This window comes from Zalophus californianus, chromosome 10 (assembly GCF_009762305.2).
Source record: "Zalophus californianus isolate mZalCal1 chromosome 10, mZalCal1.pri.v2, whole genome shotgun sequence".
NCBI classification, from domain to species: Eukaryota; Metazoa; Chordata; class Mammalia; order Carnivora; family Otariidae; genus Zalophus; species Zalophus californianus.
Window position 1 is genome coordinate 111,745,612 of NC_045604.1, and position 121,896 is coordinate 111,867,507.

A 121,896-nucleotide genomic window follows, 5' to 3' on the forward strand; every position below is an offset into this window, starting at 1 on the left:
TAACAGAACAGAAACTGAAAGAGCCGCAGCCGTGGGCCCAGGATCACGTGGTGCAACCCAGTAGAGCCGTGCCATGCTCACCTGCCCTTGCTCACCTTGTGCAGGACTCCACACTGGAGACCCCATGGCACCGTCACCCTGCCCTCTCCTCCCAGACTGTGGGCCCCAACAGCGGTGCTGAGATAGAGCAGAGACTGCCACTCAGTGGGTCCCCAGACCCTCTCGGTCAAATCTGCAGGGGTGTGTGAAGGGTCTTCTGTGCACAGGGTGGGGAGGGAGGCAGCAGTGGGTGCTGTGGTCCATGCCAATGGGTGATCTGGCATGTGCCTCAGAGTCTGATTTGTGTCAAAGGAGGGTTCAGAGACTGACAGCAAAGTAGGGTCGGCATCAGCGCACCAAGGGAGGGGTGGTGGGAACCATCTGCCTTGGGTGCAAGCAGCAGAAAACACGCCCTCTGTAGAGAATTTTAAAATAATAATAAGACCGGCTGATTGTACCGGCAACTCTACATAATGCCAGTGATAAATTACTCCTTCTTAAAAAACATCTTTGATGGATCTAAGTGCTAAACAATTGCTGGGGTTACTGTTGGGTTTTAATAATTTATAGGTGAGCCTCAGATTAGCACATTCTTAGTACTTGAAACTTAATAAATATTGTATTCTACAGGGGAGTTAATTCAATTCTATAGTCCACCTCCAACACGCACCAGCTCAGCTACACAGCATGCTCGGTTCAAGAGTATGTTGTCATGGGAACAAGACAAGGATGCTTCTACTGGAGCACCTGGCCAAGGCAATTAGGCAAGAAAAAGAAAGAAAAGGCATCCAGATTAGAAAAAAAAGAAGTAAAACCATCTCTATTTGCAGATGACATGAACCTGTATATGGAAAATCCCAAGGAATCCACTAAAACACTATTAACACTAATAAACAATTTCAGCAAGATTGAGAGATACAAGATCAATGTGCAAAAATTGATCATATTTCTATACGCTAGCAATAAATAATATGAAAACAAAATCAAGAAAACTATTGACAGTATTAAGGAAAAAATTAAGAAAACTATTCACTTACAATAGCATCAAAAGCAATAAAATACTTAAGAATAAATTTAACAGGGGAGCCTGGGTGGCTCAGTTAGTAAAGCGGCCAACTCTTGATTTCAGCTCAGGTCATGATCTCAGGGTCCTGGGATCAAGCCCCAAGTTGGGCTCCACAATCAGTGAGGGGTGTGCTTGGGGATTCTATCTCTCCCTCTACCCCTCCCCCCAGCACACATGCTCTCTCTCTCTAAAATAAATAAATAAATCTCTAAAAAGGAGAATAAATTTAATAGAAGTGAAGACTTACACACTGAAAACTATAAAAATATCAATGAAAGAAAGATCTAAATAAATGAGAAGACATCCCATGTTCATCCTCCTCAAACTGATCTATAGACTTAACACAATTCTATCAAAAACTCCTCCGGCTGTTGTGCAAAAATTGACAAGCTAACTCTACAATTCATATGGAAATTTAAGGGGCCGAGAATAGCCAAGACAATCTTGAAAATGAAGAACAAAGTTGAAGAACTCACACCTCCTGATTTCAAAGCTTACTACAAAGCTACTGTAATCAAGATAGTGTGGTGCTAGCTTAATGATGGACCTATACATAACGGAATAAAATTGAGACTCCAAAAATAAACCCTCACTTACAGAAAATTGATTCTCAACAAAGGGGCCAAGACAATTCAGTGAGGAAAGAACTGTCTTGTCAATGAGGGTTCTGGGACAGATGGAAGTCCACCTGCCAGAGAATGAATTTAGACCCCTATCTCACTCCATACACAAATATTACATCAAAGTGGATCACAGACCTAAATGTAAGGACTGACATTATGACCCTCTTAGAAGAAAACATGAGAGTAAACTGGGTTAGTCACGTATTTCTCAGATATTTCATCAATGCACAAAGTGGCAAAAGAAAAGATCAGGTGGACCACATCAAAATTAAAATTATTCCTGCAAACAATACCATCAGGAAAGTCAAAAGAACCCACAGAATGAGGAAGAATATGTACAAATCACAAATCTGATAAGGGACTTGTATCCAGAATACGTAAAGAACACTTACAACTCAATAATAAAAAGTCAACCCCGTGTTTTAAGTGGTTGAAGAATTTGAATAGATATGTCTCTAAAGAAGCCAATAAATACATAAAAAGGTGCTCAATATCATTAGTCATTAGGGAAATGCAAATCAGAACCACGAGATACCACTTCAGACCCATTAGAATGGTTAAAATAGAAGAGACAGACAAGTGTCAGCAAGAAAAGGAAAAATCAGAGAGCTCATACACTGTTGGCGGGATTGTAAATGGTGCAGCTGCTTTGGAAAACAGTTTGGCGGTTCCTCAAAGTGTTCTAATTTAATGTGACCCAGAAATCGTACTCTTAGGCACCTCCTCGAGTGAGAGGACATGGTTGTCAACGCAAGAACTTGTACGTGAATGCTCATAGCCTTACTTGTAGTTGCCCAAAAGGGGAAACCACCTCTATGTCCATCAACTGATAAAGAGACCAACAAAATGTGGTGCATTTAGAGAAATTAGTATTATTTGGCAACACAAAGAATAAAATAGCGATTCATGCCATGTCATGAAGGAAACTTGGAAACCTTTTGCTAAATGAAAGAAGCCAGATACAAAAGACCACCTGTTGCATGATTCCTTTTGTAGAAAATGTTCAGAATAGGCAAATCTATAGAAATAGAGATTAGTGGTGGGGGGTAGGAAGGGGCGGTGGGGGAAGGGCTGGGGGGGGCGAGAATGACCGCCAGGGGGTACAGGGTTTGTTTGGGGGTGGCTAAAGAAGTTCTCAAATTAGGCTATGGTATGATTACACAACTCTGTAGAGACCGATACGGAAAACCATCAAATTGTACCCTTTAAATAGGTGAACTTTATTGTACACAAATTATATTTCAATAAAGCTATTTAAAATTTAAAAGTTCCTAAAGGTTCAGAATTGTTAGAAGCTCATTTGAGACCGGTTCCTATCTCCAACCCTTCAGCACTGCATACTTTTGTCTTGAAACAGCAGATTTCTAATGAATAACAATAGCACAGTGATTATGAAGAACAAAACAACTTGAATTACTTCATTTCTGCCATTCTTGTGGCCGCTGGGAGTTGTCATTTATGTTTACTAAAATTTAAAACAGGGAAACAGGGCGAATCATGAGCAGTAATGTTTATCTCATTAAGTACACATTTTTGTTTACACGTGAAATATTTTCCCGTACTTGAATAATATCTTTAAAATTGAAATTCACTCTTTCTCTAACTGGTCATTGTTTTAAAACCCCAAACCGAGCAAATAATGATTGTTACTGATCATGATATAATTGTAACGAATTCTGTACAATTCTAATTGTAACTAAACTAATTCTGAAGTATAGAGGGTAGGGTTTACAAATGATCTCCTCTGGCCGTCACATATGCCGGGGCTGTTGCTGGCGGTGGGACGTGTCCTGAAGGGTTGGAATGTCACACTCTAAATAAACTAGCTGTGCCCACGGTAATCTAGGCAGGCCGGATGGATCTCTGTAGTTATTCATAGGATTTTGATATATTTCATGTGTCGGTCAAGTCCTTTACCATTGGGTGGGCTAGTAGTGCATCCTGATTTGATCTCGGCAGCCCCGAAAACCAAAGTCAGTGCTGAAAACAAGTAGCGTAAATACAGAATACGTAACTGGCACGTGTGTTTGTGCGTGGGCACGTGTGCGAGCATGCACATGAGTGTTCGTTTGGCTGTTTGGTGGCTCTGGTTTGGTTTGGTTTTGATTTTGCTCTGTGTGTGATCCCTCTTGGCAACTCCCACATGGGGGTCTCAGACAAACCTTTCTACCTCGACAGTGTCTCGTGTCTTCATCTGGTATGTTTCTCTCTCCGCTAGGTGTTTTGAACCATGTTGTTCGTTCCCAGCATTTGCTTCTGTCTGATCACCCCCTGGGGCAGTTTGTTCTTCTTCCCACCTCCTAACATCCCTCCCTTCCTTTGGTCTGCAAAGTTCCCTTCCCTCCTATTTGTTTTCCCAGCCAACCCTTGATTCGCAGTTGCCAAGTTTGCTGTGTTCTGACACCCTGAACTCAGCCATTTCAGTGCGAACATTTTGAATGGACACGAGTCTTCGATAAATCAAAGGTCAGAAACACCAATCTTCCACACTGCGCACGAGTGAGTTCACAGTAGATAACAATGTGCTTAACTTAAAATATTCGCAGGCTTAAGCTTAAAAGGATTAACAATGTGCTTAACTTTATAGAATGTAAAATATTCGCAGGCTTAAGCTGAAAAGGATTAAATAAGCGCATGCCTCGAAAGGCACCTAATTCTTCCAACTAGTGGCCACATAACCGTCACAGGCTGGTGTTGACATTGACAAAGTGACAGGTGATTTTCACATCCGTCATGGAGGGCTGCTTACTTCTTCATTGGCTGGAGTGATCTTGTGTATGCCATGCTCAGCTGAACCTTGGGGAAATATACTGGAGTGTGTTACGCACACAGATACTGCGGGATGCCTCATAAAAACCCAGACTACTATAAAACAGTTTGAGAACCACTGGTGTGTAGATGACTATGTTTAAAGTGGCCAATTCTATAAGCCACCACATTCGTATTTTTAACGAGCCCTGACTTTGGTGCTCAAACATTGTGTGCTAAAAACAGACATAACTCAGCCATTTGTGTTACTTGGGTGTTTCCAGTTGCTTTCTCTAAAAGCAGAGGGAGAGGAAAAAGCAATTGGCAGGCATGGTGATGGATGAGCCGGGCTACATATTTTCCATTTTTAAACAGGTGGACCAAAAGCAAATATCGGGCCCCTCTTACGGTCTGCACGGAGAGGGGCGGACTCCACTTGATGAAGCACCTTTCAAGCCTCAGGTAACCCAGAGCGTTTTAGAGCCTAATCAGTTACATGCTGGTAATACAGTCCCTGAAAACAAACAAAGCATCCATTACACGCGCTCTGTCATAGCTCACACACATTTCTGGTCATTACTGCGACGGTTCATTATTTATGAGCCGCGAGCACATACACCACACTGTAAAATGGATGTAATGTGCCAATTACCCTAATGTTGATTAACTGAGAAAGAAAATGGTCAAGTTTCCGAGACTGTCATTTATCCCCTCGGAAAGGGAAAAAATGGACAGAGCCCGTGGTCTGCAGTGACGGGGCTGATTCTACATTTTCCCAACGTCTGCCTAGTACACAAGGTGGTACCTCCATGGTCCATCATGAGGCCACCCTCCCGGTCTTAGACAGAAAGCCCTAAGTTCACCGCAGCTCTGGTGCGATTGCAAGCCCACTGTCGTTTTGCACATTTTCTGCAGTCGTGTCTGCCTCCCCATCAATACTGTGGCAGAGTGAATTTCAAGGTATCTTTTCCCCCATTAGATATATAGACAGCTATCATCATATTTCATAGCTCCAGCAATTGAAACTGCTGAATGTATATTACCAGCCTACAGATGGGAACGTTTTCCTCCTGGATTTAAGCCATGCTTCCTGCAGGAGTTAAAGAAAAAAAAAAAAAAGTCAAGGGTCATTTAAGGGGTTGGGCATACAGGAAAGTAAATGGACCTTTCCGTGGGTTGTTTTTTCATCGGTGTGGGGTAATGGGGATCCACGGATGCTCTTCTGAATCATCTCTGCATAGGGAGATGGCATGGGAGCAGGCTGAAATGAAGAGGAATGAGCTCGAAGGAGCAGAGAGCAAGAACAGCATAAATGTACAAAGTACATAAAACATAATTAAAGGCCTGGAAGGGTGTTTTGCTCTTGATGCTCTTTTGGGGGGGGGGGGCGTTAATATATACAATGGCAGTGAGGTGTGGCATCTGGGAAAAAAGCAATATATTAATTCTCAAATCAATAGTTTGTGAAATGCCTTTTTGCCGTCCCAAGCGTGCGACTGTTTCAGTGATAAGGAGAGATTTTCTTGGAGTTGAAGACAGCCGTCGCTGGATGAGATTGCTCTCTGGGAGGGGAGAGGTGGAGGGAGGGGAGAGGTGGAGGGAGGGGAGAGGTGGAGGGAGGGGAGAGGTGGAGGGAGGGGAGAGGTGGAGGGAGGGGAGAGCGCCAGCCGTGGGGCGGGGGGCGGGGGGGGGGGGGATCATTTAAGAGCGAGGCCCTCATCATTCCCTGGGTTCCTGCTCTCATTCCGCTCTGTTCTCAGTGCGATACAGAAATGTCTCAAAACACAGCAATGGGACTGGGTCCGAGGGGGGGCTCTAGGTAGTGCCAGCCTCTCATTTTGCCTCCTAGTCTCCTGTCGGGGACCCGGCAGCTCCTACCCTGCTGTAGATAGCTAAAATTGTTCAGTGGGGATGAAGTGGGAGTGTTGGTGGGCAGATTGACACCTCCTGGGGAAGGATGATGAGAAGGGGGCGCACAGACAAAGCTAACAGTTACGGGAATGGGATGAATTTAATGAACTGTATCCATGGGGCAGCGACGGCATGGGACCCTGTTGTTTATGTACTGTTCCTAAGATGTCAGTTCGGGGTGACCCCACTGAGGGAAACTTTGTTGCGCACACCCCCCAGGCAGCCCACAGCCTCCAGGGGAGTGCACTCTGGGGGTGCCTGTGGCTCCTGCAAGAGTCCCCCCCACCCCCATTCAGCATTTACCCCCCCTGCTCTCTGAAAGCACCCCCTCCCGAAATCACCCCAGGGAAGGAGCACGGGCAGCTGTGCACACCAAGTGAGATGCCCCTTTCCTTTCTCAGAGGCCCCACATTTAGGAAGACGGGGTCCCCTGTAGTTATCTCAGTAGCTAGACAGAGGGGACAGACCTGGGTCTCAGGCTGTCCCAGCAAACCCTGAATGCCACAGCATAGTGACACGGGCCCCGAGGAAGAGCCCACCGAGGCACAGGCTGCAGGTAGCCTTCGGGGCTGGCTGAGACAATGGCAGGTACCGACCCAAGCCGAGAGGGAGCTAGCCAGGCTGGATATGCGTGTGCCAGACGCCAGCCCCGAATTCCAGCAGGGGGAGTGGCAACTGGGTGAGAAAGAGACCCAGGGAACCCAAGGTCAGAGGCTGGGGACCCCCAGTCTTCCCGGTAGCGCCCCAGGTCCCACAAACCACTCTTCTCGCATATGCTCCGACGCCTTCCGGGGGAATGCAGAGGCAGGGGACCACATGTTTTTATTCCAGAACCTGAAAACACTGTGAAGTTACTGTGTCCAGCTACATTTTAAGACAGAAAGAGCTAAAACTTGGATCTGTCCTACTAACACGGAGGAGGAGACCGAAAGGAAGACTAGATTCCTTCTAGCTGAAAGAGGGGTTCTCTCTGAACACATGTTCAGTGATTTGGTTCCTGTAGCCCCAGTTGGTTGTGCCAACTTGAATGCAGGGGTGCCAGGGACTCCCCCAACCAGTCCTCTTGCTGGGTTTTGTTATTCAGGGGTTCTCCTCCCCAGCTTCTCGTGGACATACTGCATTTTATTATGAAAGAATTACGTGAACGTGGAAATACACATTTTCCAATGGAGAAGGACAACCGGGGAAAAGCAAAATCACCCCTTTGACCCTGTTCACTCGTTTCCAAGTCAACTCCTCAGGAATGACCATCTTTGACCAAACCAGGCTTTCAGATCGATGTGCCATAAAACCTAGTCCAATCCAGTAACTGCACAGTTTTTAGTTGTTTCGGTAGCCGGGGTCTTTACAGAGAGGTCCGATACACACTGATTTTTTTTCCTAGGCTGGCCGCCTGGTGACCATCTCTCTTACTGTTCTCGCGGACTTACGTCGTTCGCTCGCAGAGCTCCTGTCTTCCTCTCTCTGGGACTGCCTTTTCATTTTGTTGTAGCACCTTCTCGAGTAATTTTTTTTTTTTTCTTGAGAAGTGCTTGGGAAATAAATTTCCAAAATCCCTGCATGTCTAAGAATGTGTTTATTTTGTTCTCACATTTGATTGATTATTTGGTTGAATACAGAACTCCACGTTTAAAGTAAATCTCCCTGAGAACGCTGGAGCATTACCTCATTATCTCCTTGCTAGAAGATAATCCAGTGCTGCTGATGAGAACCCAGAGCCCCACCTGATCCTTGCCATTGCCCTGCATATTTTTTTCCCCTCTCTCTTTCTGGAAGATTTTAGAATCTCCTCATTATCGGCCTTTTCCTTTTCTTCCCTGCAATGTCATGAGGATGAATCCAGGCGCTGATCTTTCTTCATTCTTCATGGCGGTTCTCGTGGGACCCCCACACTGTGGAGATCTGTCGCTCCTTGGCTCTGACACACATGACTGATCCCATTTGGTGATCAGCTCCTCTCTCTGTTTTCTCTTGCCCTGCCCAGGACGCTTCTTCAGCGGGCCTTGGTCTTTTCAGGTTGATCACATGACGTCTCAGCTCATCTCTCATACTTTTCATGTCTTTTTAAATTTAATTTAATTTTAATTTTATTTTTGTAAAGATTTTATTTATTCATTTGAGAGAGTGAATGAGAGAGAGAGAGAGAGAGAGCACAAGTTGAGGGGGGAGGGAGAAGCAGTCTCCCCACTGAGCAGGGAGCCCGATGAGGGGCTTGATCCCAGGACCCTGCGATCATGACCTGAGTCAAAGGCAGACACTTAACCCACTGAGCCACCCAGGCACTCCACGCTTTTCATTTCTTTTTCAATTTAATTTAACTTTAATTTTTAAAAATATTTATTCATTTGAGAGAGAGTAAATGAGAGAGAGAGAGGACAAGGGGAGGGGGCACAGGGAGGGGGAGAAGCAGACTCCTTGCTGACCAGGGACACCCCACCCCTCCATGTGGCACTCGATCCCAGGACCCTGGGATCATGACCTGAGCTGAAGGCAGACACTTAACTGACTGAGTCACCAGGTCCCCCACACTTCATCTCTTTGTGGGTTTTATTTTGTTTATTTTCAGCCTAGGAGATCCGTTGACCAGCATCGCCCGGTCCCCCTGTTGTACATATTTCCTTCGTTTTGTATTTTAGCAGTCACTCTTCATACTTGCACAAACCGTCCCTCTGTTCAGGCAACCCATTCCATAGCAATGTTCTTATTTTGTGGGTGTGGTTTCTGCTGGAATCTCTCAGAGCATACTCATTAGAGTTTTTCTTGGATCATTTTTATGCTTCCTTCCCTTCCCTGTGTTATCCCTCTCCACCCGTGGGAGACACTTGTCCTATTTGCTCAGAAAGTACCCTCTTTCAAGCTGCTGCTTTCTGCCCACATTTCCGAAGGCCCGGGGTTGACACATGTTTTCCGACCTCCTGGCTGAGAGGCTGGCGGGGCTCTCTGAGGCAGACGTGGCACACCAGGTTGACTTTTCTCCAGGGCAGCGCTGTGCAAAATCTGGCCCATGGACCCCAGACCTTCTGGGCAACAGAAATCGAAACTGAGTGCTTAGAAACTTTTTTACACCATTTTGACATTGCCACTATAACCGAGCATGATCAGCAAGTTTGTATCTTGAGTATCTTTTTTATTTAATTTCATGGGGCTGGGGAATGTCTTCTTCTATCGATATTTCTGGAGACACTGCTCTGTGGGGCCCAGGTCCGGGAGGTCTAGGAATGCTGTCCCTCTGATAAATGTCACATGAGGAGGGGTCTCCTTGGGCCACTGTCCCCATTCTGAGAGCCCTGGACACTCAGCAGCTTTCCTTAGAAATATTTCTTTGGCCTTACAATTTTAAATTTTCTAGTAGCAACGTTAAAAAAGCAGGTGAGATTCATTTTAATAATATCTTTTATTTAATTGAACATATTAAGAATAATGTTATTTCAACGTGCAATCAACATCAAAATTATGATTGAGATATTTTATATTCTTTTTTTACAAACTGAGTTTTCCAAATTTGGTGTGTCTTTTACACATATAGCACCTGAATTCAGACACTAAATTTTCCTTGGAAATATATGACCTCTACTAAGATTTTGTGAAATTTACAGTTGGAAAAATAGATTAAGACACAGTTCTGTCTTCATAGGGGCTCAGGTTCCACAGTGTGTGCATTTGTCAAAACTGATTTCACGACATAGTTAAAATCTATAAATTTTACCTAAAAAAAGCCAAACCAGCCTCCATTTAAAGATATGCATGTATGTATGTATGTAAATTTTACCCAAAAAACCCCCTCTAGTTAATGATATGCATGACGAAGTATTGAAAGGTAAAGTCTGCTGATGTTTTCAACTTACTTTGAAATGTATCATCAGAAATAAGGATTGATGGCTACAGGGATACATAGATGGATACTTACGTAATAAATCAAATCTAGCAGATTGTTCATTGTAGAATCAGGTGGGTTGCATATATGGATGTTCACTATACAATTTTTCTAACTTGTCTGAATGCTTAAAAATTCTAAGAAAGTGTTGGGGAGAAAAAGAGGCATGTCTTCAACGAGCTGTACCTGCATATAATCCCATTGCGAAATCTTAAAATTACAATGTTGAGTGGAAGAGCCAGACCCCAAAGAGAATCTAGGTATGGTTCCATTTACACAGGTTTTGGGCTTTCTAGGTGAGAGGTCAGGCACAGTTGATCTGTGCTGTCAAAGGTCAGAATGTGGATATCTATGGTGGGGAGCGTGCCTAAAAAGGAGCACAGCTGGTAGTTCTGAGGCACAGATGAAGTCCTATTTCTGATTATGTGTGTGGGTTACAGGGGTGTGTGTTTGCTTTGTAACAATTCACCAAGCTTTTTGCAGAAATTTGCCCCTGGCTGTGTGTATAGCTCCATAATCTGTTCTTGTTGTTGTTTTAAGGCATACTGACCCTTCGCACTCTGCATAACGGAAACCAGACTTCTTGAAAACCACACTGCCTCATGTGAAGGTCTCACTGGGAGATCCCAGTGGATCTGGGATCCACTGGTCCCAAGCTAGTCCTCAAGACTGGGGACTTGGATGCTCTGGGCCTTGGTGCTGTTTATTTGGGGGAACTTTCTCGCTGTGCGGGTCTCGATTACATTCTTGAACATGCCCCGCAGAAAGCGAAACGGTGTTCCTCAAGTCCCTAGTGCATGCACATCACCACCACTGCACCCCTCAAGACTGCCCAGATTTCGGATTCTCCTGTGCTCTGACCACACACCATGATTGATTTATCTCTTGCTTAATGTGTTAATGTATCAAATGCCTTTCCCTCTGGTAGCTCAAGGGACTTTTCTCAGAGAACTTAAAACATGAAACGGGAGGTCATGTTCTCTGGCTGTTACGGGGGTAAATGAAAAGGGGGGCAGAGGGAGAGAAGAATGGCAAACCGAGGCAGGATAGGAGAGGTGTGGCGGCCTGGGGAAACAGTGACACCTCAGCAGGGAGACTAGGGCCCCAGATCCCCAGGATGTGTCTGACTCTCCAGATTTTTAGGTTCACGATTCAGATCAACTCTCAGGCAGGATCTTCCCACCCAGTGAAGATCAAGGCCCCCCTAGGGCCTATGGCCATAGCTGTCAGGAGTAAATTACTAAAACGTGGACATTTGGAAACCACAGTTTCTCTCACAGGGGTCCTTCAGCAGAACTTGGAGAGCACTAGCGGGGGTGGGTGCGCCGGGCCCAGAACAGGGGGTAGGGGGAGGAAGGCACAGGTAAGGCTCTGTGGCCATGACACGTCCAGGAGAGGCACGAGGGGCCCTTGGGGGGAGAGGACCGCCAGGCAAGCCCAAGGAAGTTTCCAGAACAGAGGCTGAGGGTGAGATGAGCCGGGGGCGGGGGGGGGGGGGGGGGGCCCGCGCAAGGCTACAGGATTCCTAGCTTCCCGCTCCTTTGTGGGAAAAGCCTCCCGCCAAATCACAGGGACGAGGTCTGGAAGTTCTTCAGAACGTGACCAATTCCTGTAGGGGGACTGCTGCCTGAAACCCCACCCGGCGCTGGAGAAGGCGGCGTCCCTGCCCGAGGCACCCCCTGGGCCCCTGCAGGTTCCCTGAGCCAGAGCGGTGGACTGGGGGTCTGAGCTGCGGCCCCAGAGCCCGCCGGCTCTCCCCTCCGCTCCCCTCCTCTCCCTGGGCCCGGGGACCCAAGCCCCGCCCCGCCCCCCCTTCCTTATCTCTTTCTAACCTTATGCATTTTTTAGTCTCATTTCCTGTCGGGTTTTGCATTTCCCTCCCCTGCCAGCCTATGACACACTTTCTCTCATTTTTTCTCTCTTTCACCTCCTCCGGCCTCGGGACTCCGGCCTGGGTGACGCGCAGCCCCCTCCCGGCCCTGCAGCCCCTGCGCGGGCGGCGCCCCTCGGACCCCCGGGCGCTGAGGGCCCGAGGGCCGGGGCCCAGGGGGAAGCCGGCGGCCTGCGCGGAGGAGGCGGCCGGCGCGGCTGGCGGAGCATGAGCGCCCCAGGTAGGCAGGGCGGACGCGGGGGTGGGGGGCGCGGGGCGCGACTGGGGGGGGCGTAGTGTGGGGATGCCGCCGCGGGGGGCGCCGTCCCGGCGGGGGTGCTGCGGGGGGAGAAGGCACGTGGGGGTGGGACAGCGCAGGGTTGGGGGGGAAACCACAATGCATCCGCGCCCGACGGGGGGGGGGAGCGGAGGTAGACTGGGGGGGCGCGGGGGACGGCGCCGCTGGTGGGGGGGGCGCGGTCGCTGTAGGGGCGCGCCTGGGAAGAGCACAGGCGGGGTGGGAGCGACATGAGAGGTCTGGGATGGCTTGCTCTCCTTGCCTCGCGGAGCTGGACCCCCATCCATCTGTCTCCCCCTCCCCTCTTTCTCTGCCTCACTCTCCACGCCGTCCCTTACCCTCCCCCCACCCCGCCCCAGCCCTCCCCTTCCAATTCTGATTTCTTCCACTTTCCACCTCCCCGTGTCCCCTCCGTGCCTCTCTGGGGCAATCTGTCTCTCCGTGTCTCCTCCTGGCAGAGTCCCCACACCCTTCCCAGAAGAAGGGGATGATCCGGGGGGAGCGGGTAGGTGGGGAGCGGGTGGGTGGCAGTGGCCTGGCAGGGCGCCCCTCCGTGCACCTGCTCCACAGAGAGGAAAAGAACCTTTTCTAACACCTGAAAGGACAGGAAGTTTCCAGACCACAGCGAGGCCTGACTCAGAGGCTCCCGAGAAGGTGGGGCCCCTGGGTGCAGAGGGGAAGGACAGCTTCTCCCATGGGGAGTATATGAGAAGGGGACAGGAGGGGCCCCAGTTCCCAGCAAAGCCAGGAGGAGGTCCTGATGACCCCCACCTGCAATTCCCTTCCCTGGACCGAGGACCACCCCAGCACAGGGTTAGGCTGGAAGCCTCCCCCCATCCCAAGCTCTCCTGTGCTCTGGGGCACCGGGAGGGAAGGTGAGTTCTCTGTGGCTTCAGAGCTCAGAGCATAGTTGGAGGGGCCACAGGGAGGCAGGTAGGCTGTAGGCCTTTCCAGTTGCCCCTGCCCTGCAGGAACGGAGAGGTTTGTCCAAGCTGTGAGCCTCCCTGCGCCAGCTCAAGAGTGTGTCAGCGGAGGGCCATTTGCTTACACCTGGTCTTGGACCAAACTGACCCCTGTGCCCAGACTGCCCTAAGAGCCTTTGATTTGTAGTTCAAAAAATTTGTCCTGACATTTATAACTCTCTTGAAGGTACAAGGCTACCAACCTTCCAGAAAGGGAAAACATGTTGGTCAGTCCCTTGACAGTTACTGAGTGCCTACTCTGTGCATGATGTGCCCTGCAGACCCCCAGGGGCATGGGTTCATGCAAGGACAGGAATTCAGTGAAAACTCCCCACCTCGGTCCTTTCCCTGAATGTCCACTTCTGTCCACCCCCAAGGAAGCCATAAAGAAATGATGGTCCCACCGTGGGCCATGGGTGATCTGTGGGCAGAGGGAGCCTGACACTGAGCCTTGCCACAATCCAGCAAAAAGGTTTGGTGTGTGTGGATTATATTAGCACCGGCATCAAAAAGGAAGGCTGCTGGCCCCACCAGTCCGGTCTTGAGTCAGCACATGAATGATCCTTTATGTGATTTTTTTCTTAATGGTGGTAAAATACACATAACAAAATTTACCTTCTCCACAGCTGTTAGGTCTGTAGTTCAGCGGGATTAAGTGCATTCATAGCGTGGTGCCACCATGTCCAGAACTTTCTCATCTTCCCAATCTGAGACTCTGTCCCCATTTAACACTAACCCCTACCCCCTCCCCTCAGTTCCTGGCATCCACCCTTCTGCTTTCTGTCTCTGTGAGTCTGATTCCTCCAGGGACCTCACGTAAGGGGGTTCATACAGCAATTGTCTTTTTGTGGCTGGCTTGTTGCAATGAGCATGATGTCCTTCAGGCTCACCCACGTTATAGCGGGCATCTGATTTTCCTTCCTTTTCAAGGCTGAGTAGTGTTCCACGGTGTCGACGGACCCAGTTTTGTTTTATCCGTTCATCCTTTATGAGGTCTTTTAAAAGGACTTGTGAACCTAACTGTTCGTCGGAAGATGATGGCCCTTGTTTGAATCAGTCAGTGGGCACGGTCTGTCTAGGGGATGCTGCCCTGGGCGCCATCGGGGGCACACAGAAGGGATGTGAGACCCAGATGTCCTCGCCCTAAGTAGGTCGTGCCGAGCAGTCTGGGCACACTGTGACCGGAGCGTACCGAGACTCAAACAAGATGGAATAGACCTGAGGGGAGGGAGCGTAAAATGAGAACACACGAAATGTGACAAATGACAACCTTTGCGAGTATTACCGAGATCTGGAGAGGAGAGGTAGGACAGAGAGTGAGGTCCAGGCTTTCCCACGCAGCCCAGCTGGGTGGACTCCGTCACCTGGTTTCCTGGTCCGCAAACCCCATCTTCCGGGCAGTTGTGTGGCTATACTGCGGTATCCCATCAGCCTAGAAAATATTGGCATTGATTTAAATATAGAAACAGAGAGAAAAGGAGAAGACAACTTTTCGGGAAGCCCCTGAAACACGCTTTTCTCCTAAGGACAGTTTCCCAGATGCCAGTCCCGCCCTGGGCCACGCCTCGCGGGAAGAACACGCCCAGGCATCGTCCCCTACACTGTCCACGAGCTCCCCGTGCTCTGCGGGTCCGTGGTTTCAGTGGGGTGACTGTTCTCAGGAGGGTGCCCTTTTTTGGTCATGATCTGTTCAGGGCTTCGAGATTATGATGGTCGCTGTCCCGTTTGTGTTAGGGTGTCCATGGCCCGGTGCCAAGGAGTAATGGTTGTGTTCCCGCCTCCCCGGGCTTGTGTGGTCTCCTCCTGCACCAGCCTGAGGGTCAGGCTCCCCCAGACACATCTGTTGTGTCACGGCTCCCCATGCAGCTGGGGAGGGGGGTCATTCCCCGGTGGAGGATGCTCCTCACTCGTGGCTGAGCCGGAGGGAGGGGCGTGCAGACTCCATACCCCAAAAGAAGGCTCCCTCCGCCCTGTTGGTTTCTCTTTCGAGGGTGTAGGCTTCCTTCCTGCCTCACTCCTACTCAGGAATGAGCAGTCCTTGTACAGACACGCAGCAGTGACAAGGCGGCCCCCCCCCCCGCCGCTCTGTCCCACATACCCCACAGATCCTGGGGGTGCTGCAGGCAACACTCGTCATGCTTTGCTTTCTAGAGTCACCACCACCCCCTGGTGCTGGCCCCGTCTGCGAGGAGGCAAGATCCTTGAGTGGGAAGATCTGCAGTCTTGGAGCCAGGCCGACAGGGCGTCCACCCTGGCTCTGCAGCGCACTAGCTGGGTGACCTCAGGAAACTCAGGAAAGTCATCATGGCTCTGAGCCTAAATTGCACATGTGCAAAATGGGTATAAAAACACCACCCCTACGTTCGTGTAGACCACAGTGTTTCCAAATGAAGGTGCCCAGAGGACTTCTGCTTTTAAAGTTGTACTTCTGACATGGTTCCTTGTGATGGAGGGTGGGGAGCAGGAGGTAGGACAGAGTGATGAGTTAAATACGAAACAGTATGTACCATAGCGCTATCTTCTAATTTACAAAAAAAAAAAAAAAAAATCCGTGAGACGCAGGAATTGGCACGCTTTCTCTGTAAAGGTCCAGATAGTAAATACTGTGGGCTTTTCGAGCCAGATGGTCGCCGTGGAAACTGCTCAGCTCTGGTCTTGCAGCCTGAAAGTAGCTGCAGACGTGAATGAGCGTGGCCAGATTGGGCCACGGGCACAAAATGGGGGTGCAGGATTCACCCTTGACCAATAGTTGTCCAACTGCAGAGTGGGGGAACTAGACCCAAGAGGAAAACTCTTTTTTTTTTTTTTTAAGATTTTATTTATTTGAGAGGGAGTGAGCACAAGTTGGGGGGAGAAGCAGCAGAGGGAGAGCGGGGAGCCTGACGTGGGACTCGATCCCAGGACCCTGAGATCATGACCTGAGCCAAATTCAGATGTTTAACCAACTGAGCCACCCAGGCGCCCCAGGAGGAAAATTCTTAAAGGACATGAGCAAACAGAATACGAACATACCAGCCAACGAGCTACCTTTCTAATGAAATGCACACAAAGTCATGCAACAGGGGCGTGCCATTTTACACCTGTTGCACTGGCAAAGGTCAAAAGGTTGAGGGACAACAGGCGCCCATACAGCGTGGCTGTAATGATATTTACCAACAGGGTAAGTGCATAAACCCGCTGGTCTAGGAATCCCTCTTCTAAGAATTTATCTCACAGATGGAGTGTTTCTGTGCGCCGGTATTCACTGTAGCATTGTTTATCACAAGAAAAAGTTTGGAGCCACACAAATGTGCCCCAGGAGTGAGGTCCATCTGATACCACAGAATTCTGCAAGGCCATTAATGGACCAGGCGGGACTCTAGGGCACATCCGAGGAGTTTCTGGACAAAAAAACCCTAGCACATGTAAGAATCTGCTCTAGTAGGGACCTTGGGGAGAGGGGCTTGGTATTTATTTTGTGTTTTCTAGTATTTATTTTCTGTCCTTGTCTCTCATTTTCTTTTTTTACCAAGAGCATCTGTTATCTTTATGATCAAGAAAACAACAACGTAGGGGCGCCTGGGTGGCTTAGTTGGTTAAGCGTCTGTGTTTGGCTCGAACCCTGATCTCAGGGTTGGGCTCCCTGCTCAGCCTGGACTCTGGTTCTCCCTCTCCCTTTGCCCCTCCCCCTCGCTCATGCGTGCACTCTCTCTCTCTCTCTCAAATAAATAAAATAGAATAAAAAAAGGAAAACAACAATGTAAAGTCAGGTTAGGAAGAGTGTCTAGGGTCGTCCCCATCCACTGCTGCTGCCGACCTAGCTTCTCTGGGTCCCACCGGCCAGCCCCCGAGAGAGCCTGACTTCCGATCTGTGCTGCATCCCAGTAAGAGAAATCCCAGAGCTCAGCGCTCCCATCGAAAGGCAAGACACCTCCCGAATCTGATGTGCGCAGCTGCTGAGCTTTTCCATCCACCCACGTAGCCAAGCACCCAGATGGAGCCACAGGTCCCTTCCAGGGCCCCCGGGGTTGGGGAGTGTCTCGAGCCCCTGCCCTGTCGCTAACCCCCCACCTGCTTTGCCTGTCCTTGAACATCACCTAAACGGAACGATGGGGCATGCCCCCTTTTGCGTCCAGCTTGAGACCTGCTCGTTGGCACGATGTACAGCAACACCGATTCTCAGAGTGGTGCTGTATGAACATCCCCCACTTTCTTTACAGTCCTGCTGCTGGGAAGCATCTGCATGTTTGCACTTTGGGGCTCTTATGATAAAGCTGCGGTGGACATTCTTGCAGAAGTCTTGGTGGCAATGACCCTTTTTTTTTTTTTTTTTAATCTGGAGGCAAAGAGAAGCCCCACACCAGCATCACTGAGCTTCAGTAAATTGTTATTTTAGTGGGTGAACGTTGGAATGAAATACAACTAGGTCTTACCAACATTAGTTAGTGCTTCCTTCCTGGCCTCTGAGTAAGGATTATGTGATTCACCAAAGTTTTCTAGGAAGAAATGGCCTTTTTTTTTTTTAAAGGGATTCGAGTGTAGTTGGTTTAGGGGGACGTGTTCCGCTGAATAGTGGTGATACCTCACACGGCCCTCCCAGGCTCCAGGCTCCAGGCTCTAATTCTCAGGTGCTTTTTGAAAACCCGTGTGTTGACCTCCACCACTCCTGGGGCACCGGAGCCCTGGGTCATCCCTGTGTGTGGACGAAGAGACAGGTGCACGGAGATCCCCCGTTCCCGGGGACGTTCTCTGTCTCTGCAAGCCGTGTCTCCCGGGGCCCCTCGGGGAGGTCCTGTCGCATGGCTTCTATATTCAGGGAGGTTTTAGGTCCCAGAGGAAAGTGGCTCCCAAGTAGGGGAGACCCCCCCCAGACTGCAGCAGAGCACGGGGAGTTCGCGGGGAACAGACCAATCTCCTTCTCCCTCAGTGTCATACAGAACGTTTACACCGTGTGGCGTCTTTTTAAACTAATTTTTTAAAATACGCTTTTAAGCCCAACATTCTCCGTCTTGTGGCAGAGTCAGACGAACGGAGCCAAGAGGCCCTCCTGCCCTAAGCTGGCGGCCACCCTCCCTCGTGGGTCTGGGCACACGGCTGCTCTCCACCCTCCTCCGCCCCACACGGGTGCCAGACCCTGTCTTGTCTGTCCAGAAACTCCTGGGGCCCCTGCACCCTTGCTCTCCTGCATCGCCCACGTCTCCCTTCTCTCCAAGGATCATTGCCATCCACGTACAGATAGGATGCAGCTCTACCCGCCTTTAGAGAAAAGAACAGCCCCCCAGCCCCCGCTTTCCTGGCCGTTTGTGGCTCCCCACGGGCCTGGCTCTGGCGGGTCTGCTGCGGCTGCTCTGCCACAGCGGGGACTTACTGTCTCAGTCCTGGAGGCTGGAAGCCCCAGACGAACGTGCGGGCAGGGCTGGGGTCTCCGGAGGCCCCTCTCCGGGGCGAGTGGACCGCCGCCTTCCTGCCGTGTCCTCACGCAGCCCTAACCCCTGTGTGCGTTTGCCGCTGACACTCTGTGTGTGTCCCGTTTCCTCCTCTGACAAGGCTACCGGTCATGCTGGGTTGGCTAACAGCTTCATTTTGACTTAACCACCTCTTCCCAGGCCTTATCTCCAGCTACAGGTCCCGGGGTTAGGGCTTCAGTGTATGAACTCGAGGGATGCACTTCAGCCCATCCGCTTTAGAGCAGGTCCCTTTGGAAATGTTGTCTACACTGTCTGTCCCCGCCCCCCCCATCCTCTGCTGCCCTCTGTCTGCACTCTGTTTCGATAGCTCTTCTCGAGGTCACTGATGGCCCCCAAGTGGTTAGTTCGGGGGTCCGTTCTTAATCCTCCCAGGACCTGATCCTGGCCTCCCATGACCCTCCACCCCCTCCTCCTGAGAACACGGCGTGGGGCCCGCCATACTGACCACTCCTCCCTACTTCTCTTTTTTGATTCCTCAGTAACCCTTGACCTCGGGGTCAGAGTGCCTGGGGCCTCTTTCCCCCACGCTCACCCTCCCCGGGTGCTTCCTATCTCACAACTGCCAGGTCTCATTCTGTTGCCCAGCCTGAGCTCTAGACGCTAACAGCCAACAGTCTCAACTTGTCTACCTGGACATGGAGTAGATCCAGAATTTCCCAACCCTGCCAGGTGCTCAGGCTTAAACACCTCCGAGAGGCTCCTGATTCCTCTCTCAGAAACAGGAGTGCGTCCACTTGCTCAGCGCAGAAATCCCGCCTGCTCTGGTGAGGTCATGGAGGATGCCGTTTTTACACCTTGTTGGTGCATCTGTCTGGGGACTTGCTCCCCCAGCAGGTGGAGTATCCTTCGGTGTGCTGGAGATGCCACCTGGCTCAGCAAGGGGGGACTCGGAGTCTGGGCCATGAACCTGTTGGGCCCGATGCAACACGATTACTAAACAGGACTTGGGATGGCACGTGGGGTCCTTCTTGAGGGCCAGGTCCTTGCGGCTAGCGATGGCTTGCATGAGAAGGACCAAGCTCTGTCGAAGAGTTCTGTGATCGATTGCCCATGTCTGCTGTGGATGTAAAACTGAAAACTGAAGCCTGGGGTGCCCCCGATGATGAGTCATCTTCGCGCTTGCTTGTCATGACCAGGAACCCTCAGAGCCTTAAAAATCCACCATTGCTCCGCAACCTTGAGCAAATCACTTCACCGTCCCAAGATTTTTGCTGCTTCACGAGCAAGATGGAGATAATAATCCCTGCCTCCCTACCACCCAAAATTACGGGGAGCGTAGGAGATAGTGGGTGAGAAATTGCTTTGAAGATAACAAAGCGTTATATAAATGTGAGGTTTTATTGTTATTAATTGACCTCCCTAGTCATGAATTCGTGTTAGCCATGCCTTTCTCTGGACCATTTCCTTGGGCTTTGCTTTCCTTTTCTCCCACTCTGACAAGACCATGCCATTTGGATTTCCCTAGTGATGATGAGGAAGGGATTGACCCTTGATGGCGGGCATGGGGCATGATCTTCCATGCTTGGAAGATCTCGACCTCTTTAACACCAGGGTAGGTGGCTTCCTCTGGGGCCTTGTGGGTTGTCAGGGGTGAGCCATTGTATTGCCAGCCATGGTCTGGTCCCCGCCCCCGCCCCGCCCCCCCCCCCACACTTCGTGATGCTTCTGCACAACAGGTAGGGAATAAAAATCTTCCCAAAGTAAATTTTTGTCTCCCTTCAGGGTTCATCCTTATTACCCAGATTCTGGAGTTAAATCAGTTCTCCCGTTTGGGCAGTTGGGAGTGGTTGGTCCTGCTGCCAAGCACAGCTCTGGTTCATTTCTGGAGTGGGCATCGGCATCTGTCAGTTCTGTCACCTGATAAAAACGTCCCTGTCCCCAAGCCCACACGTCTCCCTTCTTTCACCTTGAATGTTGTTAATGCCCTGTGTTTTCTGTGAAAATCCCAAACAAGAGTCCCCATTTGCAGCCTCCTGTATGCATTAACTTTTCCCTCAGACCCAAGGGAGACATTAGTTCTTATATTATTTGGTTTAAGCGAAGCTTTGGGGCATTTCTTCTTGCCAGTGGTATATTCTGAGTTGGATTCATTGGTCGGGCTCTTATTTATTAGCAAGCATGTTTTATTGTAATTCATTTCCTTCTGGCTTCATTCTCCGGCCTTTGTCATGAACAATGTTTGGTGTGGTGTGAAATGAGAAGTATTCACAACTTCTCTAAGACATAAAGGGTCTTTTTTTCTGGTTTGATTTCTTTCTTTCTTTCTTTCTTTTTTTTTGGTTAGTGGCAGAAAAATAAAGGACTTGTGTTTCCTGTAGGCCTGGAAACAGTGAATCAGATTTTTGTTTTGTTTCAAACCTGAAAATCTCAGGCAGGAGTTGAAAGTCTCTGGACAGAGCTGAACGACGTGTTTAAGGGCTTGGGGTGATGCCCCTTCCCGATGGGCCGTTCCACAGGAGAGGGGGTGGCTACCCACGGAGACTGATGTGAGCGGGACCAGAAGGGTAACCTGAGTCAAACCATCTCTGGGGCATAGTGGGTCCTGACACTTCCTCCCTTGCCTTTCCTGTCCCGGGGGACATTTTCGTGATTCAACACCTGGTTGTTATTCACAGAAGAAAGGGTGTATGTAGTACGTGCGGGCTCTGCCTCCCACCAGCCATGAGACCTCGAACAAGTCTCCGAGCGTCTCTGCACCTCCCCTCATCTGTAAAATGGGGATGGCAGCAGTATTAGGCAAGACACCATCTCCTGAGTGCTCCGCACCTGCAGCAGGCTCGTCCCTTGGGGAGACACACAGGAAGGGACACGTGCACACTCACGGTACAGGTGTACACTGCTCGTTAGCACGGGGACCTAGAGCAAGCTCCGAAGGGCCCCTGCCAAATCTAGAATTTATCAAGAACGGTTTACTCCTCTACCTGATCCCCCGTACCTGAACCCCCATGACTACCGTTATCCACTTACTCATCCCTCACACGTGCCCAGCGTGCGCCGTCCACGGGCCCCCTGCTAGGTGCTAAGGATGAAAAGCTGGCATCCCGGCCCCAACCAGCCTGTAGCGTGGGGAGGAGACAGGTGAGTAAGCACCCAGTGAAGGTGGAGCTGCAGGAGGGAGCACCCGGGGCTGCTGAGGAAGTCACCAAGACTGCCCAGAGCCGACAGAAGCTGAACGGAGTCTGGGAGAATAACAAGACTTTCTCAGCAGAGGACCAGCCTACATTAAGCCACGGAGGGGTGGTTAGTGTCGGGCTCAGATGGAAAAATGGGGGAGGTGTTGGGACAGAGGGAGGAGAGGCCACTGAGAGCCCTGGGAGGCCGTGCCAAGGAGGCAGATGCTGTCCTGTGGGCGAGGGCCGGCCGCTGGGGTGTTCTGGGCAGGATGGATGGGCAGGTTCAAAAGATCACGAGCAGCAGCAAGGAGAACAGATGGGAGACTCCAGGCAAGAGGCAGGGCCCCCCTCTGATGGGACACAGGCCAGGATGTGTTCTATCGTTATTTCAAATAAACTTCACACTGAAGTATAACATTCATACGAGAGACATGCGCGAACCCTAAGCACGCAGCCCGGGGGGGTTACGCCAAGCGCACGTGCCTGTGTCACCAGCACCCAGATCAGGAAGCAGAACACGGCTGGCTGAAAAATAGTGTCATTAATGACAATAATGACTCTCCATGTACTAATAATTCCTAGTATAGGTATGTCCCAAATACTACATGGGACATCGAGGTTCTAAAAATGTATTGGTTGTTTATGCAAACTACAGATCTAATTGAGTGCTCTGCATTCTATAGGGACACCCGAGCGGCATCCGTGTTTTGCACGGAAACATAGCCAGCGACAACCCGTTCTATGAAGAGTCCGCATGTTATGTGTACTGCTGTTGAAGGCTACTTGGGTTGTTTCTGATTTCTTGCCATTATGAAAAAGGGTGCTGTGACCATTCTTATCCCTGTGTTTTGGAGATTCATTTCTGTATTTCCACTCGAGATCGGATCTGCTGAATCATAGAGTAGGCTGCCAGTCAGCTCTAGTAAATACTGTCAAATCCTTCTCTAAGAACGTCCCAGACTACACCCCCATCAGTGACGCACGCGAGTTCCAGCTGCCCTGCGTCTTTGCTCACCCATGCCATTGTCTGTCTCTTCATTGTTACCCATCCCTGCGGGGGTACAGCCAAAAAAAATAATTTTGTGGTTTTAATTTGCATTTCACTTGTGACTAATTAAGTCGAGTTAATTATTATGTGCTTATTGGCCATTTTGGATCTCGTCCCTGGTGAAGCGTCCCCTCAAGTGTTTTGCCTGTTAATCTCTCAGGTGGGCAGTTTCTTATTGAATTACAGTAGTTCTTTATATATGATAGGTAAGAATCTGTTGTCAGATATGTGTATTACTGATATCTTTCTTCAGTTTATGGCTTGCTTTTTCACCTTCTTAATAGAGTATACTGATGAATAGAAGTTTTTAATTTTAACGTAGTCAATTGATGTGGATTTTTTTCTTATGGCCAATTATTTTTTGAATCCTTTGCAAGAAAGACTTGTCTACCCCAAGGTTTGTGGCTTCTTCTAAAAGCTTTATTGTTTCATCTTTCACATTTTTTAAAAGATTTTATTTATTTCTTTGGGAGAGAGAGAACAAGCTGGGAGACGGGTGGAGGGAGAGGGAGAAGCCAGGACCCGGGGATCATGACCTGAGCCGAAGGCAGACGCTTCATCGACTGAGCCACCCAGGCGCCCCTGGGTGGCATCTTTCACATTTAGATCTATAATCCTTCTAGAGTGAAGTTTTTCCTTTAGAATAAACTTTATTGAAGGATAATTTACATACAACAAAACACCCATTTTGAGTTTACAGTTCAGTGTGTTTTGACGGATGTATATACCCATGTGATGACAACCACAATCAAGATATAGACTGTTTCCATGACCCCGTGAAGTTGCCCCATGTCCCTTTGCCACTCGGGGTGTGGTCTATGGACCAGCAGCATCAGCCTTACCTGGAAGCTGGTTAGAAATGCAGACTCTCAGGGACGCGTGGGTGGCTCAGATGGTTAAGCGTCTGCCTTCGGCTCAGGTCATGATGCCAGGGTCCTGGGATCGAGCCCCGCATCAGGTTCCCTGCTCAGCGGGAAGCCTGCTTCTCCCTCTCCCTCTCGCACTCCCCCTGCTTGTGTTCCCTCTCTTGCTGTGTCTCTCTCTGTCAAATAAATAAAATCTTAAAAAAAAAAGAAAAAGAAATGCAGACTCTCAGTCCCCGCCCCAGACCTGCTGAATTAGAATCTGCATTTCAACAATATTCCAAGGTACTTTGTATGCACATTAAAGGCTTAGAGGCAATCTGAGTTCCTTTGGAGAAAGTTGACAAGCCGAAAATGCTGTTTCTATTGTTATAAATAGCATAGCCTGAAGCAAGGCAGAGTAAATGATAGATTATCCAGTTTGGGGGGGAAAATGAAAGTGAGAAGAAGGACTAAGTTGGGAAGAAGGGTTGAAGTCATTATAGAAGCACCCTGTATTCCCGGACGGAGTCCTGGCCCCAACCATGTCGGGCAGGGCTCCCTGAAGGGACGGGATTTGCCACTGGGGAGGCTCCTGGGGCTGCTGCGTCCTGCTCTGTGCCCTGGACCAGCACAGAGAACGCCATCCTAAGGACCAAGCTCAAAAGAGATTTAATTTGGGGGTTCTTGTTACCTTTTTGACTTTGTTTCAAGTTTAAGTTTTATCTTTAAGAAATACATGTATTGGTTTTAAATGTCCAATATTCCCACATGGCTTACAATAAAAAATAGCAGTCTCCCAGCCCCCTCCCTCCCCCACTCCACCGACATCTTAATCACCTTCTCTTGCCATGGCCCCTTAACCCGCATACCTGGTGCCCTGTTCTCCCCGGGGAGCAAACCTTCCTTCTCCTGCTGGGCTGGGAAGGGAATATGGGGGTTAACTGCTCCTTTACCACATCTTCAGCCATGCCTCCTGGTGTAAGCCCTCCCCTGCATGTCCACTTTCTATAGTATAAGATGCCTCTGTTTCCTGAGCCTTTCTGGGCTCTTCTTGCCAGCTCTTCAACCACGAGGCACTAGGTTACATCTCTCTCTAAACCTCTAAACATTTTTAAATAATGCACTAAATATCTCTTAAAAATTCAAAGAAATTGGGGCGCCTGGGTGGCTCAGTCGGCTGGGCATCTGTCTTCGGCTCAGGTCATGATCCCAGGGTCCTGGGATCGAGTACCGTGTCAGGCTCCTTGCTCAGTGGGGAGTCTGTTTCTTCCTCTCCCTCTGCCTCTCCCCCTACTTGTGCTCTCTCAGTCTTGCTCTCTCTCAAATAAGTAAATAAGATCTTTTAAAAATTTAAAACAAATTATATATAAAATAGAGAATATTTTTTTAAGATTTAAGAATAAAAAAATTCTTTTTTAAGAATAGAGAATGTTTTTTAAGATTTTATTTATTTATTTGACAGGGAGAGCGCACAAGCAGGGGAAGTGGGGGGTGGGGAGGGACAGAGGGAGAAGCAGGCTCCCCGCTGAGCGGGGAGCCCAACGTGGGACTAGATCTCAGGACCCTGGGATCATGACCTGAGCTGAAGGCAGACGCTTAACTGACTGAGCCACCCAGGTGCCCCTATGGAATTTATTTTTGTGAATGGTTTGAAATCCCTTTAAATAAACGTATTTCTGAGGGCTGTCCCAGCACATCCTTTCCCCTCTGACCTGCAGCACCGAGTTTCTCAGGACTCAAATTTCCCTCTGCCCTGGCTCTAAATCTGAACTCACTGTCGTGTGCCTTAGATCCTCTTATCTAGCCAAACAAGGACCACACTGTCTTCTTCCCCTTTTGTTTTCTGCCTCCTCAGATTTTAACTGAACATTTTCTGATTCCATTTTATCTCTTCTCTTAGCTTCCCAGTTATACTTCTTTAAAGAATTTAGAAAATACATTAATCCAAGTTCCCCTTCAAATGGCACTATATTGCTCCACATGTGGTATAGGCACGTGATCTCCGAGTATTCCTGGTTTCCCCCCCCGCCCCCCACCATGAGAACACTGTCAATCATTTCCCCAATCCCTGTGGGAGAATCACCTGATACACTGTGACTATTAAGGGAAAAGCCATAAACATTGTTGCTATTGTAGACCCGCCCCAACTTACAGTGGTTACACTTATGATTTTTCATTTTTCGACTTTACAATGGGTGCGTTTGGTAGAAACTATACTTTGAGTTGAATTTTGATATGTTCCCACACTAGCGATTGCAGTATAATTTTCTCTCATGATGCTGGGCAGCAGTGAGCCACAGCTCCCACTCAGCAGTGCCGGGATTACTGACAACCATTCTGCACCCACACACACATTTTTCACTTTCAGCACAGTATCCGATGAATTACATTGAGATATTCAGCCCTTTATTATAAACTGGCTTTGTGTTAGTTGATTTTGCCCAACTGTGGGCCAATGTAAGTGTTCTGAGCTCGTTGAAGGTAGGCTGGGCTGAGCTATGATGTTCGATAGGTGTATTAAGTTACATTTTCGACTTAACAGTAGTTTCAACTTCCAATGGGTTTATCGGGAGGTCACCCCATCATAACTGGAGGATGATCTGTACTTGAGAGAACAGTTCTATTTTAAGGCAATTAAGAATGAGAAAAATGAAAGATCTTATTTTACACTTATTTATTTATTCCTTCTCCAGTGTTCTTCCTTTCTTTGTAATGTTTCCTGCCTGAAGATCCACTTATAACATGTCTTGCAGGGCAAGTCTGCCGGCCATAAATTCTCTGCATTTTAGTTTATCTGAGAAAGTATTTATTTCTACTTCCCTTTTGAGGATGATTTCCTTGGATATAGAATTCTAGGTTGGTAATTTTTTTCTTTCTTGATACTGGGACTACTGCCCTCCACTCCGGCTGCATGATGTCTGATGAGAAGTAAACTGTGATTCTTACCACTGTTGCTTTGTAGGTGTTTTCTCCCCCTGTGGATGCTTTCTAGATTTTCTGTTCATCTTTGGATTTCTGCAGTTTGGATCTGACATATGTAGATGTGTTTTTCTTTTCTTTTTTTCTTTTTTTCAAGATTTTATTTATTTGAGAGAGTGCAGAGTGAGCAAGAGAGAAAGAGAGAGAGAGAGAGAGAGAGAGAGCCTGAGCAGGGAGGAGAGGGAGAAGCAAGCTCCCTACTGAGTAGGGAGCTCAACCCGGGGCTCGATCCCGGGACCCCGGGATCACGACCTGGGCCGAAGGCAGATGCTCAACCGACTGAGCCATCCAGGCTCCCCTGTAGGTGTGTTTTTCTTGTTATTTATCCTTCTTAGTATTCTCTGAACTTCCTGGATCTGTGCGGTTTGATGTTATTAGCTCTGGAAAATTCTTGGTCATTATTAATTCAAATATTCCTCCCGCTTCTCTTTTTCTCCCTGCTCCCCCACTCATCCAAATACATGTATCCTCCACCTCTGATATTATCCAATAATTCTTGCTTATTCTGTTCTGATTTTTTCCCCACTCTTTTCTCTTTCTACATGTCAGTTTAGGAAGTTATATTAACCTATATTCCAACTCGCTGATTTTGTTTTCCCTTGGCCACGTGCAGCCGACCGAGGATCTTGTCAGAGGCACTCTTCATTCCCGATACTATGTTTTTTGCTTCTAGCCTGTTCTCTTGATTCTCATCGAGAGCTCCCATCTCTGCATACGTGGCCCACCTGCATGTTGTCCAGCTTTTCCAGTAGAACCATCCACATATTAACCACAGTTATTTTAAATTTCCCATCTGATAATTCCAGTATCCTTATCATACCTGCGTCTGGTTCTAACCACTGCTTTGTCACTTCAAAATGGATTTTTTTCTTGCCTTTTGGCATTGCTTGTGCTTTTTCGTGGCGAGTCATAGGAACTGAGGTAAAGAGGCCTTTAGGGTGAGGATATATGTTAATATGGCCGGGATTGGGTTCTGTTTAATGTCCGCGGTAGCCGTAGGCACAAATCAAGCTTCTGCCACTTCACGGGTCCCTGTTTTTGTCTCCCTTCTTGAGTATGAGCTTCCCTCCTCCTTAGAGAATTTTTACAGCGCTTTCAGCTCTCATCCATGGTCGTCCTGGAGCCTGATGCTGTGGTGGAATGTTCTAGACCCCGTGATGAAGTGTCAGTCTTTGAGTGGGCCTGGGCCTTGGGGCTGGGACACTCACAAGTGATACCCCAAGGATACCCATTCCCCCCTATGCCCCACTCCGTCCTCCAGCCGCAGCGTCCCAGCCTGTTTCCTTGACACCTTACCTGTGACCATGGCTGTGAAGAAGGTCCTGGGCCTATTCAAGGTGGTTCCTTTCATCACCCTCTGCCGGAGCCACCAGGCGCATCTTCCTGGGATCCTCGCTGTGGGAACTTGGTGCGCTTCCTGCTAGAAAAGCCAAAAAGATTGTGGTGTCCCCCACTAGGGTGGTCCCCTAGTCTGTCATTCTTACTGGTCCACACTCGGCCTCCAGCAAAATCACCATTAAGAGTTCCTACCAGTTTATGGCTCCAGCAGCTTCTGTTACCTCTAAATAGACCTCAGCTGCTGCACCCTGCTAGATGTCCCCATCTCTCACATTCTCAAGGTGGCCATTTGTCCTGGGACCTCACTTCTCTGATGTTAGTTCTCTGGGTCTCTTAGTTCTCAAGAAAATTGTTGATTTTCTGTTTATCCAGCTTTTTCTTACAAGGTTGGGAGAGACAAGTTCCAAGCTCTTTACATGTTAGAGCCGAACCACCGCAGAGCAAGGAGACCCCCCAATACCAATGTCTTAAAGAACAGAAAGTCTATATTTTTTTTCTCATGTAAAATGCACGGTGGGTTTTCAAGTTAGCAGGACATCTGCCTTCCCTGCCGTTCAGGGCCCCAGGCTCTTTCCACCATACCCTGGGGCCACAGTGCTGTTTTTACCTGGTCAGCAGAAGGAAAAGGACAGAAAAGTGCACACATGGGAGTTTTATTATGCACCTGTCCTGGAAGGAAAACGTATTGCTTTTGTTCACATTGAATTGAAAAGAACAAGGTCACATGACCACACCTGACTTTAAAAGAAGCCGGGAAATGTACTTGAGTCATGCATCTGCCACCGCCCCCCCCCACCCCGCCCCACGCACGGCTACCAATCTTTTTGTTTTGTTTTGTTTTTTAAGATTTTATCTTTTGAGAGAGTGGGTGGAGGGGCAGAGGAGAGGCAGACTCCCCGCTGAGCAGGGAGCCGGATGTGGGACTTGACCCCAGGACCCTGGGATCGTGACCTGAGCCAAAGGCAGATGCTTAACCGACTGAGCCACCCAGGTGCCCCAACAGCTACCAATCTTTATCACGTACTGTTTTACATTCGATCTTAATGCCTGGTAGCACCAATGCATTTGACCTCATTCTTTATCATGTGTGTCTTGACTCTCTCTTGATCACTTGCTTCACCCTGCATACTTTAGATCTCGCTCCTGGTGTTCTATGAAACACCCTATTGGGATTTCAGTTATATCGAATCTATATATAGATCAATTTGAGGAGAACTGGCATCTTTCTGATATTGAGTGTTTCCATCTGTGAATTTGGTTTCTCTTTCCATTTCTTTAGGTCTTCTATAATGTTTTTCAGTAAACTTTTAAAATCTCTATAAAGGTCTTGCTTAGTTTTTGTTCCTCCTTTTGTTTTTTGAGGCTAATATAGTGTCTTTTAAAACCTAGCATTACTAGTATCCAGAAACATGGGCTTTTTTATATATTTAATCTTGGATTCATAACTATCCTGAACTCTTTTTTAAATTCTGATAATTAGTCTCCAGGTTTTTTGGTTTTTCTATGCAGATAATAATATCATTGGTGAGTGATAATAGTGGGTTTTTTCCCCTTCTTTTTCATGTCTCTCTTTTTAAAAATATTTTCTTTATATATTTTCACAGAGAGAGAGAGAGCACGAGCAGGGGGGAGGGTTAGAGGGAGAGGGAGAAGCAGGCTTCCTGCTGAGCAGGGAGCCCGATGCGGGGCTCGATCCCAGGACCCTGGGATCGTGACCTGAGCCGAAGGCAGACGCTTAACCGACTGAGCCACCCAGGTGCCCCTTCGTGTTCATTTCTTAGATCTTTTTTATTTCTGTTTTTTTTCATTCATTTCTGTTTTCACCATGCGAGCTAGCATCGCTAACAAGGCACTGAATAGTAGCAGTAATAGTGAGCATCTATGTTTTGGCTCCAACCTTGAAGGAGAAGCTTTCAGAGTTTCACTTTTAACTATTACATTTGCTGGAGGATTTTTGTGGATATATTTAATTAGTTTATGAACATTTATTTCCTGTTTGCAAATATATTTTATCTTGAATGCATGTCAGATTTGATCAGGTACTGTTTCTACAGTTACTGGAGTACGTACAACTCTTCCTTACTCTTAATTAATCAAATCTCTTTATACTATTTTCTAAACTTAAACCAACTTTGTATTTCTAGGATAAACCCAACTTGGTCTTGATTTTCTTTATTGTAGCTCGATTTTTTTTTCTACTTGGACGGACTTTTTGAGTTAAAATCACTCATTTTGCGCTTTTTCTATTCCCCAAATTTATATATCGATTTTATTTACTTATTTGACAGAGAGAGACACAGCGAGAGAGGGAACACAGGCAGGGGGAGCGGGAGAGGGAGCAGCAGGCTTCCCGCCGAGCGGGGAGCCCGACGCGGGGCTCGATCCCAGGACCCTGGGACCATGACCTGAGCCGAAGAAGGACGCTTAACGACGGAGCCACCCAGGCGCCCCTTACCCTTTTCTTTGGTCACTTTCCTCTCTGCATCTAGACCTAGTATTTTTCTTCCTTCCAGAAATATGTCCCTTAGAAGTTCCTTTAATGAGAGTCTGTGGGCAATAAATTCTCTATTTTTCTTGGTCTGAAAATGCCTTGATTTTGCTGTTGTTCTTGACATAAAATTGCACAGAGTAGACAGTTGCGAGTTGGCCGCCACTTTCTCTCAGTACACTGAATGTATCATCCACTGCCTGAAGTTTCCCTGCCTGTTGACGTTTTTCTCATCCTTGACTGATTGTTGTTCCTTTGAAGGTAGTCTTTGTCTCCCTTGCTTCTTTTTCAATTGCTTTCTGTCTTATGGTGTTTGTTCTGCAGTCATTCCACAAAATATATGGGTGTGGATTGACATGTTTGTTCTCCGTCTCTGGATGCGTTGTACATCCTGCGTATGGAGATTCACATTTTCATCAGTTCCAGAACGTGCTCGACCAGGCCCCCTTCAAGGACTGTCTCTGCTCCTGGACATCCCAACACATGTGGCGTGCTTTCCGTTGTCCCTTCACGTGCCTCAACCTCCCCAATAGTGTCTGTCTTTTTGCCTTGCTAGGCACCATCTTCTTGGTAAATTCTTGGCAGTTGGTATCTTAGTGATTTCTTTCTTTCTTTTTTTTTTAGGATTTTATTTATTTATTTGAGAGAGAGCAAGGGGAAGAGCAGAGAGAGAGGGAAAAAGCAGACTCCCTGCCGATCATGGAGCTCGATGCAGGGCTCAACCCCAGGACCCCGAGACCATGACCCCAGTGGAAACCAAGAGTCAGATGCCCAACCACCAGAGCCACCCAGGCACCCCTAGTGATTTCTTCGTATCTGTTTTCAGTTGACTAATCCTCCCTCTGGTGTATCTATCCTACCGTTCGATCATCTTTTGAGGGCTTTAAAAACCATAATATTAAGGACGTTTTCAAACACACGCCAAAGTGGAGATTCGGATCACGAACGCTTTCCATGTCACTCTCTGCGCCTGGCACTCTCCTTACAGCCCGCAGCCCTTCTCCCCTCGCCCCCATGCTCAGGAGCACGTCCCCGACCCCGCCTCATTTCAGCGAGAGCCCTGTGCTCCGGGAGGCTTTTAACGTCAGTCGTGATCGTTTGGTTGCTTTAGAGATCTGCTTGTTTGCTTTGAGTTGTTATTTACTTTTTATATTTTGGTTCTTTAAACACGCTGAACGTTTGGTTATTTAAGCATAATGGAGATAATACGCCTGCATTCGGCATTGTTCAACCTCTAATATCTGGATTCCTTGTGGATCTGATGCTGCAGTTACTGTTCTGTTGGTGACTGGGCTTTCGTGTGTTTTATCACTTTTTAAAAATTGTTCTCTGTTTTGGTTTCTTTGGGAAACATTAGGTGTTTCACTTAATTTCATAAATGATTTCTATCAGTCTTGAATTCCAAAAAAAAAGAGAAGAACTTGAGTTGGCAGTTTTACGAATAATTTTACTGAATTTAATTTTTAAAAAAGTTTTAAATGTTTAATCGAAGGACGGCTGATATAAAATATTAAATCAGTTTCAGGTGTACAGCAGACAGCCGTGATTCAACCATTCTAACACCCCAAAAGGCTCCCCACGCTAAGCATATGACGGCATTATTGACAATGTTCCCCATGCTGCACTTTTCGTACCTGTGACTGATTTATTTTATGACTGGAAGTTCACACCTCTTCATCCCGTTCACCCATTTTGCCCATCCCCCATCCCCTCTCTTTGGCAACCACCAGTTTTTCCTCTGGATTTGTGTGAACCCGCGTTCTTTGAAAGTATCTACAGAAAAATTTTGAGGCCTGAATTGGGCGTGTGCTTCTCCAAAGACGATGTGGGTTTGCTTCTGCCAGACGCCCAGGCCCCCTGGGAGCGGGATCACATTGTCTGTTTGGTTAATGTGAATGTTTTATTGAAGTACGACGTACATACGAACAAAATGCAAATCATTACCGCACAACTTTTGTGGCTACCCGGCGGAAGACGATCAGAACTGCAGAATTCCCCTCCTGCTTCCGTGGATCACGTCCTCCACCAGAGGTCACTACTCTCTGGAACACAGGGTGGTTCTACCTGTTTTCTTTCGATGGAACCACCCGCTCTGTGCTCTCTTTTCATATTTGGCCTCTTTTACTCAGCACACACCAATGTGTTCATTGACATTGCTCTATAGTACTCCACTTTGTGTTTCTCTCCTGCGGTTGGTGAGCATGTGAGTGGCTTCCCTTCAGGGGTCTGACACCATGAGCTTCCTCTGTGTGTCCCATGTGAACGTACCATGCTTCTCTGCCAGGTCTCACACCTAGAAGCGGAGCAATCGGGGGCACAGGATACTCGTGTTCCTGCTTTCATACTAACAGTGTCCTGCAATGGCCATACTCACATATTTCCACCAGCGGTACAAGCGTCTAGGACGATTTAAAGTAAATCCTCCGCTCAGTGCGTTTTGGTCCATGAAGTCAGGTGAATGCGGATCCTCCGACTGCACGAGAAACAGGTGGCTACAGACCACAGCGAGGACGTTCCCCGCCTCTCAGCTGAGGCTAAGACAGGTGAATTCCCTTGCTGTCTCCGAGTTTTTTTTAATTTTTTAAGAAAAGATTTTATTTATTTATTTATTTATTTAGACAGAGGAAGAGAGAGAGAGAGAGAGAGGGTGTGAGCAGGGAGGGGCAGAGGGAGAGAGAATCTCAAGTGGACTCCTCACTGAGCGTGGAGCCCGATGTGGGTCTTGATCTCAACAACCCTGAGATCATGACCTGAGCCGAAATCAAGAGTCGGATGCTTCACCAACTGTGCCACCCAGATGCCCCTCCATCTGAGCTTTTAAAAATCCATCACGTCCCTGGGAATACAGACCATCAGGGGTCCTGTGCTGTAGGTGAGTGTCTGTGGTCTGAGTCCTCACTGCCATGTGGTCCCAGGTTGGCTCACCCTGGCTCGGCAGAGGCTGTGGGGCAGCCCAAGCCCAGTGTTTCCTCCCTGACGTCTCTAGGCTCCTGCTCTGGTTTTGCTCTCAGCACCCGAGGACTTCCCTTAGTGTCTTGCTGGCTCAGTTACATACTTTAATAAACATTCTGAAGGACTTTCTCTGGCATTTTAGAACTATTATGGTGGAAATGTTTTGGACTGTGTCATCTTCCCAGAACTAGTAGTCTCTGTCTGCTTTCCATATTCCACAATTTGTTGACATGTCTCATCTGCCCCGATCCCCTCCCATTCTCTGTGTCCATGTGAACACACACACGCGTGTGCATTTGTTTCATTCCTTTACTGTGAAATCGGTGCAGTTGCTGGAGGGAACAGAGAGAAACATGTAGGCATTTAACTGGAAATCCAACTTGAAGCATTTCAAGTAATTTTTTTCTCTCTCTCTATTTGCTGACAACTTCTCTCCTGGTGCTCGTTTCTCTTCCTTCTCAAATTTGGTCCTCAGACCAGCAGCACTGACATCTCTTGGGCTCTTGTTAGAAATCCAGGCTCCCAGGCCCCACCCCAGACCCTCCAAGCTGTTTCTACAAGAGACCCTGGTGATGCCTACAGGCAGTAGACCTCTAGAGGCACCACTCAGCGCTCAGCACATTGGGCCCCACGTGGGCCCCTTCCTCTGGCCCTGCTCCCTCTTGTATCCTGGCTCCCTTTTCCTTCTCCACTTGGGTCCCCGTTCAAGCCAGGACCTCTGCTGCGGTGGTTCTCAACCTGCATGTTAGAAGCAACTTCCAAAACTCGCCTCTCCTGGGCCACGCCACGGCTAGTCAAATCCTTCTTTGGGGCCGGGCCCCAAGCATCGAGCATCCTGTTCTAGAAGCTCCACAGGTGAGCTGGGTGTGTCTAAGAGATGCAAAGTTAGTAAGAAACAGCCCTGGCCTTGGGAAGTTCCCGGCCTAGAGCTGCGAGGACATTCTGGAGAATCAGAAGCAGCCCTGAGGACAAAGAGTAGATTTCTGGGCATTTAATGTAAATTGCATGCAGCTAATGAGCAACAGTATTATTTTGGAGTCAGGGGCCCGGATTCGTGGTAAAAGTCCCAGAGCTTTGTTTCCTGGGATCTTGGATTCAGTCGAAGCTCTCAGTGTTTTCCTGGCCAAGCTCGGGCCCCGGTAACAATGTGGCCAAACTGAACTCTGTCACTTGGTCCAGGGGCCACAGCGGGACCCAGGACTGATGTTCGAACGGCCTCCTCCTGATGTCTCTCCCCAGACACTGCCACCCTACACTGCGGACATCCTGTTTGAGCCGACGGCTTGAGGGGCCCGTCCATCTCCGCTAGTGAGCACTGTGGCCCCAGCCCCACAGAAGTGAAGCAGGCCTCTGCTACCCAACGTTTCACATCCTCCCCTTTCCATCCTACACTCTGATTTTTCAACAAGCCACGCCCTCACGCAGCCTCGGGTTCGTAAGTGGGGGGCGGGCCCTTGAACTGTTGGGTTCTCTAAGACCCAATGTTTCATCTGCCAGCCGGACGAGGCCCCACTGAGTTTCCACCGAGATGCTGGGAGTTTTCATTAATGGTGTTGTGCTGGTGGGTTGAGATTCCTGCGTGCCTCCTGCAGCCAGCCGGTGCCTGGGGTTGCTGTCTGAAGTAACAGGTTCTCGGCATACTTACTGACTTCCCTGAGCGGGTTCTGGAATCCGGGTCTGGGCATGCGGCCAGCCAGAGTGGCCTGACGCCGCCAGGTGAGAGGGGGCTGGCTGGGAAGCCACTCCAGGGCTGAAGGCACCTCCTCGGGGGCATTACGGGCTGAGTTGTGCTCCCCCGCCAAAGTTCACATGTTGAAATCCTGATCTGCAGGACCTCAGAATGGACTGCGTTTGGAGACAGGGCCTTAAAAGAGGTAGTTAAGGTAAAGTGAGGTCAGTAGGGTGAGCCCTAATCTAGTCTGACCGGTGTCGTCCTGAGATGAGATCAGGACACAGACACACCCAGGGGGACGACCGTAGGGGGACACAGGGAGAAGACAGTTGTCTGCACGGCAAGGGGAGAGGACTCACAAGGAACCGACCCTGCTGACACCTTGATTTTGGACTTCCAGCCTCCGGATCTGAGATTAAACTTCTGCCGTCCAGGCCACCTGGTGGTGGTACTGATACAGGGGTCCTGCTCACCTCTGCCACCTCTGATGTGGCTCCTCGCCCCCACATTGGCGAGAGCCCCGGACGGGGAACCAGACGCTCCCCTCTGGGCACTGGAAGCCGTGATGTAGCAGTTACTACAGCTGCAGGGCCAGCTCCTAACAGGTATACAGCCCCGGGTCCCCAGAGCAGAGCGGGGGATGGGCTGCAGAAGCAGTTTGGGTTTGTGCCTTCCCGAGTACGCAGTGTCCTTCCCCACTACTGTGGAGCACCTTGGTGAACACGGTGCTGAGCTGATTTTCTTTTTTTTTTTTAATTGGCATTCCGGACCCACTGTGGGAGCTTCCGGGAGTTCATTTTAAAGTCAGAGAGAGAGAGAAGAAGCCGGGGCTGGCTAATTCCCTGGTTTGATTGCATGCTAAATCTAGTTTGGTATTTTCCCCTCTTGGCACATCTCCTTTATGATAGTTGGAAGCAGATGAATGACAGCTCTGGCTGCCTCCGCAATCCGGGAGTCAGGACGAAAGAATGACCTCATTACAAGGCCCACCGCACTCCGTCCCGGCTTATCTGCCTTTTACTGCAGATTCCCGTGATCTGCTTAGAGGCCAAGGGACGTGGGTGACAGGGATTGGGTCCCGTGCCAGATCCCAGTCTCCGCTAAAGGGCCCTCAACCCACCCCTCAAGTAAACTTCCTACAACCTAACGTGTGTACTCAACCGAGCTAGTTACGCAGACAGCGGCCCGACCTGCCGCCACCTCTGGGGCTCAGCGTGGGCTCCCTCCCTGCGCTGCCTGGCTGTCCCCTCTGCCCGTGCAGACCACCTGTCCTGCAGTCTCACTCGGGCCCCGTGAATCCTCTGCTGGGGGCTCTCCTCCACTCTGCTGCCTCCCGCCTCTGAATTTCCATTGCATTTTGTGACTAAAAACGAAATCCTGGTGGGGATGAAAAATGCAGCTGCTGTGGAAAACACTTTGGCGCTTCCTCAAAAGGTTAAACAGTGAGTTACCGTATGACCCAGCAATTCCACTCCTAGGTGTGCCCCGGAAAGAATTGCAAACAGGTGTTCAAACAAATGCTTGTACGCGGATGTTCACAGGAACGCTAGTCACAAGAGCCAAATGGTGGAAATAACCCAACTATACATTAGCAGAGGGATGGAGAAACAAAATACGGTAAATTCAGACAATGGACTGTTAATCAGCCATGAAAAGGAACGGCGTCCCAACACCTGCTTTGAGGACAGACTTGAAACCGAGTGAGAGAAGCCAGGCGCAGACCACAGCTCCTTGCACTTACACGAAGCATCCAAAATAGGCAATTCCACGGGGACAGAAAGCAAAGTAGCGGCTGCCCAAGGCTGCGGGGAGGACCTGACTGCTGAGTATGTTTAGAACCGGGTAGAGGTGCTTGCACAACACGGTGGATATCTAAAACGCCGCTAAACCGTGTGCTTAAAGTAGATGATTTTCTGTCATGTGAATTTCACCCCCATAAAAAGGAAGAAATCGTGGGCTCTTAGAGCCAGAGGGAACTTGAATCCAGGCCACCCTTGTAGGTGAGGCAGGGCTCCTGTGTGGGGATGTGTGAGAGGCACCACCTGATGAGGAGAAGGAGCACAGGCAGGTGGACAGGTGTTTGGGCTGGGGAGGACGGCCGCCCTCCTTCCTTTCCCCTCTACCCTCCCCCCTCCTTGTTATATAGTCCCGTGGAGCCTTCTCTTTTCTCATTTCAGCTTTTCATTTTCCAGCCGTCGAGGTTTAGAGAAACAGCGTAACTCAGGGGTTCTGTTTCTGGGCTTTGGAGCCAGGAGGCGTGGGTTCACGTCTGGCCTCCGCCGGCGGGAGCTCTCCCAAGCAGCAATTCCTCTTCTGTGAGAGGGGGATGGTGTTGGCATCTCCCAGATACGTTTAAGGGCGGTGCTGGTGCTGGCCGCGAGGTGCTCAGGGCCACGCCCGGCACGGAGCACGCCGTCAACAAGCTTAGGCGGGCGTGTAGGAACCAGTCCCCTCCACTGTCCTTGTTTGGGTTTTCATATTGATCAACTCGGTCTGTTCCCTGGATGGTTAGGGTGACCGTATTCCTTCCTGTCAAATCAGGACGCTTTTTGTTTCAATTAACATACAAAACAATCGACTCCCTTTGCTGCATCATTCCTTGATTTTTGGTGCCTATGTGGATTCAGGTGACCACCACCATAATCCAGATTGAGAACAGCTCTGTCACCCCAAAACAACCCCCTCAAATTAGTAACACCCTCCTTTCACCCCAGCCCTGCCAACCACTGATGTGTTCTGACGCTATACTTTTTCTTTTCAAGAATATCATATACATGGAACTTTGGAGACTAGCTTCATCCATCCAGCATAATGCCTTTTTTTTTTTTTTTAAGATTTATTTATTTGACGGAGAGAGAGACAGCAAGAGAGGGAACACAAGCAGGGGGAGTGGGAGAGGGAGAAGCAGGCTTGCCACTGAGCAGGAAGCCCGATGCGGGGCTCGATCCCAGGACCCCGGGATCATGACCTGAGCCGAAGGCAGACGCTTAACTGACTGAGCCCCCTAGGCGCCCCATCCAGCATAATGCCTTTGACATTCATCCACGTTCTTGTGGGTATCAACAATGAGTTCCTTTCATTGCTGAGTAGTGTATGATGTTCTGGATTCAAGTGCTTTGTGAGACAGGTGGTATGCAATTATGTCCTCCCAGTCAGTAGCTTGTCTTTTACCCTTTTAATACTGTCTCTTGCAAAGTTTTTAATTTTCGAAAAGTCCCATTTGTCCATTTCTCCTTTCGTGGACTGTGCTTTTGGTGTCTTGTCTAAGAACTCTGTCTAACCCATGGTCATAAGTATTTTCTATTTTCTCCTAAAGGTTATATAGTTGTAGGTTTTATTCTTAAATATGTGATCAATTTTGAATTAATTTTTAGACAAGGTGCAAGGTATATGTGGAAGTTCATGTTTTGCATAGGGATGTCCAATTATGTCCTCACCGTTTATTGAAAAGACTGTCCTTCTATTGAGTAACTTTGAACCTTTGTCAAAAATCACTTGGCCATATTTCTGCGGGTTTATTTCTGGACTGTCTTCTGTTCCTTTGATCTATGTCTGCCCCTTCACCAATACCATACTCTGTTGATGACTCTAGCTTTATAGTCGTTTTGAAATCAGGTTTTCAAATTGTTTTGATTATTCTAGTTTCTTTGCCTTTCCATATAAATTTTAGAACTAGCTTGTCTGTATCTACAGAAAATCCTGCTGTGATTTTTTACTGGAATCAGATTAAGTATATAGATCAATTTGGCAAGAATTCATATTTTTACCACGTTGAATTTTTTCATCCTTGAACACCAGATGTCTCCTCGTTCATCTGGGTCTTCCTTGATTCCTTTCATCAATATTTGTTCAGTATACAGATCCCACACCTGTTTGGGGAGAATTATGCCTGCAGTTTTTATTTTTGTTTTTGAGGGAGCTTCTTTACATGAAACCAGGGAACTCTTGACAGAAAGAAGGGGCACTGTTAATAATTACACTAGGGCGATAGGCATGAACTGGGTTGTACTGGGCAAATGGGGAAGTATCCTATGAATAGGGCACTCTGGTCATGAATGTCTCTCTTCCAGCGTGATGCTCCAGTTGGTCACAGAACCACAGATGTCTGGTCCTCTGTTGCTTCTTTTGGTCTGGAACCCCTACTCTCTCCACGATAAAGTAACCAAAGACTGCATGGTGTTTGGTGTTGTTTTCTATCTTATTTATTTGCATTTCTAAAAATTCATACATGAAGCCATTCTTTTAAGTTTTTCAAGTAATGTAGACAAAGCTATTCCGTCTCTGTGTACAAGCTTATCATCAGTCCTGGCGTGCCTCCCCGACCGAAAGCAGGGCTGTCAGTAATCTAAGCTCTACTTTGTTCTTATCAATGTAAGCAAGGTCTTCCACAGTATGAAAGCCCTGTGTTTCTCGTAATCTGCCCCCTATTGATGGGCATTTAGGATTCTTTCCATTCTTTGCTCTTCCTCCTCTGCATGTGTCTCCTGTGCAGAGAGGTAAACGTCTCTCTAGGTTAGTTGCCAACAAGGAATTGCTGGGTGTAGGCTACACACACTGTATGTGTTAATGGTTATCACCAAATTGTCCACCAAAATTGGCTGGACCAATTTACATTCTACCAAGACAGTGTGAGGGTATTTTTTTCCCTGCACCCTTACCAAAACTTTATATTAGCAAGATGGAAAATTTTTGCCACTCAGATTGCTAAAACATGCTAAAGACAGTAATAGTAATTATACTTACAGACCGTTGACTATGTTCTAGGCACTGCTCCAAAGCTGTACTTACATATTTATATAAGCCCAGTGAATCCCTCAGCAACCCTGTGAGGTGGGGTCCTTTATTGTTCCTGTTTTACAGCTGAAGAAGTTCAGGTTCAGAATGAAATCCCATTGTTTCAACTGTTTTCAGAGCCTAATTATTGCTTCATGTTTATTGATCACAGAAACCTTTGTGACTTGCAGGTTCATTTGCCTTCTACTACGTTCCTCTGTTTCTTATTGATCCTCTGTGCATTAATCTTTATTTCATAGATTACAGATGTTTCTCTAGACCATAGCGTACATTTTTAACTTTGTTGCACTGTTTTCCATCATACAGAAGTTTTAAATTATGATGGACTCAGACACATCAATCTTTTCCCAAATGACATTAGCATATTATGCCTTGTTTAGGGAGGCCTTCCCGATCCCAAGGTCATAAGCATATTTTGTTTCTTCTAATACTTTTAGGATTCATTATTCAATTTTTAAGTCATTAATCTACCTGCAAATTATTTTTGCAACAGGACAAGGAAGGAATAGAATTTTCTCCAAATTGTTAGCAAATTATCCCAACAGTCATTGAATACTTCCTTTTATTCTCTGCCTGGATTTGGAATGCCACCCTAATCATGCACTAAATTTCTGCACATAGTTGTTCGCGAGATTTTTGTTCATTGATCTAATTATTTGCATCTGTGCCTCTGTGGACTATTATAATATGTTTTAATATCTGGAGAGATACAAGTTGACCTTGCATTTAGCCACCTTGTTCAGCTCTCCTATCAGTTCTAGCAACTAGTGTTCTCATTATTGTTCCTTTTTAAATAGCTTTTAATTTATGTTTTAATATTTTTGGGTGTATAGATTGGAAATGGTATTCTTCCGCAATTTTTTATTTTTATATTTTCATCAGCAAATATGCCATGTGTTATTTTTGCTTTTCGTTTGCTTGAAATTTCCTTTGTGGTAAATACATGGCAAATTTTTGTCAAATTTCTCTGTGTATTTGAAAAGAATTTGTTTTCCGTATTTGTTGGGTACAGCGTTCTGTAGATCCATTAGAGCAAACATGTTAATTATTTTTGATCTTCTGCAACTGTACTTATTGGTCCTTTGTCCAGGGCTTTATGAAGTCTCTTATGGGGGCAGTGTCTTTGCCAGCTTCTATCTTCTGTTTCTCCTAGTTTGCTTTATGTGCTTCAAAGCTGTGTTATGAGGTGCATAAATATTCACGGTGGATGATAGTTCCTCTTAATCACATAAAAATCTTCTTTGTCCCTTTTAATGTTTTTCCCCTTGAATTCTATTTTCTCGTAAATCCTTTCATATTTGCTGTAATTTATGACACATTGGACTTATTCTCAATACCTCATCTCATGGTTCCCATTTCTCATGATTTTTTAACCTCCTGCCTCTTGTAGAGTTGATCAGGTGTTTTTGTTCTATTTTTTTCCTGTAATGGTTTGCTCATCATTGTTTCTTTCCTTTTCTTTTTTTTTTTGAGAGGTGGTGGAGGGGCAGAGGGAGAGAGAATCTTAACCAGGCTCCACCCCCAGCACAGAGCCAGTGCAGGGCTCAATCTCACAACCCTGAAATCATGACCTTAGCCGAAATCAAGAGTCAGACACTTAAACCGACTGACCTACCCAGGCACCCCTCATCTTGTTTCTCGTTGATCTGTGTGGTTATTCTATTCATTATTGGAAGTGGGTTATTAAAGTCTCCAACTATTATTGTAGAACTATTTTTCCCTCTAATTCCATCAACTTTCGCTTTATGTAATTTGGGGCTCTGTTATTAGGTGCATATATGTGTATAATTATTATATCTAATTGACTGATTAGCCCTTTTACAATATATAATGTCTTTCTTTGTCTCTTGTAACAATTATTATTGTTTATTATTATTTAAGTCTATCTTGTCTGATATTGGGAGAGCTGCCCCACCCCCAGCTCTCATTGGTTATTATTTGCATGGAATATCTTTCCCCATTCTTATTAGAATCCTAATGGCTTAATTTTAATTTAATCTCCTCTTTAAAGAGCATATCTTCAAATACACGTGCATTCCAAGGTACAGGAATTGGAGAACGTTAACATATGAATTTTGCAGGGCACCTAGATGACTCAGTTAAGCATCTGACTCTAGATCTTGGTTCAAGTCTTGATTTCAGAGTTGTGGGTTCAAACCACCTTGGGCTCCACACTGGGCATGGAACCTACTCAAAAATATATATATATGAATTTTCTAGACACAATTCAGATCACAGCAGGCAGGTGCCATTTTTTCTTCCCCTTGAAATTCTTTCCTCCTTACTGAGGTCCATTGCTTGGTATTTTTTTCATTGTAGGCCTGTGGGTGGTAAATGTTTTGAGTCCTTGTATGTGTGAAAAAGTGTTTCTTTTCCCCTTTTTACACTTGAGTCATTGTTAACTGAACATAGAATTGCCGTTTTAAGATTACTTTTTCTTGGAACTTTAGAGATATTGTCCCCATTGTCTTCTTACATCTGGTACCGCAGTTGGTCCCTCTGATTCTATTTCTTTGTAGGCAGTATATCTCTGTCAGCTTTTAAGACTTTTCTGTGTGAGCCTGGTGTTCTGAACTTCATCACAAGGTAAATAGATGTGGTCTTTTTCCCTTCATCTTCCTGGCGATTTGTGTGTCCTGTTAGCTGAGGCCTCCCGTCTCTTCAATTCTGGAGGGTTTTTTTCCCTAGGATGTCTTAGAGTGTGTCTTCCTTTCTATTCTTTTCATTTGCTCCTTCTGGTTCACCTGTAAGAGAAATGTTGGACCACTTGGCTCTAGCTTCCATTTCTCTTGACTTTTCTTTCATTCTATCCAGCCTTTTTTTTTTTTTTTTTTCCTGGATCCTGGGAGAATTCCTCAGTTCAGTCTTCTAGCTCACTAATTCAGTCATGAGCTGTGTCCATTCTGCAACTGCAGTCCACCTGCTGATTTTTGGCTCAGTGATGCTTCAAGTCTCTACTGGTTGAGCCAATATTCTCCTGCATCTTTCTGAGGACATTAAATATGCATGTTCTCATTTGTGACTTGTTCTGCTGGCTCTGTGAAGAGTTTCCTGGTGGAGGTTACACTCGGTTTTCTTTTGTGGTGTTGGTGTTCTGAAAATGTCCAGGGTTTCTAGTGAAGGGACTATATGTACACTGAATATTCTCTGTCACCTGTTATGGCTGCATCTGTTCACATCAGCCTTTCTCTGAGAGAGATGATTGCAGGTGTGTTATGGGGAAAGATGCTTCAGGAATTCCTTTTCTTGGCTTTGAATCCTCCGGGGCTCCTGGATCTTGCCTGCATACCCCATCCCTCATCCCTCACCCCAGGTGCTGCCCTGCCTCTCTGGCCACCAGGCTCCCACCTGCAGGTAGACAACTCCATGATTTGCTGCCTGGTCATGGCTGAGGAGATAGGAGTCTGTGGAACTGCTCGTGTCCCTGCAGAGCTCTAACCTGTCACCCTAGGGCCACTCCTGTGTCAGGCACTTCCTAGCTTGGAATTGGCCCTTCCTGCAGCCATCTGGACTTGGGTTTTCTCTTTCAGTCTTCTACTTATCAAAAGAGTCCTGGCCATTTTTCATGCACTGGCTGGGGATGGGAGGGAAGGGAGAAATTACATGGTATACAGAATTTCCCTTCTTCATACACTCCTACATATATTTTAAGTACTTGTGTTACATTATCGGGTCGTTTTCAACATTTAGTTAAGCGAAAGCATACGCACATGGTGCATTTTTGTTTCTGTGTTTTGCTCAGGCCTCTGCCATGCCGAGTTTCCCCTGTCCTGTCCTTCTACACTTTTTAAAGACAAAATTCAGCATTTTACATTTATTTCTATTGAATTCCATCTTGTGGTTTGGGCCCTATATTCTTGCCTGTCAAATCTGTCTGAATATTGATGAGTGCATTTATCATATTAACTATCTCTCCCAACTTTGTGTGACCTGCAGATCTGATAAGATTTTCCTTTACGCCTTCCTTCACTATCATTGCCAAAAAAATGTTGAACACAACAGGGCCCAGAAACCAGCTCTTTGGTTTTACCACTTGAGACCCTGCCCAAGGTTTATGTACTTGTTATTCAGCAAACATTTATAAAGATAGAGCTGTTGTCAGTGCTCTTTAGGTGATGCTGTTCAGCAACTCATGAGTTCACCTGTCGGGAAAAATAGTCAATCCAAATTCTATTATCTGAGCCTCAAGGTTATCATAGAAAATTAGTCAGAAGCTAAAATCAGGATGTACCGTTTGTTAATCCTAGCAGATCAGCGTGTAATTGTCTCATTATTTCCTGATTGCTCTGATATACTGGTTTGTCTCCCTAGCTGGAGCATGAGCTTCCTGGGGGAGGGTATTGATGTCATTTCCTGGGGGGGCTTTATAGTTATCATACGCTTATTCTGACATGGAAGCTATTGTGTTCAAGACTACAAATACTAATTCACCATACCACGGTTGAAGAGATGCTGTGATTCTGACTTTACAGATGAGGAAAGGCCTTGCATAAGTTACCCAGATGGTTATGGTGGAATTTATTTGACTGTCTGAGTCCAAGCCCAGACCCTCTATGGTGCACGTGATCCCTCCCCAGATGTGACACCACACACTCCACAATTTGGGGATAGGCTCAGAAAACACCGCCCTCTGAAATTCCACCTGACAGGAATTGAGTTAAAATGAGTGTGATGATCCCTAGCAGGGGGTCACCCCCCCCTAAAAGATGAACTGAAGTGACTGGGTCCTTCCCACACCTCATCAGTAGACACCAAGCCAAATATAACCAAATGCAAGTGATCTCATTCATTGGGCTTGTCCGTCATGAATATTGGTGCCATGACCGAGGAGGAGAGGTCTTGTCTGAGAGCAAGAATTGGCCGTCTGTTTTTTACCTGCACTATCCTGGGGAAGGCATAGCCTGGTGCTGCTGACAAGTCCCTGTTTTCAGAACAGACACCTCCGTGGAGTGAACATGAGCTCATCATGCTTTTCCATGTTGATGAACGTGTGGCTGAGATATGCTTCTCACAGCGTATGACAGAGAACACCAGCCCTGTGAGTTGCTCCATAAAGCAAGGATTCTGTGATCAAACAAGTTGGGAAAGGCTGCCTGCTGCTCTTCCCTTGGGGAGATGTATAAGCTAAGGCTCTGAGAAGTCCTGCCGTATCCCAGGCTTCCAGTCAGTTTGACCATATCACACTCCCCACTACTCACTTTTTTGATGTTGTTGTTGTTAAACATACTTTGAGGGAAATTCTGACCCTAGAGACCTATCATTCTTTGCTCTCATTTTGAACTTGTTCATAGGGGAGATAACTCAGGCCTTTACTCTCTTATAATCTCAGTTCACTGCCTTCAAATCTCATATCACAATGTCTTAATACAGATTGATTAGTATGCTTATTTACCTCATGCTAATGTTACCCACTGGACTGTAAACTCCATGAAGGCAAAGATCACACCTGTTTTATTCACCACTGCAGACTTAGTGCCAAGCGAACAACAGGCATGTAGTAGCTACTCAGAAGTGCGTACCGATAGAGTAAATGAGTGTCCGGTTGTTATTTTGGCCTCCTGGGGCAGAATTCTGTGCAGTCAATAGGATATACTAATTGAGTGTCCATGTGTCAGGCCCTGGGCTAAGCTCTTTCTACACATTACTTCATTTACTCCCTGCAGCAACCCTGTAAGGTTTCTACAGAGTCAACTTTCCCCTCTTATAGGTAAAGCGTTTGAGGCTTGGAGAGTTCGAATCACTTCCCCAGCTCACTCAACCGATAAGCAGCAGAGCGGGTTCAATCCCAGGCCTGCCTCACGCCAAAGTCTACATTGCTGTGTTCTTCTGGAGGAAGGTGACCATTTATAATATAACAAAAATGAATTAGCATTCTGCTTTATGAGTCAGCCTCGTAAGAGTCCGTTGATCCAGATAACCTGGAACGAAGGGGAAAATATTCAATTCTTCAAGCTTGCAAAACTGAGTCCCGCATCCCAAGTGGGTGACCCGGATGACCCCAACTACGGTGTAGCCAGGGTCTTGGTCTCTTTCTAGAGATTTCACTTACCTCTCTGTGGCCAAACTTTCCTGCCGAAAGAGATCTAGCAATGTGCCAGGCACATTAAAGGTATGCCTTCGCTGCGGAAGTAATTGAGATTCGCTGGCGTGAGTCGTTGCCTGGGGAAGGCATGGCTGCGAGCCTGGGGGGAGCTGCTGACCTCTCTCCCAGCCCGAAATTGTGCTTTTAAGTCACAGTCTGCTCTCACTGCAACTCACTGGCGTGTGGCTGTGGGTTACCGCGAAATGCCCCAGGATGCTGCCCTCGGGCATATGCACTCCCAGCAGCTGCCGCAGTTGCTTCTCCTCTTTCGACCACTGTTGCAGCCCGTTTGGAGCCCTGAAATCCCCACTCTGCCTGGTCCTGGGCCTCCTGGCCTCTCAGCCCACGACGCTCATTCACCTGGGAGCTCTGTGAATGGCCTGTCCCCATGGGGACCTGACATCCCATCTCCATAGTAACCTGCGGGAGGCTCACAATGCTCTGGCCTGGAGTGCAGTGTGTTGCAGTCCTGGGATGTGGTCGGTCCCAACACTTTCTGGGCCAATCGTTAGTGGAGGCATCCGCTCCTCTGCCCTTCTTGACTCTGAGTTCTTGCCAAAACACATCACTGAGCCGATGTGACAGTAGGTTAAGGTTATAAGAGGCCCTCCTGGCAAAGATCCATTATTAATAGGGCAGGCTGTGATGAGTGGTTAGGCAGGAGACTAGACCGTACAGGGGAGATTGTGCCATCTGCTGCAGCATGCGTGGCTTCCAAGTGTCTGTGGGGCCCAGGACCAGAGAGGGTTCCGCCAGCGGTGGGACCGTCTGCTGGGCTCTGGGCCCTGCACTGGGCCGGGCCCTAATATCAAGATGCATTCGGGACGTGCACATACCATCTGGTACCTTAAGAAGGGTCTCTTAGTTACTCCAGGAGTTAGGTGGTGAGATGGAACGGTCAGCTCTTCTGTCCACTGTCAACATCTGGTGTCCAAGTTCACCATGACCCCTTGCCCCCTGAGTGGCCCCCTGCCTCCCCTCTTGTCTCCCCAGAGTCTCTTCTCACAGAGCAGCCTCCTCAATCTGTTTAAGATGCAGACCACGTCACTTCGTGCCTCCTGTCCCCGAGAATCCAACACTCTCGCTCCGTTCGCTCTCTGATAGGCCCTCTCTGCGCTGCCCGGGATGGTGGCCGCTCCCCAGCGTGGCCATCGGGCACTTGAACTCTGTGTCTCAGCTGGGATGTGCCGTATGTGTAAATAAATACACTTTGGGTTTCAAGGTCATAGATGAAAAAAAATGCAGACTATCTCATCAACAACTTTTATATTAGTCACATGTCAAAATATTCATATTTTGGTGAGATGCAATGTATTATTGAAATTACTTTTACCTGTTTTCTTTTGAGTTTCTGTAACAGCGCAGCTAGAAAATTTAAGATTATACCCATATTCCTGGCTGACGTGATCTTCCTCCTGGACAGCATTGTCCTGGACCACTGCAGGCCTTTTTCTTCCCCAGGTTTGTGTTTGCTTTTCCCTCTGCCAGGATCCCTGGCCCCCTGATGCTTCATTTACTTGGTTCCCTCTCATCCTTTGGGCCTCGAATTAAGACTGACACAGGCTTTCCCTGACTGCCTCGTGCAAGTGCCCTCTCTCTGTGAGACCCACCATACCATCAACACCTGCTTGCTTCTTACCTGGCATTCATCACACGGTGTGATTGACATAATTTATTGACTCTGTTCTCCAATACTCACCATGTGCCAAGCATATTCTAAGTCTTTCCTGTGTGTTCACTTTCTAAAGCCTCCCTGCGACCCTCCGAGGTAGACTTCTCCCCATTTTACAGATGGGGAAACTGAGGGGTCCCAACCCCAGGAGCTGGCGTCAGGGCCTACTGTTCTGGCCCCAGGAGGGCAGAGTCCCTGCTCACCTTGAGTCCCCATCTGGCACATGTTGGTGTTAACAACCCAAATGTCTACCAACAAATGAATATGGATGAACAAAATGTGGTCTCTCCATACAATGGAATAGTATTCAGCCGTAAAAGAAATGAGGTGCAGGTATGCCACCACGTGGATGGAAACACTATGCTAAATGAAAGAAGCCAGGCACAAAAGGCCACAGACTGTAGGAGTCCATTGATGTGAAAGGTCCCAAGAGGGACTCCATAGAGACAAAGCAGATTGGTGGTTGCCAGGGACTGCAGGGAGGGGAATATGGGGAGTGACGGCTAATGAGTATGGTCTCTCTTAGGGGTGATGGCAGCGTTCTGGGATTAGATGAGAGGGTTGTACAACCTTGGCAATATATGAAATGCACTGAATCATATGCTTGAAATGCTAGATTTCATGATATGTAAATTAGAGCTCAGTTAACGTAAATAACGATGCATGCTGCTGATTGAACGAGTCCACGCAAAGGCAAACGTGAAAAGACCAGGGCTCCCCACTTCTCAAGGAGCCATCCAGAAATGCCATGCACAGGTGCAAACTGAGGTTGTACCCATGCCATTCACTCCTCAGGTACTTCTCTGCATCTGCAGATACGCCAGGGCCTTTGCCAGGCATTGTGTTCCCACCACAAACAAGACAGATGGGTTCCCTTACCTCGGGGGAGGCCCCTGCACCTGCTCACAGGTTGCTTAGCCTGGAGCCTGGGCGCCCCCCACCCTGGGATCCATGGAGAGAATTCAGGAGCCCGTGAACTTGGCTGTAAGGAATTGCGTCTCTTTTCCATCAGTTCTAATGAAAGTTCAGCATTTCCTTCAACGATGAATTCAGGTGACAAACCACAACAGCATCGGTGGTATTTTCAACTTTGTCACCAACAGAAATCACAAATATTCTCATATCCCATTATGGTTATTGTGGATACCTCAAAACATTATTTGCACGTCCCCCAAATCAGGGGAGTCGTTGGACTCCAGTGCTAGATATTATTGGATGCGTTAATAAGGAAGCACGCATCTTAGACGATCATAATTTTTAAAATATTCGGTATTTCGGCATCATGGTTTCCCCATGCGCTCCTCTGTATGGTACGTCATGTATTTAAAAACTTCATTCTGGAAGTGGTCCCAGATACCAGATGGATTTGCGAAAGTTAAGAAGCACCGTCCCCTAAGGAAGAGTTGTTTGTGCTGGACGCATCCCAGGCATCCCTGCACTGGAGGGAGTGAGCAGGCCTGAGCATGCAGAGTTGACGGCCCAGGTGACCATGAAGGAAGGTGGCCCACCAGAGACGGCGGGACTGATGCTCGTGCCCTGGGAGCGACCGCAGGGCAGAATGGAGCTCGTGGTGTCCAGTTCTCAACCGGCCTGAGAGAACGCGAGGTGCCACGTGTTGAGTGGAGGGCAAGACGGAGAGCTCTGAGTTCCCAGGAGAAAGGACAACTCCTTCGGGAGGAAATGACCCTCCCAACCAGCTTTGGCTTGCTGGCTTGGTCTTTGTTTCTGGAAAAACCCTTTGAGGAAGTTAAGGTGGAGAAAGCTCCAAGTAGCTTTCTGAAATGCACAGCTAGGGTTGGCGAGCCATCTCAACTCAAGGCGGAGCCAGAGGGGAGCCCTCCATGTCAGGAAGGTGATGACGTGGACCCACATCTCTACTCAGAAACAGGTAGAGGAAGGCATGTTACCAATGGCATGTCGGCCGTGACTCTAAGTTTCCTGGTTTTATTGGCGTGTGTCATAACCCTAACGTTACTTAACTGTGCTTTGGTGGTGTTTTTTATTACAGTTTGCCCCTCTTTCCCCGTGGCTGCTAATATTTTGTGTCGCAGCTCCCCACTCTCTCTGGTCACCCATTATCCATTACTGTCACTGCCCCGCCAGAATGTCCTTGGAGGGGACTCTTAATGGAGCTGTCCTGGTTAAAGAAATTCAATGTGATTGAACTGCAGTGAAGAATCAAAATCCAAATTTCTGAAAGGGATGAGTAATAACTGGTATTAAAGCATATTGGTTATTTATTACTGGCAGAAGGCAGGAAAACATTAGCATGTAAAAAGCTGTGAATTAATCACGGCCGGTGATAGGAGACCTGAAAAAGTCACCTCTGTCTTTGTTAACTCTGTTTTGTTATTCTTGATGTGTTCCTGAGTCCCCATTTCTGTCCTTCCATGATAGATATTCATCCCAGCTGGCTACCTGAAGGCAGGAAGGGGAGAGGTTAAACCAAAAACATGGTTAACCTCATGTCACCTGGCATTTAAAAGAAGGTGCCAGGGGGATGAGCATCCGTTACCTGACCTGGATTCAAATCCTGACTGTACCACCCACTGCCCAGTGACCTTGGACCAGTCACCTGCTGTCTCCAGATGCTGGGTCTCAGTCAAGGGCACGTGATCCCGAAACCATCCTCATGCGGCTGTCATAAGGATCACCTGAGAGACTGCCTTTACGGGTTTAGTCCCATGGCTGATGGTAGCTGTTGGTGACGACAAAGGGGCAAGAGGCCTAGCCGCTCAAAATGCTACCTGGCGGCCAGCATCACGTTACACATGCAAATTCACGGGCTTCGCCTCCGAACCTCCTGCATCAGGAATCTGCGTCCCAGGTGCAGGGAACAGCATGGGCAGGTGCAGGGACATGAGGAACCGAAGCTCTTGGGCGGGGCTGCTGTGTGGGTCCCAACTTTCCCAGGGTCAGTGTCACCACACACAAAAGGACTGCAGTCCTTCCCCCCTGGGGGCTGTTTTTCAAGCTTCCAGACCATCGCTTATAAAGTGTCACCAGGAGCAATTCAGAGGGAGTTCTGTATGTCGAGCAATTGCAGTGTTGCGGGAAAGAGTCTTAAATAACTGTGTTCATCTGGCTGGTATCTGCCAAGTCCCCTTTGTTTAAAGAAGTTCGTGCGGTTCCCACGTCCTGTCAGGAGGGTGGAGAGGAAGTGACCAGTTTAATCACTCTCACTGACTTGCGTCCCCTCGGAATGCATATGTTGACGGCCCGAGCTCCCACGTGACTGTACTGGGAGATGGTCCTCTAAGGAGCTAATGAAGGCTAAGATGAGGTCCTAAAAGGGGGCCCCTGACCCAATGGGATGAGTCTCCTTATAAGAGGAGAAAGAGATACCAGAGATGTGGGCACACACGGGAGGCCACCGTCTGCAAGTGAGGAAGAGGCTCTCGCCGGAAACCAGCCCTGCCTGCGCCTAGATCTTGGCCTTGGAGCCTCCAGAACTTCGAGAAATCAATAGCCGTTGGTTAAGCCCCCCGGTCTGTGGGTCTGTTACGGCTGCCAGAACCAGTACGGTCACCAGCAGAGACCTGAGCATTTTTTGGCTGGGCTTCTTCAGATGTTCTCGCAGACTTCCGAGCTCCTGTCCAGCAAAGGCATTCACGTGCAGAACCCACAGCCCTTCAACCCTCCACACGTGTTTTCTTCCCGTGTATAAACAGTGCTGTGTTTTTGAGGCCCCTTTTCCAGAACAGCTCTGCCCCCACCCCACCCACACACACACGCAGTCAGATCCCTGATGTTTGAAATTGCTCAGTCAGGAATCATTGTTTCCACTGTTACCAAACAGGTGTGCATGGAGGAGCCGGCTGCCGGAACCCTGGCGTGCAGGGTCTGGAGGTCAACGGAGCCCTGCGCCTGTGTGTGAATGGGGCTCAGCCGCCCCCAGTGTCACCCTGGGCAGGGGATTCGTGCCTCTGAGCCAAACGTGACCAGGAACATCTGCCTCCCAGGGGAGATGTGAGAAGGCAGCTGGTCTCTCTGTTTCTGCTCTACACGTCTTTCCTGGGAGCAGAGTGTGACGGGGCAAGACATAAGGAACCAGTTCCTAAACCCACAGGAGGTTACGCCCACCGAGGCTCAATTATCCATCCTGCCAGTGGTTCCTTCCTCCATGGAGAACTCCTTTATGGAAAAAGGCGAGGGCCACTCTGAGCCTGAGTACAAGGCCTGACCTTTGGCTCTCTCTGTGGATGTGACCTCCTCCCTGATACCCCCTTTCCTGCACAGTTAACAAGTTCGGGGGCATATTCCCAGTTTCTCAGGGCCCTTCAGATTTGAGTCATGCTTCCAGATGGATGAGGTACCCATCCAGGATGGCGCACCGGAAACTTTCTCCCATCAACCCCGAGAGGTACCTTCTGCAACCCTGCATCCCACAGGAGAGTGGCCCGACTGAGTGCCCATATTGCTCTTTCGAATTTTAATGCAGAAAAATATGGCTTTGCTGTACCTCTGTTGCCCAGATGTGCAGATCCCAAACCCAGATGTGGGCTGTTCAAAGCCCCCTTGGAGACCCAGGTCCCGTGCTCTTCCCTGAGGAACCTCTGCCCGTTTCACCTATGTTGAAACTTGCCTGACTTGTGTCCTCTGCCGGGGACCAGAATCCCCGAGCCTTTCAAGGTAAATTATAGCTTTCTAACGGGACAGAGGAGTTGCCAGGAGCAGCCTCTCCTCCCAGGAGACATGTACACGTTAACTGGGGCCTTCGGGAGACAGACCCACTGGATGTTAGGAGCAGGGTGAATACATGGTGCAGTTGGGATGGATGTGAATTTGGGGGACCAGAGGGCACACCGTAGTGGGTTCGATACTGTCCTGCAGAATCCGTGTCCACCTGGAGCCTCAGAATGAAACCTTCTTTAGACACAGGGTCTTTGTAGATGTAATTAGTTCAGATGAGTTCGTACTGGTTAAGGGTAGCGCCGAAATCCCATGGCCAGTGCCCCTGTGAAGAGAAGAGGGTGTAGAGACGCACAGAGAAGAATACTGTGGCCCGGGGAGGCAAAGATTGGAGTGATGTGTCTCCAAGTCCAGGAATGCCAGGGATTGCCAGAAACCACCAGAAGCGGAAAGAGAGAGGCCTCGAATAACAGATTCTCTCTCCGAGCCTCCAGAAGGAACCGATCTGGCCCACACCTTGATTTCAGGCTCCCCACCTCCCAAACCAAGGCCCCAGTACGTTTCTGTTGTTTTAAGCCACCCCATCTTACTGCCACAGCCCCAGGGAACCGCCACAGACTACACTTGGGGGCGCTCAACCTTTGCACACTTCCACACACGTGGTGGTTGCGGCTCACACAATGCCAAGGGCTCCGGTGGGACCCTGGGTCTTTGCTGGGTCACGGGACAAGTGCCTGTTTAATTTTGCAAGAGCCGCCAGGCCATTTTCCAATGGTGGCCCTACTATTCGACAACCCCACCGGCTGGGCATAGGGGGTTCCCGCTTCCCGTGTCCTCCACACATTTGGTGTTCTCAGTTCTACTGGATGTGTGATGCTATTCTTTCTTTTGTTTTGTTTTTTTTTTTTAAGATTTTATTTGTTTATTTGACACAGAGACACAGCGAGAGAGGGAACACAAGCAGGGGGAGTGGCAGAGGGAGAAGCAGGCTTCCCGCGGAGCAGGGAGCCCAATGCGGGGCTCGATCCCAGGACCCTGGGACCATGCCCTGAGCCGAAGGCAGACGCTTAACGACGGAGCCACCCCGGCGCCCCCTGTGTGATGCTATTCTTGTCCTTTAATTTGCCGTCCCCTGGTGACTCGTGACCTTGAGCTCTTTTTCATGTGCGTATTGGCCATTTGTATTTCCTCCTTTCTGAAAGGCTTCTTCGAGTCTTCCATCTACTCTTTGACTTATTACTGTTTTGTTTTTATTTGAAGGGGGTTCTTTATATGTTCTGCGTACCATTCCTTTCTCAGGGGCGTATATACTGCAACAATTTCCGCCGCGTCTGGAGCGTCCCTATTCATTTTCCTACTAGTGTTCTTAATGGGTGGTTTTTCCCGTTTTTTCTTTTGATGACGTTTATTGATTTTCTTTCCCTTTCTTCAGTTTTGTGGTGAGTGCTTTCTGCATCTTGTCTAGGAAATCTTTGCCCACCTTAAGGTTGTAAAGATATTCTTATGTTTTCTTCTCCAAACATTATAGTTTTGGATTTTAGGTGTTTGGTTTTTTTGTTTTTTAATTTTAGGTTTAAATCGGTGTTCTATCTTGAGTTAATTTTAATGTCCAGCGTGAGGTAGGAGTTGAGGATTATATTTTTCCATATGGATGTCCATTTGTTCCAGCACCAATCACTGAAAAGACTCTCCCGCCACCTTTGAATTGCTTTGGTGTCTTTGGCAAAAAAAATAACTGACTACGTAGTCATAGATCTATTTTTGGACTCACTCCTCTGTTTCATTGACATGTTGCCTATCTTTACGCGACAAAACACACTGTCTTGTTGATTGTAGTTTCACAGTAAGCCTTGAAATCGTATCTATATATAAATATATAACATCATAATTACATGTTATATGAGAATGCAATATATAACATATACATGAATATGAAATACATAAATATATAATTAATATATATTGATTTATATTGTATTCCTCCAATTCTGTCCTTTTTTTTCCCAGAAATTTTCCTTACCTTCCTATATAAATATTAGAATTAGTTTGTTCAGGCTATACCAAAAAAAGCTTTTTGGTATTTGACTGAAATGTATTGCAGTTGTAGGTAAATTTGGACCCAAAGGACACCTTAACATCTGAATGACATTGAACTGTCTTCCAATCCATGAACATGATATACCTCTCCATTTGGTTTAGGGCTTCTTTCTTTTTTTTTTTAGCAATGCTTTGTAGTTTTCCATGTGGACATTTCATACATCTTCCATTGTACTTAAATCTGAAGTATTTTATGTTCTTTGATATTCGTTTTTTTTTTTTCATTTTTGTATCTTGAACTTGCATCCTGTGTCCTTGCTAAATTTGTGGTTAGTTACAAGTAGTTATTATTGGTATTCTGATAGATTTTCTATAGATTCTGTTGTGTTTTTTCTGTACACAATCATGATGTCTATAAATAATGACAGTATTACCTCTTCCTTTCTAATCCTCATTCCCTTTATTTCTTTTTCTGGCCTTATTGCACATCTAGAAACGCCACTACAATGTTGAATAGAAGTGGTTAGTGTGAATATCCTTGCTTTGTTCCCAGTGTTAGTGGGAAAACATTTAGCCTTTTATCATGAAGTATGGTGACAGCTGTTGTCAGCTTGAGGGCAATTCCTTCTTTTCTAGTTTGCTGAGGGGTATTAATGTGAACGAGTGTTGGATTTTGCCAAATGATTTCTTCATCTATTGAGATAATCATATGGTTTTTTTCCTCTAGTCTCTTAATATGATGAATTAGTGGTTGATTTTGAAATGTTGAACTAACCTTGCATTCCTGGAATCAACCCCACTTGGCCATGATGTATTATCCTTTCTATATATTTCTGAAATTTTGTGCTAAATTTACATTAAGGATTTTTGCATCTATATTCATGAAGGGTACTGGTTTTATAAATTTTCTTTTCCAGTACTGTCTTTTGTTGGTTTTAGAATCAGCATAATGTTGGGCACATAAAATGAGATGGGGAGTATTACTTCTCTATTTTATGAAAGAGTTTATGTAAAATTGGTATTATTTCTATGTGAAGTGTTTGATAGAATTCACCAGTGAAGCCAAATGAGTCCAGAGCTTTCTTTGTGAAAGGGTTGCTGATAATGACTTCAGATTCTTTAATAGATAGGCTAACTCAAATTGTCTATTTCTTCTTAGGCCAGTTGGGAATTTGTGTCTTTTGAATAATTTTTGTCCTTGTCATCTATGCATAGAATTTGTGGGCATAGTTTTTCATAATACTTCCATAATATCGTCCCAGTGCCTGGTAGATCTATAGTTACATCTCATCTCCGTTACTTATACTGATTGTTTTGTTTTCTCTTTTTTTTTTCTGGATCAGTCCAGCTAGACGTTTATCAATTTTGTTAATCTTTTCAAAGAAATTATTTTGTTTATTTTTCCATATTGCTATTATATTTTCTATTTTTTTGTTTCCCACTCCTACCTTTATTGTCTCCTTTCCTCTACTTACTTTGACTTTTCTGGCTGCTTAATGTAGAAATTTAGATCATTAATTTTAAATCATTTTTCTTTTCTAATATAAGCCTTTAAAATTATAAATTTCCCTCTAAGCATTGATTTAGCTATATGCCACAAATTTTTGACATTGTGTTTTTATTTCTATTCAGTTCAAATATTTTCAGAATTTCCCTTTTGCTTCTTCTTCAAGCAAGGGGTTGTTTAGGACTGTGTCATTTAATTTCCAAATATCTAGGGATTTTTAATTTTCAATTTCCTATTTAATTCCCCTTTGCCAGAAAACATATTTTATATCATTTTAATTCTTTTAAAGTTATTGAGACTTGTCTTATGGACCAACACAAGGTCTTGGAGAGTGTTTCGTGCAAGCCTAAAAAGCACATGTATTCTGCAGGTTTCCCTCAGCTGTTAGCTGTTCTGTTTTATAAATGTCAATTAGGTTAGGTTGGTTGATAATGTTGTTCAAATCTTCTGTGTCCTTGATTTTTATCTACTTGTCCTGACAATAACAGAGGAATGTTGAAATCTATGACTGTAATTGTCAGTCTGTCCAATCTTCCTTTCAGTTTTGTCCATTTTTTGCTTCACGTGTTTTGAAGCTCTACAATTAGATGCATACACATTGAGGACTGTTATAGCTTCTGGATGAATGGACTCCATCATTTTTACTCCCTCTTTATCTCTGGTAATACTCCTTTTCTGAAGCCTGTTTTTGGGATACTAGTATAGCCATTAGAGGTTTTATGAATAATGCTTCTATGTTTTTACTTTTATCTTACTTGTGTCTTTATATTTAATGTGTGTCTCTTACACACAGCATATAGCTGAGTATTTTTTTTTTAGTTCACCCTGACAATCTCTGCCTTTTAAGTGAAGTGTTTAGTCCATTTACATTTACCATCTGAGTCTTTTCTTTATGATGCATCCATTCTTTTTTTCATTTTTCCTCCTTTCCTGCCTTTCTTTGGATTAATCAAGGTCTTTTTTGGTGTTCCATTTTGTCTCCTCTGTTGACTTGTTAGCCTACCTGTTTGTTTTATTTGTGGATATGCACAGTTGCTCTATGGTTTATAAAATGCATCTTTAACTTACCACACCCTACCTTGTACTTATGTCACTTTACATCTAGTGTAAAGATTTACAACAGTATACTTTCGTTTAACCCCCTCTCATCCTTTTGTTATTAGCGACATGTATTTTCTACATATGTTATAAAGTACACAATAGATTGTTGTTATTTTTGCTTTAAGTCATCAGTTATCTTTTAAAGAAATTAAAAATAAAAAAATATATATTTGCTTACATATTTACCATTTTTGACACTCTTCAATTCTTCATGAAGATTCAAGTTTCCATCTGGTATCATTTGTTTTCATTCTGAAGACTATTCTTTGATTTCCCCACACCACAGTTCTGCTGTGATGAATCTTTTCAGCTTTTCAATCAAAAAAAGAGCTTTTATTTCATCCTACTTTTGAAAGATATCTCATCAGATGAAGAATTCAAAGTTGACTTTTTGTTTCAGCACTTTAAAGATGTAGTTCTATTTTCTTCCCCCTCACATTGTTTCCCTTGAGGAATGAACAATAATTCTTATCACTATTCCATTGTATAGAATTTGTCTTTTTTCTGTTGGCTTTAAATTTTTTCTCTTTATATTCAGCTTTCAGCAATTTGAGATATACCTATGTACAATTTTGTGTTTATTTCGCTTTGAGTTCACTGAGTTTCTTGAATCTGTGGGTTGATATGTTTCATCAAATATGGAAACATTTTAAAAATAACTTCTCTCCCACAATTTCTCTTTCTCTTCTCCTTCTGGGACTCATTACATGAATGTTAGACCATGTGATATTATCCCACAATTCACTAGTTCTCTGTTCAGTCTTTTCAGCCTTTCCTTTTCCTCTTTGCCTCAGGTGTATAGTTTCTGTTGCTCTGTTTTCAAGTTCACTGAATTTTCTGCATTGTCCAAGTGTTGTTAAACCCATCTATTTGAATTTGTAACTTATATATTCTCATTTTTACATCTAGAATTTCCATTTAGCTATTTCTTGTTTCATACTTGTTTTGTTATTATGTCCACGTTTTTTTTAAATCTTTGACATATTTACAATAGTTGTTTTAAAGTCTTGGTGTGCACATTCCCACACTTCTGTAATTTCTGGATCTGCTTCTGTTGACTGTTTATTTCCACCCCCCCCCCCGTTTGAGTCACATTTGTCAGCTTACACATGTCTAATAAATTTTTTTTCTTGAATTCTGGTCATTGTGGATACCAAGTTTCTGGATTTGATTGTAATTCATGATAAGTTTGGATCTGGCAAATAGTTACTTTATGTATGAATAGGCCTGGTCCTTTTTGAAACTTACTGTTAAGCTCTGTTAGGTATAACTAGAGCAGTCTTTATTCTGGAGTTAGTGTAGTCCTTTTCCTAAGGCATAGACTTTCTGGGTCTCTGAACTCAGTGAAGTCTCTCCAGTCTGGCTAGTTGGAACTCCAGCATCTCTCAGTCCTGTGTGTCATCTGAAATTCCTCAGTTCACAGCCAGGTGGTAGTTGTTCTCTGCCAAGTTCATGGAGTCTTGCTTGTGTAAGTGTAGTTTAGTATTTAGCCACTCATGGTCTGTGCAGTTCCTCTTGGTGTCCCTCCTCCCAAATTGCAGACCTCAAAGGCCCTGAACTCTGATCTCTGTCTCCACAGTTTGGTGAAGCTGCCATCCTCTGGGCTCCACCTTTTTGCCCATACTATGTAAAGTGCATCCAGGCAAAAAGCCAAGGCAGTCATGAGGTTTACCTCCTGAATTTCTTCTGTTATGGTCATCCTAACCCTATTCCAGTGTCTACAAACAGTTGTTTCAAATATCTTGTCACACTTTATAATTGTTTAATATTCTTGCTGTTATTCATAATGTGTTACTTTCTGCATACCTCATGACTGATCTGAATTCACCAAGCCAGATAAGAAGGTATTATAAAAGATGCACAGTGATTTAGGATTTACTGTAAGTAGAAATCATGGGGCACCCTGTCCACAAGACTTAAAGTACCTCCAAAAATCGTGTTGTATAAAATATTGGAATTTTATAAGAAATAACTGTGGGGCTTAATCCTACTTTGCCAAAGAATCCTTACTTCACTTTACAGAAGGACTAGCTACAAGTAAACAGTGTTCTCCCATGACCCATTGGAAGATGATTGCTAGAAGAACCAGAGGTAGGTAATGGGCAGCAGAGCCCAGGTCCCTGAGTTTTTAGAAGTTGTTTCCAGGCGATGTTGTTGATCAGGAATGAAGTCAGTGAACCACTGAGCTGTTGCATTGCATACACAAGCATCTAGGGCCCACAGCAAGGCCGTGGCAAAGTGAGGGCCACTGAGGGATGAAGTGTGAAGACCTGGTCCCACATGGGGCTCAGTCACCCCAAAGATCTTTAATGTGTTGAGCCAAAACGGGGAGTCAGAAGCTCCATCAAAGGCCAGGCAAGTTTTGAGCCAGGAGAGACCAGCACAGGTGTCAAACAAACGTTCTAGAAGACTTGGAAGGGGAGTGAACCGGCAAGTCAGCAACCTGCGTCTCTGCAAACAGTGAGGCCTGAGCTAGAACAGCACTTACAGTGTCTGTGTGAGTCACCCAGAGAGCTTGTTATATGCAAGCTCTGACTCAGAGGGTCTGAGATGAGGCCTAAAGAGCTGCAGGTCCAACAAGCTCCAGATGGTGCCGATGCCCTGGGCCCACAGACAGCACTAATCGGGGAGGGATTTCAACCTATGAGCCAAGGCAGTTCCCCACGTGGGGAATCAACTGAGGCTTGTGGCATAGAGGAGACCATGGTGCTAAACCCAGTAAATGGAGACAACAGGGTTGGATTTACACAGCATAGTTTACCCGTGACATTTAATCCTTCAAGCCAGCTGCACCTGTTGGGGCTGACAGTTATGCCCAAGGGGGTTCAAGCCTCTAGCATCTCAGAAATCTCAGCTGTGACCCTAGGGGCATTCCCTGCAGAGCCACAAGGAGCTGAAACATGTGCTATTCCTACTGGTTCAAGAACTCAGATGCCAGCAGAATGGCAATAAGCTTCAATTAAAAAAAAAGGCAAGAATGAAAACAACCCTCAAAACTCTATTACCTTCTGCCATAAACTTTTATTGTGTGCCTCGACTGCAAACTAAGTCTGAAGTTTTGTGCTGTAGATTCCATCAGGAGGGAAGGTGGCTCTAACAGGTATTGGTCTAACAGGTATTGGTATTTTGGGAGTCCGTGCATGTGTGCAGTCATGACTCTGCACGTGTGATGGACACATTCTCACACCATCCACGCACCCCTGGGTCTTAGACACTATGGCGCAGGACATATTTTGGTTGATGTTAGCATTATTTTAGCACTGACTGTATGGGTTGGCTTTTTCATGTTTCACCTTCAGCTTCTCGAATGATGCTTGAAATAGTCCATTTCTTCTCAATAGGACTTCAGATCTTAGTGAGTTCTGGGCTTTGGATTTAATGAATGAACCCATACAAGGATAATAATAATGAAGGCTCCCATTTATCGAGCACCTGCTATATTCCGGGCACGGGCTTTATAAATATGTTCCATCATCACTAAAATTCCACCAGCTGGGGGCATTATGCCTATTTTATAGATAAACTATTTATAGATTATTTATAGATTCCCATTTTATAAAAGATAAACCAAGACCAGGGGTAGTTGGAGGAGCAGGGTGGGCGTTTCGCGTGTTTGGTCAAGTGTGAATACCCCCAAGTTGCTCTCCCACTGATGTCCAGGGAAGCAGAGTAATGGGGCTCTTTCTAAGTGCTGTTTTTTCCTTCAGCCGCTTTCCAGTCCCCCCGCCCTGCTGTGGATACAGCCAGGCCACAGAGGGCCCAGAAACTTCCCACCAACCGGAGGGGACATCTGACCTGCGTCCCATTCTCTAAATGAGCGTCCGCCGCCCCTTGTCCTTCCAGGTTGGAGGCTGCTCTCCGCTCTCCAGGCTTCAAGGGTCGTGGTGAAGGGCAGGGAGAGAGGCAAGGGTTAACAGGGCCGCAGGTTCTGTTCAATGTGGGGCGGTATCTTCCTGCTCTGCCTCTCCAGGCTGGCTTTCGTGGCGACTTCATTAGCAGCAAGCTGCTAATTAAATTTCATATTTATGGTCAGAAAATAAAATCATCGGACCTTTCTGAAATAGGATTTTATGAGTTTTGGCTCTGGCAGCTGAGTCAGCAGTCAAGGGCCTACACTGTTTAGAACTATGGTTTCAAGGCGGAGATAAATAAAACAAATAACACAGGGGTAGAGGTTGAATCCTGCGTCCTTGGGCCGGCCCGAACGCATTTCGGGGCCTTGGCAAGACGGATCCGGGCCTCTGGGGTGCGGCTGGCACACCAAAGCGCCCGTCCACGTTGGGCGTGTTTCTGTGTCCGGGGTCCCCCAGCCCCCACGAGGCTGTTTTTATTACAGAGCCGGATGTTTTGCTTTTTTTTTTTTTCTTTTTCTTCTTGCATACTAGAGAAATCATTCTCCACCTACGGCTCAGACTCGAACCTCCCTGCGTGTGTGTGGAGGAAGCTGTCGGAGGCCACTTCCTCTCACGTGTCACTTAGCTCCTGCCGCCTCCTCTGGAGGGGCTCAGAGCACCTCAACTGACCCCTCTTCTCAGTGACTGCCCGTGAGAATTCAGCTCCGCCTGCCCTACCATGCAGGCACCCCTCGTGCTGCGCCCCTGATGAGCCCAGTGGGCAACTCCTCATTGGTCGAGGAAAGAATTCTACCAACTACGTTCTGGTCTCTCTGGTGGGGAGTGTCTTAGAATCCCAGGGACGGAAGGACATGAAGGGCATCTGGCCCCACCATGCAACGCGGTGGGACCCCCTTTCCCCTGAAGCCCCTTTGGGACTGGGCGGCTTCATTCATCCTGGTTCTGGTGGGTTTATCTCCACTTAGAAGGATCCACTTTCTCCGTGGAAGAAGAAAAATGTGGAATGATGGAAAGACCAGTGTGCAGAGGTAGAGAGGACCACGATTGGTCCCTGTGCCGCCCCCACCGCCCTTGAGGTCTGGGCCCTTGGGTCCGGACCCTCTTCTGCAAGGTGGAGGGTAAAGCGACCTATCCCACAGGGCGGGCATGGGGAAAGCCACCTGCGGGAATGCCCACGAAGGGCCCAGCTGAGTCTGCACATGGCAGGCACTGGGCCGCTCGTGGGTAGTGTTCATTCAGCGAGGACTCCATTCCACCTGTCAGCACTCGCATTCGCTAACCGGGAATTCACGGTGCGGTGGCTGACATGGCGCCAAAGACCCCTCCCAGCTCTGAAATCCCCTTACCTTGTGCTCTGACCATCTAGGATGGAGGCTATGCTCCGGTGCTTCCTTCCCATTGATTTGCTGGCTAGTCAGAAAGTCGTCACCCAGGTGACAGTGTCCTGGTGATGCCCGCGGCAGAGCAGGTGGAGGGAGGCCCCGGCCCGGTGGGAGACACCGGAGCACGCCTTCTATCCCATGCAGAGCCAGCCCGTAAACCCTCCCCAGAATTCACGTGTGGAAGCCCTAAGCCCCAATGGGGTGGTGTTTGGAGGTGGGGCCCTCGTGACGGGACTGGGGACTTACAGGAAGAGGAAGAGATGGTAGAGTGCTCTCTCTATGAGCTCACACCGAGGAAGGGCCAGGTGAGGACAGTGTCGGAGGACGGCCATCCGTGAACCAGGAAGAGGTCTCTCGCCAGGCACGGAACCTGCCAGCACCTTGACCTTGGCCTTCCCACGCTGCCGAACTGTGAGAAACGGAGTGCCTGTTGTTTAAGCCCCGCGGTCTGAGGGATGTTGCCGCGGCAGCGGGAGGAGTGGACGAAGACGCCGTGTGACGTCAGGCAAATCGTACGACTCCTCGGCGCCTCGGCTTCCGGGTAGTAATCGCAGTTGCCACATAGGACCTCTGGCCAGTGGGAGGCTATCCAGCTAAGCAGGACTTCCTCCCGTGGTGTTTGGGTAGGGCACAGCTTTCAGAATCGGACGACGAAGAAGGATCTCCTGTCCCTAGGAGGTTCTCCTGAAGGTCCTCCCTGCCCAGAGAGGGGGACGTGCTTACCTCCTTCCTGCTCCTTTCTGTTCACACCAACAGCAATGTCGTCAGCACCTCGAGCAGGGGAGCATGACCCCAGAGAGGTGCCGAAAACCCTCTCTGTCCTCGGGAAGGAGGCTGGCCCTCTGAGCAGAGCACGGCAGCGGGCCCACCCCTGACGGGAGATCATGCAGCGTCCCGGCCCTGAGCGCTGACCACACGCCAGCGCTTGGCTCGTGTTTGGCACACTTCACATCTTCATCCTCGCGCCCCCAGTGACGCTGGCATGGTCATTGTCCTCATGTGACAGTGAAGACGCCGAGGGCTCAGAGGATGCCCTGCAGACCCAGCCCACCCGCCGTGCCCAGAGGCTGACCTGAGTGAGCCCCGTGCGTGGGCTCCCTGACCCTTGGCTTCTGCGTGGCCGTGGCGGATGGCAGCGCTAAGGGAGGACAGAGGTCAGGCAGTGAGGTCCGAGGGGCAGCCGTGCCCCTCTCCTGAAGGCTGAGCTCTGCCAGGCAGCCCTCCCTCCCCCTCCCTCCAGCCCTGACAGGCTGCGGGGCTGTTCCTTCCGGAAGTGGCCACGACAAATCACCATAAACCGCTCGGCTTAAAACACAACAAGCATGTTGTCACAGTCTAGAGGCCAGAAGTCTGAAATCAAGGTGAGCTCAAGGCAGGGCCACGCTTCCTCCAGAGACTCCAGGGAAGGACCCCTGCCTGCCTCCTGCAGGTTCAGGCGGCTCCCGGGTTCTCGGCCGGTGGCCACACGCCCCACGGCGGCCTCCACAGTCACGTGGCCGTCCCTCGTCTGTGTCTGTGTCTGTGTCACCGGATTCAGAGCCCCTCCCTCATCCAGGGAGGCCTCGACTTACATGCGTCTGCAAAGACCCTCTTTCCAAATGCGGTCACGTTCTGAAGAGGGGGACACTGTCCAACCCAGTATCTGTGGGAGGGCATCAACGGATGAGAGGCCCGGGCAGAGGGAAAGGCTGGTGCCAGAGGGTGGGCCGGGCCGACGACGGGCATAGAAGGCCTGCCGCTCCGAACCCCACTCCCGGAGGCCGACGGCCACGCGGAGCTGCTGGGACTCTCGCCCGCTCTGGCCGGAGGGCGGGATGCCATGGCCACCTTGGAAAACAGGGGGGGTGGTTTCTTCCGGAGTTGACTGTACACCGACCACATGACCCGACAGTTCTAATCCTAAGTATTTATTCCAAAGAAATGACAACACATGTCCACGTGAAGATTTGTCCAAGAATGTCCCCGAGAAGTGAAGTTGGGACACCACCCAAATGTCCACCGACAGGCGAAAGGATAAACTGTGGGACACATAAGCCGGTGACCCGCGCCACAAACGCATGCACCTCGAGGTGCTGAGCGAAACAAGCCAGGCCCTCAGCAGTACATCATGCGCTTTTCCGTCTTTCTGTGACAGAAATCCCAGTACTGGTGGCCTCTGGGGGTGGGGACACAGGATGGAAAGGGCCGTGAAGGAATTTTGTAGGGTGTTGGCCATGCTCCACTTCTTAATTGGTCATGAGGGTGTCTTCTTTTGAAAACTCATTGAACTGTGTACTTCGGATACGTGTGCAGCTTACTGACCTTGCTGCAGTGTTTTAGGAAAGGAGAGAGGAACCAGGAAGTTCTCTGGCGATCCACACAGGCTGGGACATAAGAGGGAGGCTGAAGTGGTGTGGGGCTCCGCCATGTGGGGCCGGGGTGCCCAGGCGGGGCGCTCGTCCAGCTGTGGAGGGCAGCTCGATGTGAGGCTTGCAGAAGCCTCTTCCCTGGAATGTTCTAGGCCCCACACGTCCCACCAGCCAGGCAGGCTTCCTCCTCGGTGCAGGTCACAGGCAGGAGACCGCGGTGTCCTGGGTGAGGTCTGGGACAGCGACAGGCACCAGCGGGAGGGGAGAATGCGAGTGATGCCAGGCTCCTGCCCGGTCCTCCCTCCACTGCTGCACCCCCAACCTCGCTGTGCCCCAGTGGCAGACATGGCGCCACCTGCCAGCGAGAGCGGCGCCCCCTCCGCGTCTTCCAGCCTCCCCCTCCTCTGTGGAAAGTCACCCACAGACTCTGCTCAGAACAAAAATAAAAAGGGAAGTATGGCAGCGCCCCCAGCCCCCACCGCTGTCCCTGCTAAAAATAGAGGCGGCCTCCGAGAGGGGTGTTGTGTGGGCTTCCGGGGGGAGGCCCCTGGCTCCCTGCAGCATCAGCATTTTCTGGGGGCCTGGCAGGCCACACACTGGAGGAGAAGGAGTTTGAGGGGACCACGCAGAGACCCCCTAGGCCGACCCAGGCCCGAACTAGTTTGCAAACACGTGAGTACGTTTTCTGACTGGCCGGTCCTTTTTGCTCAGAGCCACGTGGGTGTGGAGCTCGGGAATCCATGTCCGTGTCAGGGAGGGCTTCTGCAGCAGGCTGGGGGCTGCTGGGTGACCCCCGCGCCCCCCACCTCATCCCTCTTGCTCTCGTCCACACCACCGTGTGTCTCACGGCTTCACGCATGTTCCTTTTCATTTCTTAATTTCTTAAACAACACGGTGAGCTCCCGACACCTGGTGCTGGGGCAGCTATTTTATGCTGTTAACTTTGATTGCATAGAACATGCATGGACTGGAGCCCAGAGAAGGCCCTCGATAAATGCCTGGTCGATTTGGACCAGAACGCTCTCCCTCTCGTTTTTATGTGCTAGGTTTTGTTTTTGTTTTAGTTTTTGTTTTTTAACTTTCTTCCAATGGGGGATGGGCCAAGGGTGGAGAGGTGGGCGTGAGCGCATGGAGAGGTGCCCGAGGCCCCCGCTGGAAGGGTCCGCAGCGTCTGCCCCAAAAGCCCAGCAGCCTTGCCCTCCAGGGATCCCTGCCCTCCCCGGGAGCACCCTACAGCCTCTTCTGAGCTTTAGTAAGATAGCATATGCAAAGAAAGAAGCCTGTTGCTGAGGGTCCATCAGCAAACCCAAGGCCCAGCCCCTGCCCACAGGCAACACACAGAGAGAGAAGTTGGAGCCTGATACAGGCGGGAGACCCTTGATCCAGAAGCCAGGGCGAAAAGGCACAGCCGGGGCGTGAATGACTTTTCTAGGAGGCAGAAGGACCAGGGCCCCAAGGGGAAGTCCCCCCCCCCCTCCCTGCGGGCATCTGCTGGAGGCCTCAGAGAAGGTTCATCATTTCCTATTGAAACGCTTCAGGAATCCCTTAACGTCTGGCAGGGTTGAGACTTCTGCAGCCCCTGGGGTCGTGTGCTTCGCAGAGACCAACCATCCTGTTCACTGAGGGGGTCAGACTGACGGACGTCATGGGTTTGAAGAAGGCAGCAAGGTCTCAGAGGCATCCTTGAAAACGAGAGATGGTGTAAGTGCAGGGATGTCTCCAAGTGTCGCAGCGGATGGCAGCCCTCGATGGAGAAGTCTCCTGGCCTGCGGACAAAGGCCTCCCAGGCCAGCGACACACCCAGGGAGCGCCAGGCGGCTGGCCTTCAAGCCTGGCTTTGCAGACGGACTCATTCCCGGCTCCCTGGCACAGGCACGGAAAGGGTCACAAAAGCAGCCCGTTCCCCCATCCCCTGCGAACCACACTCACTCCTAGCAGCCCTCAAGTCCGTGCTGATCTACCATGTCTGGGTGCAGTTTTGATGGGTGCCTTATTTAATTATAGGTGATCGAGTCATTTGACACAAGCCAAAAAGAAAAAAAAAAAAAAGAGGCTTTCCGGTTTGCATCTGATTTATGAGCTTTCGCTTTCATGGCGAGAAGCTAGAGATAGTCTGTGAGCATAGAGATCCCCAAATTCCTGCCCCCCGTTGCTCTCGGAGACCGGGGAAAGCGTTTCCATCCCACTGTGTAGGAAGCGTAGAGAACATCAGAAAAGCATGGGCCGGTGTTTGCCAGCACCCGGGAGGGGAGAAAGTGAAAAGAAACACCCACCAGCCTCCAACCCTGACAGATTCATTTAAAGACAGTCTTACATAATAGATCATTAAAAAGGAGAGATGCACGACAGAACTCTGTCCTTACAAGGAAAAGGGGAGTGTGTTGAGATGCTTTGCGACATACTCATCCCATCTACCCCCTTATCCCGCACAGAGAAGTGGAAAATGTGAGTCTCCCTCCGTGTTTTCTTTACATCTCAAGCTGCCCGGTGGCCTTAACTCAGGTGAGCTGGCCTCCGGGAAGTCACTGAAGGTCATGCGCTGGTCACCAGTGGTCTCGGAGCTCCTGGGAGGAGGGACGTGACTGACCCACTGACACTACCACGGAAGCAGCCCTTCCTGGCCAGACCCTGCTTTCCCTTTCCCGCCGCCTGGCCAGGGCCCACCCCCACCCCTCCCTGGGTCGTGCACCTGTGGGTGCTAAATAAAACCCTGAGTTCCTGTTCCCTTTTCTCTGCCCTTGTCCTCTCTTCAAACCCGCACCCGCCTGCTTTTTTGCCTCTGCCTCCATCAGGCCTTGTCCATTCCTGCGCGCCCGACCCCTGGCCGATGTTGCTCCTGAGTCCCACGGCTGCCAGGACCCAGGGCTGACCTGCCACTGGGGGCGCTGCCGTGAGGAGGGCGCGTGCCGGCCTTGCAGGGTCCACCCAGCCCCTAGCCCGTCCGCAGGTCGGTCCCCTCCCGGGAACCCCGGGTCTCCTCTTTCTTCATTGGAGTCGACAGTGCCTTCCCAGCAGGTACCCGGCACCTCGCGTGTGGGCTCAAGAAATTGTAGCTGTTTCTCTTTATTGGATCTGAGTTGATGGATTGAGGTGAAATTCATATAACACCCATCCCCCCTTTTATTTATTTTTTTAAAAGACCTTATTTATTTACTTAGAGAGCACAGAGGGAGAGGGAGAAGCAGTCTCCCCGCTGAGCAGGGAGCCCCACGCGGAACTCGATCCCAGGACCCTGAGATCATGACCTGAACCGAAGGCAGACGCTTAACCAACTGAGCCATGCAGGTGCACCCCCCTTTGAAAGTGAACTATTCAGTGGCATTCCGCACACTCCCCGTGTTGTACAATTACCACCTCTACTGAGCTCCAAAGCATTTCCAACACCCCAAAAATAAAACCCCTCTGTTAGCGTTCGCCCCTCCATCTCTACCAGCGCTCAGCCCCTAGCCCCTGGCAGCCACCCACCTGCTTTCTGTGTCTGTGGATTTCTGGACATTGCACATAAATGGGATCACACGACACATGGCCCTTTCGAGGGTTTCTTTCGCTCTGTGTAAGGTTTTCAGGGTTTGTCCGTGGTGTAGCGCGGATCAGCACCCCGTTCCGTGGCCAAGTCGTATTCCACTGTACGTACAAATGTCCTCATTTCCAGAGTCATTGGCTTTGAGGGTTCAAGGCTGCCGGGACCGGGAAGGGAAGTGGGGCCCAGGGAGGTAGAAGAAGGAGAAACTTGCTCGATGCCACGATGCCGTAGACACCGGAAGAGGCCTGCCTGCCTGCAAGAGTCTCTGCCCACCGCCCTCGCCAACCCTGTAGTCTGTGCAGACCGACCCCGAACAGCCCCCCGGCGGAGGGCATGATGGGGAGAGGAGCGTCTCTGGCCCGCCTTCTCGAGCTGCTGTTGGCTCTGCTCCTGAGTACATTATCACAATTAATTATAGCCAGCCCTTGATTATCTGAGCTAATAGGGGACCAGAATAACACAGAGCTAATTGAAATGTGGGTCTGCAGGGGCGGTGGAAAGGAGGGGCCCCGTTCCATGGGGGAACTGTTTATTTTGCAGTTAATTATGAGTAAAGAGACCCTTCTGGGATCCTTTCCTGCTTCTCTCTCTCTCTCTCCCCCTCCCGGAAGCCTTACGTTTCACTGGATGCACAAACCTATTTTGCTCCCAACATAGTGGATGCTCAGTTAATGCATCGTAGCTGGCTTACCCCCCTCGCCATCTCTCGGCAGAACACCCCAGGACAGAAAATCTGACTGGTTTGGATTTCACTTCTGTGCCCGCCCAATCTCGCATGGAAACGCTCGTTGTTATAATTGCGGGGAAGGAACGAGAGGATGTAGGCGCCGTGCTTTATTCTTCCCAAAGTGTCTGCAATAAATGGGTGACATTACGAGACACACAGAAGGAGGGGAATGGAGCAAAACAGGCATCTGGAACCCCCACAAACTGGGTCGTTGGTCCCAGAAGGCTCGGGAGGCCGCGGTTTGCCCCAGTCCTTTCTGAGCGAGCAGCTGTGCTGAGCGGTGAGACACCACTCTCATTCCGCCGCCCAGTTGAAACTAACAACCGCAGACGCGTCCCGCAGTTTCCATCGCCGGAGTCTTGATCATGCCTTTTCTCCTGGGATGCGCGAGTCCGGTCTAGCGTAATCCTAGATTAGGTGACTGACGCCCTCTGCGTGACACGCTGAATTTGCAGAGGGTGGTTTTTCCAGCCCTTCTGCACTACAGCTATCTTTTCTTACACACTGCCCGCCTCTGCCCCCGCCGTCTGTTGTGGGTTTTGTCACCGCGCCATTCTGTCCCCTCCTCTGATAGTGCATGAGTGCCCACTGCGTGTCAGACACCCACAGCTTTGTCCAGGAACGTGTCCCCCGAAGGTCAGCTGGTGACCTTCCACAACGAGGGAGTGAGGCCCTCGGCATCCTCAGCCAGAAATTGCTGGCTGGTATGGGGTTATCAGGCCTCAAAGAATGAGGATTCCAAACTGAACCAATTTCCCAGCATGCTGGTGGCTGGCACGGGCTGTTTTTTTTTTTTTTTTTTAAGATTTTATTTATTTATTTGACAGAGAGACAGCGAGAGAGGGAACACAAGCAGGGGGAGTGGGAGAGAGAGAAGCAGGCTCCCCGCTGAGCAGGGAGCCCGATGCGGGGCTCGATCCCAGGACCCTGGGACCATGACTCGAGCCGAAGGCAGACGCCCAACCGGTTGAGCCACCCAGGTGCCCCCTGGCACGGGCTGTTCTTGATGATGCAGAAGGCCCTGAGACTCGGGTGGGGGGGGTGCCCGGGGAAGGAGCACCCTGCAAAAAGAGACTGATGGTTTGGGAAGGCCAGCCAACGTAGCCTTCTTCCCGACAGAATGTAGGGCCAGCTGGCTTTGCTGCAACTCACCCAGTTAGGGTGTGGTTTGTGACAAGATAGCTCTGTCCCTGCAGGTCAGAAATAGGAGAGACTGTGGATTCTAGACTTCTAATCCATGACTGATTGAGAGGCCAAGATAGATCGGTGCTGAGATCCGAACTGCAGACCCAGCAGAACGAGCCGGTGCAAATGGAGGGCGTGTGATCCCATCAGCAGGCTGTACGGTGAAAACCCTCACCACGCCTTCGCACACAAAGGTCTTCCCCGCCCAAGGGAGGAAGCTAAATCGAGGAAAAGAGAGCCCTCGCTTTCGCATTGGAAATCAATCACTTTACAAATTATTAAACGCCCACCTGTGCAAGATACTGTTTGGACCGTAGGGTGTACCAGGGAAATAAGAGAAGGGGTCCCTTTCCGGAGGCTGGAAGCAGCTCGGTGGACATAAAGAGACGCTAACACACCGGGTGTGGGAGAGGCAAACCGGAGGCCCACACAGAGCGGTTGAAGACAGATCTCTGATGTTTTTGTCTAAGTTCTGCTTGGCGTGGAGGTGATTACACAGGACATCCGGCAGAGACCTTGTTTCCAGCTGGAGTTTGCCGTTGGCGTCTGAAGGGCTGGGTTAAGTGATACTGATTAAGTGTCTACCGTGGGCACAACAGCAACCCTAAGATGTTAGCTCTGCTTGTCCAATTCTACAGACCAAGAAATGGGGGAGGGGGGCTCAGAGAGGTTAAGCAACATGCCTAAAGCCACACAGCAGCAGACAGCAGAGCTGGAGTTCAAACCCAGGATCCTCACTTGAGCACTGGATGCTTTCCGCTAGCGTAATCCTAGATTAGGTGACTGACGCCCTCTGCGTGACACTGTGAGAACACAGTGTTCTCTCCTTATGCAAAGACTTTTTTTTTTTTGGCTGGACTTTCTCTTTAATTAGAGTAGAATTCCTGTGATCCTTTGCGCACGACACCCATCTTCTCCAGGGGGGGCGGGGGAGGGGGCAATGCCACTTGACCCCAACAAGCACAGTGTACTTTGACCTCTCAAGGACAGGCCCTACACCCTCCATGCATGTGGGTTCCCCGCAAAGGGAGCCCCCCCAGCACCCCAGCTCTGTAGGTCTACCCCGGAGAAGTCTGCAGAGACCGCGCATCTAGCAAGGCGACTCTGACACCTCAAAGCCCCTCTCGTCCTTTCTTCTGCTGCCTGCAGAACTGCCCAGGGGGCTGATGTCGGAGAAAGTACAGCTCTGGCCTCAAACCTCGAATACCTCGGGGTAAAAATAAGAAAGTCTGAGGTCCACACACCAGGCTGCTTCCTGCCTCAGAGTTTCCACCAGCCCTGGAGGCCTTTCGAGATGAAGTCTCTGGGAGCCCCAGCAGCCCTGGGAAAGCAGGAGCCTCAGGCCTCTGAGGGGCGGTTTCACTTGCTGGTGTCGTGCTCGGCCGTGGCGGAAGCATCAGGTCAAAGCTGGAGGCAAGGACACCCCACCCCCAGCGCCACCTCTCTGTTCCCGCAGGAGGAAACCCGAAATCTGCCTGCTTCTAGATACCGACCTGCTCCCTAATTGAAGTCGTGGGCAGGGTCATTTTCAAATGTGTGGAAACATGCCCAGAAGTGTCACTGATTTACCGGTCCTCATGATATTTCACGGAACACCGAGTCCCACGACTGCAAATGCATTTTCGGTTGTTTACCGCATGGCTTTGGAGCATGGGTTCGGTGCGCCTGCGAAACACAGAAGAGAGACCAGGGCACCTTGCTGCTGGGGCCTCAAAGCATGCTCGGGAGGCTGCGGACCAGCCCTGGGCCCTGGAGAGAAGTCTGTCTGAGCGGAGGGCGGTGTGGGCTGAGTGGCCCGCTCCACGTTCCCCTGGCAGATCCCCGCACCGCGCCTCTGATCTGTGTTCTCTGGAGCAGAGGCTCACCTGCCAACACGGCCGGCTGCCGCCCCGGGCTTCCTCCTTCTTCTTTTCTCCCAGCCTCCCTCCCTTCCCGTGAACCTGCAGGCTTCCTTACCATCGTTCCCCTCAGGCCCGGCCCGCTCTGCCATTCTCCCTTCCAACCCGCCTCCCCATTCCCCAAATCAGAAAGTAACTCATGGTTTCCTTCCACCTCTCCTTTGCTGGGATTACATCTCCCTGTGATTCATGCACCAAAATGCACGCTCCGTGTCCCGCTTTTGCATCACAGAAACCCCAAGCAGCGGGGCCAGACTCTGGAAGGAGACCCGTTTTGTTCACTCACTGGGCAGATGTGTGGAAAGCTCACCGCATGCGGGTGGCGTGTGCTGGAGACTCACCAATGAGCACAACACAAGCCCTCTCAAAGAATCACAGCGGGTGTGCAAATGGGCAATGGCGAAACCAAGTGAAAAGCACAGGAACGTGGGTACCTTCCACAATAGGGACCTGCGTTCCACTGGGAGAGGTGCGGCAGGGTGGCCACCTGGGCTGACCGTATCGCCTGCCATCACCAAGTGCTTCTTGGCCAACCAGTGACCGGATACAGTTCTGTGACAATGGAATGTTCTTATCGTAACACCTTAGCTCATTAGAGCTTTTGTTTCAGCAAATGCTCATCGAAAGTCTGCCCCATGTTAGCGCAGCCACACACCCCAGTCTTGACACGAAGCATTCCAAGAGGGACTGCGGACGCTCCAAGTTTCTCCCAACCCAGATAACAAAATGGTAGCCAAACAGTGAAGACTATACCAATGGAGAAGAATTGTGCACCCGGATGAAGCAAAGGCTCCTTCTTTGAAAGCACAGAGGACTCCGGAACTGGAATCCGCTGGGGGTCGCCGTGACATCACTGTCCCTGTGGCAAAGGCGATCTGCTGACCAGCCTTCCAAGGCCAGCGCAGGAGAAAACTGCATTTCATGATCGCCGAGGCTGGGGCTCCCCCCCGGCCAGCCCCGGAGCGAGACCACCCTTCCCAGGTTTGGTCAAGTGGCCCAGCCGCGGCTCCTGGAGACCATCAGTGCCGCCGGTGTGCTGGTGTGTACGGCTCTGGAATCCAGATGCTCCTAAAGAGCCAATGTGATAAATTGATATGCATTTCAGAACAATTTAAATCTGTCATTCCTAATTGTGCTTTTTTGAAAAGCTGCCCTGCAGAGCTGATAGGAAAACGAGAACTGGAGGGGAGCAGTATCCTTTGCTAGTGCAAGAGGTGTGTGCCCTTTCCAAAGTTCTTTGCCGCGGTGCAAGTCGGAAGCCGCTGGGGGTGGTGGGGTGTGTGGTAGGGCTGGGGATGACGAAGGGGTGTTGCTTGCCATGCCTTCGGTCTCCGGCTTCAGTCGATGTGCCGTACTCCCCACCGCCCCAGTGCCCCGACGTCTACTGATACCTCCCCACTTCCTTCCTAAAAGATACCAGGTCGAGACAATTTTATCCCACAGAAACCACTGGCCCTTTGCCTGGGTCACCTGAAAGTAGATGGACGGAGCCCCTTGAGGAGCTCCAGGTATGATTATAGGTGGCCTGGTGCCTGAGGAGCTGGTTGGGGGAGGTTGGTTGTGCTCTGGGATGCTTGGCTCCCTGGGATGCTCGAGGAGCTTGGCTGGGATGACAGCGAGGAGCTTGGCTGTCACGTGAGCTGGGGCTGGCGGGGGCGGGGGTGGGCTCCTGTGGAAGAATGAGGGCTGAATGAGGGAACAGAGAGATTCCAGTGGATGTGGCAGAGGCCGGAGATGTGACTCGAGACCGAAAAGTGAGGAGCACAGCTCAGGATCTGAGGCAGGACTGCAGCAGGCAAGCGAGGTGAATCGCCTTGCCCTTGCGCTGCAGGCCAGAAATGTCATCTGTTTGTCACATTTCCTGGGCTGTGCCTTATCTCCTCATGGTTGCCGACCCCTCAGAGGGCACTCTATACGTGGGCAGTCCTCAGTCCTTGCTGATCTCTTATTTACTGTGGTTTTGGATCTAGAAAAAAAAAAAAAAAGGAACCGGCACAAATAGAAGACGCAGTTGCTCAGATTGTGGGGCTCAGAAGTCTGAGGCTGGGGCCAATATGACTTTCTTAGAAGGCTTGGATCTCATTTGTTTGAAAGGAAATCAGTTTTACACATAGTAGGGATTTTATTCTTCTCATGCACTAAGAACTCAGAGGTTAAGCTTGGACCCAAAATACTTGTGGCATCCTACTCAGCCAGTGTGACCTTTGTCTTCATGCTCACAAAGTAGCTGCTCTGCAGCAGAACATTGCATCCACATTCCAGGTAGGAAGACAGGGACAAATAAAAGGCTCTTCTGACCTGATTCTGCCGCCACCTCTCTACAGAGCCCTCCTAAACGTCTCCAGAAACTTCTGCTTCCATCTCACTGGTCAGAACTGTGTCACATAACCTTCTCTAGCTGCAAGAGAGGCTGCAAGCATCGTTGTTCGAGGGCGTGGTAATGCCCCCCGCAAAATTGGGACTCTGTTGATAGACAAGAGAGAATCGATGTTAGGTCGGCAGCCGGCAATGTCTGCCACTCCACTGTGAATTTAAAACGGATAATTGCTGCTTTCAAAATATGTATCAGGGAAGCTCTGTTGATTGCTGTACACACGTTAATTGATGGGAAATACTATCATCTCAATATTTCGGTTGAATGAGCTGAAGGAGATAGGTTAGAAAGTTAACTGGGATCCCAGGGAAGAATCCTGCAGGGGGAATTTTCTAGCTGTTTCTCTACATGTCCTTTTTATAGGAATGGTGACTGCAGAGGACGAGGCCCACAGGAAGGGAGGGCTCTGGTCCTTTTCCATAAAGCTTCATTTCCAGGGCCATGAACACGTAGATGGCTGGACCAGTGTCTCTTCAGTCCTTCCTCACAGGCAGTAGATCATCCTTTTAAATAATATTTTTCCCTTTCTTTTTTTTTTTTTTTGCCAGAAGTCCTTTCAATTAAATGGAGGTTTCTTTGGAATAATTAAACCCTCCATCTCAAGCCTCTTACTCCAATCATCCAGGCAAATCGATTAAGCAGAGATGCATTTATCTGACAGATTGCTGACCCCCTTCTGGTTCCAGAGCTTTTGCCCTGGGGGTAGCTCTTGGAGAGGGGAAGTGTCTGTCCACAAACATGGCTCTTTTCCAAAGAGCTGGGCACTCCCTGGATTTGAAATAATAATAGCCTTATTGTTTATTTTATTCAGGATTTGATTTTTATTTATTCACCCAACAAATATATATTGAGCAGCTACTAAGAGTAAGTCCCCATGCTAGGTTCTATGGGAGATGAGACAGACATGTGGCAGGTAGCTGAGCCTCCCTGAACCTCTCTTCTATAAAATGGGGATAGTGGTATGCACCTTATAGCGCTGTTGTATGAAAGGAGCTAAGCTACATGGAGCATTTAGCACAGTGTCTGCCTACAGCTCTACCATGTACGTTTTCATAGACACCTATTAGAGGATATACTCCTGCAGACTGAGGGAAAAAAGCCATAAAGAGAAAGATATAGAGCCCAGGAAGCAAGGAATCGCTTAGATTAGATGCTATGCTTAATAAATGTTAGTTGTGATGATTGCTAGTTTAAGTAAGATCAGATGAGTTGGAGTCAATGAGGGCTGAGTTGGAATCTCTGCCGCTTAGTGGCTGTGAGATCTCACCCCATTATTTAACTTTCTGATCCTACCTCCTTCTCACAAAGTAAGAATAATAAGATCTAGAATAATGGAACCTACCTGAGTTCCTGGGAAGTGAGATGACATCTGTGAAGTGCTCAGCACACAGGCAGCACTTCCGGTTTATGATGAGGTGAGCTGTCTGACAAGCACTACAAAAGATAGACAATGTTAAGTGCACAGAGAATGGATTTTTTATACTTAAATGTATCGTCCATATTTCCAACTCTTGACATATGTTAATTTTTGTTCATTTTTTTTGCTAGGATAATACATGTATGCAGAGTTGAAATGTAAAGTAGGCTTGTAATAAAAACATCTGTTCCCAGTCCTGATCCCCAGAGGCAACTACTTCTAACTCTTCACTGTTGTTTTCTTCTGTTATTTACCTCATTTCTAAGTAAGAGGTTTGCATTGCTATTTACAGATATATCCATTTTAAGGCGTTATTTACCCACATACTCTTAGGTAGAGGAGCATTTAGCCCTCTTTTCTGAGCACCCCACTCCATGCATCTCCCCTTCCTTCATTGTCTCCGTGCATTTAGATCACAGTTGTGTATGTTACATTATTATCACTAGGTAAATATTGTTTATGTTGAGGCAAGTTCTATGCTGTGATTATTTCCTTTCTTACCTTTTTGTTTTCTCCTGGAGTTAATATTGCCTCTTTTTTTCATTTGTTGAGGTTTTTTTAATGTGCCTAACCTTCACTATTTTTCCATCTGACTCACAGTCCTGTCATTTGCCTGACAATACTATTTCCTAAACTATGAAATATATCAGGTGACCATTCGATTTTCCCCCTGGCCACCTCCCTCTACTGGGCCCTCCGTGATCCTGCCATAATCTTGGCCAGCTCCTTTTTGCCGCCTCTCTCTCATCCTGGGACTTTCCTTGCTGCTTTGTCCAATTAGATTTTCTGTTTCCTGAGCTCTATACCTTCCTCTTTATTGTTTTATTCCCTCATTTTACTCAAGCATATCCTCTAGTAGCTTCCTAGGAAAGGGTACATGGGAAATAAATGTTTAGAGTCGGGACGCCTGGGTGGTTCAGCTGGTTAAGCTTCTGCCTTAGACTCAGGTCATGATCCCAGCGTCCTGGGATGGAGCCCCACATCGGGCTCCCTGCTCTGCGGGGAGCCTGCTTCTCCCTCTGCCTGCCGCTCCCCCTGCTTGTGCTCTCTCTCTCTCTCTCTTTCTTTTTCTCTCTCTGACAAATAAATCAAATCTTTAGAATAAATAAATAAATAAATATTTTGAGTCTCTACCTTTCTGAAAATAATACCATTCTATTTTCATGCCTCATAGTTGGGGGAGGGATGTAATAGAATTCTAGGTTAAAAAGTAATTTTCCATCAAAAATGTGAAGGCATCACTTCATTGTCTCCCAGCTTCCAGCATTGCTATTGAAATGTCTGATGCCAAACTTACTCCTAGTCCTTTACATATGACCTGATGTGTCCTCTCTGGAAGCTTTTAGGGTCATCTCTTATTTCCTGATGGCCTGAAATTTCACAAGGATGTTCTGAGAAGCTTATTTTTCCACTGATTGTACTGAGCACCGAAGGGCCATTTAAATCTGAAGACTCATGTGCTTACATCTGGAGAATCCTCTAATATTATTTCTCTGATAATTTCATCCCTAATTTTACATTTCATCCCCAAAAGCTAGACAAGAAAGGAAACATAACCTCTGCACTCTCTTTGCAGGATTTCTATTTATTGGATATTAGACCTAAATTAACCTCATTGCCCCCACCATTTCTTATCTCTCTTCTCTTTAACTTTCTATTAACTTGTTGGAAGATTTCCTCAACTTTGTCTTCCAAACTTTCTATTGATAAATTTCTGGTACTTTATTTTAATTGCTAAGAACTCTTTCTCGTTCTTTGATCATTCCTTTTTCATAGCATCCTACTATTGTTTTATGGATGCAATATCTTACTTAATTCCAATGCATTTTAATTATCAGGTTGTAGGGTTGTTGATTTGGGTTGTTTTTTTTTTAATTTTTTCTTATTCTGCCTTGTCTGCTTTCTGCAAGTTCTTTGTATCAACTTGTCTCTTTTGATCTCTTCCTTTCACATGAAGACTTTCTTCAAACATCAGGTGATCCTTGACTCTCTGTTTATTCTTAAGTAGGAAGTAACAGGAGCAGTGTGTACAAGTTCTTCTTGTCAATTAAATAGCTTCACCATAGGGCAAATGGGCACCGACTGTGTTTGCATAACAAACAAAATCCTATAAGTTTTTCCGACCTTATGACCAAGTTCTTGAGGGTGTAATCAAAGTTCTAACAGCAGAAATAGAAAGTTCAGCCTCATTACTGGTTGTCTGGTGTCTCCGTTTTTCCAACCTATGTTGACACATTGGGTAGTTGTACAACCCTGTGAAAATCTGTTTTTCCTTTCTTATAACTAAAATCTTTCTTACAATTAATTTTGTAAAAAGCCTTTTCTTATTGTGAAAGAAATGCGTGTTCTGTTGCTTTTAAATGCAAATGCAGAAAAGTATAATTTCCCTTTGCCTTTGCTCATCGGCCTGCTGGTCTCTGCTGGGGCACTTGGCCCTGCAGATCACCGGCTTCCCCAGGCCTCGCACGCAGGGCTGGGCAGCAGTGTAGCTCTGCCTGTCCCAGCCTCAGAGCAGGGAGGCCGTGAGAAGACAAAGGAGATGGTGTCCTCCAGAGAAGCATGTCACTGCCACCTCCCAGGGGCAGGGGGCCTGGACAGCTCACTCCGATCCAAGCTGACACCCGACAAGAGCAGCTTCTATCAGCCCTGGGAGATCTGGTGTCACCTGTGATTAATTCTCAGAGCTGAAACCAAGCGAGTTCCTGATTAAACAGCAATGTGCCAGGGTCCCTGTCACTGCCGAGTAAGAGCGGTTGGCCATGGAGCAGCTGCCTGAGGCCCCCACCGAAGGGATCCCAGCCGCTGTTGGGCGGGACAGGTGTCAGGCCCAGTGTCAGGCCCCACCTCACCGTCACAGGGCTTGTGCTTCACCTTTCCGCCTCCCTGGTCTTCCTCCCCCAGGCTCCTGGAGTGGCTGAGCTGGCCACTGACAACAGCCTCGTCCGTCACCGTGAGGAACACCACCTTGGGGAAATTACAGTGCGTGCCGTGGTGTGTTCCTGCCCAAACCCATGGCGTGCCGGGGGCTGAAGACATAATTCACAGTGAAGGGAACCCTTCTGGGCTCAGGAATGCAGTTTGCCGCCTTTGACCTAATGAATTAGTGGCTGATTAGAACGTCTCCGCTCTGCAAACACTGCTTTCAACGACTTTGTAAAGACCTTCCACCCTGGTCAGGACTAACCCCAAGGCTACCATCTGCCCTCCCGCCCGGTCCCAGAGGTCTCAGGACTTGTGGCCAGTGGCCTTCCAGGCTGGCCATGGGCTGCGACAAAAACCCTTCTCCCCAGCAGCTCCTGGCCACGGTCCACTGCGTCACTGTCACCGGGAGAGATGGGCACCCCGGGATTTTCTGACCTTTCCTTCCAAAGCAGGGCGTCACTTTGATACTTGAGTGGTTCTCTCTCCCTCTCCCTCTCTCTCTCTCTCTCTCTCTCTCTCTCTCTCTCTCTCTCTCTCCAACCTCCGTCCTTGTGCCCAAGTCAAATTATCTTTCCTTTTACAGATTCCGGCCATCACAGCTCTAGATCCCGAGGAAGACTGGCTCGGGGAAGGCCAGGCACCGGCCTGGAGGCGTAGAAGTCAGACCTCCATCACGGGACAGCAGCCGCTGTCTACGGAGCACCGACTACATGCCAGGTACTTTGCTTGTGTTATCTCCAGTAGATAAAATAAACAAACAAAACAAACAAAAAAAAAACACTAAGTGAGGCTTACCTAAGACTTGACAGGGGCGCGGTGGGGGTGGTTTTAGGCAGAGGGAGGTGTGTGAGCAGGTTTGGTGAAGAGCCCGGGACACAGGATGAGACTCCGGGAGCCAGCAGGAGCAAACCCGGCAGGGCCGAGGGATCACAATAAAGATGTTGAACTTCATTGTAACAGCAATGGGGGGCCGCACGGGTAAATGTTTCGAGTCAGTGAGGGGGGCAAGGGAGACCAGCCACTGCCACCGTTTGTCCATGGGCCAGTCATCTCCCTGTCTTGTAAAAAGCTGAGCAAAATGGCCCTTCCCGTAGAACCTGGCCCAGGAGCCTTGAGCTTGCTTTTCCCACTGTTCGTAAAAAGACCCATGGGGTCGAGGCTTCGACTCAGGACCATACACCAACCCCGGCTGAGGGTGGGGCAGAGCCGCCTCCAGCCTGACCCTGATGGAGGGGCGGGAGGGCCACCCGGCACCGTAGGCTGTCAGCGCCTCGGCATCTGAGGGCGCGATTCTGGGCAAACCGTTTCCAAGGAAGCTGCCCAGAGCTGGACACCAGCTGCCGGATTCCTCCCAGAAGACCAGGCGGAGTCAGGCTGAGTCACAGCCAAGTGCGCAGGGAGGAATTGCATCTGAAATTGCGTCCAAAATGGTTTTTTTCTTCGTGGCGAGCTGCACTAGCCATAGTTTTTGCCCAAGAAATATTTGGTGCGTTTATGGCTGTGGGTGTCTGAGACAATAATACAGGCGACACAGCGTCCCCAGCTAAGCCGCACCCCGGATCCCAGTATCACCAGCGTCTCTGGGGGACAGTGACACAGTGCTGCCCTCCGCACGGGAGCCGCCGTTCTCCTTACCCATTCCTCGCTCCTCGGTATGGTTTTGCTGTCTATCCTTAACAGCATAGTTCAGTCGTCCGTTTTAGAGACGGTGTCACATCATGGGTGCTCCGTGCCCCGCTGCCATGCCCCGTGTCACATCCCGAGGTTCATCGGCAAGGACGGGGCGGCGTCCCTGAAGGCCCACAGCGCTTATCCTCTCTCCTGCCTCGGGACGTCAGCCTGCTTCCTCGGGCTTGGATGCACGGCCACCCTTGCACGAGCCTCCTGACTTACAGGGTGGTCTTTTCAGGGAGCACACTGAGGAGGGAAGCCGGGGCGTGTGCCCTGCGTGTCCAAGCCTACCAGGTCAGGTCAGCCTGTTTTCCGATCCCAAGGTTTACGTCAGCCACTGTGGGATGCCGGGGGTTGAGTCATTGCTCGCCTTGGTCTTTGGCCCTCGAGTGGGAATTAGGTGGGCTGGGTCGTAGTTCCTAATCCGAGGGGACACCATTCAGCCCAGATGACGTGTCTATAGAACAGGGAGGATCCCGCCCCCCCCCCCCGGGTTGCTGTGACCATGACAGTAGGGGACAGGTGCGCACCTGGCACATGGTAGCAGCCTAGCCTGGGGGGCGCTTCCGTCTCTTCTCTTCTGCAGCCCTCCTCACGCGCCCCTGCAGCTGTCAGTGCCAGCAGCCGGCTCTCACCAGCAAACTGTGGCTGCCTCCCAAGGGCAGGGGCCGTGTGGGAAACGCCTTGGCGTCCATGCTCCCGGGGCCAGTGCTTGGTGCTCGCAGGCGCTCACGGCCCTCAGCTGGTGGTGGAGGTCACGGCGTCCCCTTAGGCCACCCCGTGGCTCGGGAGGCTCATCAAACTAGGCAGTTCTCACAAGTTTGATTTGACCCGTGTTTGCAGAGTGGCTGTAGTGCACCAGGGTATCAGTGATGGACACTAGATGGAGGCTCTATTGTTTGCTTGCATATAAGGTAGGAGGGTCCCCTTCATTTTGTTTGGGGCGAAAAGGCCTGGCTCTAGTCTGGTCCTGCTTTGTTTTTATTTTCCTTTTTCCCCAGCAGAGGCCACTGACAGCCCATCCTGGTCCCTGGAGGAGGGGTTTCTGTTCCACTGGGCATGCCCAGCACAGCCGCCTCTGTCCATGAAGCGCGGCCAGAAATGCTTCTCTGCTCCATCCAAACCTGCTTGTCTCCCTGCCTTGAGCTGACATGTAATTAATTTCTGGGCACACGCCTTTGACCCTCATAACCAACGTCAGCCTGTGAGCACCTGGTTCTCGGTTCACTGTGCTTAGCTAGTCTTTGTATTAAGTAGATACATTAACTAGTCAGGAGGCTTTGGGTGCATATAATAGTGGATCCGTTTAAAATGGCTCAGGGCAAAGGGCATTTATATCTTGCTTCTGAAAGACCCCGGGGGGGGGGGGGGCGCGCATGGGGAGATGTCTGGTGTTGGTGAATTCAGTGCCCAGGAGGGGACATCGGGGACCCAGGTTCTTTCCATCTTTCTGCTCTGCCGTCTTGAGGATGTTAGCTTTTGTTCTCAGGTGAGTCCTCGGGTCACAGAATGGCAGCATCACATACACCTTCACCTGCTAACATCCAAAAGCTGGATGACAGTGTTCCTTCCTGTGTCCCTGTCAAAGATCAAGAAAAAGCGCCAGAACTGCCCCCCCCCCAGCAGGATTTCCCACAGGTTGTGTGTGTCATAAAGCACTTCACGTGCTTCTTCTTAAACCTCTGGTAGAGACCCACCAAGATCTTGCTCCTCACAGCTCAGAAGATGCCCGGCCTCCCTGAAGCGTGGGGTAGCTCAGTTCCTGAAAAACCTGAGGATTCTGTAAGCGGGGGGTATGGGGGTGGGGGGGTGACATGGACTGACACAGTGGTGGCTGCCGCACTCTCAGTAAATGTGTTGAATCGAGTGCTTAGGATATTGAGTCTTCAAGAACAGTCTAGGAAAGTACATTTTGCTTTGTCAGTAGAAATGGTTGTAGAGACTCCGTGTCAGGGGGGCGTGGCTGCAGTGGGCATGTTCATGCCGCCCCAACACAGGCTCACCGCGGGGCCCCAGTAGCCACCCTGTTTCAGCGAGAGGGCTGGCAGGGGTCAGGACTTGTGTCTGTGAGGCTATCTGTGTACTGTTCCCCGCCCGGGAGAGGGACTAGATTTCAGTTTCTAGCACTCCAAATCAGTTATTGCTCATGACAGCAAACAGGTGTGGTCATTCGTGTCCTTCAGGTTGCGTGAAGCAAACGCCAGCTGCAAGTAGCTCAGATTAATGGGGGGACTCTCAGAGACCCCACAGCAGGGACCGTGCAGCACGCATGGCCAATGCTTATGGGGCCGGGACTGGAGAGGGACGGCTCCCGCCGCTTCTTCTGGACCCACAGGGCTTCTCCCTGAGGCTTCACTCAGCAGACCGGCTTCCTCTGCCTACCTCCACCTTCTCTACCTCGGCAGCCTCCCCTGCCCACGCCTCGGCCTCACTGTGACCCAGCTCTGCTCACCCCAATGCCACCTCTAGCTCGGTACCCCCCAGCACGCTCACTGTCCCGCCGTCTCTTCGGCCCCACGCGAAACCCCCAGCCTGTGGACCAGTCCTCCGTGAGGCAGGTCCGGCGGCCGGCCAGAGGGTTTCCTTGGTGCAAACAAGCTGTTGGGGCTGTGGCCTTCCCAGAAGATGTGAGTCGGGGGCAAATATTGGATATTGGCCTGTCTGTTGCACTGTACTTGGCTTTCACCTTCGTTCATTTGTCTCTTTTTTTATTCCAAACTGTACAAGTCATGCACTGCTACATGCTTGTTGTAAATACTAAAACGGTATCATGTCCAAGTCCTCCTTGACCACTAACCTCTGAACTTTATTCCTCTTCCAAGATGTAACCATTGCATCTGGTTCTCTGGAAGTTTCCCCGGCCCTTCCTCTCTCTCTTCCTTCTCTGCACACACACCCACACACCTGTATAATTATAGTCTTGCTTAGCAGTGCGTTACGTACCTGGTTTTATGCTGCGTGTGACGTCTTCTTCCTGATACCAAATATGTGTCATTTTCCACACACCAGCCAATTTTCCGACACTGACTAGGTGTCCAGCAACTCGACTCAATCCCAACACTAACTCTCTAGAGTCAGCAAAGACCCCCACAAGCCTGCTCCCACTTCAGATGACAGCTTCAAGTCCCAGGGGCCACCCATACTCCCCCCCCTCCCCCTAGCAGCTACGAATCCAGGGTTCCCACAACCCTTCGTCAGGTTCAGTAATTTGCTAAAGTGACTCATACACCCCAAGAAGACACGATACTAATTACAGTTTAAGGGATGCAAATGAGCAGCCAGATGAGGAGACATGGAGGGCGGGGTCTAGAAGGGTCCTGAGTGTGGGAGCCTCTGTCCCCATGGAGTTGAGGTATGCCACCCTCCCAGAGGGGGCATTTATTCACCAGCTCGGAAGCTCCTTGAACCCGGTTGTTGAAGGAGTTTTATCAAGGTTTCATTACATAGCCATGATTGATTAGATCATTCACTCTTGATGACTGAATTCAATTTCCAGCTTCTCTCCCCTCCCTGGAAGTAGGGGTGTGGGGCTGAAAGTCATAACCCTCTAATCACTTGGTCTTTCTGGCATCCAGCCCCCACTGGAAGCTATCTCTGGGCCCTTAAGCCTAGAGTCATCTCATTACCATACAAAAGACCCTCATCACTCAGAAGATTCCAGAGGCCTTAGGAGCTCTGTGTCAGGAACCAGGACCAAGACCATTTTTTTTTTTTGTATTATACTTCGTATATGTATTCTGAAATTTGACTTTTTTTAAAACAATATGTCTTGGGATGTTTTTATGTTACCACATCCCTTTCAAAGTTTACTCCATAGTACAAAAGGATTGTGGAGTACTGACTGATGAGCATATCGCTTGCTTCCATTGTTTCCTACTGCGAACAGCGCCAAGTGTTCACTCAAAGCACTGGGGAAAATTAAATATTCATCAGTAGAGAAATGGGTAAATAAATTATGGTATATTCTTGCAATGAAATAATACATAAAACAGTCAAATTGAACAATTAACTGAATAGTCACAGACTTTAATGCCCTACTTTTAATAATTGATGGAACCACTAGCCAGAAGATCAACAAGGAGACAGAGAACTTGAACGACCCTATAAACTAACTAAATCTAACAGACATCCATAGCATGCTCCCCCCAACAGCGGCAGGACATGCTCTTCTTAAGCACACACCTGGAACATTCTCCAAGATCAGTTATACGCTGGTCCATAAAACTATAGCTTCATCAAGCTTTAAAGGATTAAAATAATACAGATCATGTTTTCCAGCCACAATGGCATTAAATTAGAAATACATAACAAAGAAATCTGGGGAATTCACAAATATGGGGGAAATTAAACATCACACTTCTACATAACTAGTGGGTCAAAGAAGGAATCAGGAAAGAAATTAGAAAACTTACTCAGATGAGTGAAGATAAAAATGCAACCTACCAAAACGTAAGGCATGCGGCTGAAGCAGCGCTTGGAGGGAAATTTATAGCTCTAATGTTTTTACTTAAAAAAGATCTTAATAACCTAGAGTTTCACCTTATGAAACTAGAAAAAGAAGAGCAAATGAAACCCGAAGGAAGCAGACAGAAGGAAATAATAGAGATTAGTACAGAAATAAATGAGTTAGACAATAGACAACCAATAGAAATCAGAAACCAAAAGTTGGTTCTTTGTTGTTGTTTTTAAATTTTTTTTATTTGAGATTTGACACACAATGCTACATTAGCTTCAGATAAAAAGTTGGTTCTTCGAAATAACAAAATTGATAAACCTTTAGCTAGAGTGACCAAGGAAAAAAGAGAGAAGTCTCCCCAACCTTCTCTCCCCCTCCCCCTCCCCCGTACCCTTACCTCTTCTTTCTCCCTACGCCTCTCCTTCCTCCTCCCCCCTTCCCCCTCCCCTTCTCCCCCTCCTCCTCCCCCTTCTTACTCCCTCCCCCTCCCTCCCCCTTCACTCTCTCTCTCTCTCTCAGGTTAATGAGAATGACAGGAAACTAAGAAGAGAGAAACCATGGTTTGAAAGTGTGATGGCTGGGGCAGTAAGAAGTTAAAATAGGTATTCATTTTCTTCTCCCTAATTGAGGCAAGATATCCCTGGTTAGAGTTTCAAGGGCACCTAGATTCAGGAGAATGTGAGCCTGATTAGTAGAGTCAGAAATAAAAGAGAGGACATTACTACCAACCTTATATAAGTAAAAGCATTATAAAGGAATAATATGAACAATTGTTTCCAATAAATTTACAACTTAGATGAAATGGACAAATTCCTAGAAAGACACAAACTACTCAAACTGACTCAAGAAAAACAGGAAATCTGAGCAAACATATAACAAGTAACCAAAAATCTACCCACAAAGAAACGCCCAGGCCCAGATGTCATCCCTGGTGAATTCTACCAAACAAAGGAAAAAATTCTTCACAGACTCTTCCAAAGGATAGAAAACAAGGGAATATTTCCCAACTAATTCTATGAGGCCAATAGTACCCCAATATCAAGACCAGTCAAAGACATCACAAGTAAGAAAACTACTGACCAATCTCTCTTCTGAACATAGATGCAAAAGTCCTCAAAAATACACTACCAAATAGAATCCAACAGTCTATAATGGGATTTATATGAAGAATGCATGGTTTTTCTAATACCAGAAAATCAATTAATGTAATACACCACATTAACAGAATCAAAACTAAAAATCACATGCTCATCTCAATGGATGAAGAAAAGCACTGGATAAAATCAAACACCCTTTCATGATGAAAGTACGCAACAAACCAGGAATGGAAGTGATCTTCCCCAACCTGATAAAAGATATCTAAAACACACATGCACACGCATACACACACACACACAATAACCAACTAACATCATACTTAATGACAAAAAAAAAAAAAAAAAACGGACACTTTTCCCCTAAGATCAAGAACAAGACAAGAATGTCTCTTCTTGCCACTTCTATTTAATATTGTGCTGGAAGTTCTAGCCAGGGTGGCTAGACAAGAAAAAGAAATAAAAGGTGTCCAGATTGAAAAGACAGACATAAAACTATCTAACTGCAGGTGACATTATCTTGTATATAGAAAATCACAAGAAATCCACTAACAAACTATTAGAACTAAGAAATTATTTCGGTAAGGTTGCAGAATGAGAGATCAATATAGAAAAATCAATTATGTGTCTATACACTAGCAGTGAACATTCCACAAATGAAATTAAGAGAACAGTTCACATTTACGATGTCATCAAAAAGAATAAAATACTTAGGAACACATTTAGCAAAAGATGTGCAAGACTTGTACACTGAAAACTATAAAACATTGCTGGAAGAAATTAAAGACCTAAACTAATGAGAAAATACCCCATATTCATGGGTCATTGTCTTATGATCTCTAAATCGATCTACATGTTCAATGGATTCAGTATCGAAATCCCAGCTACCTCTTTTTGCAGATATTGACAGACTGATCCTTAAATTCATATGGAATTGCAAGGGGCTGTGACAAGCCAAAACAATGTTAAAAAGGAGGAACAAGGTTAGAGTACTCATACTTCCCAATTTCAAAACTTACTACACATCCACAGTAACGAAGACAGTATGGTGCTGGCATAAATACATACATATAGACCAATGCAATAGAATCAAGAGTCCAGAAGTAAACACAGTGAGTTGATTTTTGAAAAGATGCCAAGGCCAATCAATGGAGAAAGAATAACTTTTCAACAAATTGTGCTGGGACAACTAAATATCCACATGTGAAGGAACACAACTGAACCTTTACCTCACACCATACACAAATATTAATTCAAAATGCATCATGGGGGCGCCTGGGTGGCTCAGTTGGTTAAGCGACTGCCTTCGGCTCAGGTCATGATCCTGGAGTCCCGGGATCGAGTCCCGCATCGGGCTTCCTGCTCAGCAGGGAGTCTGCTTCTCCCTCTGACCCTCTTCCCTCTCGTGCTTTCTATCTCTCATTCTCTCTCTCTCTCAAATAAATAAATAAAATCTTTAAAAAAAAAATGCATCATGGACCTAAATGTAAGAGCTAAAATGATAAAAATCTTAGAAAAAATAGAAACAAATCTTCACAGCCTTGGGGTAGGCAGTGGTTTTTAGATACACACCGAAAGCACAAGTGAAAAAGGAAAAAAATAAATAAACTGGACTACATCAAAACTAAAAACTTTTGTGCTACAAATAATACCTTTAAGAAAGTGAAAATATAACCAAGAGAATGGGAGCAAATACTTACAAGTCATATATCTGATAAGGGACTTATGTGCAGATCGCATAAAGAATTCCTACCACTCAATAGTAAAGACAAACGACCCAATTTAAACCTGGGCAGAGATTTTGAATAGACATTTCTCCATCTACAAATGGCCGGTATGCACATGAAAAGATGATAACATCATTAGTCATTAGAGAAATACAAATCAAAACCACACTGAGATACCACTTGCCACCCACTCAGATGGCTATAATAAAACAGACAGCCACAAGTGTTGACAAGGATGTGGATAAATTAGAACCCTCAAACATTGCTAGCAGGAATGTAAATTGTTGTAGGCACTTTGGGAAGCAGTTTGGCAGTTCCTCAAAATGTTAAAGATGGGCTTTCTGGGACACCTGGGTGGCTCAGTCGGTTAAGCGTCTGCCTTCAGTTCAGGTCATGATCTTGGGGTCCTGGGATCGAGCCCCGCATCGGGCTCCCTGCTCAGCGGGGAGCCTGCTTCTTCCTCTCCCTCTGCCCCTCCCCCCTCCCTGCTTGTGCTCTCTACTCTCTCTGGTGCTCTCTCTCAAATAAATAAATAAAATCTTTAAAAAAAAGAACATAGGTCTACATAAAAACCCATACATGAATCTTCATAGCAACATAATTTATAACAGCCAGTAAATAGAACCCACCCACCAAAATGTTCACCAATGGATGGGTAAATAAGATGGGATATAGCCATACAATAAAAAATTATTCATCAGTAAAAAGAAATGAAGTACTGAAACAACGTGGATGAACAGTAAAAACATTATGCTTAGTGAAAGAAGCCAGTCACATAAGACCACATGTTATAGGATTCCACTTACATGAAATGTCCAGAATAGTAAATCTATAGAGACAAAGTAGATTAGTGGGCACCTACCACTCGAGGAGCAGGAACTGGGGGGGGGGGGGGGGGCGGGGATGGGGTGGTGTCCGCTAAGAGGGATGGAGTTTCTTTTGGGGTTGATGATGAAAATGTTCTAAAATTTATTGTGATGGTTGCACAACCCTGTGAATACACTAAAAACTACTGAATTGTACACATGGAATTTTTAAGAGGTGACTTGTATGGTACATGACTTATATCCCAATAAAGCTGTTTTTTAAAAAAATGAACGAATTTTATATATATATCAATGTAGATAAACTTAAAAGAGGTAGAGAAAAAAAGTTGAAAAAGGAAACAAGGAAGCATAAAATATGATGTCTTTTATGTGAAACTGTAAAACAAAAAGCAGTAGTATATATTGTTAGGGGGGAAGATAAATTCTTAGTAAGGTATAAAAACTTGGATGGAAAGGATATACTCCAACTGAAAAATTTCCCCTCTCTATAAATAATTTCTTTAAAATTTTATGGTTTATTTGTCCATTGTTTATGTGTAATATATAAAGAAATACATATCTATGTTCATATCCTTTCCTTTCTTAAATAAGAGGTGAAATACCGTATGTACTTTACTTTTTTTTTAACTCGACAATATATTCTAGAGATCACTCTAAAAGAGTTTCTGGAGCTATTCCAGCGAGGCTCCTTTATTAACCTTGTTGGGGCTTCTGTCCAAAAGGAGGAGGACCAGAGATGGATGACTATATGGAGACACTGAAGGATGAAGAGGATGCCTTGTGGGAGAATGTGGAGTGCAACCGGCACATGCTGAGTCGCTACATCAACCCAGCCAAGCTCACCCCCTACCTGCGCCAGTGTAAGGTCATTGATGAGCAGGATGAAGACGAAGTGCTCAATGCACCCATGTTGCCTTCCAAGATCAACCGGGCAGGTAATTTGAGGAGCCACCCTAGAGGAAAGGGTGGGCGACCTCTTGTGGCAGCTTCCGGAAATACCCCGTAGTTGGCTGTACCAAAATGACGTTTCTCTGGGTCAGGAATTTTTTAAACGGGGTCCACGGACTTCTGCCCACCCCTCCTCCCCCACCGAGCTCTCTACGTATAGAACTGAGAGGGTCCATGAACTTGGTTGGGGGGAAATTACATCTTTCTTTTACTAGCTTTAACCGAGATTCAGCGTTTCCATCCATTCTGAATGTAGGTAGGCGATGAATCACAGTGGGGATTAGCAATCCCTGTGACTTTGTCAACAATAAAATTACAGATAACTTCATACCACATTACAGCTGTTACAGATCTTCCAAAATAGCATTTACACTCATCTTACCCTCAAAATTACAGTAGCTATTAGACCTGCCAAGAGATCGTGTTATTAATGCATTAGTGAAGAAGCACTTTTATTGCTGAATCTCAAATTTAATATTTGATAACGGTATCTTATTAGAACCGATTCCCTTCATAATCCAATTCCTTTTTATCTGTTTAAAAATATTCTGAGAAGGGGTCCACAGGCTTTTCCAGACTGTCTAGGGATCCGTGACACTTTATCACATTCTTCAAAGGTAGTAAGTATGGCTTGTAAAACTTGGTTTTACGTACATATGCGTGTATATTACACCTCTCTGTGTTCGCGCATGTGTGTATAGGTCACAATGTAAAATATCTTTCTCCCTGTGGCTCCCCGTTGAAAAGGTTTGATACTTTTTTTTGATACTTCCCCAGAGTAGGACTGGCGATAAGTAGCTCATCTGCTGTGACTCTCTTTCGCACACATAACAGACATCACTAATCACAGCTCGGGTTCCTAATGAGCTTGGATGTAACTTTACAATCCTCAACACAGTGCTCCAGGCAGCTTCGCCACAGAATCCATTAACACAAGACGACACGTATTTGTTATGTCTATCCTGGGACCTCAAGGGAAGAAAAATCTGAAAAGAAAATGTTTGAGGATGGGGCAAGAAATGTAAATATTAAGTGGAACCAGAAACCCAAAATGCCAGGCAAGTTACATTTAGGTTAAAGATGTTTCTGGACTATGAGATACCCAAAGATCATGGAGCTGTGCCTGCTTCCCATGACTTTTCCTAGCTCTCCACCCGAAGATTTGTCTTCCTGCCCCGAGTCTCAGAGAGCCATGCATTACTCTGTAATTGCTTTGTACTTCCAGCCTCCTTCAATCACAGAAGAGCTGGTGCCGGTATGGTTAATTTCTGTGCCGGTCAACTGGGAGGCTCTTTGAAACTGTTGGTCTCCCATAACTGCAATTCCATTTATCCTGGTTCTACCAATTTCTTAGAGAAAGGAAAACTAACAGCCACCGAATCCCTGTTGAGGGCCTGGCACTTTGATTTATAGTATCTGGACTCCCAGATACCACTCTCGAGTGAAAAGAGTGTGGTGAGACTGATTTCTTAGAGTTTATTGAGGGATAGGAGTCCAGGGTAAGGCTGGACATGGAGACTTGCATCTGATCAGAAGGGCACTCTTCTTCTCACCGGGTGATTTCCGTTCCGCTAGGCCGACTGTTGGACATTCTACATACCAAGGGCCAAAGGGGCTACGTGGTCTTCTTGGAGAGCCTGGAATTTTACTACCCGGAACTGTACAAACTGGTGACTGGAAAGGAGCCTACCCGGAGATTCTCTACCATTGTGGGTAAGTGGCTTTGCCATCAGGAGCCTTTGAACTCTGGCCGGAGTGTGTGTGTGTGTGTGTGTGTGTGTGTGTGTGTGTGTGTGTCCGTTGAGGGGACAGTTCCTCAAAGCTATGAATCGATGACGTTAGGAGAGTGTTCCTGTGGCACTTGTGGGCTGTCAACCACTCATTTCTGCCTGCCGATCAAAGAAAGGTAGGTGACAGAGACAGACCAGAGTCGGAGCCAAGAGAAGTGGGTGTTTGTGGAACATCCTCCATGAATGTTGGTGGGGCCGGGCAGAAATTCCTGCTGCCCTCCGGATCCTGTGCTTGCCTTGCCTATTGTCTTGCCAGCAACCCTGAGCCAGAGCCCTCGGTAACCTCCTGGCAACTTTCCTCCCTAAATATTCCTGAATCACCCTTCTCTGCACCTCCACCACTACCCCAGGCCAGACTCCTCCAACCCCATCCACTCTACATCCAGTCCTGCTCTGCTCCATGCTTTCTCCACCCCTCATGTTGCCCTCCTTGCTGAAAACCTTTGGTGGTTTTCCACCGCATCCAACTAAACACCCATGTCGTTAATGGAGCCCACAAGAACCCTATATGGTCCAGCCCCTGCTCGCGCTCCCAGCCTCCCCCTTCCGCCTCTCTGCCTCTCCGGACTCCAGCCACTTTGGTCTTCCTTCAGTTTCTGAAACGTGCCAAGTCCCCCTTTCCTCCCTGTAGGGCTTCGGCAATGTTTTTCCACCTTCCCAGGACGTGCTTTCCCTCCTCGACGTTTCAGCTCAACTATCAGGAGCCTTGCAACCGGGCCGCCGGCCAGGCCGGATCTGGCCCCCGCTGCCCACCTTCACAGCCCCTGCGCCTTTACTTTGCAACATCCTCTCTATCTGTAGTTCTCCTGGTGCGTGATCATCCGCTGTTTTACCGGCTGTCTCCCTTCGGAGACTGTAAGCTCTACCAGGACCAAGGCTGTCCTGCCCACTCTGAGCGCCCAGGGCCTCAAGAGCTCGGTGCAGTGCTGGTGTGTACGCGAGTGAGCGAGCGAAGGCCTGACCCCCACCGCACACCTGGGGCCCCCTTGCCCCCCCCCCCCGGGCCTGACGAGCGCCCCCTCTCCACAGTGGAGGAGGGCCACGAAGGCCTCACGCACTTCCTCATGAACGAGGTCATCAAGCTGCAGCAGCAGATGAAGGCCAAGGACCTACAGCGGTGCGAGCTCCTGGCCAAGTCGCGGCAGCTGGAGGACGAGAAGAAGCAGCTCACCCTGACTCGAGTGGAGCTGCTGACCTTCCAGGAGCGGTACTACAAGATGAAGGAGGAGCGTGACGGCTACAACGACGAGCTGGTCAAGGTGAAGGACGACAACTACAACTTGGCCATGCGCTACGCCCAGCTCAGTGAGGAAAAGAACATGGCGGTCATGAGGAGCCGAGACCTCCAGCTCGAGGTGAGCAGCACGCGCGGGCGGGGCGGGGCGGGGCCGCGTGGGCAGGTGCACACAGGCGCACGTGGGCCCCCAGAGCTTCTCGCTCAGCTAGGGGAGGGGGAGTGGGGCATGCCGCGCTTTGGGGGGGCACCTAGATCCACCATGCGCATGAACACAACAACCCGGGGAGGCTTAGCGTGACAGCCGAGGGCCCAGGGCCACCATGCGCATGTGCAGACGTGCGCACACGGACCCAGGGGGGGCTTCCCGCCACATGCTCAGCCCACCCCCTCCTACCCCGCCCCGCCTCCGCCCCACCTCCGCCCCAACCACCAGGTGCGTGTGCAGGCATGCGCACATAGCCCCTCGGCAAAGCCCGGTGAGGGGGAATGTGGACACCGAGACCTTGAGTGACCCTCAGGAAATTCAGCGAGGAGACGGACCCAGCACTTGCTCCGTGGAGACTGAGGTTTTTGAGGCCGGGACCCTGCCCTTCCCAGCTGTATCCCACAAAGCTCAGCAGGGCACTGTGGGACAGTCAGTGTACTTATCAATGAACGATCCGCCAGCCAAGTGATTCATGTCATTGATGAGTTTACCTCCAAAATGGAGAAGGGGAAGTGAATTTGCTTAACTCATCCATCCTTTTTATTTATTGAGGGCCACCATGCACCAGGCTCTTTTCCAGGGATGCATAACTAAAGAGCAAAGCTCTGCTGTCACAGAGCTCACATTCTAATCAGCAAACAAATACATAAACACCTGGTAATAATAAGTGCTATTAAGAAGAGGGAAGGAAAGAGTATAAGGATAGTGAGTGAGGGAAGCGACTTTTTTTTTTAAGATTTATGTATTAGAGAGAGAGAATGAGAGATAGAGAGCACGAGAGGGGAGAGGGTCAGAGGGAGAAGCAGGCTCCCCGCCGAGCAGGGAGCCCGATGCGGGACTCGATCCCGGGACTCCAGGATCGTGACCCGAGCCGAAGGCAGTCGCTTAACCAACTGAGCCACCCAGGCGCCCGGGAAGCGATTTTTAAACAGGATGGTCAGGAAGGGTGTCTGAGAAGGGGACACAGGGAAGACAGGGAGGGAGCCAGCCATGCAAGGCTCAGGGGAAGAGCAAAGAGCAAATGAAGGGCCCAAGTAGGGGGCATGCTTGGTGTTTCTGACCATCCAGAGAGCCAGTGGGGCTGGAGCCAACTGAGCACGTGGCACAGGGAGATGGCCAAGGTCCAGATCATAAGGGCAGGGTAAGAATTCTGGAATTTATTCCAGTTGTGGTGGGAAGCCACTGAAGGATTGAGAGCTGGAGAGTGACAACTGATTTATATCTAGAAGGATTACTCTGGCTGCTGGGTGGAAAATAGACTCGGAATATTTATTAAGCACCTGGCATGTGTAAGGCACAGTGCTAAGCACGGTGGGGGACATGGGGATAAATAACCTGATTTCTGCTCAGATCACTTACAATTTAGGTGGAGCAGACAGATCAGTAAACAATCCACTGGAATTCAGGTGACTTGAGTCAGTGGCATGGTGGGCAGTAGAGGGTTTCCATCAAGAGCACGGGTTTTAAAGCCTGTACATTTGAGTTCGAATCTGACTCGGGCTTCTGGCTTTACTGCTTACTTGGCTTTTGGCCTGTTTTCCTCACTTATACATGGCAATCGTGTAAAATCATTCCTGTACCCCAGGGTTGCTGAGCCACAGCCCATGTCTTTGGCAAAGTGGCTGACCCAGTAAGCACCCCACAGTGCCGGCACTCCGTGCCCCCTTGGATGGGACAGGGGATCTGGACCCAGGACCGGGCACCTGGGCTGACCTTCTAAGATGCCGAAGAGGATTTTTTTTTTTTTTTGGCATGACCAGGAGGAGAGGTTTCTATGCTGCTGTAGCTGGGATTTGGAGATGTTAGCCTGTGACAGCGACTTAGAAATTTCTCTCCTAGGACTTTGTCCTACGTTATATTTCCCTGGTGATATCGGAATAGTGGGACGCATGTCTAGAACTTGAAAGAACATCTGGCCAGCTGAGTCCCTAGGTCATTTCTGAGCCCCAGGCTGCTTCCCTGTATACCTCTTCCTTCCTCCCCTTCCACGGGGGCTCAGTGCTTTCCTTGCTAAAGTCACCACCCTCTGCCTGCCAGGTACCTTGCAGTATTCTCCCCGTAAACCTAGATTTGTAAAAGGGCGCTCGCCCCTTTGGTGCCTCCCTTTCCTGCAGCTGTTGAAGACACGCTTGATGTGCGTGTTCTGTAAGGTCGATCAGTTTGGAGAAGCAGGCAGTCACAAAGGGCTACAAAGTCTTCTCTTGGGCCCCCTTCCTGACACTCACCTTGCCAGGGCAGAGCTCCGCAGATCTCCACTTGTCACATTTCCAGATGTGGTAACCGCCTCCTCCAGGAAGCCACTCTTCCAGCCCTGAGCGTGGGTCCTTTAGGCCAGAGATGCCGTGAACCCAGAAGGCCTCACACTGTCCTTTTCACAGTAGTGCCGTTTGTCTGAATAGAATTTTGTGGGAAACCCACCAAGGACAAACCTGTGCCGGTAGCTCTGGGATAAAGTCAGGGCGCGGGGCCCAGAACCCAGAGCCCGTGGCCGCCTCACTCCCTGTGATAACATGGGTTCGTGAGGGGAGTCCCCCAAGTTCTCTAAGGGACAGATAGCCCCTTTCAGAATGTTCCTAAATTAACAAATCAGGAGCTCTTCATCAACAAGGTGGCACTTTGTTTTATGACATAAGGTTTCTTTGAGCTCACCGGAAGAAGGGGGGTGGGCATCACACAGGTTACGCGGCAAGTCCGCTGGGCATCTGGGGGAGCATTGCCTCTCCCAAGTGTTGCCTGCCAAATGCACCCTTGGGCGTTTCAGATTGACCAACTAAAGCATCGGCTGAATAAAATGGAGGAGGAGTGCAAGCTGGAGAGGAACCAGTCTCTGAAGCTCAAGAATGATATTGAGAATCGGCCCAAGAGGGAGCAAGTCCTGGAGCTGGAGCGGGAGAATGAGATGCTAAAGACCAAAATCCAGGAGCTGCAGTCCATCATCCAGGTGCGGGCTGGGGCAGGGCAGTGGATGGAAGGGGCAGACCCTGGCCTGGGAGTGCATCCCCCTTGCTGACCGCGGGGCCCCCGGCAATCCACGTCATCCCTGGGTGTCCTTCGTGTCCGCGCTCGGTAAGGTGGGGGCCGCCACACTACCCGCTCGTCAGAGACGCGACGTCATGTGAGATGACACTTGTGATCTCACGGAGCCCCTGCCCCGGGCTCTGTGAGACAGGGATGGCCGGGAGACCAACTTCCCCTTAAAGATCCCAAGAAGTGCACCTCTCAGCTCTGCGTGATTTGTTAAAACGTCTAGTGCCTCCCCACATTTCTCATCACAGACTCATTTTCGGGTATGAAGGAGGAAGTAGCTGAGAAGTAACATCCCCCAAACACATCTACAGGGAAAGAAAGAAGGCTTCCCCTCCCCTTCCTCCAGAATTATAGAATTATTCCCCCAGGATTGGCTGCCTGGTGTTTAAGGTGCGGATTTGGAGCAGAGAATGAATCCCGGTTAATCGAAGCAGGTTAATTGATATTTCAGGGGATGCATCTGGGCGGCAGAGCAGTCCTCTCTTTGTTGGCACCTATGAAGTGTTTGGAGAAGCAGGAACTGGTTTTCTCGGCTCTGATAAGAGCTAGAGCAGAACAATAGGCATTGGGATGTTCCTGGGCAGAAGCAGGTTTTATGCTTCTTTCCAGGTGATAAAATTCTTAAATAATAAGCTGCTTAAGGACCCCAAGAGGCAGGGACTCTTTCTCTGCTTCCCTAGCACAAAACCTGCTCTCCCAGCGTCTGTCGCTGGCTCTGTTGTCCCCCCGCCGGCCTCCCGGGTGCCCCTGGCTCCCCGCCCCGCCCCCAGCATGGTCAAACCTTCCCACCCACCCGCCCAGGCCGGAAAGCGCAGCCTGCCGGACTCGGACAAGGCCATCCTGGACATCCTGGAGCATGACCGCAAGGAGGCTCTGGAGGACCGGCAGGAGCTTGTCAACAAGATCTACAACCTGCAGGAGGAGGTCCGCCAGGCAGAGGAGCTGCGGGACAAGGTGGGAGCGCCCCACAGCAGCATCCTGCGCCCCCCACTCCTGGCCAGTACACCAACGTGCATTTGCAAGAGCTCCCCAGCCCCCACTCTCTTCTGGGGACTAGGTTTCGGTGCCAGCATGAGCCCCTCGCTGTGATTTGTGAATTACTGTACCACCCCAGCACCTGCCTTCCCCCTCCTGACCACAGCCCATGTGAGGGCACACAGCGTGCTGTCCCCCCTCCACATTCCCTTGCACACAGTAGGTATGAAGCAAATCTCAGCTGGCTGACTGTCCTACAGCTGCGGCCCTGCTCTCCAGAGAGCTGACCCTCGGGGAGGGACAGGCCAGCAGGGACGCTCGGCTGGGAAATCGCTGGCCCCGGGCCCTGATCTCTCCCCGTTGCTTGCAGTACCTGGAGGAGAAGGAGGACCTGGAGCTCAAGTGCTCGACGCTGGGCAAGGACTGTGAGATGTACAAACACCGCATGAACACGGTCATGCTGCAGCTGGAGGAGGTGGAGCGCGAGCGGGACCAGGTACGGCAGGCACCCGCATACCGTGGGGGCCTGAGCCGGGCTCCAGCAGGCCCCACGACGGCGCGCGGTCCCCAGAGTCAGACAGCCACGTTCAGGCTCGGTCACTCATCAGGTGTGTGGCTGCAGCCGGCTCCGCCCCGTGGACGCCTCCGTGTCCTCGTCTGTGATATGGGAGTAATAAGACAACACCACCTGCTAGGGGCGGGGTGCGGGCTCCGAGAGATACTGCCCCGGGGCTCTCAGCACAGTGCCCGGCTCCAGCCAGGGCAGGACACATGGCAACTGTGATGCGGACTGTCGGGGAAGGGAGCGACTTAAACGCCCAAGAGTTGGGGTTAAGAAAAGAGCCCCGGGGCTGGGAAGCAGGTGTCCAGACGAAGAGCGCGTCCCGGGTCTGATTTGGTTGGGTCGGGGTGAAGAACCAAAGTGGCCCTGCCCTTCCCGCTCCCCCCTCTCACCCCCGGTAGGCCTTCCATTCCCGGGACGAAGCGCAGACCCAGTACTCACAGTGCTTAATCGAAAAGGACAAGTACAGGAAGCAGATCCGAGAGCTGGAGGAGAAAAATGACGAAATGAGGATTGAGATGGTCCGGCGGGAAGCCTGCATCGTCAACCTGGAGAGCAAGCTCCGGCGCCTCTCCAAGGACAGCAGCGGCCTGGACCAGGTGGGGCGGGCCGGGCCGGGCCGGGCCGGGCTGGACGTGGCCCCGGGCGCCTGCAGCCAGGTGCCTCCCCACGCCGCGGCCCCTCCCAGAATAACCCCTGTCCTTGACCCTCCTGCGTGGCACACCACTCAGTACACACTGTGAATTTTGAACTTGGAAAATGCAGGGTAAAACCCTGTCATGGCCACTTGCTAGACAAGTGACTTCACCGGGTAGCCTCAGCTCCTTCTCAGTTGACCGCAGCTGCCTGCTAGCCTCCCGTTGCCACCACCATGTGGACGGTCACTGGGCGTCAGACGCCCCACGCCCACTGAAGTCCCTGGTGCCTATGAGGACACTGTCCTTTACGGACGGTACGACGCTCGGAGTTCATGTCACCGCAGGGCCCCGGGGACTCAGGGTTGAGTGGACGCTGCCGTCGAACAGACCATTACGGTCCTCATGCACCAAGGAAGGAGCCCGGACCCTAGCAGCTGGGGGTACCCCTGGCCAGTGGCCTGGGGAACCTGGGGCGAGACCCTCAGCGGACCCAAATCTAGCGCCAGGGGTCAGTCCAGGAAGGTGTTGTTTCGATACAGTGTTGTGAATCACAAGCAGTTCTGGGCGGTTCCGCCGTCCGTCAGGGGGGAGGCAGGGACGGGCAGGTGACAGGCGGGCAGGTGACAGGACTGGCGGGTGACAGGACGGGCAGGTGATGCACCGGGAGGCGTGGCAGCAGATAACAGAGTCGGCTTGTGGGCTGAGGCCCTTCGTTGTTTTTCTGGGACCTCGACGCGTTTTGTGCAGGGAAGTAAGGCCGAGAGTTTGCGTTGGAGGGCAGCGGCAGGAAGGTTGTGTGGTTGGGCAACTGGAAGTTACCAGCTGCCCCTGCAGCTGGGCCCCAGGCAGTGGCTAGAAAGCACCAGTACGAGGCCCGAGCTGCTCTGTTAGGTTCTGTGTTTGCAGCTCAGGCCCAGGGCTGCCCCTCGGGACGTGAAGGCAGCCCGTCAGACCCCAGGGGCCATCGCTTTACTGCCGCGAATACCACAAAGCCGGGGGAGACGGGGACCGGAGGCTGGTGACGAGAAGCGAGTGGGGCCAGAACGACGAGCCTGGGCCTCGTGGCCGGGGCGGGGGGGGGGGGAGGGGGCGACGCGGGGACCCGGGAGATGCGCGGGCCGTCCTGAGTTCGAAGCTGGGGCCCCAGGGAGGGCCGCCCGCCGACAGGGGCCGCTCGTCCCGCCGCATCACTGGCGCTGGCCTCTCTCTGCCCCAGAGTCTGCCCAGGAACCTGCCGGTGGCCATCTCTCAGAATTTTGGGGATGCCAGCCCCAGGACCAACGGGCAGGAAGCTGACGACTCGTCTACATCGGAGGAGTCCCCAGAAGACAGCAGATACTTCCTGCCCTACCACCCGCCCAAGCGCAGGATGAACCTGAAGGGCATCCAGGTACTGGTGCGGACGGGCAGCCGTGGGGCCACTGCTGGACGGGACTCGGCCTTGCCGGCCTCACCGATGGGAATCCTGCCAGCCCCAGCTTTCTCCCCGTTTGCTTCCACACATCCTCCCTCCGCATAGCCCAAGTTAGAGAGAAAATGAAGTAAGCGTTTTGAAATTCATTCGTTTATTCAGCACATAGGTATTGAGCGTCTATCCCGTGTTCATTGACGTTAATGGCTTGGGGGAGGCCTGCGGGGGGCGGGGGGCTGGAGTTAGAGCGGCAAACCTGTCCACTCCGCTCAGTGTCCAGGGCCGTCCGTGGCTCCCTCTTCAGGAGGAATGAGTGCGGGAGATCATCTCGCGTGAGGGGGGCCGGGCAGCGCAGGGTGGGCCCCCCAGGAAGCACCAGCACCTTGTGCTTTCCAGAAAATTCCCCTGTGTCGTGTACCCGGTTGTGCTGGGCCTCACGCCCGCACGCGTGCCTTCCCCGGCCGCCGCTCTCGGCTCTGGTACCAGCTGAACCACGTGGTGCCACCTCCCGGGACAGGGGGGTGGGGGGGCACCGTGCCAGCCGATGCCATGCAGCCCGGGGTGCGGGCATCACACGCCGTCGGGGCTCCTGGGGCCACACGGGCTTCCTCCGTTTATTCCCTGCCTCCGCTGCCACGAGTCTCGGGCCTTGTCTGATGTCAGACCGTTGCTTTCCCCTCTGTCTTGCAGCTGCAGAGAGCCAAATCCCCCATCAGCCTGAAGCGAACCTCAGATTTCCAAGGTTGGTGCACGCCCAGACCCCGCTCCTGTCTGTCTGTCCGTCTGCCTCTCTCCCGGCCCTTTTTTTCCCATTGTGATGATCAGTCCCGTGCGTTCAACCTGGGACAGGCCTGGGGGCCCCGGGTGGAGGCGCGTCTGATGGTAGTTAACACTCCTTGTCAGGGGACAGGGCAGGAGCTACGAAGTAGAAACGTGCCGTCTGGGGCACACACACACGCGCACACGCGCGCAGCTCGCACACACACTGAGGTCGGCCCTGGGCCCCGGATATACCACAGCCGGACTTGGCGCTTCTGCTCACGGCTTGTCAGCAGGAGGCGGGCTCGACCGTCCTTCCAGGCTTTCGGCCGGATGGTCTGGGTCCAGCTGTGAGCCCCTGGTTCTGCAAGACACGGCGTCTTCAGAACCCGTCACTAGTTCTCACTGTGACTCTCAGGGGACAGTTGGCTAGTGAGGAAATCAAGCACCTACTGTGTGCCAGGTGCCCCTAGGCCCACACGGACGCTCTGGAGCCCTGTGTCAGAGTGAGGACGGAGAAGGTGGCTGTGGACACCAAGGAAGAGTGGATGGAGGAGGGTTGGAGAAAGATCCGTCAAGAAGACACAGTCTCTGGAAGGCCGTTCAGGACAGAACAGGGCGCAGGGGCAGGGTGGAGGAGCCTGGCGTGCTGCCGTTTCAGAGCTCAGAGCAGGGGAATGCTGGGAGCGAGGCTCCAGGTCACAGGGCAGGAGCTCCGTGCTGAGGATGTGCACCCCTCCCCGGTCTGTGGGGGGCAGGGGAAGGAGGAGTCCAGAGCAAGACCTGGAGGAGCCCGGAGGTGGGGGTCCATCCACCCCTCTCATTGCCAGATCAAGTACCTCTAGAACTTTCTTTATCAGAAGGGAGGTGTAAAGGGCCTGAGGCCTGTGGGAGAAGTGTTTGCCCCAAGAAGAGGGACGGGGGGAGAGCAGGATGACAGAGCTTCTGGACCCTCCACAAGCCTTTGCCACTGGCTAGGGTGATGTGTGCAGGTGTCGGACTGTTCACGCACAAGCTATGGGGGGCAGTGGACAGGTGGGAGAGCCGGCTCTCCTGCACAGCAAGGCAAGGGCTGAGAAGTGTGCACAAAACCCCAGAGACAGCCCCCGAAGGAGCCGGAGGGGCCCCTGGGATGGGGCTTACTGAGGAGGCGACAGACTCTGCCCCAACCGGCCCCTGTCTCCAGTCGGCCTGTCCAGTGGAGACGGTGGGATGGGGTCCCTGGGCGGGGACGTCTCCGCTCTACAAGACGCACGCGCCCATCCCTGCTGTCCCACAGAGCGCCAGGTGGGGCCCCCGCCTGAGTCCTCAGAGACACAGGACATCGCCCCGCCTCTCCTGAGGTTGCCCTGGGCCTGGCCACGGCAGGACGCGCTGGTGTGCAAGACCACACTCCCTCCTGCGAGCCCACGGCTGGGGGGACGGGAGGAGGGAGGAGGCCACCCAGGCAGGACAGCCCCCGGGCGCTCGGTGCCCGCGGGGGCTCTCAGTGCCCTCTTGCCTGCCTTTCCCCTCTGCTTCCTGTCTCCGCGAGGACAGGGCGAGGCCATGAAGAAGAAGGCACGGACGCCAGCCCCAGCTCCTCCAGATCCCTGCCCATCACCAACTCCTTCTCCAAGATGGTAAGCGGGGTCCCCAGCACGCCCCCTTCTGGCTCAGAACCCACCAGCAGCCCCCGCCCCTCCATCTGCCTCTGCAGGCCTGCCCCCTTGCTTTGCACTCCGCGCAGGCCTGTGAGCAGCATCACTCCGGGGGGCTTGCAGCCCAGACCCTCCTTATGTTTATTTAAAGATGTTTCCACTGGCTCACCGCATATTTACACCTTCTCGCGGCCTTCTTTCCCAATTTAACACTCGGTGGGAGGGAAGAGATGGGCCTCTGAGGAGCTATAGGGAACCACACAGGCAGCCGCTGAAAATTCTACAGCGACTTCAGGCCCTGCGCCTCCCTTCCCCAGCCCGCCCCCCCACCCGCCCCCTCCCCTGCGGGGCCCCAGCCCCTGGATCCAGCGTCCCTCCCCTCAGGCAGACAGCAGAAGGCATGGGATTAGAGATTCTAACCCCAGAGGCGAAGCCCTGGGAAGCTTGTCAGCGCGGCTTCCAAAATCAGGCCCTGCTTCCAAAATCAGGCCCTGGGGGCTGCAGGGATTTGATAAGGAACAGCTCCTGTCTGCTTGCAGCTCTGGGGGGCGAAATCCGAGGCTCTTATTTAAGGCAGCCCTTGCCAGGAGCCAGCAGGCCTTCTTTCAAAGGGTCGTCCTCCAGCAGCCTTGTGGCCTGCGGGACATTTGTCACAACGGCCACCACCACCAGGCCCCCCGGGTCTTCCTCTCATCCAGAGTAGGTGCCCAAGGCCGGCGCAGCCGGGGGGCCATGGAGCTCAGCCTGTGCAGGGTACAAGGCACCACCCTGCCCCCCCATCTCCCCCAGCCTCCGCGGACTCCTGCCTGCATCTTCCCTGCCCCCGCCCAAGGCAAGCAGATGTGCAAGCAGATGTGCGCCAAGCTCAGTGCTCAGCGGCTGCCCTAAGCTGCCCCAGGCCGAGCGCAAGCCTTCTCTGGCCAAGGTGGCTGCTGAGAACCAGCTTTCCCTGGCCGCCTCGGGGACGGGGACGCATCGGCGTTGAATTTAGCCCCCTTGTCTGTAATAGTTATGCCCGCGGAGGCACGGGCGTGTAAATACCCGGCTCCCCATAGTGCATCTGTGTCATCCGTCTGTGTTTCAAAGCAACCCCACCGAAGCCGCTCCAGCATCATGTCCATCACGGCCGAGCCCCCCGGAAACGACTCTATCCTCAGGCGCTACAAGGAAGACGCGCCTCACCGCAGGTGGGTGGCCAGAGGAGGCAGGAGGGTGCCCCCCGGGCCCCTCCGCAACTGCTCACTCAGCCTTGCGCCAGCCTTGAAAGGTAGGCAGCATGCTGCCCACTTTACCGATGAGGCCGAGGCTCAGAGAAGGCGTGTGGCTAGCTACTAAATGTCGACGCCTCCGTCGGTTTGCCCCCCGCTGCCCGGAAATCAGTTTTTTTCTGCCCAAGAGTGGTAGACCCCAGGAAGAGCCTCCCCATTCCTGCTTCCCCTCCCCCGTCCTCATCTCTGGGAAACCGTCCGCATCCCCAACTGGGAAAACCACAGTGGAGGAATTCCCTGGGCATTCAGATGCTACTGAATTCAGCTGGACGTCAGGCATCTCACCCTCGGCATAAGGGATCCCTTGGGAGCTTCCAGAAGGGCTGGTGGCACCTAGTGGCCTGCAGGGTGGGATCCACATCTCCGACCTGCCCACGGCCTGCTGTGGGCCTCGTTGCTCTACAGCAAGAACCCCTCATGGGGAACTTGGAACTTGGGGAGCACATCCCGTCCTGTGTGAAGGGCATGCTCAGCTGTGTAGGCCCATCCCACGAGGCAGCCTGAGCTCAAGTGGATGCTCAGTCCCCTGTGTCAGGAAGCGAGTGAGTGGGAAGTAGCCGGTGGCGCTGTCGGGGACGCTGCTGACCAGCCCTTTGTGAGCCTCCTCACACCGGCCACCTGGGACACCCTGTCCTCCAGCGGAGCACCCAGCCTTGTCCAGCCCTCCATCCACCTTCCCCCCAGCCCATGCTGCCCTCTGCAAGGCAAGGCCTCTCGGAAAGCCGGAATGTTCCAGAATCTTCCCCCACCGTCAGCCACTGCACACGGCCTGGAGAGCTCCCACACTCACAGACACTCCCCCATCCCCACCCCCCCCTTGTGTCTTGCAGCACAGTCGAGGAAGACAATGACAGTGGCGGGTTCGATGTCTTGGACTTTGACGGTAGGTACCCCGTGGTTCCCAGAGGCATACCGGTGTGGTGGTCACCTGCCGTCCGGCAGGAGCATGACCACGTCACCCACGCCCCTGACCCTCCAGCTCGGGGCAGAGCCCTGCGCCTCAGGTCCTCAGGAAACGTGTGCGGTGTGGATGTCGAGAGGGCAGAAAGAGTCCGTCCCCCCCCGAGACTGGAGGTGTGGGGCAGATGAGCCCTGGGGAGACCGAGGGTAGGCAGCCGTCCTACACCAGCCCCACGGCAGAGCCAGTGTGACGGAGGGGATGCTCCCTGGGCCCAGAACGAGCTGTGCAGAGAGCCGGGAATGAGGGGAGCCGCGGCCCCTTACAATCGGGGGGGGGTTCCGGTTCAGCCCAGCGCACATGGAGCCCCCACACCTCACCACGCCTGGGGCCCAGGACACAAAGACTCAGGGCCCCGGGTCCTTGCACTGGCCGACACCCAGGTGGTATAGCTGTGATGTACCAACCCCGAGCCCCTGCCTAGGTGGGCAGAAGACAGAGGGCCGGGAAGGGCCTCCTTCAGAGGCCTCCGGGAGATGACCCCGTGCCTCCGGTGGCCCCTGCTCCTCCTCAGCTGGAAGCACGGGGGCTGGCCCAGACTCCCGCAGGTGGGGCCTGCCAGCCGTCTCATTCCCAGGCTTCCCCGACCCTGCCTGCACCCTCAGCGGCTCAGGCTGCCGGCAGATACGATGAAGGATTAGCAGCTCTCCCTAATTGGGGACTATCAGGAGCTTTCAAGTGTTAAAGAGAGGTTAGCACCTAATAGAGGCTGGGTCATGAGAAGAATTAAAGGAGTTTTGGAAAGGGGAGAGCTCAAAAGAGAATTCTGGGCAGCCATCCAAGGCATTCTGCAGCGTCAGGACAAATTCCCGTTGCAGAGAAGCCTTGTTATCAGCCCAGAGCCGGGTTTGCACCTCCTCCATCCCAGCGCCTGGGCAGTGGGGAGTGGGGGTCTTCCCCCCCCAAGTCCTCGGGGTCCCGCTGAGTTGGGAAGAGGGGGCTTCTGCCCTCGGGGTAGGCTCTGCCCTTCGTGCCCTGCCCCAGCCCGCAGGCCTAGAAGTGGCAGATGGTAAGACCTAAGGTGGTCCCGAGATGAAAATACGGACCCCAATTCAAAAGCAGAGTGGGTGTGAGCTGGTGCAGACCCCTTTCCCAGGTACAGAAACGTGAGTCTTAAAAAGCAGGTAGCTGGTGAGGCTTCCCATAAGAAGGTTCTCAGAGGCAGGGGCATGGCTCTCCGGAAGAAGATTCATTCAGCGCAGCACCGGCTGCAGGCCTCCTGGCCCGGGGCCCAGCGGGAGAATTTCCTGGGAGGCAGGCAGGGAGGAGTAGGGGTCGTCCTCCCTGCTCTGCGGGTCCTCATGTGCGCCGGCCCCTTTGCAGATGACAGTCACGATCGCTGCTCCTTCGGACCCCCGTCCGTCCACTCCTCCTCCTCCTCCCACCAGTCCGAGGGCCTGGACGCCTACGACCTGGAGCAAGTCAACCTCATGTTTAGGAAGTTCTCTCTAGAAAGGTACAGTGGTCGCGGGAAGGGGGAGCCAGTGCTGGGGGTGGGAATGGCAGGGTAAAGGCCAGTCACCCCCAAGATTGCCCCAAAACCATCCACCTCCCCCGGATTCTAGAATCAGAGTCCAGGAACCATAGTGTCCCAGAGCCAGAGAGCACCCCCCACCCCCCGGCCCCCGGCCCCCGACCCCCAGCCCCCGACCGGGCCTGGAGAGGGAGGGGCTTGTCCAGGGCCACCCAGAGAGGCAAGGGGGCAACCCTCGATGTGCGACCGGCCCCCGCCCCACCTGAGACTTTCTGCTGGGCTGGAAAGCCAGGTGGGAAGAGGGGACGACCCTGCCCTCAGAGGCCTGCCCCGTGGCGTGTCCTAATCACAGCTGCCTAACCACTGTTTCCTTCCCTGACCCAGGCCCTTCCGGCCATCTGTCACGTCCGTGGGGCACGTGCGGGGTCCCGGGCCCTTGGTGCAGCACACCACGCTGAACGGCGACAGCCTCATCTCACAGCTCACCCTGCTCGGGGGTAACGCGCGAGGGAGCTTCGTCCACACGGTCAAGCCGGGCTCCCTGGCCGAGAAGGCCGGCCTCCGCGAGGGCCACCAGCTGCTGCTGGTGAGGGGCCGGGGGCGGCCAGGGGAGGTGGCGCACACACCGGTGCACGCACGCCATCGCACGGGGAGGCAAATGAGTTTAAGTGGGATGCTTCCTTGGCTCTCGGCGACATTGAGTTGGTCGCTGTCTGGGGAGAGGTGTTTTTGTTCCCGCGCGGGGCGGCCCCACCCCTGCAGCCCTGCCCGCCCGTGGAGCCGCGAAGAACAGCGTGTCTCTGATATCTAGCTGGAAGGCTGCATCAAAGGCGAGCGGCAGAGCGTCCCGTTGGACACGTGCACAAAGGAGGAGGTGCACTGGACCATCCAGAGATGCAGCGGCCCCATCACACTGCACTACAAGGTCAACCAGGAAGGTAAAGCCACACTCACCCGCACTCGGCCACGACCAGCAGGACGGCCCATGTGGGGGTGGAGGCTTGGACAGGGCTGGGGTCACAGCTCCTCTGTCTGGGCAGTGAGCACCAGGCTCTGTCTTCCAGTTCCCAAAGTCTAAGCCCCCATTCTCACCTCCGGGTGGTTTTTTCCTGCATGATTATGTCTGCAGCTGGATCTTATTTTTAACCACTAGGGCTCATGAATGTTTCAACAGAGCATAAATAGCCACTTTCTCTCTAACCTCTCCCCACTGCTGCTCTGCTAGCCTGCACTCCTTCCCGGCAGTGCCAGTCAGTGCAGAAGATGATCCCCATGCTCTGTCCCCACACACAGGGCGCAGCCTCCTCCCCCTCCCCCTCCTCCCGACTCGGGCAGGCTCCTCCCCTCTTCCCACCTGGCTTTCCAGCCCAGCAGAAAGTCTGTGGGCGGCGCCCTGCCCACTGGCCGGCAGCGTCCCCAGAGTTGTGGCCATGTGATCCAGAATTCAGGGCAGGAAAGGTCCCCGCCTAGCAGGGTCCCGTCTGTAGGGCCTTTCTCTGAGGGGGCAGAGAGTTCAGAGAGTGATGGGGGTTAACCCTGACCAGGGCAGTGGGAAGGACCCGACCAGGAATCTCCTGCTTCTCTGGGAACATTGATCAGACAACCCTGTGGGTTCAAGCCTCCCCCGGTGTGTGTGGCGCGGACACACTGGGCCTGGCTCTTAGGACTTTTGTAGCTTCCACCGTGTTAGGTGACTCTGTGCGTGCGGAGCTGATTTGGGGCTTTCTAGTATGGATTTATGTTACAGACATTCAGTTTGCTGGATTTATTGTATTCGCGACTTATGCCCCGTTTCCTTCCAAAGGGATTTGTAAAAACTCATACTCTAGAGGACGGTGGCGTTAAATAAGGTTAAAAGAACACGCACCGTGGTCCCACCACTTGGGAAAACCTTTGGGCGGTATCTAGAAAGCTACGTGGATAGAAAATCAAGGACCTAGTGATTCTACTTCTGTGAGTAGAGCCAGGAAAAACGAGTGCACATGTCCACCAGAGACACGTATGAGACTGTCCACAGCAGAGTGACCCGTCACAGCCAAAGCCTGGGAACGGCTCAGATGTGCACACAGGAGAAGGGGTAAATGAACGCGTGGAGGGCGTGAAGATCGTAGCCGAGGTCCTAGATTTGTTGCAACTTGGCACAAAACTTAGCTGTGAGCTCCTGGGCAGCCAAGACAAAGAGGGAAACCCACACAGGACACCGGGGAGTCCCCGCGAGCTCTAAGAGGAACGTGCCATATGGGCGCATCTTTGCGGGCAGCGAGGAGGGAATTTGCGCCTGGAGGTTCTTGGCAGTTCCTTGACCTTCCCTCTTTGCACAGGGTACCGGAAGCTGCTGAAGGACATGGAGGAGGGCCTGATCACCTCGGGGGACTCCTTCTACATCCGGCTGAACCTGAACATCTCCAGTCAGCTGGACGCCTGCTCCCTGTCCCTGAAGTGTGATGACGTTGTGCACGTCCGCGACACCATGTACCAGGACAGGCATGAGTGGCTGTGCGCACGGGTCGACCCCTTCACGGACCACGACCTGGACGCGGGCACCATACCCAGCTACAGCCGGTGAGGCCGGAGCCGGTGCCAGGCGGGGCGGGGGGGTGGGTGGTGGTGAGGGGGCTGCCGCCCAGCAGAGGGGCTCACAGGGGGGCCGTTGCCTGCTGACCAGTGAGGCCCCCCCATTCCCTCCTCCTCCTGAAGCCTCCCCTGCCTGCCCGGGGATATTGCTCCCTTAAGTACTGTTGCTTCACTCACGCCCGGGAAATCCTCCTTCGGTCGTCGCCGGGGAATGCCAGGCTCTCGGTTTTATGGCCCTTTGCTAGTCGTGGCTGGCGTTGCCACAGGCCACCTGCCTGACAGCCTTACGTAATTATACAGCGGTAGCTCATCGGTTAGACGCGGCAGGTGTCTGTAAAGCACCTGTGGACTCCGGCGATCGCTCAGGCCAGCGCTGTGAGGTCAGCATCGGCAGACCCCACGTCCCAAGGCTCGGAGGAGTGGCTTAGCCTCAGTCAGCACTGGCCATGGGACTCAGGCCGAGCTGCCCGGGCGCCGTGTCCTCCCTGGGGTGCCCCCGGGTCCCAGAGCTCCCCCTGCGCAGGGGCAGGCCCGGCCCTGAGGTTCTGCCCTCCCCTCCCGTCTCCGCCAGAGCCCAGCAACTCCTCCTGGTCAAGCTGCAGCGTCTGATGCACAGGGGCAGCCGAGAGGAGGTGGACACCACCCACCACACCCTGAGGGCGCTCCGGGTAGGTCCCCCAGTGGATTACGGGGACTTGGTTCCTCGGGGATGGCACAGCCCCTCCAGGAGGAGGGACCTCGGGGACCAACCCCTCGCCGGGAGGCAGCCCTTCCCCTGCGTCTCTGGTCTCTGCTAGGACAAGCCTCGGGTCGCCCCTTGCCCGCCAAGCTTGCTCCCCTTCTGGAATGCCTTGGTTCCACGACTGGCCCTCTCACCCTTCACACCGAGGGGGCTTGAGGACGCATCCCTGGTTCTCGGCGGCCTCCGTGGGCTCTGACGTCCCGCCGAGCCCAGTGCGTCTGACCGACTGATAACTGATTTCAGAACACCCTGCAGCCCGAAGAGCCGCTTTCCACCAGTGACCCCCGAGTCAGTCCCCGCCTCTCTCGAGCAAGTTTCCTTTTTGGCCAGCTCCTTCAGGTAAAGCGCCCCAGAGCGCCTCCTGACTTTTCTTCGCAATCACGTTTTGCTATGGCTTGCCCTCTCGCTGCCGAGAAGACCTGATCAAGATAACTGTGCTTTGTGTTTGTACCCCACTTGCAACTGCTCGCAGTGCCTCACATTTCCCATCCCAGTGTATCCTCACAGTGACAGGTCGGTAGACAGTCTCTGCACCTGTTGGAAGCAACGTCTCTTTCATAAAAGATTGGAGGAACTTAAGGCTAAAAGAACTTAAATAACTTAGGTATTCAAGTATTAATAGATAAAAAAACAGTGTACCAGGAGAAGAAAACAATCGTCGTAAGTGTCTAGGTCAGTTTCATCCCTCCGATCATGTGTGAAATTTATCTCTGAGCATCCTGGCAGCCAAGGAAAAGAAGGGAAATGCTACAGATTCTTTAAATCTTATCTGACCACAGAAACATTTTAGCTCTTTGGGACCAGAAAAATTTTTCCCTTATACTTAACCCTGAAATGGATTTTTTTTTTTTTTTGCATGAATTCTTTTACAAGGACATTGAGTAGCACAGTAGGTGATATCTTCAGAAGGGATTTCACATAAATGCAGAAAGCATTCTGTGCAGCCCTTTCTTCTGTCACGGGCTGACAAGAGCTAAGGTGTGGTCCCGCGAGGACACTCCTGTGTTGATTCTGTGCTAATCAGGCCCCAGAGGAGCTGGTGTGTCACTCCAGTGCTCCATCCTGGTGTGGAAACATAGAAAACCCAGAGAAATGGTTACCGGTGTGACCCTGAAACCAGATGGATGCAGACAGGTACCAGAAAAATACTTAGGGAGGTGGAAGGAGCCCTCGTGAGTCTGAGCTACTCCTGAAGGCAGGACCACGTGAGACCACATGGTCCTGCTCACCTCACTGCCCACGTGTCATGCAAGAGTCATAAACCTTGGGCGTCTCTGGGTGGCTCACCCAAGGGCCAGTGAATAACAGGGCCCGACCAAGATCTCAGCTCCCTGGATTTTTCTTCCTGCAGCAGGAGGGTATGGAGAGATCAAAGTAGCCCAGGGAGTAGGTGGGAATTTAGATTCTGTGTCCACCACTGGGGCATCCCTCTCTAACCTCCAGGGCTCAATCCTGAATCGTACAAGGTAGCAGGCACCCCCAGAGCACTTGGGGATACTGAGGCAGGGGTCGTGGAGGGCAACATCATGGGAGGTGGAGCCGTCCTGCCAACAGGGGCTCCCAGACAGGGACCTTCCAACCGCGGCTCCCCAGGAGGGACTCCCCATGCACCCCACCTGCACCCCACCCCTCGGCAGGCTTCAAGCCTGGTTAGGGAGGAGAGAGAATCGGCCTTTGTTTGCTTACTTACCTGCTAATGATGTCTGAAACAGCTAAAGGACCCTCTGGGACAGTGACTGACCCCGGCCCGCAGGGGCAGAGCTGCGGTCTGAGCAGAGGTCTGCCTGTGCCCAGCTGGAGGCAGCTCAGTCTGGTTAGAAGCAAAGCCCGCCGCCCCCCGCCCCTGTCCTCCAGTTTGTCAGCAGGTCTGAGAACAAGTACAAGAGAATGAATAGCAACGAGCGAGTCCGTATTGTCTCGGGGAGCCCGCTGGGGAGCCTGGCCCGGACGTCCCTGGATGCCACCAAACTCTTGACTGAGAAGCAGGAAGGTATGGCGCTGACCGCCTGGCCCCTCCCACCTCCTGCTGGCCTGAGGGCTGCCGGGGGTCTGGGCAGGTCCCGTGGGGCCCCACCAGGGTGGCTGGGACACCCACACTCCCTCAAAAGAGGGGTCGCACCCTGGGAGGATCTGCCAGGGGACCTATCTGGCCTTGGCTGGACGGCACAGCCCACTGCGGGGGGGGTGAGGCGGGGGGAGGGCCTCCCGCCAGGCTCACCCCTAACGAACGGTCGCTGTAGTTGTTTGGAGCCCAGATGCCCGTGTTAATTGGAGCTCTTTGCTGCAAAGTGTTCACTTATTGATTTCTGTCCCCACCGCATGCTTCTGGCCGTTTATCAAGCCAGCCAGGGGTCGCTGGCTGCACAGGCCCCTGAGGAAGGCCCTGCTGATGGCGAGCCAGCCTTGCCGGCTGTCCTCGCGGGGCCAGGCTGGCCCGGGCACGGATGGCCAGAGGGCCTGGGCTCCTCTCCAGGCTGGCCGTCCGACGGCCAGGTCAGGGGACAAAGGAAAGGACAAGCCGCTGGGCTGTGGGGCAGCGGTTCCTGGAGCTGCCGGGGGCCGGCATTGCTCTGCTTTCCACACACCAGCCAGAGAGGCTTGAAAAGGCAGAAGGGAGGCCACGTCCCTCCCTGCCTCTGGCCCTGGTGGCTTCCCAGAGCTTCTGAAATAAGCCCCAAGCCCCTCTTGGCCGGCCCTGCCCGCCCCTGCCCCTCCTCCACTCCTGCCGGCCCCTCACTCTCCTGCGCCCCTGCGCCGACCGCCCTTGCTCCACCAGCTCTCCTCGCCCGGCTGCTTCTCTGAGCCCTGGCCCCAGTCCCTGACTGTCCTCAGAAAACCCATCCTTGCCCATCCCGCTCCAGCCCCCTCCTGGAGAGCTCAGCCCTCCTGCCACCACCACCTGAAAACAAGCACCAGGAGGCAGGGCCATTGCCCCAGCTCCCAGAACCGGGCCCGGCCCGTGGGGCACCTTGTAAACACTCCTGGATGGCCAAAGGACACCCTGGTTCCTGCGGGCTCCATGGGGTCAACAAGGCTCCCAGGTCCTCCGTGCCCTGCACCCTGGCGGGCAGGCCAGGGTCTCAGCGCTGGCCCTTTCCTGTCCCCTCCCAGAGCTGGACCCCGAGAGTGAGCTCAGCAAGAACCTCAGCCTGATCCCCTACAGCCTGGTGCATGCCTTCCACTGTGAGCGCCGCCGGCCCGTCCTCTTCACACCCACCATGCTGGCCAAGGCGCTGGTCCAGAAGCTGCTCAACTCGGGGGGCGCGATGGAGTTCACCATGTGCAAGCCAGGTGAGTGCACCTCACCAGTGGGACAGGAGAGCGGACGGAAGGGCCACGCTCCCTCCTGGCCCTGTGCGCGCGGGGAGGGAGGGTCACGGTCCCTCGCGCCATGGCAGCCCTCTCAGCGTTCACCGTGGCCCCAGAACAGGGAACGCTGGCCTCCCCTTCACCATTCACACCGAGGGTCCGGGACGAAGGGCACAGGGTCAGTTAGGAGATGTGACTCGGGGTGCCCACTCCAGGCCCTTAGGTAAGAGGCAAGCCACCCATCATGGAGGGCAAGCCTCCATGTCCTCGATGTGGCAAGGGGACCATGGTCGTACACCCTGCACAGAGGGCTGAGCCCCAGTCCTGCTGCAAACTAGAATCATCTTCAGCATCGTCTGTATTTAAATCGTGGACGTCCAGGGCTGCCCATACCAACCAAATGTCAGATGCCCAGCCGGGGGGAAGGCGGGGAGGTCACCTTAATCTAAGTGTCCAGTTCAGGGGTATTAAGTACATGTATCTCCAGAACTTTTTCATCTTCCCAAACTGAAACTCTGTCCCCATTAAACACTCACTCCCCACCCCCAGCCGCTGGTGCCCACCATTTACTGTCTGTCTCTGTGGATCTGACTCCTCTGTGGGCCTCACATAAGGGGAGCCATCCAGTGTCTGTCACTTGGCCTCTGGCTTGTCACTCAGCATCATGTTCTCAAGGCCCATCCCTGTGGTAGCAGGTATCAGCATGTCCTCCCTTGTTAAGGCCGAGGGGTGTTCCGCGGTGTGGATGGGCCACCTCGTGTCTGTCCATCATCCACCGATGGACGCGCAGGGTGCTTCCCCCTCTCGGCTGCCGGGAACCATGCTGCCATGAACGTGGGCGAGCAAGCACCTCTTCAAGTCCCTGCTTCCGGTTTTTTCGGGGAGAGACCCAGCAGTGAGATTGCTGGCTCACGTGGTGATTTTATTTTTAAACTGCCACACTCATCTGCACAGCGGCTATACCATTCCATCTTCCCCCCGAGCACACACAAGGGTCCCGGTTTCTCCCCGACCTCACCAACACTGGTCATTTGCCTTAACAGTAGTCATCCTAGTGGACGTGACGTGGAAGTGTCAAGGTTTTGAGTTCATCCTCTGAGGTGCAATTTACATACAGCAACACGCCCCCATTTCAAGTGTGCAGCTGAATGAGTTTGGGCAGGTGTCTGTACCCCGTGACCCCAGCCGCGACCAGGAGACAGAACATTGCATCCCCTCGGGCTCCCCTCCACCCCCTGCCCCTGGCACTATTGATCTGCTTCCCATCACACATTGGTTTGCATTTTCTAGACTTTTCTACAAACGGAACCGTGCAGTGTAGAATCACTTGTACCTGGCTCCTTTTGCCCCACGTATTTTTGAGATCCATCCATGCGTTTGCTCCTACTGTGGCAGAGTGGCGTCCCCGCGAGCCGGGCAGCTGTATCCACCCGTCAGGAATCCTTTATGCAAAGCTCTCCCAGAGGTGCTCCTGTGGGGCCAGGGCTGGGAGCACTCCGAACAGTCCCTGGCCGGGATCCAGACTTCCTGAGCATTCACTCCTGCTTTCGCTGCCTGCGTTTATCAGTAAGCCCTAACGTTACGATGGGATGGCACCCGAGCAGGAGCAGACCCACCTGCTGATTCCTGGGAGGCAGCTCCGCGCGCAGCCTTCTCCTGCATGCTGACGCCGATGCACCCGAGGTCTCCCGGGATGCCCGGCTCAGTGGGAAGTGAAAGGCCGCACCCCCAGTGTCCCTCCTTCCATGCTTTAGACCCTCTTCAGCCCCTGGCCAAGAGGGCCTCTGCAAACAGTGTGGTTGGTGGGAAAGATCATGTTCTTTGAGGCGAGTGGTCTCCAGGTTAGGTTCTGCCCCTGCCCACCCTTCCCCAGCTGTTTATTTGGAGCAAGTTATCAACCTCTCTGTTTCTTCACCTTCAAAACCAGGATAATAACGGCCACTTCTCCTAGAAGTTAGAGGCTCATGGATGGCCAGAGGCTACCCTGGGGCCAAGCTCAGCATGGGTTCCAGGTTCTCAGCCCCCCACGCGGATCAGGAAGGGCGCAGACGTGGGTCCCACAGCTTGCTGAGCGCCAGGTCCCACAGCCACCGCGGCACCCCCCTCCTATCTCAACAGAGTCTGCATGCCTCCATGGCCCTCCCAAGCCCAGCTTCAGGTGCAGGAATCTTTCAAGGGTGTGCACCCCCATGCTCTTCCTCTGCCCGACTATCTGGGAGCCTCACACACCCTGCAGGGAGGCTCTGGGCAGAGGACCTCGCTCCTGCCTGAGGCTCCAAGCATTTTTCAGTTGGCTCCCTGGTGATATGAGGTTAGGTAGAAAGCCTGATTTAGAAATCCCACTTAGCCACTCTAAACTCTGCAAACATACTCTGTCTTCCCCTTGGTTCATTCACAGCCAGGGAGCTGTAGACACTGTAGGGTGGGCGTTCTAGGCTGCCTCCCTCCCCCGAAACCACCCGCAGCTCCTCCCCTCCTGGCTGTCCCCCAGATCCTTTCCCACTCACTTCCAGTGCACAATGTAGTGTACATGCCAAACCTGGGGGCTAGTGTGGGCTCCCCCAGCCAGCCTGGGCCTAAGCAGGGAATTCCAGTCCTGGACTGACTCCACCCTCCTCCTTTCATAAATGGAAAACCTGAGGTCAAGAGATTAAAAATGTGTTCAGGGTCACCCAGCGAGTGAATGGGGCCTCCGGTACCTACCTCCTCCTCCAGGAAGCTTGCCTGTTCCCCTGTTCCCTCCACATCTCCTCACTTTGCTGCCACAATAAATAGCCCAGCACTGCACCTACTAAATGGTTTCATAGTTTACTGTATATTACCTTCTTCTTCTCAGCTACATCATAGGTTCTCAAGTACAACGACAGCTATGTTTTTATCATATTTTTATTCTAATGACTGATCCTTAGTAGATTTCCAGTAAATGTTAAATTTTAATAAAAACTTATTGGAATGGTGGGATCTTGGGTAGATGGATGAATGAATGGGTAGGTGGATGAGTAGATAGGCAGATGAATGGGTGTATTGGTGGATGGGTAGATGAATGGGTGGGTGGATGGATGGGTGGGTGGATGGGTGGAGGGAGGGATGGATGGATGGTTGGATGGGTGAGTGAGTGGGTGGTTGGATGAATGGGTGGATGGGTGGATGCTTGGTTGGTTGGTTAGATGGGTGGATGGATGGATGTATGAGTAGATGAATGGGTGGATAGGTAATTGGATGGATGGATGGTTGCATGGGTGGATGGGTAGATGAATGGATGGATGGGTGAGTGGATGGGTGGATAGATGGATAGGTAGATGGATGGGTGAATGGTTGGATGAGTGGATGGATGGGTGGGTAGATAGATGGATGGATGGAGGGATGAATGTATGGATGGATAGGTAGATGGATGGGTGGATGGATGAATGGTTGGATGAGTGGATGGATGGGTGGGTAGATGGATGGATGGAGGGATGAATGTATGGATGGTTGGATGGATGGATGGTTGGTTGGATGGATGGATGGTTGCATGGGTGGATGGATGAATGGTTGACTGGGTGGGTGGGTGGATGGATGAGTAGATGAATGGATAGGTGGTTAGGTGATGGATGGATGGATGGATGGATGGATGGATGGATGGATGGATGGATGGTGGCATGGGTGGATGAGTAGATGAATGGATGGATGGGTGAGTGGATGGTTGGGTGGATGGGTGGATAGATAGGTAGATGGATGGGTGGATTAATGGATGGATGGATGGATGGTTAGATGGATGATGGGTAGGTGGGCAGGTGGGTTGATGGATGGCTGGATGGATGGTTGGTTGGATGGGTGGGTGGATGGATGGATGGATAATTGCATGGGTGGATGGATGGATGGTTGCATGGATGGATGGATGAATGGTTGCATGGGTGGATGGTTGGTTGGTTGATGGGCGGGTGGGTAGGTGGACAGTTGTCTATGCTTCATGATAGACAACTCACCAGTATTGCACCTCAGTGCCTGAGCTACTTTGTCCAGTGAAACTTAATGCTGAGAATTTACCAACCAGCTCTTCTGTGGGCTGCTGTGGGAAGTGTAAAGAGGTGTGACCTTGACCCTGCCATTGAGAAGCCTCACAGTCTAGTAGAGGAGCTAGGATTCATTTAAATGTGGCCATAAGGGAATCAACATGGAGTTCTGTTCAGCCCAGAAAGGGGAGGTTTGTGCTGCCCTCAGGACTGGCCCTCTGTCTGCAGATGTTGTCACCAGAGACGAGTTCCTCAGGAAGCAGAAGATGGAGACCATCATCTACTCCCGAGAGAAGAACCCCAACACTTTTGAATGCATTGTTCCCGCCAACATTGAAGCTGTGGCCGCCAAGGTGAGGTGGGGGTTGGGGGCTGGATGGGGTGACACCACTGGTTATCTTTGTGAGGCAGCCTCAGCCATGGACAAGGGTGGGGTGCAGAGCTGCTCTCACCTCCCTGTGGGCAAACCACCTCCTTTTCCTTTCGTCTTCTGCTCCATGTTCCCTCTCCACACACCCTTGTTCTCTGGGGTCCGACATGCACGTTGATAGTTTGAAACCAACTTCTGTTTCTGATGGCTCCTGGCACTGGCATCGCCGATTCACATCGTCCAGGGCCATACATGTGCCTGACTGTGAGAACAAGGGCCAGAGACACAGGGAGCCTGGGTCAGGGCGAGAGACAAGGAGAACAAATGGGTGCCAGGAGTCCTGTTCACCACAGGAGGGAAATTGGCAGCAATGCAGGAGAGGTGTCTGCATGCATTCTAGAATCTTCTGGAGCCAGACAACATGGTCCTTATTGGCCCCAAGCATTGAGTTCTTGTCTGCACACTTGGTTCCACGGGGTTGTGCACAGCGGTGGGCGCTGCCGGAGCCCAGGCATCGAGCCCGGTCCTTCTGGGACCTTTCCAAAGCAAAGGTATCCGTTGAGCACTGCCCCAGCACCTGAGGGGTCAGCTCCCCGACGGGAGCTCCGCATCTGCCACCTGGCACGTGCCACCCCCCCCCCGCAACGTTGTCACTCACACAGATGAAAGCATGGGCAGAGCCATCCAGCCTGGAACTGTTTATTTGGTTTTAAAGTCTGGGTCACAGCAGTTTAGGGAATTCTGACATTGGAGCGGATAGGACTTGAGTGGGCAGGGTCGGAGCCAAAATGATTGTCCCTGGAAAGGTGAGGCCGCCCAGTGGATGGATCTGGGCTGTTATGAGTCTGGGCAGTGGCCACACGGGCAGGGAGTGAGGACAGTGACCAGAAGGAGCACGGGGGTGGGGGCAGGTTCGGGTTGTGAAAATTCACTCATGCACGCTTAGGGACACACACACTTTCCTCTACTAGTGTTCTGTTTCAGGGCAGAGGGTTGGGGCTTCTGGGGGTTTGTTTGTTTTTGAAGTGACACTTTCAGCAACACAGAGATTGTCCTTCAGAAGTGATGAGCTCCTGGGTGCCAGGGAATCATGCCCGAGAACCCTTGCAGATGCTCCCAGGACCATCCAGCCCCACCTCACCCTTCGGGTGTTTTCCACCCTTGATAGTACCACAAATGTCTTCCTAAGCTGAGGGGAGTAGCAGGTGTTCCCGAAGCTGATTTTGCTTTTCATTAAAACTCACTCATGCTGCCTGCCTCACCTCGGGCTCGATGCCGGGGCTCTGGCAGCGCCCACCGCTGTGCACAAGCCTGTGGAACCAAGTGTGCAGACAAGCAGGGGTCGGGCTTCACCCTGGGTTTCTCCCTGCTGCAGCTGGGAGCACTCAGGGCTCTCGCCCCTGCCCCTGTCCCACGGAGCCTGACCCTGCACCCCGGGCCCCACCCCAGCTACCCAGAGGGGGCTACTGACCGCCGGCTGCTGTGCTTGCAGGACAAACACTGTCTGCTGGAGGCTGGAATCAGCTGCACCAGAGACTTGATCAAGTCCGGGATCTACCCCATCGTGCTCTTCATTCGGGTGTCGGAGAAGAACATCAAGAGGTTCAGGTAGGACTCTGAGACCCCTCTCTAGGGGCCTCCGGCACCCCGTCCCTCCCTGCCACACCTCTGCTTGGTCCCCCTGCTCACCCCTTTAGGGGATCGTCGTTGAGAGCCCAGCTGCAGCCCAGGGCAGACACGACCCCCGGCCTGTAGCGGTGGAGACAGTAACCCACGCACACACAGCACGTCCGGGGGGGGACGAGGGCCGGGAGGCATGGCTGCAGGACCCAGGCGGCTGGGGAAGGGAAGCTGACTCTGGGGCGGCCCCAGTGCAGTGAGGGCGGCCGCGCAGGTGCTCAGGGAGAAGGGCGCAGACCTCGAGGCGGTGACAGCTGCAGGAGGCCGTGTGGGGCGCAGCGCGGGGAGAGTGACCTGCAGCCGAGGGGTCCGGACCACGCCGAGTGACGTGATCTAACAGGACGTAAAAGGCTGCCTCCAGCTGCTGTGTGGAGACGGGGGTTAGGACCACCCGGGCAAGAGCTGGGACCCAGATCCTACCTGGCGGGTGGTGAGGAAAGGTCTGAATCCGTGTTCAAGGTGGAGCCGGTGGTATTTGTTGCAGGGTTGTCTATGGGGTTTGGGGCCTGGCCATTACGTGGCGCTATCCCTGACCCTACGTATCCTTCACACGCTGCCAGTGAGGGGGAGGGGGCCACTTGCCCCTTCCACCAGACCTTTACTGAACACCTGTTAAGTGCCTGGCCCCGGGGAGCCCATGAAAGAGCACACAAGACAAAAGTCCCCAGCTCGCTACTGCACACACGTTCTGCTGTCTGGAAACCAGAAGTGGCCACGTGTTGGCGAGCACGGGGAGAACGTGAGATTGCGCAGCCGCCGTGGAAGACAGTGGCTCGGAGGGTCTTCACAGAAGGACCATGTGACCCAGCGGTCCCACTCCAGGGCGTCTGCCCGGAAGAATCCAAAGCGCCGTCTCAACAAGATCACTGCTCACCCACGTTCACGGCAGTGTTAGTCCCAAGAGTCAAAAGGCGGAAGCAGCCCAGGTGGCCGTCGATGGATCGATACACAGAATGTGGTCCATGACTCAGCCTTAGAAAGGAAGAACGTTCTGACACCTGCGACCACCTTGAAGACACGAGGCTCCACGAAATCAGCCACGCACAAAAGAACAGATACTGCACAAGTGAGCTTACATCACGCCCCTGGACGATTCACAGATGGGTAGACAGTGGTGCCAGGGACCGGGGAGGGTGAGCAGGGAATCAGAGCGTTCATGGGTATGTCTCAGTTTCGCGGGGTGGAAAACGTTCTGGAGATTGGAGGCACGGTGATGTGGATAAACTTAACACCCCTGAACTGTACTCTTAAGAAACGGTCAGGACGGAAACGTGGACGTGCATAGTACCACGACTAAATAAGACTAAGGAGTGTCACAGCTCCCCTGCTCAACCAACCAACCAGCTCTGAAAATGGAAGAATTGCTTTTTCAAAGTAAACTAAAGGAAATGAAGTTAAAAGATATTTTTTTAAGCCCCACCTCTTGGGATCTCCACAGGGACGAGAATAACAGGGCCCGCGGCACGGCCGTGTGCTGGAAGGCGGCAGGTGGTGGCCGTGGGGTGGGCGGGGGCTCTGGCTGCACAGCGCCCCCCACCCCAATCCCAAGGCTCCCCCCCAACCCCCCACCCCCACGCGTGGGCAGACGGCGGTCCCCCGGCTGGGCTCGCACGCAGCTCCCACAGTGCCCTGTGTCCCCCGCCCACCCACCGCCCTCTGCCCGCAGGAAGATGCTGCCACGGCCCGAGACGGAGGAGGAATTTCTGCGGCTGTGCCGGCTGAAGGAGAAGGAGCTAGAAGCCTTACCCTGCCTGTACTCCACAGTGGAAGCCGACATGTGGGGCAGTGTGGAGGAGCTGCTCCGTGTCCTCAAAGACAAGATCAGCGAGGAGCAGCGCAAGACCGTCTGGGTGGACGAGGACCAGCTGTGAGCGGGCCCCTGGAGTCTGAGCGCAGCTCCCAGGGGTGTCCGGACCCCCAGCGGGCGGTGCCGTGGGGGCAAGGGGGCTCCGTCCACCCTGTTACGGGGACCCCCAGCCCCAGAGAGCCCCGGGGCAGACGCAGCTGCAGGGACAGACACTCTCCGGTGGGAACGGGACGGGTGTGTGCACCCCCAACCCCCGGGGCTGACCTGGCTGAGGCGTCCCACCCCATGGCACCAGCAGGGAGGCAGGGCCCCCCGAAGGACACGACGCCAGGCCGGAGGCCAGTGGCCCCTCGGAAGTCAGAGCAGCAGATGAATGTAATGCATGGAGCAGGTGTGCTTCCTGTAGGGCAGGGACCCAGAATGCCAGGGCACCTGCCAGCCCTCGGGACACACCAGATACACATTTCCCAGGCAGGGCAGTTAGGGTGGAATGGGAAACGTGCCATGCTATTATTTTTCTTGCATTAAAATCTCTCCATTTCCTTGTTTTCAACCTTTTTAAAAATTATTATTTCATCGCTGGCAGAGGTGTCCAACTCTTGCCCCCTCTGTAACCTGCAAACCACTTCTGCAAAGCTAAGGTCAGGCCCCACGTCGGGTGCAGGCAGGGAGAGCGGACGTCCCAGTCTACCCAGGACACACCTGATTTGTACCTGGGCTTTGGGCGGGATGAATAACAGCCCCTCTTTGACTAACATACGTCCTGATTTGGGTGACAAGTTATCAAGTCACTCTGGGAAGGACCCATCCTTCCATAGGCTGCTTGGGAGGTTGCCCCCGCCCCCCCCGACTCCAGCCCTGAGGCCAGAGCCCCTTACTCTGCTCTCCCTACACAGGCTCTCTGCTTCTCTGCACGTCACGTTCATACACGCAGCCTCACTTCCTCTTTCCATTCAGCATGTGGGGTATGGGTCTCGATGGGGCTTGCTCCCACTGCCCAGGAGCTGGGGCAGGGAGTGTGTGTGCAGGAGAGCCGTGCTTCCCTCCACAGCAGATGGCAAAGGCCCTGTGGGTTCTAGAGCCATTCGCCTCCTTGACCCCTTCCTGCAGACTTTCCAAGTATGGACCCGACCGGGCTTGGCCAAAACCAGGCCACGCCCAGCCTGGTCACCACGCTGAGTATTCATCATCCGGGTGGGTGGCAGGCTGGGCTTCCATCCCAGGTCTCTGTGTTCATGAGAACTGTGGGAGAAACTGCTGGTTGACAGCCCAGTCTCCACACTCCCTTCCTTACTAACAGAATCCTGTTTTTATTCTGGAAAATTGTGTACAGCTAAGAGACCATATATCCCAGCCTCCCTTGCAGCTAGGGAGGAATCAGGGAAATGTAAGGCAACAAGGTTTGGAGGAAAGACAAAGCAGACAAACAGCCCTTCCTCTAGTTTCCTGACTGGACTACAGATGCGATGGCTGGAGCTCCAGCAGTCATCTTGGATCTTGAGGTGACCTTGAGAATGGAAACTCTGCTCAGAGAGTGGTGAAAAGAGAAAAGGAGTCTGAGTCACTGATGGCACTTTGGAGCCCAGGATTACTGCTTGGGTTTTGTTTACATGGGACAGAAGTAAATTTTTATCTTGTGTTCAACGGCTGTTATTTCAGTCCTTGGTTTCTTACAGCTTAAAGCAATTCCTAACAGATACAGGAACAACCCCTGGTCTTACATACCATGGGCATGCATTGATCTGCTAGGTTTGGGCCGCATATTCAAGATACGAATTACGAATAAAAGAACTTTTTTTTTTAAAGATTTTATTTATTTCTTTTGACAACGAGAGAGACAGCGAGAGAGGGAACACAAGCAGGGGAAGTGGGAGAGGGAGAAGCAGGCTTCCCGCGGAGCAGGGAGCCCGACGCGGGGCTCGATCCCAGGACCCTGGGACCATGACCTGAGCCGAAGGCAGACGCTTAACGACTGAGCCACCCAGGCGCCCCGAAAAGAGCGTTTGATAAATATCTCAGTCTAAAAA

General features: G+C 50.8%; 1 protein-coding gene across 2 annotated transcripts; it reads left to right on the forward strand.

Annotated features, from left to right (window-relative positions):
• Window positions 1-12,167: 12,167 nt before the first annotated feature.
• CARD11 (caspase recruitment domain family member 11) lies at window positions 12,168-121,638 on the forward strand. 2 transcript variants are annotated; one of them, XM_027613707.2, is made up of 25 exons: window positions 12,168-12,372; window positions 79,312-79,445; window positions 89,226-89,438; window positions 91,027-91,164; window positions 92,271-92,596; window positions 95,445-95,624; window positions 96,512-96,664; window positions 97,056-97,181; window positions 97,649-97,846; window positions 99,102-99,275; window positions 99,987-100,038; window positions 101,595-101,677; window positions 102,782-102,882; window positions 103,794-103,846; window positions 105,245-105,377; window positions 105,780-105,981; window positions 106,207-106,333; window positions 107,717-107,957; window positions 108,541-108,637; window positions 108,955-109,050; window positions 110,566-110,701; window positions 111,823-112,002; window positions 116,241-116,365; window positions 117,875-117,990; window positions 119,729-121,638. In XM_027613707.2, exons 2-25 carry the CDS (start codon window positions 79,439-79,441, stop codon window positions 119,931-119,933), a joined length of 3,462 nt encoding a protein of 1,153 aa, XP_027469508.1. In that variant the 5' UTR covers window positions 12,168-12,372; window positions 79,312-79,438; the 3' UTR covers window positions 119,934-121,638. The 2 variants fall into 2 exon arrangements, with proteins under 2 accessions (XP_027469508.1, XP_027469509.1); XM_027613708.2 differs by lacking the exon at window positions 12,168-12,372 and adding an exon at window positions 65,281-65,354.
• The last annotated feature ends 258 nt before the right edge of the window (window positions 121,639-121,896 follow it).

Excerpts from the sequence above, each read along its gene's own strand:
- CARD11 (XM_027613707.2), top strand. Across the intron at positions 97,182-97,648 it reads TGGAGCGCGAGCGGGACCAG|GCCTTCCATTCCCGGGACGA; the intron begins GTACGGCAGGCA and ends CACCCCCGGTAG. Across the intron at positions 105,982-106,206 it reads AGGGCCACCAGCTGCTGCTG|CTGGAAGGCTGCATCAAAGG; the intron begins GTGAGGGGCCGG and ends TCTGATATCTAG.